This window comes from Morus notabilis, unplaced genomic scaffold (genome assembly GCF_000414095.1).
Source record: "Morus notabilis unplaced genomic scaffold, ASM41409v2 Scaffold606, whole genome shotgun sequence".
In the NCBI taxonomy this organism is placed as follows: domain Eukaryota; kingdom Viridiplantae; phylum Streptophyta; class Magnoliopsida; order Rosales; family Moraceae; genus Morus; species Morus notabilis.
In genome coordinates this window covers 39,759-152,632 of record NW_010364071.1, presented here as the reverse complement: position 1 = coordinate 152,632, position 112,874 = coordinate 39,759, and the positions used below count along the sequence as shown (strand labels likewise).

Sequence of the window (112,874 nt, the reverse complement as noted above, 5' to 3'; positions counted from 1 at the left end):
GACAACATGCACACTCACCACCGCGAGTAGTACGTCGACGTTCAAGTCGTAGCTCTCGTAGAGCGTCGCCTAGCTATATGGAGCGTGCCGTGGATCGCCTCGTCAATTCGATAGAAACAAGCAGTCGGTCGCGCGGTGTAAGTGCATCTGCGAACATGTCGGCTCAAGTTGAAAACATTCAGGATCAATGCATGGATTTATTGGCAACGTTGGACATCTCTCAGGAACAGTATCTCTTCATGTTCAACTTAATGACTATGGAGCCTAGGTGGCAGCGTCCATTCCTGCATATGCCAGAACACCATCAGCTTGTGTGGATTCAGCAGACTATGGAGCAGTGTACCAGACAACAAGTTGCTCCTCAGCCGCCACAACAAATGCCTTCGACCTCGTACTTTCAGCCGAACACGCAAGCGAACCCTGCCCACGGCAACACATTCGGCCAGCCCACTTCCCCATTTCAACCATTCATGCCACCGTTCTCGAGACCCAACTACACAGTGCCACGTGGAGGCGATGGTTCTTCGCAACTGTGATGCTGTTATTCGATTCGTTTTATTTGTTACGAACATATAGAGACTTCATTGAACATGTTATTTTTATGGTTCTAATTCTTTTATTGTTTTTCATTTTTAGTACTAATTGAGTAATTCTTATTAGATTGCGGCACATTTGGTTGAGGATTTATTACTTAATGCGAGCTTATTTATGCAATTATTTATGCAAGAGTGTTTTATATGCACTTTTGAACTTTACACATATGATTTGCATTTTTATAACTTTATGCTTCATTATTCTGAAAATTTGACAGGGATGGATATAGGCGGGAATTCTAATCCGTTGGGTTCTAATGAATCAGACTATGACAGTGATGATAATTTTTTCATGCAAGTTGTCGCTGCGGCGACTACGCTATGTGTTGGATTTATATACAGAGAACCTTCTCGCCGAAGGCACACTTCTGGTTGGGGAGGCGCACTTAGGGTGCAGTATTATTTGGAACGTAGTCCAACAGTGATGTATGACAAAGTCCGTATGAGTAGTGATGCGCTCTTGCGACTAAGTTTTATCCTTGAGGAAAGGGGCTTACTGCAACCAACTGTCCACCTAAATGTTGATGAGCAATTATTTATATTCCTAACTATATTATGTCAGAACCAAACTAACAGGGAGGCACAGGACACTTGGCAACGATCTCGATCGACAGTGTCTGAGTACTTCACCAAAGTTCTTGTGGCGGTATGCAAACTGAAGCAGGACTTCATTTTACATCCAGATTTCCAAAGCGTTGACCCGCACATCATTGCAAGTGAAACAAATACTCGTCGTGGTTCGATGTATGTTCGGTAATGTATATTAATTAGTGGTTTATAATAATTATTACGACTTCAATATAACCAACATAACACTTGTAAACTATGAAGGATTGTGTTGGAGCACTTGATGGTACTCACATCCCATGTGTTCCCCCTCGTGAAACTGCTGAACTTTACAGAAATAGGAAGGGGTTTTTTTCACTTAATGTGCTTGCCGTGTGCACTTTTGATATGAAATTTACGTACATGTTATCTGGATGGGAGGGTTCCGCACACGATGCGCGAGTATTAGCTGCTGCTTTAGAATCCGCACGCAAAAGATTTCTGACACCGCCACCAGGTCAGCCTACAATGATTTCTTATATGTACACTGACATTTTCAAATACTTCATCCGTACGCTTATTTATTAATTAATGTACGAACAAGTGTAGGAAAATTTTATACGCTAACAACGGATGCTTCATGGCACCATATCGGGGGACAACGTACCACTTGCAAGAGTATAGGGCTCGCCGTGAAAGAGGATTCCACAGTGAACGTGAGCTTTTCAACTACACCCACTCTTCGCTGCGTAATGTCATTGAAAGAACATTTGGTGTGTGGAAGGTTAGATTTCGTATTTTGAGAACCATTAATCGGTACCCCATGACCAAACAAGTTATGATTCCAGTAGCGTGTGCTAGAATACATAATTTTATCCACATGTACCGTAATGGGGACAGACTATTGGACCAATACTCACAAGATGGCGTTCCGGTTGCAGACATTGATCCACCGAATGTTGATGAGGACATTAACGACAATACTAACCATGAGGGTCAACCATTGGAGTCTAATGCAGAAGTTGACATGAATGCTTTAAAGGATGCAAGGGCGCATACAATGTGGGCAGTGTACCGGCACCATCGTGCACGCTGATGCCATCGTTCATTGTTGTCTTTTTAAACTTAAATATGTATTTTTACTGTCTTTTTGAACTTAATTAAAATGAAAACTGAGCTTGTACTTGTTATTTTTATTATTTTTTTATTTTTGTAATTACAAGTAATTTATTACAATAAAACATAATAAAGGCGGAAAAATAAAAAAATTGTAAAAGAATTGAATAAAAATGTAGGAGAAAAAAAAGGACATTCACTATTCACAACTCAAGTTTTATCACAAACAAACACAAACTCAAAAAATTCTTAACTCAAACCATAACTCAAGTTATACACAACCAAACGTAAACTCAAATTACAACTTAAACTCAAGTTATAACTCAAATTCAACTCAAACTCAACTAAAAAACTTAACTCAAAAACACTTGCAAAAGAACAAGCCCTAAAAAATTTGAGTACTGAAGTACTATTTCGTCCCCACAATTCTATGAAAAAAAAAAACCAAAGTCGGTCGAAGATCAACCAAAACACACTGATAGGCGATCCCATATCCCATATCTGGTTTTTAATCGAATAAAAAACCACAAAATACACTTCAGGAAGACAAAATCGATCAAAATATTGTTCCAATATATATGACCAAAAAATACTTTAGAAACAATAAATTATCAGACAATAATAGTATACCAAGTTTGACGTATCAAATATTTAAGTCATGCATTGATTTAATAGCCTGACAACATTTGTTAATTGGCGTGCCATCTTTTTTGACTAATAGTAATTTTTATCCTCGCTTTGGTAATGAAATTTCCACACAGGAGTACCAGTGTTGATGCTTAAATACTAGTCATTTTGCTTCTTTTTTATTTTTTCATTTGAGGAAATGTATTGTGCTTTTACCAATATTCGTTACTAAAATTACTAGATAAAGTTTAAGTTCATCGAGTATATAGTTAGTTGTTTAGGTGACGGATTTAACTAATGTGCTCTGATAATTTTTAACCTCATGACCAAAAGCTTAACGTGGGGCAAATGTAATTTTAGTTTACCCCACATCTCGGTCCGCAATTAGTTTTATGTTGAAAAGAGTGCCAAAAGAAAGAGGGTATTATCATGGTTTTTTTTTTTTACTTTCTATCGCCATTATTATTGCCAGTGTTGTTGAAGCTACGCTAGCCTAGCTACCAAGGAATCTCTCTCTATGGTTAATTACTTGTAGTTTCAAATAGGACAAAAGTGTTGTCTGAGTTTAAAATTTAAATTTTATTATAATAAAAAATTCTCAAAAATAATTATATTTAATTTTTTTATTATAATAAAAAATTTTCATATAAAATTATATTTCAACTCAAATTAGCGAACTAAATAAACTCTAATTTAGGCAAATAGAACTTATTGGTGGACTGTGAAGCTTGAGTTGTGAGGGCGCAGTTTTGATCGTGTGAAAAAATAAAAAATAAAAAATAAAATAAAAACAAAACAAAACTACAAAAGTACGAATAAGGTGGGGTGGAGCTTGAGTTATGAGGGTGCAGATTTGAATTTGATGGTGCGAAAAAAAAACTAAGGCCCATTCATTTTATTAATTTGAGTTTAGAATTTGAGTTTTGTTACAGTAAAAAACTCTCACAAATAATCACATTTAACTTTTTTGCTACAGTAAAAAGCTCTCACATAAAATCACATCTCAACTCAAATTAAAAACTCAAATCAGCGAACTAAACGGGCCCTAAAGAAACAAAACAAAATTTGAAGCGTAACAATATAAAAGGCCGTTTAGTTCACTGATTTGAGTGTTTAATTCGAATTGAGATGTGATTTTATGTGAGAATTTTTTACTGTAGTAAAAAAATGAGCCCGTTTGGTTGGAGGATTCGTTCTCTGATTCGAATCATGGTTCATGGTTTGCTACAGTATTTTCTCTCATAAAAAACACACATAAACTAAAAATGGTTCTAATCTCATAGTTCTAATCTATGAATTAAACGGACTCAATATAACTATTTTTAAAAATTTTTTATTATAATAAAACTCAAATCAGTAAAATAAATAGAACATAAGTATATCATAATTTATTCGTAATTTATGGATGTTACTAGTACTGTGGGAGATTGTGTGGATATTTTTTTGGTCCTAAATAACCCCGATGGCTTAATTGACCGGTTAGCGATTGGACCGTGATGGTTGTTCGGATGTTAATCAATCAACATAATTTTCTGCACAATGACAATGTTTCAAACGCAATTATCATTTCAAGGTATCAATATAATTGAACTTAAATAAAAAAAATAAAAATAAATAAATAAATAAAAGTTCACTTTCATTAGTGAATATTATGTTGGGAAAAAACATACCCACTATACCCATAAGTAAGAAAATAAATTAAAACAAAAATAACAAAAAAATAGAGAAGATAAAAATTTAAGTGGTTCGAAAAAATTTTCTATATCTACAGAAGAGAGAAAAATTTACTAACAGTTTTAAGAAGTACATACTCAATAAACTTTCTCATTTTCTCTTTACTCAAAACCCTTACACCGTTTGTTTACCTCTCTCCTCCCTTTTCTCTGAGCACACTTTTTTTAAGTACACATAAAGTGTTACACAAAATACTTATTTATAGACTCTTAATAAACCATAAAATAACCCTGACCTAAAAACTAAAAACAGTAACTTACCCAAAAAAACATAAAATATTAACTTTTCAAAACCAATTTGAGTCACTTACTTAACAATCTCCATCTTGACTCAAATTCTCTCAACTCACTTAATTGGGTATCTAATCTCAAAACCCGTCATCACACCGACAATGCAAACTTCAACAAGAATAAACACGTATCAAGTTCAAACTCTCATCCAACTTGACACGAGAAATTGTCTTCTTCTTCTTCAAAGTATCTTCACTACAACAAGTCTTCACCATCTTCTCTTTATCATCTTCAATTGTTATCATCTTGTTGCACTCTTTTACTCTTGCAACTTCTTTCATAACAGAAGAAAATTCTTTGTGGCTAGGCTCCACCTTCATAGCTCTACCTACAACGGTAGTCCTAATTAGTTTATATAAGTTTTTCACTTTTTCACCCTTCATGACTACTAAATCACCTCTTTTAATTTGGATAAAACCACCCTTCTCATAGTACTCACAACCCAAAGTGTCCAAAGCTCTCAAAGAAATCAAACTTCTCCTTAGTTGAGGAACATGCCCAACATTTGTTAATATCCTCACAACTCCATCAAACATCTTCACCTTCACAGTACCTATTCCAACAACTTTAGCACTAGAATCATTAACCATCAATAAAGTACCAACATCACAAGATTTATAAGAATCAAACCACTTCTTATATGGACACATATAAAATGAGCATCCAGAATCGAAGATCCAAGAGTCATAAATATTTTCATCAACAATAACAGAATACATATCATCTTCATTGTCATACCTATCACTAACAACATTTACAGATTTTCTCTTTTCTTCAATGTGCTTTGTCAGTTCTTCACAGTTTCTCCTAATATGCCACTTCTTATGATAGTAGTAGCACTCAATATCCTTCATTAGTCGAGATTGGGAATGATCATCTCTTTTATCATAACATCTTCCCCGTGACTTACTCCTACCCCTATTTGAATCTGACTTAGCCACTAAAACTTGTTCAGTATGAAACGTACTACTTGGCTTCTTCATATTTGCAGTCTCTAACAGAGTAGTCGACACCTCATCCACAGTCAACGCTGTCTTTTCAACTAAAACTATAGTCACCAAAGTCTCATATAATTTGGGCGGGGAGACCAATAAAATTACCGCTTTATCTTCTTCATCAATTTTGACCTCTACACTTAATAATTGAGTTATGTACTTATTAAAATTATTTATATGGTCCCTAACATCACTTTCTTCATCCATCTTCTACTCATACAATTGTTTATTCATATATAGTCTATTTGTTAGGAATTTCAACATATAAACTTTTTCTAATTTTTCCATAACTCAGATGGAGATGTCTAATTCATAACACTACATTTTAGTTCAGCAGCTAAACTTAAACGAATACTGCTTACCGCTTTCGATTCCAATTCTTTCCAATCTTAATCTTTCATATTTTCTGGCTTTTTTCCTTCCAACGCTTTCAATAGTCCTTATCGAATCACAACATCTTTTCTTGTACTCTCCCAGATGCTGAAATTACTCTTTCCATCAAACCGTTCTGCTCAAACTTTATCCCGGACATCATCTTTACTTTTTTTTTTCTTTTAATCTTCACCACAGCTCTGATACCAATTGTTGGGGAAGAACACATCCCTACTACACTCACGCAGCAGAAAAATAAACTGAAACAAAAATAACAGAAAAATAGAGATGATAAAGATTTAGGTGGTTCGGAAAAATTTTATACGTTCACGTAAGAGGGAGAAAAATTCACTAATAGTTTTAAGAATTACACTCAATAAACTTTTTCACTTTCTCTCTACACCCAAAACCCCATACACACTTTGTCTATATCTCTTCTCACTTTCTCTCGCTCTTAAAAGGAAGCATTTTTTCTTTGCATTTTTCTCTAAACACACATAAAACCTTACACAAAATACTTATTTATAGACTCCTAATAAATCATAAAATAACCCGTGCTCAAAAATTGAAAATAATAACTTACCCAAAAAACACAAAATATTAATTTTCTCAAAATTAATTTGAGTCACTTACATGGTATATAAATACAAATCTTACTCAAAAAAAAAAAAAAAACAAATATTAAGTGGTCCATTCTCTGTAAGCTATTTTGATTTAAGTTTTCTTGGTGTGACTACTTTTCTTAAGAACGCAATGAACGGAGTTAAAATTGATTGGTTCTAAAGGTTTTTATTTTTTTAATTATTGATGAGAGAAGGTATAGTTGATGTCAGGAATTGTTAGAACATCTCAATTAAATTGGCATTCTATAACAGTTTCATTCGATATGCCCAAACTGTTCACTCTATATTATTAATATGATTGGGTTTTAAGTATGAATAAAGATAGTCGATGATTTTTTCCACCGATCCCTCCATATATATTTAAGAAAGATTAAAATTGATATTTTTTTTTAAGTATTTGAAATTTTTTATCAATTACTATGAGTAAAAAATCCTTACACTAATCTTCTTACTCGCATCGTTTCTTAGCTTTTCCTCCCACCCAACAAGCTCTTAAAATTCGAGCTGAGTACCCTAAAAACTTGCCTAATTTATGCTTATTGCCGTATCTGTTAGTTATCGGCTGTACTAATTGATTCAGTACTTTCTATCCATTTCATGTTCCAAAAGTAGCTGTACTACTCATTCCTTTTTTTTTTTTTTTTTTTTTTTTTTTTTTTGTGGAGCAAAAGAACTTTTCCTTACAGATAACGGTCGTGTTATAAGGTATGAAACATAGGGCAAAGACAAGAGATGAATGAGATTCTTCATGTTGGAAGAAAAATACCAAGATCATTAGTAAGAAAAGAAGCGATATGCAAAAATGCCACAGTCGGCGGATCAATGATATGTACCTACATAAGCTCTTATGACCACCTGAAGCAGAAGCAGTCCGAAGCCAAAAATAAAAAAATAAAAAAAAAAGTTATGTTCTGTTGTATCTCATGTCATCTTTTTTTTTTCCCCTATATAAAAATGAAATTATTGATATCATTTTATCCTCATCTTCTTATTTTTGGGGCCCGCTAATTGAAAGGAAATAAATCTATTCAGGCATCGTTCTTTTTATCGATTTAAATTTTTAATTTTAAGTTTTTACAGTAAAATTTTTTTAAAAAATATCATATTTAATTTTTTCTGTTACAGTAAAAAATTATTAAAAAATATTATATTTTAACTTAAATTAAAAATTTAAATTTACAAAATAAACGATAACTTAATTTACTTAAAAGATGAACTCAATTTATACTTATATTATCATAACACACTCAACGCTGTGTAATATATTAATCGAATAAAGGTCTTAAATAGTGCAATGAAACACAGAACCTGAGCACGTCTTAAAAGGAGAAAAAAGAATCATTACCGCTACAGTAACTCATTGGTGGCATCTCATTACTCATATTATCTTTCTCTGGGTATCTCATTTTTATTTTCTCAATCCTGTTGTCCCATCAGTTTCATGAGGATGGTGAGACTTTTCAATATGTACTGTCTATGCCCCGTCACCAGTATACATGATGTCTACTCAAGCAGCTTTTCATGCCTGTCCAAATTTGGCAAATTGACATCTACTTTACTCTTAAGTGTCAAAGGCCCAATAATTTTCTGTCTTACGTCGAATAGCAAATAGTGTGATTGTGTCACCATAGATACGTTTTGATTCATAAATTAAAATTATGTTATTCGAATTATTTTTTATTTATGTATATTTTTTATAAAAAAAAATATTATAATAAATTATTAACTATAATTTAAATTATAATTTAAATTTTTTAACTAAACATCTTCTTATTTTTAACGTATTATGAATATTCACATTCTAACTTAATCTTTAATTTATACGAGGAAATATAAGACTTTTATGGTAGGATTTAAAAAAAAATAAATTATTAATAGATCTTTATTATTAATAGTTAGATTTATATTAAAAATTTTATATATTTTTTTATTTTGATATGATTTTAATAAAATTTTAACTATAAAAAGACACTATTCGTATGGAGCTTATCATAAAAGCACTTGAGAAATATAAGCCCGTTTGGTTGAAGGATTCGTTCTCTGATTTAAATCATAGTTCATGGTTTGTTATAATATTTTCTCTCACAAAAAATACACATAAATTAAAAATAAATCTAATCTCATAGTTTTAATCTATGAACCAAACAGACTCACTATTTAAACTTTTTGAGATAAAGTAGGCAGTACATGTTTATAAATGTTTGATTTGATAAAAATCACATCAAAATAAATAAACAAAAAAAGTATATGACATAATTTGATATAGATCTAACAATACAAAATACCAATTGTACGATAGCTTTCATCCCCTATAGAAACTATTAGTCAGGTCATGAATTTGAAGTGACACAGGTCAGATTGAGTAATAGAGAATTCGACATGTTGGCAAGTAGATATAACGGAAGAAATTGTTTGATGGAGACAACATGTAGAGCAGAAAGACCATGGAGATACATGTTTAAAAAATTTTAAGATTATTCATTTTCTTAATTTAAGTTTAGAATTTAAATTTTATTATAATAAAAAAAATTTAAAAATAATCATATTTAATTTTTTTATTATAATAAAAAATTATTATATAAAATCATATCTAAATTTAAATTAAAAACTTAAATTAACAAATTAAATAGATTTTAAGATATGAGGACAATGAAATCTGGGTTAGATTGTTGGGGCGCATTATTGAAAATTGCTTGATTGGATTAGTTGTCTACATTGTGAAACTGGAGTGAGAAAAATTCATAGTCGCCGTATTATTGTTCAGGATCTCAATTGTATATTACAAGTTGGACCACCAAAATTTCAAAGCTTCTTAGTTGTCTACATCCCTCCAAAACTGAATTACACCTGCCCAGATTTCCCCAACAATATGCATTTAATCTTTGATGGCGTGACTGCATTTATAGCTTTCCAAAGAAAGATACTGCTATATCTGTTACTGGTCTGAGTGTCACTAAGCTTCCTATTTCGTGCAATTTATGAACTTGAATCTTTTATGCATCACTTTTTCTTTTTTTCATTTTTTTTATTTCTCTAGTAGGCGCTGAAAAATGAACCACCGTAAAGGCTTTGTTTGCGGCCATTAAACATATATTAAAAATTGTATGTTATGCATATTTTTTAATTTGATGTGATTTTAACCAAAAAGACTTTTTACTTAGAATGTCCAAATTTCATTCATTGAATTATGAAATATATATATATATATATGAACAAATTTTTAATGGTACATTCTAAGTAAAAAAATTATTTGACATAATAAGAATCCAATCCCATTAATTTTTTTATAGATTTATCAAGTATAAAAATTTAATTATTTGACGTGATAAAAATATAATCCTATTATTTTTTTAACCAACTATTTAATTTATGACAACTATCAAATTAATAATTTACAGTTAAAACAAAGATAACCACTAATAAATAAATATTGAAGAAACCGTTACCGGATCATTGCAAAAAAAGATGTTATCTTTTAGCTCAAATATTTCAACAAATCAAATCGTTTCTTTCCATCATTTAGTTGTTAAAATTTAGACCGCATGGTACATGATTTTTGGAATGTACCATAGTTTTTGCAATAAAGATGACAACCATCTGCGACTTCCAAGTTCCACCGATAGAGATCACCAAACCAAGAAAAAGAAAAACCACATAAAGTTTCAGATCAAAAGAAAATTTTCTCAACAGAAAGGAAACAGTATAATGCCTTCTTATTATCACTTCACAAGGGTAAGGAATGAAGAGGCCTTATGGCCCCAAACAAACTATTTACATTTGTGATAAAGATTCATCAGTTTTTCAACCAGGAATGCGCGGCCTGACTTCAGTTACCGGTCATTCAGATTTCAGACTGGAATTATAAAATATTTTCCTGAATCCTGTGTATGGTCTACCTGTAATCGATTTGAAGATTTGAGTAGACAAGCTTCACAACTTCTGATTCAACCATACTTGAAGAATCTGAGAATCCTGCAATCGAAAACCAGTCAGAACGAACACCCCGGCCTAATCAAACTATTCATTTTTGGAGCAAGTCTTGTGTTGTCTTTAGTGTATGGGTTCTGCTACAGTATAAACCAGTGGTTTTCGTTCTGTTATAGTGTTTTTCTCTAATAAAAAATTTAAATTTTAAAAGTCATAATCAAGAACCCTAGTTTGAACCCATATACTAAACGGGCCCTTAATAGTTCATTTTTTATTCAAGCGATTTAGCTGAAAAGCTATGTCCCAATCCTGTCTTATGTCCATGTACATTTAAATAGCTCAAAGATGAAAAGCTGACATAATATGCCTAGTTTAATCAAGGGAGATGGCTAAAATGAAAATCCATGGATTGTCATTGTAACTGAAAAACAGGCATGCAGGAATATAAAGTCGAAGCACGATAGCAGAATTCAACGGTTACCATTCTTGGCAGCACGAGTTTTTATGGAAATTTTGATTTTTTAGCGTATGACAGTAATAGTTTTGTGAGATTTTGGATTCTAGTATAGAAGGTAACAGCTCAAATTTTTTAGTTTAGAAAATTTGAGGAAAGCTTTAACCAACTACCAGTAACATTGATTTCTTGAAAATTGGGTGGAAAAATGATAATATTAATAATGATAATGATAAAGATATTAGTTATTGAAATATGTTAGCATTTGTTTCATTTACAATATCTCTAGTCCACGAATATCAAAACAACTCTAGCATGATCACATCGCTAGGAAATAAAATTTAGACATGTTGAGGGGCCAAAGTTCCCCCCTATAATTATGCACATTTTGATTGATGTAATAAAAATAAAGGGAATGAAAAAAAAATAAAAAAGATTTACCTGATGAGATAGTAAATGATTAAGAAAGAAACCACAAAACACACAACGAGTTTACACGTTCCTCGGCTAGATTTTTTCGCAAATACCTGCAAAGCAACAATTTCACCACAATCCACCAACTTTCAGCAGCTGTGGAGAAGAAATTGAGATGAGACTAAAGACTAGATGGATCTAGTTTATTACCATCTTGAATCTATCCATGGTACCAGACATTACACCTCTTGATGCATCCATGTCATTCCCCTAGTTTTACAGCATAATCCAATCAAAACACAAACACAACAGCTTTCATATTTGAGAAAGATAAATAAATACTAAAAATAATAATAGTAATAATAAATTGAGTGAGACTCTCATACCATTCGGTCAAGGAAACGATTATGACTATCCACCTCATCGTGTATGTCATTTGTCAACTGTCAACAATGATTTAAGCAAATTATCAGCACGCAGTTACTTTCAAAAGGGAACGTTATAACTAAAGAATCCTTTCTTTAACAAGTAAGATATGAACTCAAGATCAATGCCAACAGAACTCAATCCTTTATGTACAATACATCAAATTGTGACCGCAACTCCAACTTCATTTTCAATAGCATATAACAATCTCTAGAAATTTTTCATATAAATGTATCCAAGAGAATGTTAGAGTTTATGCAGGAGCAGACACTATTGTTCATGTCCTCCCATACCAGTGAGTTGAACGGCTGCACATGTTCTTAAGACACCTCTTAACACATAGCAGCACTACTGGCTCCGCGTAGATTGGCCATTTGTACGTATTTTCCGAGGAAAAATGTCTGCTCCAGAAATTCAACTACCAGCATATTGGGATTTATACAAAGTTGAGGGAAAAAAAAAAAGAGTAACTCTCTGATAAACAGGAAACATAATAGCTCCAGCATTTGACCATGAAGGGCAACCCTAAAACAGAAAGCAAAGCCTCGACGCCCCAGACACCATAAAGAATGCAAGTTTTCAAGCAAGCTGCTTTTAACAATTTCATTTCTACCAATATTTGAATGTACTTATTTATAATGCTAGTGTGACACTCAAATGAACTAATGAAAAAGGAAATAATGGTCAGAGATATTTAACACTGTTCATATTCAGAAGAAGATAATGATTTTGCACTGAATCAAATAAGTACAACCACAAACATATGCTGGTACTTATAAAGAATGACTGACAATACATAATCAAGTGCTAAAGGATCTTCTAAGAAGAAACTCACTTGTTTTAGGAAAACAACTCTATCTTGCAAGCTTTCAACGGCTTTGTTGTTGTCATGCTCATTAATGTCATGAGAATACGATGAAGAAGCCCTAAGACTACCTTCCTCGAGGTCATTAAACAGCAATGTCTTGGAGGAACGGTGATCCCTGTAAAAAGGAAACAGGTTATCCACTCATTAGAAGGGCTTGTTTCATGAAATTATAACCACTAAACTTCCAAAGAGAAATCTTCTTAGCTTAAAATGATCAGAACACAAACTCAAGCAAACAAAGTTTCAGATGCCATACAAGAATCAGGATTTCCGAACTCCACTCCTGTTACAGGTATAATGGAAATCCGCTCTTTTCCTTTTCGGAAATGTTCATTTCAACAATTGACAACATAGCTCAATGCAAAACACCAACGTCATTCTGACCTTAGTTCTCCTACGGTGCTCCAAAATTACTAAATGGAACACCTCATCTACTCTTTCTCATAAATTCTGGGAATACTAATTTCAACTAATTTCAAAACAAACATATATAGCAAACTCAACTAATGAGAAAAATTAAAAACAAAGAATTTTAAGAACTTCACATCCTAATGTGTAACTTATATTCATCTAAAAAGACCGAATTTTCCTTATTTTATTGCTCCTCACGAATTCCGATTTGGAAATATCTCCCACAAACAATACAAATACGTAAAATTGGCTATTAAAAAAAATACATAATGCATGTGCCAAAATAGCATTTCCCTCATTAAATCGCCCAATTCTGGATTTCTACTCTAATTGCATAATTAAAACCTGAGTTCTTAACTAATCATAATCATGGGCTTTTCCGAATATTATTAATCTCCGAATCTCGTGTGGAAAACTAACCAAAAAAAAAAAAAGGAAAACAAAAATTGACACTGCTATTTCACCAAAAACGAAAATACGCATGATTCATCTTAAAATGAATCAGTGATGATGAACTCTGATGGCGCGAAATTGAAATAATTAAACAGAGAAACATAAAAATTTGTGAAATTCAGATCGTATGTTGATTGAATACAGTCGCACAAGTTTTACAGTGATGTAAGTATAGGTACCTTCTGTAATTCATTGCTCGTGAGATCAGACAGATTCAGCGTTGGTTTTCAACCTCAGAGAACTCCAATTTCGAAAATTGTCCGACAAAATGGTGCTGAGCAGAGAAATGATGAAAATTTTTGAATAGCTGTGGCACGTTTGGTTGCTGAGAAAGTGTGGGAAAGACATTTAATGATTTCTGGAAATTAAAAAACAAAAATCATAAAAATAAATAAATAAATGGGCTCGGGCCAATGTCAAGCCCTGAATGTAAAAGTCCAAGACCCACCCCTTTTTTTTTTTTTTTTTTTTTTTTTTTTTTTTTTTTTAAATATAGGATATGACTCTTTTTTTTAAGAGGAATTAAAGTTTAGCTTATTTTTTACAAATATCAACTATATGGCTTATTTTTCAGATTGCATTTTTTGACACCCCTAAAATACTCCTTTAAGATTTTGTTGTGTTTTTATGGGTACCTAACTAACTTTTATATTTTTCTTGTAATTAACTTGCTAAACAAAATAATCCACGTCTAGTTTTTTAATTGCTTTTAACACGTTAATCCATTACATCACATATAGTTTATAATTGTCGCTTCCTTGTTATTTTTAGTTTATATAGCAGGATGATTATGATAAATGGAAAACTCATATTTCTTGGTGTGTCCTACTTTTACATGTTAATGATATTGTTATTATAACGATATGTAATAATTTTGCTTCACATCAACTATTGTGATATGGTTTGAATATTTTTATACTTATATTGTCGTTGTTTTAATGAAATTGCGATTTTTACAAATATTGATTATCATATCAACTGCATAATTATGTTGCTAGTATTTTAATGACATGTAAACGTTAAATGCTATTAAGTTAATAATTATATTGTTAGTACTTTAATGTATTTAAATGATGAGTAGGGATGGCAATATTCCTTACGGGTACAGCCCCGCCCCGAACGGGATGGGGATTGGAACAAAATCTAGTTCCCGATTCATAGTGGGGTGGAGATGAGGAAAGTATTTTCCGTCCTACCTCTGCCCTCATATTAATGTGTAACCATGCAATACAAATTGAAGCTATTAGAAATAAACAAGAAAATATAATTTATGTTTATATTTTGATGTTTTTAAACTTTTTTTTTCTTATATGTTATTATTTTTGGATTCAGTTTGTAATATCTTAAGAATTTGATTTTTATCCTGAAACCTTTGATTTTGGTCTAAATTTAGAATGAATTTCTATTTTATTTTTATTTTAAGTTCTAATAATTTTGAAATGCATAATCTTATATGATGAGGAATAGGACGAGTATAGGGAAAGCTCCTCTAATAAAGAATCTCTGACTCCGACCTCATCCTTCTTTTTTCAGACATAGGGACAGGGATGATGATAGTTTAGAGTACTGAGAGAGGATGGGAAATCATCCTCCGCCTCCACCCCACCCCTTTGTCATCCCTGATGATGAGTACAAAATAATGATAATAATGTCATTAGTTGTGATTTGAAATGTTTAAAGAAGGTTAATAATTCCATAAATTGTGGGATACAATATCTAGACCATCTCGTATATATCATTATTATTAACGTTAAATACTAGTCTTCTATAAAATAAAATTTTAAACATTAACATCATTATTAAGGTTAACAATGTCATTAATGTCATGATACTCTATATTAAGTGATATATAGAATATTCATTAACTCGAGCCATATTTTAACTCAACAATTCTATTTGTGTCATAGGTCTCATTAACTCCTCCCTCCACCCCCTCCCTTTTTTTTTTTCTGAAGGTCAAACCCCATAGCTTTTAGCCCAACTGGGATGGTAGTGTTCTCATGAAATAACACTCAAAATAATAAAAATATATATATTACTTATACCACTCAATTAAAACATAAACAATTCTATATAATTAATAAAAAATAAATAAAAGATTGCGATAGCACTCAATAATTTAAAATAGCATAAATAACATGCTTGAACAAATTATGACAACACATGTACTTTTCTTGGGACTTTTTGTGATGGGAGTTTTCCTTTTTCTTTTTTTTCTTTTTCTTAATTGAGAAATGTGATGAGAATATTTTAGTATTCAATTTTGAATGCACGGGGTATAAGTTAAAAGTTGATAGAACATTCTCACATATAAGAATTGTTACAAATCTGATTGTCTGTCATCAACAACATATTTTTCGTTTCCTTCTTATTTCTATGCTAGTAGCTTAAAAAGTATATAAAAAATCATAATAATTGAGTTCCGCGGCACAATTAATTTCACTTCATTCAGTCCATAACTCTTTCTTTATGACGAGTGAAAACGCCGCGTAGTTCAAAGCAAAGAATCTAAAATAAACATTAAGAAAAAAAAATACTAAATACACTTTTGAGTGGTGCATGTATAAAATATGGGTAGTTCTCCGCAGGAAACAACGGCCAGATCTTGCTTGCTTAAACGTGGTGGTATAAAATCTTGTTCAGTTCGTTGATTTGTGTTTTTAATTTAAGTTTATATGTGATTTTATGTGAAAACTTTTTACTGTAACAGAAAAAATTAAATGTGACTTTTTATAAGAGTTTTTAACTGTAATAAAATTAAAATTAAAAATTTAATCAGTAAAATAAACGAAATCTAAATGGATTCCGTCAACTGTACCGGGGAGGGTGTGGCCATGTGATGGTGTGTTACAAAAGGCAATTGGATCAGGGAAGTCCCTACATATTGATCCAACAAAAATCAGTTGTTTCATTTTACAGTACAAAAGTTTGGTTGCTTCTGTTGGTGTTTAATTATGGATGCTCACTTATGACTGCAAAACCAATAATGGAAAGAGAAGTAGGGCGTCTTTGGTGTTCACATAGCTTCTTTAAGTCCAATGATGGCCAACTACATCCATGAAAAAAATTGAAGACCTCTTTAATGTCACACACTGAATAAAAAATGCCCTTTAGTGTGTGCCCATCAGTTTAATGCCCACATGGTCCATATTGATGGTGCCAATGCTGACATTATTGTGCACATCCCTCCATTAATATAATAATAATAATAATATTTTTAATTTTAACCCTTGTCTTCTGTAGTTATGGGTACTAATTACAAATGAAACACAGCATAAGTATTGAAAGGACAATGATGACACAAAGAAAGTTAAAACCCACAATTTCACCCTTCCATTCTTTAAGCAAGAAAATCTACAAAAGGGTTTAGAGGCATTTATGTAATAAATAATGCATGAATAATTTCAGACAGAAGTAAACCTTGCAAGCAAAAGTATCAGTTGGTATGTGTCGCCGCCGTATGTTGAATTAAACATAGATCAAGCTCTGTTCATTTTATCAATTCAAATTTAGAATTTAAGTTTTATTATAGTAAAAAACTCTAAGAAACAGTCACATCTAACTTTTTTATTATAATAAAAAACTCTCACATAAAGTCACATCTCAACTCGAATTTAAAATTCGAATCAGCGAACTAAACGGACCCGTATAACTAATCCAGATAGTGGGGAGTGGGGATATTAGGTCTTAAGCACTAAGAAAGAGAGAGAGAGAGAGCGCCACAAACACAAACACGCGATGTTCTAGCAATCAGACGGGCTCAAGCTCACGGTGGTCTGGCAAAATGTTGACTCAACAAATATGGCAACCTTCAATTATTGCCCATTATGCCGTGAAGCTTGCTGGTGTCAGGGGTTGAGGGGCAATACATTTACATCAGAAGCGTTGTAAATACATCAAATATAAAAAAAAATTTGCAAAGTAGCCCTGGGAAATAATAGACTCTAAATTCACAATTACCATAACCTGCTCAACCAATAAAAAGGGGAAAATAGTAAGGTTGACATATGGAGGGTTTAAATTATCTTTTTTCTTTAGCTACATCTTATACAAAAATCTAATATAGCTGTGTATGAGAACATGGAGGTACATAATTATTCTCCCCTCCTTAAATACCATTAACAGGGAAATCAATGGAAAACCCAGGAACAGAATTGAAAAAAAAAAAAAAAAAACCCCATCATATTTCAAATATGCATCACATGTGATTAGGCAATTATTCTCCCCTCCTTACACATACCATAAACAGGAAATCAATGGAAAAACCCTGGACAATACAATGAATTAAAAAGTCTGTTAAAGGAAATTTCATTTCCAAAGCATCTCATTGATTTTATGATTGATTTGGCAGCTACAATTACCAAATAAGAATATAAAACACTACAAATCGGAAACAATATAAGTTTTAGAGCATACTAGCCAATTCACAAAACAGTCATAACTGAGGAGTGCTTGTGATTTGCTGAGATAAATCATAAACATTGACACTATCATTTATATCTGACTTTGCATACAACTAACTATAAACTACAGATTATACATGAGCTGATAAACGTATATACAATTCTACAGAAGATAAAAATTATTTTTCATAAATAATTGGAACTGAGCACTCCTGAAGTCAAAGCTTCCCATACCTTGCAATTGAATTACATTAATCAACTGAAGTCTTCAGTGCGACAAAGCTCAGATATTCACATCCTGTTGAACTATCATCATCTATTTCTTCATGTAAGTATTGGGAAATAAGAAAAAGGAAAAAAAAATGCTTAACCACCATGTTTTCAGGAACTCCAACAAGAATGTTGTCAATCAACATAAGCAGCTCTGCATTGCAATTGCCACTCCATGCAGTCTTCGAAATCGAAGCTGCTCGCACAATCTAACAACGCGTTTTGCTGATGCTCGTAACGACATATATAATTCAAACCAACAAGAAGTTGGCATATGGCTGCCTCAGTCTTTTGGCGATCTGCAAAGTATAAAGTCTGAAGGAGAAGAACATTAGTGCGCGTAATGATTTGCTGCTGCTCGAAATTGCGCTCACTTTGCCATCTGATCATGTTATGCGCCAACGGGGCTAGCCACTTCAAAATGCCATCAAGGGTCTCTTTCCAATCGTGGGCAAGAGGCGCATCGTATATCGCCAAGTTTTTCACATAGGACTTGAGATTAGTCCTAAGTGACAATCTTAAGCTAGTTGGCAACATCTGATAAAGATCATCTCTAGCTTCCTCACCAACCAAATGAGGATAACGAAGCAACTTTTCGATCACAATTATAACATTTGCATAGTGCAAAGCTAGAGCAGAACCTCCAACAGTTGAAGGAGGAGCATAACAAACTAACCTACTCTTGGGACCGAACCTTGCACCATTTACAGCACCAGAATTGACGCCAATTTGTGATCTACTAAAGCAGCTAGAATGGTTCCTTTGCTCTCTCCTTGATCCACTATTTGTAATACTACAACAAGCAGAAACTTGGCTACCCCTTTCCTCATAATCGACACCATCATCTTCCAACTCCGAAACCGAACTGCTCAAACTAAGACACTCCATGAAAAGCCTCCCGGTGCTATTCCCACATGGGAAAACGAAATCCTCAGGTCGGAACATCCCCAATTCACCCTTCCTTGAATCACCAACTTGAGAAGGAGGCCTAACACTAGACCCCCTTTTCAGCACCACAGCCTTCTCAACTTTCCCCAAATGAAACTCACTCTTCTTGCTCAAAACCCTCTTCAACGGCAAAGACTCATCCTCCTTTCTCAACCTGAATTCCCCGAAAACCGCACAAATCCGTGCGTAAACCGTGCAAACTGTCCTCGCCAACAATTCGATGACCTTATCATAAGTCTGGTTCCAAAGCGAGATGTTCTTGAGATGCCTCACATCCTGCTTCTGCCAAATCAGTTTCTGCTCAAAAGCCCTCTTACTTTCCTCATGCTGGTTATGCTGAAACTTGTTGGTGGCCTGTTCCAACTCATTCAAAACCTCCATTTCGCTATACAAATTCGAAGTGGCATTCACAAACCTCTCCATTTTCCTCACCATTCCCTCCATATCCTTAACCAAAAACCCCAATTCTCTCACCTCAATAACCCCACCAACAATGTCACCATAAACATGCTCAAAACCTTGCAAGGCCGGCTCGGAACACTTCTTCCCCAGCCTTGACACAACAGAAGCGACCCTATTCAAGTCGTCAAGCTTCTCCGTGAGAACGAGCTCGAGGAGATACGACAGGTCGTTAGACACAAGGGTTTGGACTCCTTCGGAGTTGGAGATGTCGTTTTTGAGCTTGGAGATCTCGGAGTCCGTCAAAGACTTGTGGAGATAAACGGTTTTGGACATGACATTGGCGACTTCAAAAGAAAGAATACCAATTGTATTATTCTTGTTGTTGTTAAGGTTTTCTGAGTTTCTGGGGTTTTTCTTTTTGGACTGTTGGAGAAGAAAAGCGTGCTTGAGATTTGTGCTTACTTGGCTTCCCATCTTCACAATCCAAGGCTCAGCAACCATTGCTTCTTCAACAATGGCGGATGCTTATAACACCAAAAATAGACCAGGAGGGGAAAATAAGAACTGGGTTTTGGCCAACGACGAGAATTTTCCCGGATTTTCGAGAATTTAGACGCATCTGAGAAATACCCATCAGCCATTCGAGCAAAGAAAAATACCCATTAGTCCAAAATTAATTTTTGAAAAAAAAAAAAAGCAAGAAAAGAAATCATCATTGACATTGATGATAAGTGTGGTTACCTGGGCATGGGATTTGCGCCGACAAAAAGCACAAAGCAGAGAGAGAAGCTTCTTTTTCGCGTGCCAAAGGGTGAAGGAGAATGCGCAATGATCGATTGAAGATAAAAAAGAGCAAAACTTTTTCTTTTTTTCTCTTTTGTGGATGTGAGAAGCTCTTCGTTTTTATTTGTTTTTAGCCCAGTTGCTTGTTTGTTGTACTTTAGTAGAAGAAGAAGAAGAAGTTTGTAGTAGTGATGGCTTCAACTTCAAAATGGGGATCGGTATTTGAAAGTGGTCTGTGCGTCTGACTAGAGTGAGAGAAGATTTTTCAGAATTTTGAATGTATTAGGTTTTTTTTTTTTTTATTTTTTTTTTTATTTTTTATTTTTAGAGGAAGGGGGTTTTACAATTTTAAATACAATTTTGTTGTAAATGTATCTAATCATTTCATGGAACTAAATTTAAAATTTAAATTTGACTATAATAAAAAAATTTAAAAAATAATTACATTTAATTTTTTTATTATAATAAAAAATTTTTACATAAAATTACATTTTAATTTAAATTAATGGTAAAATTTGTTTTATAATTTTTCTTTCTCTTTTTTTCTTGGCGAGGTGTGTATTAATGTATTAAGGACTCATTTAATTTATTAATTTGAGATTTGTTTTATAATTTTTCTACTCATCTCTAATTTTACCAAACTGTCCTCCATTCATAGAGTATTATTATTTTGAGAGAAAAAAAATTAGCATAATTAGTGTAATAACCGCAAAGAAAAGAAAGTCAAACATTTTTTTTTTATGAAAAGGAAGGAAAGTGAAATTTAAATAATATAAAATAGGTTAATTACATTGCTTTTTTTGAATTTATCGGTGTTTGACGATTAGTATTCAAACATTTAACGGTGCAATTTACCTTCTAAATTAAAAAAGAATTTTAGTATGAACATATTGATTTGATTCTTATAATTTAAAACGAACGAAACTTATATATAAGTGTAATTTAAAAAAATTCTCTTATTGTATCCAACTAAAACTTCTTATAATATGAGTCGTTCGCCACACATGAGAGTGTTTTATCGTAGAATCTCGGGCCTCATTTATTTTACTGATTTGAGTTTAGAATTCGAATTTTATTACAGTAAAAATCTCTTAAAAATAGTCACATCTAATTTTTTTTATTATAGTAAAAAACTCTCATATAAAATCACATTTTAACTTAAATCAACAAACTAAATATGTTATAAAGATGAAATAAAATATTCAATTCAAATATACTTGGATTGGTATTGAAATAGTGGAGTGAGTAGTATGGTACTGGTGAACTGGTTAGAGGGCATTCATTGTAGATGGTTCAGGTCTACCTCTTTTTGTATTTTCTTTTTTATTGAAAGATACTTTCATTAGAAAAGGCCAAAACCGCTAGAGAACACCAGCAGGAGGCACCAAAAACCAGAACAAACCAGAAACAAACAGTAGCAACAGTGGAAAAACCAAAGAAAACAACCAAACCAACAAAAGAAACAGCAACAAAGGCAAAAAGACAACACCCAACAGAACAACCAAAAGCTCGAACCAGCACAAAGGACTAGAAAGTTTGGACTGCAAGCAAAGACTGAGGAAGAAACTGCCGAAGAATCAATCCTTCCACGAGACTTGGTAGAACTCGTATCATGACCGGAACAAAACGGGCAGCATACAGAATCCACATGAAACCTCTGGCCCAACACAACACGCACAGGCAAAATATCCCAGATCAACTGCCACCAAATTCAGTTTCCGGACCTTGTATCAGACCACATCCAACTATCAGGACCCGGCACACAGGGCAGCGCAATACGGCAGATTTTATCAACATCAGATCACCAGGAAGAATAAAAGTCCGCCACCGTGAAAGGACCCATCAGATTTCAATACGCGACATGATTGATCTCCAAACCACCTATAGAGATAGCCACCCCTTTTAAATCTCCCGGAATCAGCTTCCCTCTGAAGTAAACGAGACAAAACGACGCTGCACAACACAAATAAATAAGGGGAAAGCGGATCACCCTGGCGGATACCTCTCGAATTCTAGAGAAAGAAGTGGTTTTTGACTTGAAACCAGAAACGACATGCTTTGTGTAATAGCACCCTGACCTATCCTCAACTCAAACAGTACAATTTTGCCACTGTTTGTTTGGACAACTCACACTGTTCGACAAGATTCAAACATTTGTTCAGAATTCAAATATGTGTTTAAGAATATTGAAGCACAATTTAAACATTAAAAATGTTTAAACTCTTGATTTTTAGAATTTACAACCCTTTAAATTCTAATAATTTGAATTGTTGTAAACAGTTCAATAATTTAAAATTTTATTTTTTCTCTATTTAATTTCAATCTTTAAAAATGTTATAACTTTTTTATTTTAATTTCGATTAAGATGTTTTTTTTAATGTGTTCATATTGATAGTTTTCAATATTTTATTTAAACACAGTTCGGATTTTACTTTTAATTTAAATTACAATTTATTTATATATCTAAATACCGATTTGAATCATAATTAAATCATTACAATTCAGATTCTACAATTCTAACTAAAAAGTTTAAATATCCACATTTTAGTTGTTGAACCCAAAAAAAAAACCCTTTATAAATCCAATTGTGCATATTTCACATGCATATTTAAAGTAAAAAGTTAATATATAATTATGTGCATTAGTCACAAGGTGTGCAATTTACAATTGGGAACTTAGTCCAAAAAACTCTAAAAACTTAAAGATTTTTTCTATCTTTCCCAAAGAAAAATGATACTAGTGTCAAATTGTAGGTAAGCTGTAAAATCTGGGGGATTCCAAAGTCAATATTTGCATATCTTGCAGAAATTCAAGTCCAACTTCTATTGGAGAAAAGTTCAAAATGGTTTTCTGCTGACCCTGGATATTCTCTGTCCTAGTAAAAGCTTCTATGCAAAGTTCAATATTAACGGGTCCTTTTTTCTTGTAATTTAATTAAAATTAAAAAATCATTTTTCCAAAATTGTCATTTTGCTTGCATAATGGACAAAAAGATTAATCTGATTTTAGGTGTTACCCGCTCCTCTCTATAATCTATATTAGTCTGATATTGCCTCTTGCCTTAAAATATATACATATACATATACATATACATACATATAAATATATATTGGGTGTGTTGGAACTTTTCCATCTATGATTTCCTTTATTTTATTTTATTTTATTTTATCATTTATCTCTATCCTTTTTTGTTTTTACTTTTTGTCCCTTTATCATCATAGGAAAAAAGATAAGAAGCTGATAGCCCGTTTATTTTACCGATTCGAGTTTTATTATAGTAAAAAGTTCTTAGAAACAGTAACATTTAATTTTTTTACTACAGTAAAAAACTTTCACATAAAGTCACATATCAACTCAAATCAACGAATTAAACGGATCATGAGTAGGGCTTCAAATATTGGAATACTTTAATAAGATGATGTGAAAGAAAAGAAGGAATGCAACAGAACTCCCTTATCTAATTCAAATGTCTAGCTTGCAGTGTGTGACTTTGGATTACATTTGTCATTAGAATGAGAAAAATATATTAATGAATGTGATCTAACCAAACTAATTAGGGGGTTATTTTGTCAAAAAAGTTTAATATAGTGGGAGTTGGTAGATTGTTTTTATTTGGGACGTTACTCTTACTTGAGGGCTATGACCACAGCCCACATGGGACATTCATCCTACAAAAGAGCAAACAAATAATGACAAAGGGAAAGATGGCCAACCAATACCTCTCGAGCTTTGCACTAATAATTATTGGGTTTGGTTCATCATTGAAACAAACTTTGTTGGGTTTTTATTTTCCTTTTTCTTTTTCCTCAAAAATAGCTCATCACTGTATCTGATAGTGATTTTTACATTGCCCATATATGAATTGAAGAACTAGGCATGCCTCGTGCTTAATTGGTATAAATAGAGTCTCGAACATGTGAACGTTTTGGTTGACTAATTTGGAGTTTTTTCTCCCCATCTTTTATTTGTTTTTGCATTCTTGCATCTTGACAAGTACTAGTCATCGTGTTTAGTTGTATTTTATTGTCTTTCTCACACACCCATGTAAATCATAGGACACTTCAACCATCTCTTGTAACTAAAAGCATACCTTAAACTATATATGAAATAATAAAATGGTATCACACACGCATGTGATGTACAATTCTCAACTGTTAGATTTAAATTGAATGACAATTATTATGTATTTATTAATCTTATAAAAGTTTGATCATGTGATCTGATTGTTTTAAATTGTGTTATTTTAATATGATTTTTTTTTAATATACGGGAGAATTCTCATTACAATAATCAATACTTATTTGTAAACCCTTTTAATATTTATTTACTTAATTGGTAATTGCAAAGTCTTTACTTGTGCTACATCACAATGATTGAGTTCCCACATAATCTTTCAAAAATCTAAGACCCATCTTGCATAAAAGGGTTCTCGAATAATTCCTTCTTTAATGATGTCAAAGTCATCTCCATTTGCGACTCGCAATAAACATGGCAAGGATTCATGTGGAAGCAGTAGAATCAAAGGCTATGAAAACCCCACGTTCCTACCACTTTGATATAGATCGAGTCGAGTATAGGGCTGAAGAATGTAGTGCCCGTCCGCAAGGCAATTTTGTCAACAAGGGCGTGCTTGTGCAATTTACACTTACATATATATATATATATATAGGATATGTGTGTGTATGTATGTATATATATATATATGAGCTTCTATGCCTTCCCAACAGCACATATATATATATATATATATATATGAGCTTCTATGCCTTCCCAACAGCACATATTGTTAGCAGTTTTCAAACTTGGGATATAATGGATTTGTACTTTTGTCCATAAAGAAAGTGCGTAAAATGTCCAAAAGAGCTTTTAGGACCACGATTTCCTAATTTTCCCTATCATTTGTGCACCTTTACTTTGCCCATCATTTTGGACGTTTTCTTTGACCCATTATCTACATGCCCTTTTGTTGTCCCAAATCTTATTAAACGATGCATTACAATGAGAAAACTCTATACTAATGGAATCTTCTTTGAATTGACTTGTCTTTTATCCTTTCTTACAAAAGCTAATCCATCTCTTGGCCAAAAGCAAAAACAGACACACTGAAAAGAGAAATTGATCTTTCTTTATTGTCAAAAATTCCACAGTTCAATCCATACCAAAATTCAACCCAAACCACATGTAAGTAGAAATAAATTCAATATGAAAACTAAAATGGCGACCATATGAAATCTAGTGTCTGTATGAGACTTGGAGTGTTTGTGCCTATGACAATCATGTAGGGTCCACTCCCCTATCCCAAGTCTAACCTAAACAAAAACATAAATTAAAGTATTTTCTTATAAGTGCAGGACTATATTATAAAGTAGAAAAAGAAAGCACAAATGTGACTAGTTGATGATGATCACAATTTTCATCCGTTTGCATGTAAGTTTGTGTTTGGATTCACTTAATTGTGCAGAATAATATAAGAAAGGTATTGCACTTTGACACCACTTTACTATATATATATATATATATATATATGTGTGTGTGTGTGTGTGTCAAGATTGATAGGTCGTTGAGTGTCACTTTCATGGAGGAGGTCTTGTCTGTTTTGGGTGGATTTTAGGAGTTTTATCCTTTTTGACCATTTGACACAACCAAATTGGCTAATGTTGTGATCAAATCGGTTCAACAAATTGTAACCTCTCAACCAAGGCCTTACACGGAAGATTGTTTTTGTTGATTTGGTAATGTCTAGCGCAAATGTGACTTCTCGGACAATTTTGGAATAGTTGAAGGTTGAAATTGATGGACAAATTCAAGAAGAAAATTAGGGAGTTGTCCCCACTTAACTTGCTTTTTTAGTCTAGTTTCTCTCTTAAAATTGCCTATTTAAATTGATATATATCGTGAGAAAAGTAGAGCCAAATCTTAACAATATTTTAAAAACTGCATGAATCTTCATATGTACCTCTATCGAGTGGACATTCCTCTAGATTTTCCAAATTCGACGGTGAGCAAAAGAACATGAACAATAGTAATATAGTTCATATAATGACCTTCTGAGCATGAGTTTAGTTGTGGGCTGAGCGGGTGAATTAGAAGAGCACTTGTAGAGAGTTAGAATTGAAATTTAACACTTCTAGAGCTAGAAATAAAATTTATGATTTTGTAATATATATATATATATATATATATATATATACACTTAGATGATTTTCACATCAAAATAATAGAAATGAATAGCTAGACTTCAAAAATGGTATACAAAGGGAGAAAATAGTAAATAGCAGATTTAGTTTCAAATAACAAATTTTAAAATTATTTAAAGTGAATAACAGTTTACCGTGTAAATATTTTATTTACAACTAGTAAAAAAAAATTTCTACATAATTTTTCTTTTTAAAACTGGTAAAAAGATTTTTTTTCCACGTAAATAAAGAATTTTTACTATTTAAATTATTTTTTATTAGTCATAAATAAAATATTTATGCGGTAAATTATTATTATTTACTTTAAATAATTTTAAAATATGATATTTAGTTTAGTTTAGTAAATTTTACTACAATTTTCTACCGGCGTAATTTACGTTAGACTGAGAACACTAATCTCAGGCCTACTTAAGTCCCGTTCACTTCGCGGATTCGAGTTTTCAATTCGAGCTGAGATGTGACATTTTCTGAGAGCTTTTCACTGTAGCAGAAAAAGTTAGATGTAATATTTTTTGAGAGCTTTTTACTGTAGAAACTTAAAACTGAAAACTCGAATCGGTGAAATGAACGAGGCCTTAACAACCCTGATACCTAACTATGGGCTTAGTTGAATCCCAACCCATTTCAACGTACGATTTTGGACATGCAATGGAGGCCCATTAATTAATATGATGTAAGGGCCCTCAAGCGAGTTAATCTTTTTTGGTTTTGAAGAATTCTGTGATTGGATATGAAAAAAATAAAAATAAAGACTAGTGATGTACAATTTTCAATCATCATATCTCATAATATTCACGTATAGTTAGAAAAAATATTATGATATTTCAATGGAACTTGAGTATCTTATTAGATAAAAATGAAATAAGCTGCACTTTTGCTATGCGGGGCAATACTAAAAGTGACAATCAATTTTCATCTAATAATTTAGTTCGTTAATTCAAAATTTTTAATTTGAATTGATACGTGACTTTATATAAGCGTTTTTTATTGTAACAAAAAAATTACATGTGATTGTTTCTAAAAAAATTTTACTATAGTAAAACTCGAATTGGCAAATTTTAAAGGGAGAAAGAGGAAAATAGGCCAAGATTTGAGATGAATTAAAATTAATAAACCAATAGTTTACTTAAGTTAATAAATAGGCCAAATTACTATTTTCGTCCATAACTTGTCTGGTTATGAACAATAACTTGACAAGTTATTGTCCATAATTGTCCATAATTTGTCTAGTTATGAACCATAACTTGACAAGTTTGTCCATAACTTATCTGGTTATGAACCATAACTTGACAAGTTATAGCTTATTAATTTTTATAACTAAAAATTAGCCTATATACTTTCTTAAGCTTTTCATATTGGCCTATTTTCTACTATTTTCTAATTTTAAATTCAAATTGGCAAAATGAACGGGCCCTAAAACTGATTCCTTTCTTTCTTTATATTTATGAAGTCCTTTTCAGTGCTAAAACTGTCATCACAAGGAAAACTGGCTTCTTCCGATTATTTGCATTTGCATTGTATATAGGTTTACCTGGCTGAATTTCTATTTCATTTTCTGTATTGGTAACTGCAAGTTTTTCTATACACCAGCAAATAGATTGTGACCATTGATGTTACTTCACTAATTATAAGTTAAACCTATTTACAATTTATTTTCAGAAGCTTTCTTTTTGGCTGGACCAACGTGAGCTCCAAATAAATCATTTAATAATTTACAATCATTTCTTTTTGGCTGAATTTCTATTTTTTTTTTAACCTTAGAGCTATAACAGAAATTATCTATTATGTATATTTTTTAATTTAATGTGATTATGTAAGAATTATACTTTTATCATAAGATATTTGTTGTTTTAATTATTAGATTAACTTTTCAACATTATGAACCTTAAAAAATCAGACCATTAAAAAATAATAAAAAATGCAGTGAATAGCGAGAATTTGGTTAAAATAACCAAGTGAAAAAGTAAAATTAGGAAAATGACTTTTTAATTTTAATTTTATTTATTTTCAGAGAAAGTGAAAGTTCACCGCCGGAAGTAAAAGTTCACCGCCGGAATCAATGGCGCCTCCACTCCTGCAAAATCTCTAGTCGCTATATATATCAATATATACATAGATAGGGAGAGAGAAGAGGGATCAAAGCGCAAACCATTTAGAGGCAAAGCCTCGGCCCAAGAGTCCATCCAACATCTCCGATCGCACCTTTTTCCCAAACTCACCAACTGTAAAACTCAAACGACTCAAAATCCAACCGAAGAAGACGAAGAAGAAGAAGGAAGAAGAAAATTTGGTTAAAATAAATAAAAAATGTAAACCTCATTCGTAAGAGGAAAAAAAGAAAAAATCATTTTATAAATAAAAATTTTTAAAAAGTTATTTTACTAATAAAATTTTCTTATTGAGTTATTTTTATAAAAGCCTCGTGAATAGCATATTTTTAACCCCTAATTAAAGTAAATAGCATATATTTTTAATGTTGATAAGTTATAGGATATCTTTATTATTAATATTCTAAAATAAATTTAAATTTCCAATTTTACCCTCTAGGCTTTCTTTCTCTCTTTCTCTAACAAATTTCCTCAGGCTCTCTCTACCGTCTCTCTCTATAGCCTCACTCTACTTTCTCTGTCACGGCAGATTCAGCCACGACAGTGAAGAGGGCGGCTTCCGACCGCCGATGCAGCTTAGATTCTCTCTCTTCTCCCCACGTCCCTCTCTCTCCTGACCGGAACAATAATGACTGAAGATCTGGAACGACGACGATGGAAGATCGGGAACATCACCGTCTTAAGCAGACGTCACGTCGGGAGTCTCAGATGATCGGGAAGTTGAGGGTCGCGAAATCTTCTCCGTCGAGGATCTCGACCTAGATGGGCGACTCGTCTTCTTCAGCCGTCAAGAGCAAGGATCTAGATCGGCGACTCGTCTTCTCCGGTGTCGTCAAGAGCAAATCTCGCCAATGTGCTCTCTCTCTCCCGCCGATCTGCTCTCTCTCGCACTGATCTGCTCTTTACGGGTTCAAGATTCATGGGTTTGTTGCTTTGTTTCTTGGATTGTTTTTGAAATTAGCAATATTTGATGATCAGGAGATCGATTTATTCAGAACAATTCCTTCTTCAATATATGAGAGATTAATAATATTTGATGTCTGATGTCTGATTCACATAACCCTGAAGCATGTGGTCAAATGTTGATGAGGTTGCATGGAGATTTGATCTTTGTCCTTTCTATGTATCCTTCTATACTTGTAGAACAAACGATAACTAATGTGAAGATCCTGTGGTCTTCAAATCACTAGAATAGAAAGTAGAAACATATGTTTTTTATTTTTTTTATAAGCAAACTTTCTTTTTCGGATTTGTGCCTTTCTGCTGATCCCTTTGTGTTTATGGTTTCTTTATAACTGTTTTGTTTTTTATTCATGCTGTTAGTGATATCATATTTAGGTAACTATGGGATATAGGATATACACATAACTATCATATTTTACTTGGTATTTACGAGTAGTATCATATTTTATTTTTGTAATTACAATTTTAAGTTGGGTAAATACTTTAGTACTTATAATATTGAATATGATAAATACTGTATATATCTACTAAAGATACTATAGTAGTTATAAGTTTGAATTTGATTAATACTGTATTTACCTGTAAACACTTTAGTAATTATAATTTTAAATTTGGTAAATATAATATTTATTTGTAAATATTTTAGTAACTATAATTTTGAATATAATAAATATTGTATTTATCTGTAAATACTTTAGTAGTTATAATTTAAAATCTATGATATTTACCAATAAATACGGTATTTATCAGTATATAATGTGTTTAACGGTAGTCGGAGTCGGTGATTAGATCTTCAGATAAATATGATATTTACTAATAAATACAGTATTTATCAGTAAATACAATGTTAAACAGTGCGCCGAAGTCAGTAGCTAAAATTTTGTATACGGTATTTATCAATAAATAATGTGTTTAACGGTAGCCGGAGTTGGTGACCAGATCTTCAGATAAATATAATATTTACCAATAAATACAATATTTATCATTAAATACAATATTAAACAGTGCGCCAAAGTCAGTGGCTGAATTTTCGTATAAATATGATATTTACTAATAAATACGGTATTTACCGATAAATACAGTGTTAAACGGTTGCCGGAGTCGATGGCTGAATTTTCAGATAAATATGACTTTACTAATAAGTACGATATTTACCGATAAATACAGTGGTTAACAGTCGCTGTAGTCGGTGACCGATCTTCGGATAAATATGATATTTACTAGTAAATAAAGTATTTATTAATAAATATAGTGTTAAACGGTCGCCGGTGTCAATAGCCAAATTTTTTAATAAATATGATATTTACTAATAAATACAACATTTACTAATAAATACATTATCAAACGGTCTTGTGAGTCGGTGTCTTAATTTTTAGATAAATATGATATTTATTAATAAGTATGATATTTATTGGTAAATACGATATTTACCTGTAAATACAGCGTTAAACGGTCGTCGAAGTTGGTAGTTAGCTTTTCAAGTAAATATGGTATTTACTAGTAAATACAGTATTAAATGGTAAATGAAGTATTTACTAGTCAATATATTGTTAAACGGTCGCCGGAAAATAGTCACCGGTCGCGAAAAAACGGTCACATGTTGTCAAAAAATGATCTCTGGTCACCGGAGCTAGCCATGGTAGACTTGACTATAATCTATCTATTTTTAAAAATATGCTATGATATACTATTTTTTAAAAATAAATGTTTAGAGAGAGGGGTGCGGTAGAAAAGGAGGTTTGGGTGTATTTTTAAATTTTTAATAATGTTTAAAACTTAAAATATCAAATTATGCTATAATTTATTATTTTTTAAAAATTATGTTATAATTTATTAATCACTTTACAAATTATGTTATTTCTCTCTTTTATTCCTCAAAAAAGTAGTCTAACTCTTCAAATAGCAGTACCCATCGAGAGGATAAAAATGGAGTTTCTACTGTATGAGTTGCCTACACAGTTGGGAACCTAACTTTGAAAGTCAGGTCTATCATAATGGTTTTGAATACAATAGCCCAAGAAACTTGTGATTTAGCTTAAGTTTTAGATTTGTCACAGTCAAAGTTGTCAAACTATTACATATGATCTTGGAGTAGGGATCTTGAGACAGCTATATCCTGGTATTGCTTATTTGGTTTTCGGTGAGAGAGATCCAACATTTAGTGGTTGGGAGAGTAAACCATATCTAGCCACAAAAGTCATATACCATTATCAGATATGAGAGTGGAGAGCACTTCAAACTATATATATATATATATATATATATATATGGACGAGTTTTATATCATATATGGAGAATATTTACTTCTAGATCTCTTGTATGTGTTGGTTTGTACTGGGCTCACCCTGTTGGTACCTCGGTTGTGGCTTTGTATTTATTGATTTCACTTAATAAATATTATTTCATTGTATACGATAATGAAATAAAATAAAAGAAAGAAAAAAGAACACAATGGATCAAAAAGATGCAACATGATGCGCCACAAAAAAAAAAAAAAAAAAAAAAAAAAAAAAAAAAAAAAAAAACAGGAATATTTGGAAAATTTTATTGGAGGAAATGACCAAAGTGAAATGATGAAAGAACTATTACAATTTTTCTTTTGTTTTTATTTTGTATATTATGTAGTTATTGATTGCTCATCGCTTTCTCAATATCATTCACATCAACATCGACTACACTTTTGCTAAAAACTATCATGATAACCTAACATATTAACTAACACAATGAATAGCATTGAAGAGATATGATTGCTATTTCTCTTTAAGAAAAAATAAAAAATAAAAAATCAACCACTACAATGAAGAACATTGAAGAGATATATAATGTTTTCTATCTATTTCTCTAAAAATGAAGACAAAATGGAAAATGTTGTGAAGATACGACGGCTTAGTTGGTCACCTAATCTGCAAGTCCTGAAAGTTTGCTCAAAACAATCAGTGAACCCAAATACCAACGGTTGATTATCAATATTTATTTATTTATTTTTGGTAATGAATATTGAACGGTTGGTAATTGTTAATCTAACGCAAATCTGACTCGAAAGTGCAAGTTTCTGAAACCTTTTTACGTCATAGAATAGAATATTTGACCATTTTACTTGCCGTTCAATCTGTCTCCAAGGAATCCCTTCCATTTTTTTTTTTTTGAACTTTTTTATAAAACTAAGAACAATATTGGAACTTTTCATTTATTAATTAATTAATTTATTCTTATTATTTTTTAAATTTAGGGGTTGGGAAATTCGGACTCTTCACATCAACCTTTTTTAAAATTTTTTAGTGAGTAAAGCATTTTCTTGCTTTTAAGTTGCCAATTTTTATCATGTCACAACAATTTTGCACATTCATTGTATAATAAAATTTTGACCAGATTCAAAGTAACATGCATTGTAAATAATCCTTTTTTTTTTTTTTTTTTTCCAAATAAAAAAATACATTTGAGATTTTCCAAAAGCTAATGCATAGACGAAGTACCATTCTTGGTTATTGGTTTAATAAAAACCAAATGAATGTCCATCAAATGTCTCTCTCTTATGCAAGCAAGCACCCAAATTTTTTAGATTTGTTTTCATTTCTCAATAATAGTAGCTTTCTACTTGGAATAATATAATATTACAAAAATATTCAGCATCTTCTTTCTATATGTCTTCTTTTACATTTTCCTAACCATATAATATATCCTAAACGTATGATGGTATGACCATTCAAATCTAATCCTATCAACTATGGACTTCTTGAAAATAATATATATTTGTCGGTGTGTACACTGCTTGACCGCATGCAAAGTTGTATACATTATACATTATACATATATAATTAAGATAATTGAGCTCACTATTATTTAATAATGTGACACAATTGAATATCGTTAAAAAGTAATAATCAACTTATTGTTATTCTTATCAATGATGTTTTGCAATGCTATTGTCATCGATGATATAATTGTATATTTTTTTAATGATATTCAAAAAAATCTCAGCAAATAAGGCATAACATTAATGTTATTGTTATCATTAATATTGTTTTTAGAGTCCTTCAACTTTCCGGGATACGCTTTTCTCTTTCGATTGTTTGAGTATGTTTTCCATGAAAAAAATAAGACAAAATTCTAATTATTTGGAAATAAACTACAAGTAAAATTTTCGTAATTGAATTATCGTATTTATGAGTAAAATCTCTGCGAATAATAATCTTCAAGAAGAATAAAAATCAAATGACTATTTTCATTTATATTAAAAATCGAACACAAAATAAAATAAAAATAAAATAAAATAAGAGAAACGGTCATGTGTGTACAATTCGCAAAATTCGTGCATGTTAGATAATAAATTAGGTCAAACATACACCGTTAGATCTACTGACTAATTCCCCGCGGTATTTGATCGAGCAACGAGCGAACAAATCTATGCCGGCACGAAGGGGCGGACGATCTTCGGCGGCTCGTAGGAGAAGGGAGCTGCCGGGTGCGCCCTGCCACTTCTTGAAGACGACGACCGGCGGCTTGTCGGAGTCGGCGTCGCGAGATTTATTGTCGGCCGTCCGATCGAGCGGCTTGGAGTTCGGCGGCGGCGGAGGCGATGAGGGAGAGGCGAGCGGAGAAAGGAGAGGGATGGCGACGTTCCAGTCAGAGACGGGGCTGATCTGAAGCGAAGCCGGCGCGCGGCGCTGGAGCCGGCTGGGTTGGCGGCGGGCGCCGGCGACGGAGATTGGTCTGGATACATCTGCCATGGATTTTGATTGGATTTAGAGAGAGAGAGAGAGAGAGAGACGTTTGTGTGCGTGTTTGGGTGTTGGTTTTGGGAGAGAAATAGGGGAAGAGTGAGGATATTTTATATGAGGGGGGGAGAGGCATGTGGTGCGCACGGTTCAGTCAGAAAAGGGAATGGCGTTGAGCTGTCCCTGTTCCTACACGGCTTCGGCTTGGCTGCCTCTTGCTATCAGTTTGCTGGGATTCTTTAGGGTAGAATCTCATAAAGTGCTTCATCGGTGAAGTATTGTTTTTTTAATTGTTTAATTATTTTTTTAACTGTTAAGTTTGTGTACGTATTAAAAATTTATAGTACACCATACATAATTATTTTTTTTTACAGAGCTGACCGTTAATCTAACGGTAAAAATAATAATACTACGTCAGTAGAGCCTTTTTTGAGGTTCCACCATAAAAAATTTCTTATTTTAGTCTTAATTTTTTTTTTCATTGATTGAGTGTTAAAAATAGGTTGAGTTTAGGGCTAAAACTAAAAATATAGATTGATTAATCAAGGTTAAGTTTAAAATATTCTATAAGTTTAAAATATTTTAAAGTTGAAAAGAAGTATGATTAATGGTAAAATTTAGGAGCCAATTATAGGATTAAACCTTTTTCCCCCTTAATTGGTGGCTTGGCGCAAATGGTATTGCCATTCTTTAGTAAATGACCATTTAGTCATCTATATTTTGGATTAATTACAAAAACTTTCCTTGAGTTATACCCTTTTAACCATTTACCTTTTGATCTTTAAAACATAACATCAATTCTCTCTGAATAATGAAATATTAACAAAAAAAGTCTTATCTGTTAGGTTTTTAACTGAAATTGACATTTAATTTGTTATTTTGATAATTCTATGATTTAGAATTCAATTTGAATTTAAACTAATTTAAAATATTTAAAAAAACTTAATAAATTTTTTTTATTCTATAAAAAAAATCATAAAATTTGTAACTTACCTTCAATCAATAATGGATGTATTATAATTAAAAGCTCAAATTTAAATTAGTTTTAAATTCAAACTAAAATTTAAACCATAAAAAGCTATCAAAATAATCCAAAATAACAAATTAAATGTCAAATTCTATTTAAAAAAACTTAACGAAGATGATTTTTCGTTAACATTTTATTATTCAGGGGAAACAGATGTTACGTTTTAAAGATTGAAATGCAAAGTATTACGAGGGTTATAGCTTAGGAGAGTTTTTGTAATTAATATTATTATTTTGACAATTTTTTTTACTAAAAGATTGAATTTTGACAGTTAAGTATTTAAGTCCTTAAACTTTTAATTTTGTAATAAAAATACTTATTATTAGCTAATTCTTTTTAAATTAACTCTTGAAAAAAAAAAAAAGCAACCTAGAAAACCTTAAAGAGGGAGGGAGTGATAAAAAAGAAAAGGAAGGTTGAAACAACCGCGGCCTACAAGTTATCGTTCTCTTTGCCATGAGCTCGTGACCACCATCATCAAAATTATGGTTTCGTTCGTTTCACCGATTTGAGTTTTTAGTTCTAAGTTTCTATAGTTAAAAACTCTTAAAAAATGTCGCATCTAACTTTTTCTGCTACAGTTAAAAACTCTCAGAAAATGTTACATCTCAGTTCGAATTGAATATTTAAATCTGCGAAGCGAATGATGCCTATGTCAATCGACACAAGTTGGCACGTCGGCTTTGCAAGCTCCTCAATATCTTTGATCTCTTTGAGTGGGACAGAACCTTTTGGTGCCGCTTGCGATTTTCGACCTCTCCATGCTCCTTAAAGACGTTCATCAGTGTCTTGGCTTTTAAGTGACAACCCAAGTCATAGGGAAACTAAGAACAGAGACTAAAGAAATTATGCTATATTATTTTCATCTATTAGCCTTAGCACTTAAATAATGCACAGCACAGATAATTTGTTATGTTTAACACCTGCACCAATTTGTCCATGTTTGCCATTACATTAAAAGATCATAGACTTAATTATCGAATTGAAAAAAAAAAATTTGAAAGACTAAATGATCAGTTGCTAAGAAGTTTAGGGTTTATGTATATATATGCTTAGAAAAAAGATAGTTGAAGATAAATAAGAAGAACAAGGGGATTACTATGTAATTTTTTTTAGAGTTCTAGGGGTATTTTGGCATTTTAAAAAGATAGATTTTAAGAAAAATACGGATTTCATTACCTTTAAATGAGGTGTCAAGGAGGGAAAAAAAATCGAATCAAGGGAGGTATTATTGTAATTAAATCAAATTAAAGGGTGTTAGTGTCTCTTAACCAAAATAAAAGGGTGTTAATGTAATTGTTTATTAGATGGGGAAAATGTAATTGAATGAGAAAAATCTACATCTCAATTATTGAAGACTTCAAGATTTACTATTAAGGACTATTATGCTGTTAATCTCAATCACAATTCTCAAGTTTTCAATCCTCCATGGCCTCCTGAGGCTAGCTCAAATGGTTGGGTGTATAAGTGTGTGTATATCCATCAAAATTTAAACTTTAATAATTTTATTTTTTGAATAAAGTGATAACCATAAACCCCATACCGTATTAAAAAAAAAAAAAAAAAAAAAAACAGGGTTTTATATATTTTAGTGGCTGCGTTAACAAAATATATGGCAAAGCAGTTTGCAGGAAAGCTTCTATCCTTGTGAAAACTAACTTGAATAGCATGTCGTCTAAAATAACTAATATGGAACCTAACTTTTATCCTCCCTCCCGGCCCTACTTTCAAAGATTCAACCTTGACTATCAATAACTTTGTGAATTCTTATTCATCACATTTTGCGCATGTGGCAATGGCATAAAGCCTTATTCTTTAGACGGTGTATTTCCCGCCCCCAAAGTAAAACTTCTTGATTATATAACTTTAGATTAATCTTACAAATAGTCTCTGAAGTTTATTCTCTGTCGGAGTCCGGTTCAAAAAGTTGACGTGTCGGGGGTTAACATGCGTAAGCACGCGGTTCGTCAGAAGCGGATATGATGTGACCGAGCTTCAAAGTGGATGATGATGGCGTGACCTCCGACGAAAAAATGGAGTCAGTTAAGCCCAAATTAGGTCGAAGGACGCGTGTTCTAGGACCCTCTTTGTTGTCGAAATGACGAAGATGCCCTGCAAAATATGTTAGAGAATCCGCAAAAATAAATAAAAAAACTCCGGAGATGAAGAATGGTGGGAGGTGCGACCAAGTAGTTGATGGAGATGGAGAAAAGGAGGATGAAGGTGCCTTGGTAGAGCAGTGCTCTGGAGACAAGCGTGGGTTGCTCCAGGAGCGAAGGTGGTGACTCAAGTGGTGGATAAGGCTTGGAGGATAGTGAGAGTGACATTAGTGAGGTGGATAAGGCTCTAATGAAAAGAACTCCATGAACAAAGTGTGTTGCTCTGGGAATGAGAATGGCGCTCGTTGCACTTGCTCTGACGATGAGCGGAAGTGACCCCAAAAATGAAGACTTGGACGTTGCCTGAAAATGTATGAAGAAACTTCAAAAAGTTTTAGGATGGTGGTGGAAATGGATCGAAAAGTGTTTTGAAAAAGGTTTTTAAGGCTGTCAACACTTGGATGCTTTAAAGGACTTTGAAGAGCTTGAAGAACCTCAAGTCTCTCTAGCAAGAGACTAAAGAAGTCTAAAGAAAAGGTAATATGAGGATAAAAGTAGTGGCTAGTGCAGATGGTGGATTCGCCCCTAGAAATGAAGGAGATGTGGGGTATTTATAGGTGAAATTGGTAGGATTTTAGCGGCAGCTCCAGAGGTTCATACGGTGTGCTCTGATTGATGCCTGCACAAGCAATCCTGATGGTGCAAAGCCTTCTGACACCTTTCCGGAGTTGAAGAGGAGATTAGCTGAAATAGAATGAAGACTTATGGGAACTTGCTCTAGGGGTGAATTAGCGGCGCTTTGAAGGAAGCATGCATAAGCGATCCAAATGGAGCAAAGTCATCAGAAGCCTTTTTGAGATTGAAAAAGAGCTGGTCCGGAAATAGAAAGCGAGGTTCGTGGTTGCTGCTCCAAAGCCCAATCGGCGGCGCTCTGAAGGAGAACTGCACACACAATTTCCTTTAGAGCAAGGTGATCAGGTGACTTTCCGGATTGACAAAGAAAAGACCCAAAAATGGCAAGACTTGGAGGCAAAGTTCCGGATTTGGAGCTGAAGTGAAAAGTTCCAAGGTCGAAATTCTCAAGAGTGTTTGACTCAACTTTGTGCTCCGTTGACTTCCTCTTTCGGAGGTCTGATCACATGTCAGACCTTATCAGAGATGGTTTATATGATATTGGCTAAGCAGTCGTCATGTTGGCTCTGACATGAAAGTTGCTCCAACGGTGAGCATGCTCCAGACGAAGGCCGCTCCGGGTGAAGCTACTTCAAAAGGTGAGCACGCTACAGATGAAGATTGCTCCGATGATGAGTTGGGCAAAAAGAAGTCCAAAAGAAGGATGCCTGATACGGAAGCATACTTGGATATGAAGAGGATGCTTTAGGAGACATGCCTGCTACAGAGGGAGCCTCCATTAGGCATGTCTAGAGCGGGTAGAGCCTCTATTGGAGTCAAAATATTGATAATCAACCTTGACGAAGAAAAAGATGTTCTAAGGTTTGGACTTAGAAATTTTGGGTTTCTAAAAGGACGGAAGGAAGGCTTTTTTTAAGAATTCTCCATCACTCATTAGTATTTAATCTGATTAATTTTAAAAACCCCCCAAGTGGGATTCAAATTGGATTGAATTAAACGACAAACGGGCCTATTTGATCACATATGGCCCACCAAACCACAACCCACAGAAGTTCCCCGAGTGTGACTTGAGTCCACGAAGCGAGCCCAATAACGTCGCGTGACGCCATGATTTGGCTTGGACCCTTAAATGGACTTGGTACAAAATCGGGTATCAACACTCTCAATTCCATTTTTATTCTTGACTTTATACAATTGGTTCCTAAGACTTTATCTTATTTCAATTTCGGTCATTCTGTCAATTAGTTGTTAAATATTTAATAGAATATGTGTAAATTAAGGACTAAAATTAGAAAAAACTAAAATTTAGAGACTATCTATGTAATTCACTTTTTTATGTTTTATTTTAATCCCTAAATTATATATGTTTTTAATTTTAACCCATAATTTATAGATATTCTGTCAAATATTTAACACCTAACTAATAAAAAGATTAAAATTAAAACAAAATAAAATTTTAAAAATCAACTGTGAAACGTTTAAAAATGAAGGACCAAACTAGAATTGTGGGTAAACCTATGTGACTTTGTGGGATTAATCTTACGACCTTTATTTGGGTTAGTTTGGACTGAAAAAGGGATTTTTAATAGGACCTGCCCATTTTAAATTTTTAATGATATGATATGTGATTGTGAAATCTTAACAAAACCGTTAAAATTACAGTATTTACTGATAATTAAAAAGGAGGTGGTCTTTTGGGACAATTCCATTCCATTCAACTTTTTCAAGCCGAGCCAAAAGATAAAAAGCTGAAACCCAGCCAAGAATGAACAACCTTCACCCAACTGAAAAGTAACATAGAGCCGAAAGAGCATCATATTCCTAGTGGTCAAAGGCTGAGTTTTGTGGGACCGAAACCCACTTGAAACCGTGGGGGACTTCTTCTTCCCGAAGAGTTTTTCTAAAATGACCCCTTCCCTTTCAAGTTTTAGCTTTCACCGCCGGTTTTTGACCCTCATACGGAAAATGCTTCTAATAGACGTCACGAACGTCGACGTTTTAACCAGCAACCACACGTGGCAACATCTCAGCCCTCCTTGTTTCAACCGGAATCTAACGGCAGAAACTTTTCTTGCGTGGTCAATTGTGAGCCTTAGAGAACCAAGTTTGTGGACACGTGTCTCGATTGTATTGTCCTTATCCGCATTGTCGTTAAGTAGAATTTTATGGACCATCCCCAACCAATCAACGATGCGGTCAAACTACAAACGAGTCAAGGATATAACCGTCTTTTTCCAGAATATTCCAATGGTCTGTTACTTTTTTTTTTCTTTTTCTTTTTTCTTTTTTCAGATCTCTCTTTTAATTTGTTAAATGACAAGAATTTAGAACTTAGGGAAAACAAAATACTGAAGAGTAATTAGTTGGTAAAATATTATTTTTTAACAGTTTTATTCACACTCTTAATAAAAGTATCAAAAGATCAACGTGTCAATGATAAAAATATCAAAATTACTACTTATAATAAGTTTGTAAAAAAAATGGTGCCATTTTTAGCAGTAAAAAACAATGAGACAAATTATATTCTTTAAAATGTCAAATCGGAAATTAATCCTAAAGTGAATTAGCCAAATAAACAAATCACTGTTTCTAGTCAAAAGTGTAGATATGATCAGGACGAGTTAAGCTTTGAATTTATATCATTGGTGACGACAAAATTTACAAAATTGGGCTCTTCTTCAAAACCCAGAACAAGACATGAAAAGCCGCAGTTGCATACCTAAATGAACCCAGCTGTACATAAATATGTACCATAAAATCCATCCTCATCAACCCAAAAAAAAAAAACCGAGTAGAAAAGAGATAAATTAGCAGAATGGTTTGGAAATTAAACAATAAATATTTATCTGAAAAGCATTTTGAGCTCCTCAATCCTGGCATACCGAACCTCCTCGTCAGTAAGAGCCCCAGCAATCAATCTCTGCTTCCTGGCTTGAACTTGTTGCATGCGTTCCTCCAGAGTGTCCTGTGTTAATTCAGAGTTGGTTAATTTAAACTAATTGTTTGACAATGCAAGTTAAAAGCAACGACAAACAATGGTAAAATAAGTGAAGTATTGATGAAAACAGAAAGTTACTTGTAAGATATACCAAGACTAGTTTGTAAATGCCTATGTAATATTTAGATGAACACTAAATGCTAATTCCAATTAAGGGACAACATTAGGCATATCATCATTTTTTTTTTTTTGGTGGAACAACAGAGAAAAGAAAAAAATATCATATGGCTAATGTAAGGCAAGAACTAAGTCGTTTTTTACTTTATGGTAAGGCAAGTAAGTCGGTTTTGTGCTGCTTTATTAAGTTGGCTAAGGTTCTACTTCTAGTTTATGACGAGGCATATTACCATAAAACAGATGTAATGCTATAATTAATATACTCATTATAAATTTAATATTTGAGTGTAAAAAAATACTCTAATGCAATATTATTAATTGTTATTTGAAATGTTTATTTTTTCATGTAATCATTGTAATTTTTGCATTTTATAATTATTTTAAACATAAAAATTTACTTTTATAACTTTCAAAGCTTAATAATTATGAAAAAAAATAAATTTAGCATTTTAAATAGTATTATGCATTGGAACAAAAATAAATACAATATAGCATATCACACTTTTTAATTGTAAATATACAATTGGCATTCTGGTCCAACATTTTCTTTTAAGTTTGTGCGACATGGAACTCAGGTGGCCTCTAGTCCAATTATTCATGCTTGTTTCTTTTCTTTGTTCTTCTTTTTTTTTTTTTTTTTTTTTTCAATTGGACAATTTAAATTTTTTTGTTGGGACTTTGGATACCATAGTCACAGACCGTTGATTAGGGTGTGCCATATAGTATATCCTAGTCCTAGACCATCTTTCATTCGTTTCTACCTTAAATTGAGCCAAAAAAAAAAAAAAAAATATTTAGAGTTGGATCTACACCATATTGATGTTGGGTCCACGACTCAGTCAACATGTCAGGGATCCTAAGGAACCCAACTCAGATTATCAGAGGTTCCGGGTCAAATTTGACCCGCTCCACCAACTCATCGTGGACAAACTTGAATTGAATCAATTATGGTCAACATGTCTAACCTTGACAATGAATCTACGAACAGAAACCGTTCTTTTTTGGCCAATGCGGTGGATACGCATGATTGCCTGCTCTTCAACTGCTGGATTCCACCATGGATCCTATGTACAGAACATAACACGTTTGACAAATAAAATGGTCCATCTTTTAATACATTGAACTCCAAAAAAAAAAAAAAAAAAAAAAAAAAGAGGGGAGGAAATAATTGCAAAACTGGAAAGCAAAATGTACCATCAAAAAGACGTTTGATGCGGCAGTTAAATTCAATCCCACACCACCAGCTCTCAGAGACATTAACAATACCTGAAATACAATACCAGCCCACATTATTAGCAACAAAGTATCAAGGCTATGACAGTAGAGAACAAGTGAAAAAAATAGTAGTTTGAAGTGCTATACCGTTTTCTCTTTGGTCTCATTGAACTCATACAAGACCCTTTCTCTTTGCTTCTGTGTCAGCCCTCCATCATAGCGCAAGTACCCAATTCCCTCCCTCTTCAAAGGGATCTCTAGAAGGTCCAAAAACGTGGTCCACTGACTGAAAACAATGCTCTTTTCACCGGAGCCAGAATGGCGAATTCGTTCCAAGCAGTTCAAGAGGCTTGAAATCTTTGATGATTCCTTCCAGTTCCTCTCAACATCAACTAGGAATCGGCTCTCGGATGGGCATGTTATGAGATCAGTTTTTCGAATCATTTGACGACATAATGGGCATAACCCAGCTGCTGGGGATCGCCAGCTTGAGAGAAGACACTCCCTGCACAGTCTGTGCGCGCAGGGTGTTAGTACTGGGTCATCTGCGGACTCCATACATATGGGACACTCCGAGCTTTCGCCACGTCGAATGCCCTCGACTACCTCTTCAACGTATGCTTTAGTGGGGGCATTTGGTGCTGAATAAGCCGAGTCAGGGTCTGTTCCAAAAAATCTTTTAGCAAGCTTGTTCAAGTCTGCGTACTTCTGTGAATCTGCTCGACTGCAAGTCAAAAAACCACGGAAATCAGAAGCACGAAAATGGAATGGACCATGTAACTTAACAATATTACTATTCAGTTCACCTCATAACAAGAAAAGGGTGGTTGCAACACTGCCTCAGCCGTAAAAGCAGCTCAAGGATACAAGCATAGTTATGTAGAACTTTGCCTTGAGCCACAAACTGGTCAAACTGGACCTGTTCATACAAAAGTGTTTAGTTGTGTAATTTGTTGAGAAACTCATAAAGAAAATAATGCATAAATAGAACTAAATCTGAAGCAAAACTATACCTTAGATCTTTTAAACAGGGCATCGTAAAAATCTTGCTCGGTCTCCGTCATTTCACACTCGATAATTTGAATATCGGTGGGAGGAAGAACAAGTATGGGCCTGAGTTTCCATTTACCAAATGTTAAAATGCTTATATTGAATCAAATAGGGTAAAAGGCAATGTACAGGAACTGAGAAGATATAAAGATAATCACCTTCCTTCTTTGTCCTTTGATTCCTTTGTTCTTCTCAACATAAGCGGCCTCAAAATAGCCTTTATTAGCCGCAACCCCCTAGGGTCACCGTTCTCATAAGGCTTTTGAATCAACTTGTTCCACCTGCAAATGGGTAGGGTTGTATTATGAATGGCTGAATAAAAGAATTAATGAGGTAACAAACTCACACTTGAGAGACCTAATCTACTACGATAAAGAAAAAAAAATGAAGAAAATGAGAGAAGGAAAACGTAAACCTATGATTAATTACTATATAAGGTATATATGCATATATAGAGAGTTCTTATTTAACATGTTTTGTCATACCATGCCCAATTGCACCATGGCTCAACATGCAAGAAGCATAGAAGACTGTAGAGGTCCTCTAAATTATTCTGCAGCAATTGAACTAATTCATCAATTACGAGAAAATATTGGAAAAAGTGGTTCTCAACTTCAACCAACTATACACACACACACACACACACAGAGACACACACAGAGACACACACACAAACAGAATTTGGCATGTCAAAAAGGATAATGTGAACGTGAGGCAATAGGCAGACCTGAATAGGTGTTCCTGTCAAACACCATCTGCAATGAGAGGATAAAGTAAAACAAGCCCCAGCAACTTGAGTTTTCCAGCATTTAATTGTATGAGCTTCATCTAGCACTACCCTATACCAGTCCACCTTGTAGAAAATGCTGTCCTCTCCCTCCTGTATAACGATTAAAAAAGTTTCTCTATAGAAAACAAATAATTAAAATTAAAAGGGAAAGATTGGTCTAAAACAATATATAACGAACACATCCTTACACTTTTATAAGCGTTAGACAAGACACCATATGTTGTCAAGACGACATCATGTTCTGCAATCTCCTTGGGATTATGTGCTCTTCCTCCACCGTAGTGAACAAAAATGGAAATGCTTCCTGTCTCTGAATGAGTTTCAAGCTCATCCTGGTAATTTTTCAAGGGTCCAATAAGTGATATAGCAAGTTTAAAGAAACTTAATATCCTCAGTTTCATATTATTCAGAGCATTAACAAACAAGGTAAAGTTACCTTCCACTGGCTTAACAAAGCCATAGGACAAATAATGAGAGTACCACCCTTTGGTTTGAATGTGGCGTCCATCTGAGAATCTTTCCTAATAATTTCAGTACTATCAGCAGCCTTTTTAACAAGTCCTTGGTCATCAGGACTACCCCGGCGTGAACTTTTAAGTATTAAAGCAATTGTCATTACAGTTTTCCCAAGCCCCATTGCGTCTCCTAGGATCTAAAGACACAAAAACGGAGTTTGAATGCTAATTAGTAACCGCAACAAGTGGCACAAAGCGAGACCCTGTATTTTGCTACAAAATATTGATGCATGTACCACCAAAATATAGTAAAGTGATTGAGTACTCACTCCCCCTCTTGCCATCTGGGTTGCAGTTGGAAACCTAGTTGTTGCTTCACCTGAGAAGAGGTCCACATAGATTGAGGAAGCTCTCCTGCCAAAACAAATTTATCATTTAACTACTGTATTGGTTTGACAAAAAGAGCTACAATTTAAGTAGCAAATGAAACTCGTTTATTAGTGTTCATTTTTCCTCTATAACATTAACAAAGAACTACATACTCATCACTTATACGATAGGCTGCCCAGCAAGGATGGAGAGTCTTTGTTGCTTTCTCAACATCAATTCCCTTCTCTAGTTCTGACATCCAATGAAGAGCTTGTTTCTGGTATGTCCTTAGATTACACGTCAGAGTGCTTGGCGGTTCCATCACCTAAAGTATTAGGATAAATTAAAAACATGATGAGTGTAAAAAATATAACACCATAAGTTAATTGCACACCGAATTAAACATCACAAACCTCCAAATTATAAGCATCTACTGCACCAACAAGCTTATTCAAAGAAGATTGTGAAACAGCTTGCTCATCTTTGCCTTGCTCTGGATACTGCTGGCAACCTTTCCTTCGCTTCACAATGGGCAGCATCGACCCAGCTTCATCTGGTTCAGCCTGTTTTTTATAAAAAGAAAACGATACTATGCTTTGTAAGCACTGCCTATTAATATCCAGTGATTTGCATATCTCCAGCAACTAACCCAAAAAAAAGTACATACTTCGAGATTTAAGAGACGCTTGCGAGAATCAAGCTCTTCCGGGGTATACTCAGCCTGTTCATAAACAAACCAAATGCGTGTTTAAGGATTCACTTACTGTTGCTTTTGTAAAATGTTAAATAATAGCATAATAAGTTAAAAGAGTACCTTCTGATAAGGTTTGATCTTCAGCCATTTGAAAAGAGTGAGGAGAGGATAAATCGTGGAGTCAATGTGCACAGCTTCTAGCTTCCTCCCCCATGAAGAATTGTCATCATCCGTAAATATTGAACGATGAATGTAAAAACTATACATACACAAGTAATCTATCAATTAGAGAGAGAAAAGGCAATGTCAAATGAGAAAACTAAAGCATGATAAGAATGTGCTATTTTACCTCACATACAACATGATATCTTGCATCATAGAAAGGGATGATGGTGCAGCAATACAACGCCCATAAAATTTCACCTTACCAGAACTCACAAGCGGAACAACACATTTTCCCCACTCCATGGGAAGACGACCAATCTAATATTTAAACAAAATAGACCACATATCACTTTCAAGCCTTTGAATGAACAAGTAACTCAAGAATAATCACCTACACTCCTCGACGCATACGACAAAACAATGGAACATTTTACAAACAAGGAACAAGTTTATACCTCTCCATGGCGTTTGGTTGAAAAACGAACAATCCAATGTGCATTAGACCTCCAATCGTTGGAAGATAAAGAGAAATGGACAATCTCATTGTCCGCCAATTTTCTGCCTTTAGTGATCGAAAGCGCAGTAACCATTGTTCTGCCCACCAAAAACCAGTCGGGCTCTTCGGGGAAGTCCCCGTCCTCCACTGGAATAAGACAAGGCTTTTGATCCTCAGTCCGTCGCTTCTTCGCATCAGATGTACTCTGTGAAGTCTGTACTCGTCTAGAAGGGATTCTATTGAACTTCTTCATGAAACTCTCACGTGTAATTTCTTTGACTGGTTCTTCCTTCACCACAGAAGGCTTCTGCCCAACTCCCAAACTAGGTTCTTGTTTTACTGTGACGACTGGCTTCGAACAGTTGATGGGATCAACATCGATCGGTTCATCCTTTACTGGGACAATGGCCTTTGCCCAGCTAATCGGAACAGCTTCAATTGGCGCCTCTTGTTTCACTTGGGCATTGAGACCTTCACATGAAACATTGTGCTTCAAGCCCACTATTGGTTTACTTGTGCTTTTCTCCTGACACCATTGTTCAAATTCCTCCATAATATCTGTTAAACGCTTCACCACGTTTTGTTTTTTCAGAGAACCAAGACCTTCATCTACAGACTCAACCTGCTCATTCAATCTTTTTCCTTCAAATCCAACATCAGGCTCCTCCTTGACTCGAATCGCAGCGTTCAACCCACACCGAGATTCTTCGACTTCAGATTGTTTAATCTCCCGCTTTTCTTTCGCCTGAGATCTAAGATATTCCTCCGTTGTCATGACCTTCGTGTTCGTAGCTTTCAAAAATTTATCAAACGACATTCTCCAAGTTGAAGTTACCTTATTCGACACCTCTCGTCCCGTTGATTCCTCCTGTTTCTCTTCCGCATTGAGACCTTCAATTTGAGGAACATCAGACTCCTCTTTGATTCGAATCATCGCATTCGACTCGCACCGAGACTCTTCCATCTCAGATTGTTTAATCTTCTGCTCTTCTTTAGCCCAAGAGCTGAGATATTCCTCCGTTGTCATGACTTTCGAGTTCGTAGCTTTCAGAAACTCCTCGTACGACATTCTCGAAGCCACATTTACCTTGTCTGCCACCATTTCTCCCATCGGTTCGTCCTTTTTCTCTTCGGCGTTGAGGCCATCAATGTGAGGAACATCAGCCTCCTCCTTAACTCGAATCGCCGAATTCGGCTCGCACCGAGACTCATCAACTTCAGATGGTTCAATCTTGGGCTCTCCTATCGCCTGGGATCTGAGATACTCCTCCGTCGTCATGACTTTCGTGTTCGTGACCCTAAGAAAGTCGTCAAACGACATTCTGGAAGCCACATTCACCTTTTCCTTCTCCGATTCCTCAGAATCCTCTTCTCGCCTGATTTGCGCCGAAATCCTAGCCCCGGTGCTCGTCATCGTCCGCTTAACCGTCACCGGCAACGGATTATCAACAACTAACTTTGCTGCGGCGTCTGGATAGTCCCCGGAGACCGAGACCGCTAGGAGAATATCTGATTCCGGCATTTCTGAAACCTTCTTGATCGTCACTTCTTCCTCTACTGTCCGATGATCGGCCTCCATTGTTGGAGCTCCGAAAAGGTTGAGAAATTTTGGGTTGAGGAATGAAAATGGGGGGTTTCAGAGAAGAAAGGAGAAAAAGAGAGGGAAATGAAAGGGGGAATAAGAGAGTTGGGATTTTATATGGGATTGAATTTTGGCGCCAAAAGAGTTTTTTTACCATTCTCCAAGTTCGCGGTTTTTTTCTACTTTTCTAAGCAATTTTTACTGTTTCCGGAGGCAAATTTGTGGATTGGTGGGGGTAATTTTGAATTAACCCAAGGGCATCTGCGGTGAGCAACACCACGTCAGCTGGCGCTAACGTGTCACTTGATTTGAATTTTTGTGGGACCCATAAACTCTTTGAAAACGATTTTATCTCTGCAATAATAATGCTCACAAGTCACAATTCTCTTAAAAAAATAATAATAATAAAGAACCTTTACCGTGTTAACCCTCTGAAAAATTATTGACACGAAACTGAGAAAAATTCATCTCCTTCCTCATTGCACTGAAAAATTCCTATTAAATCTGCACAGTGGTGGAACTTTGGGCTGGGGGGCGGCCCGAAGCCCAAATTTTTTCGGACTCGGGCGGGCAGACCCATATGCCGGCCCGTCCAAGGTGAAAATTCAAGCTCGGGCTCGGGCAGCCCGAATTTTGAGACCACGCCGGAACCCGCCACCGTGTAGGTGTCGTCGACCGCCGTCCGTCGGAGTTGTTTCTGAATTTTTCTGTTCATGCCCGACTGCCCGAATTGCCCGACCCGGAAACCCAAATTTTGCCCGAAGCCTGCCCAAAAAAATTAGTTGCTACAAATTGGGGCATTCCGAGAATCAAACTCGGGATCTCTTGCACCCAAAGCGAGAATCATACCACTAGACCCAATGCTCATATTTGTTATTTAAATTTTTAACTTATTAATTAAGGTAAACACACAATTCTTTAATAGAAAGAGTAAATTCTTATTTTAACAGTTTAATATTTCAATTTTCACATTCTTGACCTTTTTTTATAATCAATCACATGATAAAAAGATTCCTCAAAAAATAATATACACAAGGAAAGAAACACATTGCCATCACATTTTTATTATTTTCCATTTTTAAAAAGTGTTGTTTCTATATAATGCCGGTTTTGTTCTTATAGATACTCGTATTTTTCTACTCTGTAATACTCTTCTTTCTATTTTTATCTATTTTTCTGTTCACAATCTCTCATCATCCTCTTAATTATCCTCTTTTTTCTTCCACTTTCTTCACTCTCTTTGTGACTATATCAAAGTAACTTTCTACTTGCATACCAAAGTAAATTAATAATTTATCAAAAGTCACTCAATGATTGGTTTAATAACTTCATCGCTATTTGATGATCTCTATTTTAAAAGATCAGTCACTCAATGTTGAAGCCTTGGTTTGCATTAAGGATTGGGATCGGGCCGATTAACGTCTACAAGATACAATTTCACCGGCAAGCCAATAATGGATCAATAAATTTAATCGATTAACATTTAATGTTGAAGATGATCCTTCAGCTTCAAATTAAATTGTAAATTTGTAATTTGTAAATATGTATTTACCTTTGACATTGTATTTGTAATTGTATAACTTTGTAAGTTTGTAAAATTTGTAATTCGTCACAATATAATTGCACTCTTTTTTCATTGCCAAGTTTTTATCTCAATTGGGTTTTTCTTGGTAAGATTTTTAATGAGGTAATCATGACTTATAAATTTAAAAATTAATAAAGAAATAATTTTTTTATATAGTTCGTGTGTTCATTTCAAATTTCAAATTGTAATATATATATATATATATGTTAACACAAAATAACTTAATATTAAAAAAAAAGTTTAAATAATTCGGGCAATTAGGGCGGGCTCGGGCCGCCTAATACAAGCCCGCGGCCCATTCAAGGTGAAATTCGGGCTCGGGCGGGCGGCCTGAATTTCTCGGGCGGCTCGGGCAAAAACTCAGGCTTTTCGGGCTGTCGCGGGCGACCCGTCCAAAGTTCCAGCACTATCTGCATATCTTTTTTTATGTTCTCATTGTTGGAGAAATTTGAGTGTAGAAGATAAAAAGAATACATAAATAAGATATGGTTTGAAGCGTATAGGAATACTTTTTTTTAAAGTTTTATTTACCATCACTTCTCAAAGTTTGCTAATGAGTTTTAATGACAAATTACTCCCAAGATACAACAAACCCTTAAACACAATATTTAGCAATAATATTGAGTTTCAAAACATCAAAAAAGTCTGTAAATTTTTTGGAGCATTAATAAAGACAGAGGTGTCATTTCATGAATGAATGCATCCTCCTTAAATATTACAATCATTCACATAAAGATACTTTTTCAATGTAAATGTATCTTTTCATGGATTAATACACCTATTATAATAGTTATATCTATTGCTAATTGGTGTTCAAATATGAATGAAAACATATCACCAATGGATGTAATGGTTCGAAACGTTTTAGATCACATAAACTCATGAAAACATTATTTTATGCATAATTTCCGCTGCAGCGGATGTTTTTCTGCTGCAGCCGCAAATAAACCCGAGACATGTAAACATTTCGGCTGCAGCCAAAATTTTTAGCTATAGCCGGTTTGGCCGAATCAAAGTAGTTTCTCCAATGCAACGTTTTGAAGTCCCTTTAACACGAGTTTTCAATGCAAACAACTTGTGATCTTGATCAAGACATATTACAATCTCTCTAACAATCCCCCACTACATTGTAATATTTATCCATAATTAACAACGATAAACACACACATACATGAAGGTATCTTTCGATTTTAACCTCCAATTAGTGACTATACTTCAAAGTATTCACAAGACAACAATGTGTTTTGCATTAAACTTTGTCTTTTGAGCAAATACCGGAAATATATCACATATGTGTTATCCCAGAGTTAAAATCTATTCCAATCGTTTAGCACTATTCCGGCCTTGTGTTCTATCTTGAATTCATGAACATTTACAAGACTAAACCACGGTCTTGTTAGGAATAACACCATTTCTTATGTTCACTTAGGTGAAGTTTTGAATTATATCTCTAGCTACTATGAGACTCGAATTCCATTAAGAGTATAAACTCGACCTCAACCACGTAGCTATTTTACACTGACATCTTGAAAAAGGTCTAATTAAATTTCGGTGATAACCTAATTACATAACAATGACTTGTTCTTACCCATTTAACTATGGAATAGCGGTACAACTACTACATAGTTGGGTTACCATCATCGGTGACTCTTTCAAAGAAAGGTTTCAGTCTCATTCCACTGGATGTTTCTTTGACTAAGTCTCTTGAAAGACCTTTCATCAAAGGATCCGCTAGGTTCTTATTTGTCCTAACATAAACAATATTGATAACACCATTAGTTATTAATTGTTTCACATATTTATGTCTTAAGCTAATATGTCTAGATTTTCCATTATAAACTTTGTTATAAGCTCTAGACAAAGTAGCCTCACTATCGCAGTACAAGAAATAGATGGCATCTGTTGTGGCCACAACTCAATATCAAACAATAGATTTCTAAGCCATTATGATTCTTTGCCCGCAGCGGTAAGTGCTATAAACTCACTCTCCATCGTAGAATGAGTTATGTACATTTGTTTTTTAGAAGCCCAAGAGACAGCTCCTCTCGCAGTTTTGAAAATCTAACCGGATGTGGATTTGTTATCAGTTGTACTTGTTATCCAACTTGCATCCGAGTACCCTTTAAGTACCGCCGGATAGTCATTATATGACAAACCCAAATTAATAGTTCTTTTAAGATAACCAAGTACTCTACCAATTGCATTCCAATGTTCAATACCCGAGTTACTCGTGAACCTAGACATTTTACATACCGCAAATGCTATGTCGGGTCTTGTAAAATGCATGACATACATTAAGCTACCAATTGTACTAGCATATTCAAGCTGCGTCACCGCTCGGCATGCATTCTCTAGTAATTTAGTACTAGAAACATATGGGGTATTCGCTTCTTTAAACTTCAAATGATTGAATTTAAGAAGTACATTCTCAATATAATGAGATTGACACAACGAGTAACCCCCACTATACTTCCTTACTCTTACACCTAAGATAGTATCTACCTCACCAAGATTTTTCATCTTAAATTGTGAAGTTAGATATTTCTTGGTATCATTTACCCCTTGCATGTTTGTTCCAAAGATAAGCAAGTCATCAACATATAAACATATAATCACACCAAAATTATTTGTAAATTTAGAGTATATGCATTTATCTGCATTATTATGCTTAAAACCATGAGATAAAATGACATTATCAAATTTCTCATGCCATTATTTTGGTGCTTGCTTTAAACAATAAAGTGACTTGACTAACTTGCAAACCTTCTTTTCATTTCCAAGTAATACGAACCCTTCGGGTTGTTCCATATAGATTTCCTCATCAAGATCACCATATAAAAAAGCCGTCTTAACATCCATTTGATGAACATGCAAATTGTATATTGATGCAATTACAAATAACACTCTTATGGATGTCAATCTAGCTATCGGAACATATGTATCAAAATAGTCTATACCACGTTTTTGTTTAAAGCCCTTGGCTACCAATCTAGCCTTGAATGTTTGAATAGACCCATCGGTATTGTACTTTCTTCTAATCACTCATTTGTTGCTTATTGGTTTTGATCCCAGAGGAAGATCTACCAAGATCCAAGTTTGATTTGACATAATCGAATCAATTTCATCATTCATGGCCTCTCTCCAAAAGGAGGCATCCCTTGAAGACATAGCTTAACTAAATGTCTTTGGATATTCTTCCACATTAAGCAACAATGATATTTATTAAGTACACCATTTCTATCTCCTTCAACTAAAAAGGTTAAAACTTGAGATGAAATAAAATCCGGTACTAAGTCATTTTCTTTTCTTTCACGTTGACTTCTTCTCAGTTCGAAAGATGTCATAGACTCTTTTCTTTTATTAGTGGAGGTACCAGGAATGTCAACACATGGTTGATAACATTAGATTCTAATTCAGTGGAAGAATCAAGGCTAAACTTATTCTCAATAAATTCAACATCTCTTGATTCCACAATGACATTAGAATCTAGATTCAATAATCTATAAGCCTTAGAATTTTCAGCATATCCTACGAAAACACTTTTAATTCCTCTAGCACCTAACTTTGATGATTTAGGGTCAATCACTCTATAAAAGGCTAGACGATCCCACACCCTTAAATACAGCAAGTTTGGTTTTTTCATTTCCATACTTCATATGGAGATACATGTGTTTTCATAGATGTAATTCTATTGTGAACATGACATGTAGTAAGTAAAGCTTCCCCCCATAAATTATTAGGCAATTTAACATTAAAAAGCATAGAGTTAATCATATCGGTAAAAATTCTATTTTTTCTTTCAGCCAATCCATTTTGTTGAAGAGTAAAAGGGGCTGACCTTTGGTGAATAATACCATGCTCTTCACAGAAGGCATCAAATTCATTTGAGAAATATTCACCACCTCTATCACTTCGAACCATTTTGATCTTCTTGTCTTTTGGTTCTCAACTTCAGCCTTATAAATTTTAAATTTATCAAAGGCTTCATCTTTTGTTCTTAGTAAATACACACAAGTGCATCTAGAACAATCATCAATGAAAGTGATAAAGTATCTCTTTCCTCCTCTCGTTAAAATACTATTATACTCACAAATATCGGTATGAATTATATCTAATATTTGAGTATTTCGTTAGGCTCTAGGAAGGGGTTTCTTAGTCATCTTTGCTTGTATGCAAATTTCACACTTATCATTTTTAACATCTTTACAATTAATCAAACCATGTTTAGACATATATTTCAAAGATTTAAAATTTAAGTGTGCTAAATGTGCATGCCAAACATCAAAAGAATCAACAATATAAAGAGAATTCACATCATCTTTATTATTAATACTAAGTTTGTACATATCATCACAAGAATATTCTTTTCCCACAAAGATCACATTCTTAGATACAATACAATTATTGCCCTCAAGTACAATCTTATGTCCATTTTTACACATTAGACTAGCGGATACAAGATTTTTCCTAATGTTAGGAACATGAAGAACATTATTTAAAGTAAGCTTCTTTCCGGAAGTAAACCTGATCTCCACCATTCCTCTCCCGGCAACCATCGCTGCATCATTATTCCCTATGAGAACCGTTTGTCCTTCCTTTTTCACTTTGTATGATGAGAACAAATTCTTGTCATTACAAACGTGGATTGTGGCACCGGAATGAAGCCACCATTCGGAGGAATTTGTTGCAGCCATGTTAGTTTCGGTAATCATGCCAATTTACATTTCTGAAACCATATCATAAATGTCTTCGGATTTCTCTTCAACAATATTGGCCTTGTTGGTGTTAACTTCTTCTTTTTTTCTTCTTGTATCTGTAGTCATTTTGGCGATGGTCTTTCTTTCCACAAAAGAAACAATTTCCAGAAAATTTCTTTTGGCCATTACCAGGCCTTTTGAACTTCTTGTCATTATTGACTTTGAAGTTCTTGAAAAACTTACTAGCTTCGGCAACATTAACCTTAGAGGAATCTATAATCTTGCCCTTGGGATCACGAGACTTAGTCTCTTCTTTGATCCTCAAGTGTTTTTGTAATTCCTCTAAAGTTATGTCATCTCTCCTATGAAGGAGTTTCTTTCTATAATCATTCCAACTTTGAGGCAATTTAGTAATAATTGCCCCCACTTGGAATGATTAAGAAATTTCAACTTTCAATTCACGAAGCTTAGTAACAATGACTTGCAATTCATGCATTTGATCTAGAACGGACTTGGTATCAACCATGACACATTCAAGAAATTTCAAGATGAAGAATTTGTCCGTACCTTCCTTCTTAGTTTTGTACTTGTATTCGAGAGCGTTTTAAATCTCCACCGGAGACTCCATCGAGTTATAAAGATCATAGAGCCTATCGGAGAAAATGTTGAGAGTATGACCCCGACACATGACTTCATCATCTTCACACTTCTTCCTTGCTGCCTTCAAGTCTTTAGAATCATCCTCCTTCGTTTCCGGAAGAGGCTCCAACTTCGGATCAAGCACATAGGAAATCTTGAGCACGGTGAGAAGAAAGAACAACTTTCCTTTCCAGCGGGTGAAATTGGTACCGTCAAATCTATCAAGTTGGGCATTCGGATTGAGGAAAGACGTCATGTTCTTTTCAACCTCCATTACAGCAAGTTAAAACCTTAAAGATTGTTGGAGAAATTTTAGTGTGGAGGGTGAAAAGAATACAGAAACAAGATAGGGTTTGAGGCGTATAGGAATACTTTCTTTTAAGGTTTTATTTGCCCTCACATCTCAAAGTTTGCTAATGAGTTTTAATGGCAAATTACCCCCAAGATACAACAAACCCTTGAATACAATATCTAGCAATAATATTGAGTTTCAGAACATGAAAAAAGTATGTAAATTTTCTAGAGAATTAATAAAGACAGAGGTATCATTTCATGAATGAATGCATCCTCCTTAAACATTACAACCATTCACATAAAGATACCTTTTCAATGTAAAGGTATCTTTTCATGGATTAATACACCTATTACAATAGTTATATCTATTGCTAATTGGTGTTCAGATATGTATGAAAACATATCACCAATGGATGTAATGGTTTGAAACGTTTTAGATCACATAAACTCATGAAAACAGTATTTTCTGCATAATTTCCATTGTAGCAGATGTTTTTTCGCTGCAGCCGCAAATAAACCCGAGACATGCAAACATTTCGGCTGCAGCAGGTTTGGCCGAATCAAAGTAGTTTCTCCAATGCAGCGTTTTGAAGTCCCTTTAACACGAGTTTTCATGTTTTAATACTCAAACAACTTGTAATCTTGATTAAGACATATTACAATCTCTCTAAACACTCATGTGATTATTATACAAAACCATTAATTAAAAATTTTTCTATTCCTCACACACTTATCTTAATTTTTATACCCAAGTATTTTGCAGTTTATTTCGTCATTCCACTTCCTTCTTTCTCACTTTTTCTTTGTTTTTTTTTTTTCCTGAAATTTTTGTTTCGATTTCCTTTGTTACCATCTCTTCAGATCTGAAAATTTTACTCTTCTTATAAAATCCATCAGAACAGAGACTTGAGAAGAAGAAAGAAATTTTATCAAGTTTGTCAAAAATATGATGTTCTTTTATTTTAAACCCAAAGCTGTGATGGGGTAAATTTTGTTGATCAAGCCGTTGTTCTTGAAACAATAATGGTAAAATTTTCAGAAAACACAACCTAAAGAATTTTATTTAAGATTTGTTTAGTTCGCTGATTCGAATTTTTAATTCGAGTTGAAATGTGACTTTATGTGAATGCTTTTTATTGTGGCAAACAAAGTTAGATGTGACTGTTTCTGAAAATTTTTACTGTAGTAAAACTTGAATTCTAAACTCAAATCGGAAAATGAACAGGGTCTTAAACTCTGTCGAAAAACAAAACAAAAAATCTAAAGTACCCTTTAACAACAAATAAATTAGACACTTGACAAAGAAGTAGAAAAAAAAAAAAACTAAATTGAGAATTTTATATTTGAAAAAAAGAAAGAAGAAGCTGAAGTGTTAGACGAAACCAAAAAATGAGCTTGTAAAAGGAACGGATTGATTAGGGGTGGCAATTCGTGTCACGCGTCGTGTTTTGATAATTTATTTTTAAATTTACAGTCAACCGGAACACGACTAGTGACACGAAATTGTTTAAAAACCGCAACACAAACACGACACGACCACTTTACGGGTTGACACGATACGACACGAAAATGACATGTGACACGAAATTGACCCGTGAACCCGAAATTGACATGAAAATTGCATACTTTTATTTAGTTTTTTACATATTAGAAATAACTAAAAATTCATAACACACTAAAATACAATAACATATATTGAAATTAAGTAAATAATAGTGTAAGATTTTGAGTATAACTATGATGATATCATAAGTTCATAATAAAATAAAAAATATGTAATGAAAAATATATGTATTTTTTAGTTTTTTATGAGTTTCGTGTCGTTTTCGGATTAAGTAGGTCTAATCTGAAATTGACTAGTGTTTTTTATATTAATTTCAGGTTGACTCAATTCTGACCCGAATATCTTTTTTCTCAACCCTAGTCTGTGAAATTTGTGTCATTTTTTAATCATATTATCATGCGAAAAATATATGTATTTTTTAGTTTTTTATGAGTTTCGTGTCGTGTTCGGATTAAGTAGGTCTAATTTGAAATTGACTAGTATTTTTTGTATTAATTTCAGATTGACTCAATTCTGACCCGAATATCTTTTTTCTCAACCCTAGTCTGTGAAATTTGTGTCATTTTTTAATCATATTATCATGTCGTGACTCATATTACTATCTCTATAATTAATTTTGAAATTTTGGTTTCACTAGGACCCACTGTAACACTTCAATGTCAACACCTAAGTAGGCAGCCACATCAGTACCACGTCAAGTGGTGAGGCGCACCACAGAAGCAAAGCACCCAAGCTTTACTCGGTAATTTGGGGAAGTAAAGTTGTGGGTTTTTGACAAGTGTCAAATGGCACGCTTGCAACAGATACCAGTTTCCAAAGAAAGCCTCGGAGACTTTTTTTGCTCCGTTTACTTTAGAAAAATTAAATAAATTAATCTGTCAAAGCTTCAAAAAAAAATCTGCTTTTAGGGGAAAAAATATTTCTCGACTTCGCTAATAGAAAAAAATATATTTTTTAAGAAAAATAAACTTACTGCCGGCCAAAAGCAGGAGCTTCAAGTTTCTTTTTCCTCTGTACAAAAAGGTTCTTTACAACAAAAATAGATATATATTTTTGTAAAGATTACACTACATTGTAGATTTATTAGAATGTAGTTAAATATTTATATAAGAATTTTTTAAAAATATTTTAAAAGTCAGAAGTTATATGGTAATTGTTATATTGATATATTCATGTTTATTGTTTATACTATAAAATGACATAACAATTAAATTTTATTAACAATTATTTTTGATGATATTAATTTTGGTTATTTGTAAAGTATTTAAATTTTTCCGTATTTTGACCAGTAATATTTATCATACATCTAACTTTCTTGCCATCTTAAATCTTAAATTTTTAGTGTGGCCATTCAACATGTCCAAGTCCATGTAATTAATGAAAAAAATTAGGTGACGTGTTACAACTTCTCAAATATATACCACGAAATTCATTTTGTTACATGAAAAATGGCATCACCAATCAAATGTGAAACTTATGCCTCATTCGCTTCGTAGATTTGAGCTTTTAATTTGAGTTGAGATGTGACATTTTCAGATTTAAATTTTTAATTCGAGTTAAGATGTGACATTTTTTAAGAGTTTTTATCTGAAGTAAAAATAATTAGATGTGACATTTTCTAAACACTTTTAACTTTTTTAAGAGCTTTTATTTATAATAGAAAAAATTAGATGTTACATTTTTTAAAATATTTTAACACCTAAAACTGAAAACTCAAATCGGTGAAATGAGCATAAATAACTTAATACTTAAATGTGAAACTTAAATAACTTGACCGTGTTTGGAATTGATCCCATTTTTATTTTACGTTTTTTGAAAAAGAAAAAATAAAAACATTTTTAAAACGGCATTTGACGCAATAAAAACAAAAAATAGCTATAAAAATGATTTTTTGGTTTAAAATAAAAAATAATTTTTAATCATTTTTCATTTTTATTTTCTCCTCACTCGAGCAAAAAAGAGAAAAAAACATTAATAAATTTTTTTTATACTAAAAATAATCTGTTAATAAAACTATAAAATGTATTTTTAAAAATAATTTATATCTGAAATTAAAAAATAAAAATCTCGTTTACTTCACGATTTTTATTTTTAATTTAAACTAAAATGTAATATTTTTTAAGAACTTTTAATTATAAAAATATAAAAATTAAAAACTCAAATAAAAAATGAACAAAATAAAAAATGAACAAAATAAAAATAATTTTAAAACGAATTTCAAACACTCAAATGAAATGAACACAATCATTTTAATAGAATTTCAAACACTCAAATGAAATGAACAAAATCATTTTAATAGGCAAATTCCAAACGTTTTCATTTTCATATAAAAATTAAAATCGCACGAGTGCCATTTTCATTAGTGTGGTGGAAGCGGTGCCTAATAAAAAGCTTGTAATGAAAATGAGGAGGGTCGGCCAAAGCGAGCCAACCCTATTGGGTTTACACAAATTATGTCGGCCATATGTCTTGATAGCCATACAGCACTCACCATTTCGAGGGCGAGCGTGGCACATTTAGCCAACCGACCCTTTTAAATTTTACCACTTCCACTACCACCTTTATTTATACTCCTCCTTTCCCTTGCCCATGCCTTTCCTTTCCGATGTGGGACTTTTCAAATTTCTCAATTCAATGGCTAATTTATTAGCTTTTATGCTATTTTTCCTCGTCACTGCCTTCTTCATGAGCATGTTTAGAGCCACGTTGAGAATAGAACCTTTTAGAATATGACCATATTCATGCATAATAGTAATACAAAGGAAGAAAATTATGGGTGTGATAAAGAGTTTTTAATTATGAATTAATGTAACACATAGCCTGTGCTTGAAGGAAATAAGAGTCCTTGTACTTTCTGCCGCTTCCTATGTGAATCCCGTTGCGAATCCAGTCCTCTCTGTGTATCCACGCGTCCCGACCAAAGTCGAGAATTCCAAGAATCTGTCGACAACAGGATAGATGATAATATGAGGAATGTTTTATGATTTTGTTATTAAGTAGCAGGGCAATAACCATACTATCAATGATGTTGATAATAATCACGCGGAAGAATGGATAACAACAATGTACATAAGATGATAGAAGGCTAGAGACTTACCGCTCCACCTTTCCACGATACAAAAGTCGGATTAGTTCTAGACTGCAAAACCTGTTGACCATTGATCAAGGCAGATAATATGTAGTCAGATCAGTTTCCTATTATTCAATGGGTATTAGCTGCATTAGGTGCTTAACAAATTTTATTTCCATCTCTTCATTGAGCAGAAAGAAAAACAAGAAATGATATAATTGAGACAAAGAAGCTAACCTCAACAGTATCAATGGCCTCATTTGAAGGAATTGCATGCAAGACCCTGCAACAAGGAAAAAAAAAAACGTAATAATAATAACAGGACTAAAACAAATGAATGAAACGAGGACAAAATAGGGGAAAAATTAGAAGAGCTTTTAAATAAGTATTTTAGGAAGAGTTGTTTTTAACATGGGCATACAAGGGCCTCAAAAAGATAGTGCTTTAGTTAAAAGTAAGAGTAAAACAAACCTCTCCTCCACAGCAGGAACAAAACCAGCGGTCAGAGCCACGCCACCAATCTACAGGAACAAATTGTAAGCAATTCCATTTAAGAGGTGTTAATAAATATTGAAACTTGCAGTCCAACTTTGTGCCAGAACTTACCAATTGTATGCTACAAAACAATTTCCTTTGGAGTTCAATGCGACCTGTTGAAAGAATGCTACTTGTGATAGCTTCCGCAAGGCCAACTTTCTCTTCTTTCTTTGGTTTGGCCGCAAAAACTGGATAGTTGTCCCACATTGGAAATCCAACATTAAAGCTGTTAGGAAATAGACCATCCGGCATTTCAGTTCTTCTGGGAAAATCCATTTGCCATGTATCTTCCAGCATGTCCTCATAGTCATGAAACCTGGAGAAGTAAACTGATTAAAACCCATGCAACATTTACCCAAGATACTTTTTATCGTGCAAACGGTAACTTGAAAAAAAACTTTTACTAACCACGAGCGGGGTGGTGGAGGATAAACATCTGGAACCAAAAGCATTGGGTAGAACAAACCAATTGGAGGAACCTATTTAAAATGCAGTAACAATAAATCTTCAGACTGAAAAATATATTTTGGAAGATAGAGGCAAGAACACTTCATAAAAATGGGACCCACGTTGAGAGCAGTCAGTCTTGTCTTATGAGATCCTGCTGGCATCTTATCTTCGTAAGAATGAACAACAGCAACAGCATCAAGTTCCCCCTCCTGCCATAGGCAGCTCAACGAATTAGTTGGCTAGAACTGAGAAGCAAACCTCTTGACCAACATGTAGCAAGTCTTTAAGCATGCATATAACATCAGTAAGGAAGATAAGATGCATGTAAATAATAGGACGAGCTCGTCTATTATTTACAACTACCCCACCTGTGGGAAATAACCGCATTATCTTTAACATTATCTTCTAGAAGCAAGAATTCTCCTAAGGATTATGACCGGCTAGGGCTAGGGATCATGTGATTATCTATTTTCTAGATTCTAGGTGATCGGCTAACAACAGAATTAGGGATAAGTTCTTTTCTCCAATGAGTTTATCTAACTCGTGTATATATAGCCCTTTAGTGGCTTCTGAAAATTATTGGAATTAATAAAATATTTTTTCCTCATTCTTTTCCACATGGTATCAAAGCCATAGGGCTTTTTTCTAGAAATAAATCCTTCTTTTCCTCCGCCTTCATAGCCGAATTTCTCTGATTTTTTTTCCTCGGCCTTCATAGCCGAATTTCTCTAAATTGCCTTCATCGCAGTTCCCTCTTTTCCCATTACAGTTTTTTCTTCCGCAATTTTTTTTTTCCTGAATTTGCCTTTTCTTTGCGGATTACCCTCTTTTCTGTTTCCTGTTTTGCGGATTACCCTCTTTCTTGTGATCCCACATCCGAATAAATTCAGAGATGTTAGAAACAACCTCTTCAACTCCCTTGGTTCAAGCAACCCAATAGCATGAGGAAGAAGAGATTCAGCGTTCTTCAAGCGAATTCCAGAATATACAGACAGCCTATAGACTCAATGGCAGAAACTACCTGAAATGGTCCCAATTGGTTCGGACTTTTCTAAAGGGAAAAGGAAAATTAAGTCACTTAATTGGGACTGTACTGAAGGAAGGAGATGCTAGATTCGAAGTCTAGGATGAAGAGGATTCCATGATCATGTCTTGGTTGTGGAATTCCATGACACCCAAAATCAGCGACACATTCATGTTTTTGCCAACCGCAAAGGCGATTTGAGATGCTGCACATGGAACCTACTCTAAAGTTCGTGATGCAGCTTTGATTTACGAATTAAGATCAAAACAGCGGTAGCCAAATAGGGAAGTAAAACTGTAACAGAATACGCTAATTTTCTGCAAAACCAGTGGCAAGAACTAGATTATTATAGGGTAATTGACTTGAAGTGCAGTGACTGTGCGGGGCAGTGAAAAGATTCATAGAAAGAGATCGAGTTTATGACTTTCTTGCAGGTTTAAACTCATAATTTGATCTTATACGAATCCAGATCCTAGGGAAGTTGGAAATCCCATCCTTGGAAGAGGCAATAGCTTTAATCCGGACTGAGGAAAGTCGAAGAGGAGTGATGCTTGAACCTGAAGCAGTTGATGGATTTGCACTCGCAACCTCTAGTAACAAACAGCAAGGTCTCATCTTGGAACAACCACAAAAAGTTGAACCTGGAAAAACAGAGGATAAAAAGGGAGCAAATCGAGAAGATCTCTGGTCTACCTACTGTAAAAAGCCACGACATACAAGAGAGCGCTGCTGGAAATTACATGGAAAACCTTCAACAACTAGCCGTGAATGGGGAAATAAAGGAGGACAGCAGCAACGACAACAAGGCGAAGCATATAAGACCTCCCAAGTAAGTCAAGATCAAGCTCAAACTCAAGACCATAGCGGGTTGAATGATGAAGAGATAGAAAAATTGAGGTACTTGTTGGGAACCCTTGAGAAACCATCCTCCAACACTTGCTCTTTGGCACTCTCGGGTAAGCACTCATTCTCTTGTGGACTAAATGCTTCAGATAAATTGTTTGTGAATTCATGGATTTTAGACTCGGGAGCTACGGATCATATGACACATGTCTCAAACCAATTCAAAACTTACACCCCGTGTCCAAGTAATAGAAAAATTACGATTGCCGATGAAACCACACCACAGTAGCCGGGGCAGGGGATGTCCATATCGCACCTAGTCTTATCCTAAAAAATGTTTTACATGTCCCAAAACTGTCCACCAACCTTGTGTCTATTCAAAAGCTTATAAAAGACTTACATTGCCATGTTATGTTTTACCCTTCTTATTGTGAGTTTCAGGATCAGGATTCGGGGAAGAAGATTGGACGTGCTAAGGAAAAGGATGGACTCTATTACCTTGAGACGTCGAATTTTTCACATATGATCAGGAAGAGCCTAACATCCTCATTTTTTTCTTCCTCCAAAAGGGATCTCATTTGGTTGCACCACTACCGCCTTGGCCAGCCTTCTTTTGCAGTTTTAAAAATTATGTTTCCTTCTTTATTTAGGGGATTTGATATTAGGGGATTTCATTGTGACATTTGTGAGTATGCAAATCACACTCGTGTTTCCTTTCCTATTAGTAATAAAAGATGTTCTTCTCCTTTCTATCTAATCCACAGTGATATCTGGAGCCCTTCCACTACTCCAAATATCTCCGGTTCACGTTGGTTTGTGTCCTTTATCGATGATTGTACTAGAGTTACCTGGATCTTTTTGCTCAAAAAATAAATCCAATGTGAGTAACATCTTTCCCAATTTCCACTCGATGATTCAAAATCAGTTTGGTACTAAAATAAAGAGATTTAGGTCTGACAACGCAAAAGACTACTTTAATCAGTTATTGTCTCCTTTTTTCCAAAAAGAAGGAATCATCAATGAGTCATCTTGCGTAAAAACTCCACAACAAAACGGGGTTGCAGAAAGAAAAAATGGTCACCTCCTAAACACTACCCGGGCACTTTTGTTTCATCAAAACGTACCAAAACACTATGGGGAGGAAGCCGTTCTTACCGCTGCCTATATCATAAACCGAATTCCTTCAAGGGTTTTAGGGTCAAAAAGTCCAATGGAAGCTCTTTTTAAATTCTATCCTGACATCAATACAACCAACAACCTTACAGCTATAATTTTTTGCTGCACTTCATTTGTTCATGTCCATAACAATAATCGGGGAAAATTGGATCCTAGAGCTCTCAAAAGTGTCTTTGTAGGATACTCTTCCACACAAAAAGGGTACAAATGCTATCAACCACCCCCCAAAAAGCTCTTGTCTCAGCCGATGTCACATTTGCATAAGAGAAACCATATTTTGCTCAACCTTATCTTCAGGGGGAGCCTTCTATTATAGAAGATAAGGATTCTTTCCTTCTTGATCTACCATCCTCTTCGTCATCCCATCCTCCCACTCCTAAACTTGTGGAATCCGCAGCACCCTCAAAACTTGCCACAGCCTCCCCAGTACCATTTGTGTCTCCTATACAGGATAAGACTCTTGATCATATACGCTTTGGAAAAGGAAAGACGTACTCAAGGAAACGGGGCCCAGCCTTTGAATCTACACAAGTCCAAATCTCCAACCCGACTCTTGAGAATGAGGTAACAGTTTCTTAACCTACTTTGCCTTTACTGGTAGAACACCCACCTTCATCTCCTGACCTTCAAACACTTAACCAAGAATTGCCTATAGCTACAAGCAAAGGAACCCGCGAATGTACCAAGAGGCCATTATACCCACTATATCATTTTGTATCCTTTGAGAGGTTTTCACCATCACATAAAAGCTTTCTTACGAGTCTAAATGAAATTGCTATTCCAAACACTTTGTCTGAGGCATTATCTAAGTAAGAATGGCAATAAGCTATGGGAGTGGAAATGGATGCTCTGGAAAAAAAGGGAACATGGGAGATAGTGGACCTTCCGAGAGGAAAGAAAGCAGTGGGGTGCAAATGGGTATTTTCTTTAAAATTCAAGGCAGATGAGTCATTAGAGCGCTACAAAGCAAGACTAGTTGCCAAAGGATACACTCAGACATATGGGGTGGATTATCAAGAGACTTTCGCGCCAGTCGCAAAAATGAACACAGTGAGGATCTTATTGTCATTGGCAGCCAATTATAACTGGGACCACAACAGTATGATGTGAAGAATACATTCCTTCACGGGGACTTGGAAGAGGAAATTTATATGACCATTCCCCCTGGGTTCAGAGGAGTTGAGATAAAGTATGAAAGTTAAAGAAAGCATTGTATGGTTTAAAACAGTCACCCATTGCTTAGTTTGGAAGATTCACCAAAGTGATGCTAGCCACTGGATATAAGCAAAGTCAGGGAGACCACACCCTCTTCATCAAACACTCAGATTCAGGGGGAGTCACAGTCTTGATAGTCTATGTGGACGACATTATTGTAACAAGAAATTATGTGAGGGAGAAACAAGCTTTGAAGTAGCGCCTGATCAAAGAGTTCGAGATTAAGGAATTGGGAAGGTTGAAATACTTTCTTGGGATTGAGGTGGCACATTCAAGACATGGCATCTTCATTTCACAACAGAATTATGTCATGGATCTTCTTAGAGAAACAGGAATGCTCGCTAGTAAACCAGTCGCAACTCCTATAGAGGCGAACCATAAACTTGGAGAAGCCACAGGTGATCAAAGAGTGGACAGAGAAACGTACCAAAGACTAGTTGTGAACTCATTTATCTTGCACATACCCGGTCGGACATAGCATATTCCATAAGCATCATCAGTCCATTCATGTATAATCCCAAGAAGGTCCATCTACAAGCAGCCTACCGAGTGCCTCATTACCTAAAGGCTAACCCAGGAAAGGGAATAATGTTCAAGAGGAACTCTGAACTTGTCCTTGAGGCTTACACGGATGTAGATTATGCAGGATCTCCCATGGATCGAAGGTCTATCTCCAGATATTGTACAGTCCTTGGAGGCAACTTGGTGACATGGAGAAGTAAGAAAAAATGTTGTAGCTCGATCAAGTGCAGAAATTGAGTTTAGGGCAATGGCACAGGTGATCTGCGAATTGTTATGGCTGAAGATCATATTGGAGGACTTGAAGATTAAATGGAGTGGGCCGACGAGACTCCACTGCGATAATAAATCAGCAATCAGCATTGCACATAATCCAGTGCAACATGACCGAACAAAACACGTCGAGGTGGACCAACACTTCATCAAGGAGAAGCTAGATAGTGGATTGATCTGCACACCATATGTTCCCACAGGAGATCAACTAGCAGATATCTTCACCAAAGGGCTTAATAGTACTACCTTCTAAGAAATTACAACCAAGCTGGGAATGGGAGACACCTATTCACCAGCTTGAGGGGGAGTGTGGGAAATAACCGTATTATCTTTAACATTATCTTCTAGAAGCAAGCATTATCTCCCAAGGATTATGACCGGCTAGGGCTAGGGATCATGTGATTATCTATTTCCTAGATTCTAGGTGATCAGCTAACAACAGAATTAGGGATAAGTTCTTTTCTCCAATGAGTTTATCTAACTCGTGTATAAAATATTATTAGCAGACGATCATCATCACCTAGATCCATAATCACGGGAATGGAGGTTAAGAGTACCATGGTTATGGTTCAAATGTGACATAGAAAGAACTCACTTTAATTTCACAATACGACTCTTTTAGCCTGTTAAGCATCAGGAGGTCTATAGGTTTGGACAAAACATCAGTACGTATCTGTGGCCATGTCTGATGGTGCCTTTGAGTCCAAAGAAGGCATCTCGATATATCCTGTAACAGTATACTCTTGAGTTGTGACTTGACCACATTAAAAAAAAAAAAGATGGAACTACAAAATCATGAACGCGTAATTGAGAGTAAATAAGAATAACTCCTAAAGTGGTTATTATTATTATTATTATTATCATTATATGAAACAAACCTCTCCACCAAAAGGCAAAGTCTTCTCAGTAGTAGGCATAGCCACTCCATCCTGAACAGCAAAAGAGAGTGATTAACCCTCATTTCCTATTTTCTGTTTTTCACCTTTCTACATATAAAGCTATGAAAGGGCACTTCTATTGTTATTGAAAAGAAAGATTTTTCTAAAAGGGTGGTAATGATGACAAAGAAGGGAACTACAAGTGTGCTTTTACGTTCTAGCCAAAAATAGGATCAACAAAAAGATGGTTCTAGAATTCATAACAATTAAAAGTAATCAAGTTATAATTGGTGATGGAACGTGGAAGCAGTTAATGAAAAAGAGGTATTGGGGAACATTGACAGAGCAGCGGCACATAGGTGTTAACAGTTGCTTGTAGAGATCCAAGGGACATTGTTGAAGGTAAGAGTGGTTTGGGAGACAAAATCAGTGGGCCTGTAATAAACCTTGTGATGGCCAATAGTGGAATCAGAATGATGTTGATAATGGCCGTAGGTTGCAGTTTCTATGGTTATGGTAGTGTAAGGAACACGTGAAAATAGCTATCTACTTTTGTCTTTATTTTTGCTTAACAAGAAGTAAACTTAGTCCTTTACTAAAAAGATTATTCAGGTTGAGTGCCAAAACATGAACTTTTGATTTAGTTTTATTCTCTCTTTTTCAAAAGGAAAGGAAAAAGTCCTGGTATAGTATGAACCAAATCCAACACTCAGCACAAAACTTTGAATATTATCATAATCTATACTAGTACAAGAAGCAATAAAGAAATAAATATTACCTCGACACAAATAACTGATGCTACTTGAGCACCTATGTTTACAACACATGCGGTGGATAACCCATTCCCAAAAACTGCAGCTAGACCTTCCTGCATCACTCAATTCAGAGTAAGATGATAAACGCTAGTGCTTATCATAAAGGATGCTGTTCATCAATCAAATGATGGGCTGAAGCCCAGTAAATCTGATCCCTGCAACAAGAACTTAACCAAAATCAAGATCTAAGACTATCAACAAAAAGTTCCTCACCTGGTGCACTACTGCTGAGCTAAAGTGCAAGTCTCGCAAGACTATAGACAGCATCTCTTTTATCTCTGCTTTAAACAAATGACAAACAGAAATCACAACTTCTTCAATCAGGGTGACAAAATAAGCACATGTTAAACCATAAAATAGGCAAAGACAGAAAAAATAACAAGAGAAGGTATATGTCCCAAAAGCATTAAAACCAACACTACTACATACACACGTGTATGTATGTATTTTTATTTCATTATAATTTTTTAACCTCGGGTGGGAATTAGTAATATGTCAGGATGTGAGATGAATAAGATGCAAAGCATAGAAATAGTAGTGATAAGGGTTTATCTTCGTAGTCACATTAAGATGGTTAGCTTAATCATGTTACTTGTAAGTACCTCGATTATCAAATGTCTCCGGAACAACCAGAATTGCAGCATACTTGATTCTCTTTGATAGAGGGATATGCAATTTCTCTATCAAAATCCAGTCCCAGATAGCATGCAAGTCCTCGAGTACCTGTAATTAACATTAAAAGTAAACAAACAGATGCATAAGGTGAGAATAACTAGTCATAGGCTATTTCATGCAGTATGAAGGAATGCAATACAAATTAGTCAGGCAACATATATACACATTTTGATAAGTGAATGTTTGGGCATTCATATATGTATATATGTCATCAATTTGAAGTGATATAGTACTTCTGCATCCATCAAACTTCCCAAGACTGGAATTGAGAATAAGCAATATGCTTGGTGTTGATAACGAAGTAAACCTCTATTTTATCTCTTGGAAAACTGAATAAAATCAATCTGTACCTGTTGCATCGGATAATGTTGTGAAATATTGAGGTGACCCCTGCGTATAGGACGGCGCAAGCAATAGGGCTCCGCAGGGGATATTCTTACGGCTTCCTCACCGTAAATTGATTGTTTGAGTTTAGGTTCATTGGAGCTAGGCTCTTGAGAATCAGCACCTTGATGTTGGCCCCCAGATTCATTATCCACACCTTTACACACCAAAGTATCTTCAGAACAAAAACACCACTTTAACAAATTGCAAACTTAAACTAAATAATAATAGTCTGTAACAAAGATCCATTGAATCCACAGTGAACAAGGTTCATGGTTACTTCAAAATCCATGCTAAAGCACCCATCTACATTAATCAGCCAAATTTTTTGAAAGAACGAATTAAACAAACTCATGAAAGTGCACTATGTCGATTTTTTCTTTAGACACTCCATGGACATACTAACAAAAACATAAATTTCTAATAGTACGCCCAGATGAGAAGAGATTAAAGCAATGATGTAAAACCGAGCAAATTAGAGAGACTCCTCTACAACCTGTCGCTGAAGAGGAAGCAGCATTCTTCTCGTATACATCCGTCCACACAAATGCAGACTCCTTCCTGCTATTCTGTGGATTAAATCCATCAACACGCACCATCTGCAAAACAGCTTTGCAATTATACCTTCTTTTTTTTTTTTTTCCTTTCTTCCTCTCATAAACAATTGCAAACATCAAAAACAATAACCAAAGACTTCATTTCACATTCATTTAGGAAAAGATTCCATCACAAGAATTTGGAAACCTATCTGAATAACCGAAATAAAATGACCAATCCTAATTCATACCTTGCGCGGCAAGGCATTGTTGGCTACCTTTTCATCCAAGAACGGTATCTTCAACAAGGACGCGGCCTTCAAAACAGCAAAAAATAAATAAATAAATCAAATCAAATCAAATCAGATATCACTCTATAAAGAACAAGGTAAATATTAATCAACCAAGAATGTGCCTTGACTCAATAACTCACAACATCATAAGCCCTTTCTCTCTCCATATGCTGCACTGTAGTGATCTGAGAATTGAGCACCTAAAATCCCAAAATAAATAAATAAATAAAATAAAATAAAAATTACCCAAGTTAAACATAAACTCAATTAACATCATTATCAAAAAAATCATGAAAAAATAATTTTTTTTTAAAAAAAAAACCTGATCTTGGACGTTTCTCTTGGGGACTTGGGTGGTATAACGAGCAATGCAATGAGGGATATTGAAAGGGGCGTCCTGCGAAGCAAGGCCAATTCTGACATTCGCCGAACCTGGGCGTAACAGAGAAGAAAATAACCAAATTAAAGTGTTACAAAACACCAAAAGAAAAGTAAAGTTTCCTTCTTCTTTTTTTTGTTGTTGATGAATTAGAGAAAGAGAAGAATTGAATTAAGAACCTGGATTGATTACGACTAAATTGGAGCCTTGTTCCAAGATGAGCTGCGAAGGAACGACGGATTTTAGGTAATCCTGGATCAAACACAGCGAAATCGTCAACTTATGGATTAAGGACGAGCGGAAAAGAGAGAGATTGATGGAGGAGTTTGTGGGTTTCTTACCATTTTTAAGAAGGAGATTGGAATTGGGAAAAAATGGGGAATTGAAAGCTCTTTTGCTTGGTTTCTGGTCTTCTCTTTGCTTGGGTTTTGGTCAGTGAGGGTTAGTATCTGAATCTGATATTGTCGTTTGCGTTTTTTGAGTGCAGTCATGAGCTATGGAAGATATGTTGATTATTTGCCGAGTGAAGTACTAATCAACTGATGTAAGTTTCAGGAACATGGCTGGGCTTTGGAGAGACTTTCCCGGGATTTCATTTTTCTAATTTTTTTATTATTTTAATGAAAGGATTATTGTTTTTTTTTTTTCCTTTTATTATTAGAGATTTTTAATTGAATTATTTTCGTAAATGTCTTTTGAAATATATATTTTATTTTAAAATATTTCTTAATTTTTTAAAACAGTTTAAAATTTTTTTTATTTATAAAAAAATATATTAAAGCACCCTCGTGTCTATTTTTGTGTATAATTTAACAGATTTTGTTGACGTTTAATTTTTAATTCTATTTAGATTAAAATGACAAAAACTTGACGTTTAATTTTTAATTCTATTTAGATTAAAATGACAAAAACAAATACGGATATTATATCACTTTTGATTTAAGAGTCGTTTAATTTGTTGATTAAATTTTTAATTTGAATTGAGACGTAATTTTATGTAAAAAAATTTTATTATAATAAAAAAATTAAATGTGACTGTTTTTTAAATTTTTTATTGTAATAAAATTTAAATCGGTGAAATAAACGATTTTTAAATACACCAAACTGGTCTAAGTACACTAAATCTCAGCCATTAATTTAAATTCATTAAAAAAAACTAGAAATTAATCTTCTCTAATGGTGATCACCAAAGACGACCCCTCTCCTTATCCCAGCCGCCGGCAAGCCTTCCCCCACCGATCCACCAAACCTCATCCATCTTTCTCTCTCTCTCTCTCTCTCTCTATCTTATCTTCCATCTTCTCAGAGCTTCTCTCTTTCATCTTCCATCTTATCAAAAGCACAAATATTTTTTTCCTTTGTATTCTTTTTTCTTTTGGTGTAAAAATGGCAAATGAAATGAAAGATTACATGGGTCCATGAGAAATTGGGGTAAAGGTGCACTAGCTCGTTTGATATCTCACTAAAATATTAATGTCTCGTTCATTTTAACGATTTGAATTTAAAATTTGAGTTTTGTTATAGTAAAAAAGTTTTTAAAAACAGTCATATTTAATTTTTTTATTATAATAAAAAACTCTCACATAAAGTCACATCTTAACTCGAATCAATGAACAAAATGAGCCCCAAATAATTTCACAAAGTTAGACCCCATCATCGAAGAGGGCTCTCATGAAGGTTTTGAAGTTTCTCAAAAGAGGCATCTGTTTTTCTTCCTCTGCTTTTCTTTGCTGTTCGAACAACAAGAAATGTGTATTTGTTTTTTTATCTTCAATTCTTCTTAAAGATTGATGAGCATTGATGTTGTTTTTTCAACTTATATTGTTGGGCTATGTTCGTTTGACTGTATGAGAATATTATTGTATAATAATATAATAATATTATATTTATTGTGATTATTATATTGTATAAATAAATATGGATGGTAAATTAATATAATTTATATCGTATCATTAAATATAACTTATTTTTAGTATATTATATTATATTATTTTATAATAAATCAATAATTTATGTTAAAATTGGGCAAAACTAAATGTCGGAGTTGGCCAATATAAGGTAATGCTAGAGTCTATAATTGTAAAAATTTAAGGGCACAATATAAGTTTTTTATTTTTTTAAAAATTACATTTTGACCCTAAATTTTTATAAAATTATATTTTAACCCAAAAACTTTTGTAAAATTATATTTTGACCCTAAAATTTTTATTAAATTTCATTTTGACCCCAAAACTTTTGAAAAATTATATTTTGGCCCTAAAATTTTTCAAAATTTACATTTTGATCTCAAAAACTTTTGTAAAATTATATTTTGACCCTAAAATTTTTATTAAATTTTATTTTGACCCCAAAACTTTTGAAAAATTATATTTTGGCCCTAAAATTTTTCAAAATTTACATTTTGATCCCAACATTATTAAAAATTTACATTTGACCCGTCATATAATACGTCATGATACCAAACATCATATAATATATGATAATACAACACAATACAATATCCCTAATACAATACAATACAAGCTACCCCTTGAGGATCTCACAAGATGTTGGGGATCTCATGGGAGTGATGGGTTCGATGGATGGGGGAATGGGCGATTAGCTATGATGGGTGCAACGAGATCTAATGAGAGAAAGGCTTGGTGTGATGGGATCTCACGGATGCGATACATTCGCTGAGGGGAAGGGTTGTTGCCGGCCGGCGGTGTGGAGGCTGGGACAGTGCAGGGAGATAGGATATTTCATAGGTTTTTTTTTTTATTTTTTTTTAACAATTTTCTAGTAATTAATTCAGTTTTTAGGTATTAATTCATTTTTTTCATTTTAATTAGGTTTTAATATTTTAATATTAGTTTCACGTTAGCAAAATCCGTCAGATTATATACGGAAGTGGATGAAAGGAGCGTTTTGATTTCTTTTCTATAGATCGGGTGATGTTTTGAACTATTTTAACAAATTAAGGGGCATTTTGAAATAAGATACATAATTCAAGAAGTATTTATGAAAATAATCCTTTTCAATTATATTGAGGTGAATAACCACCGTTGTGGTCGCTGTATAGAGGTGAAAAACAATTTAGGGTCCTATTTCTTATCATTTACGAATAGATTCTCATTGTTCATTGTGCTCAAATATAGTTTGGGTTGATGTGATTTTAAATTCTCCGAATGCTAATTAACAAAAATGTAGTTTATTTCTATTTCACTTGTAATTCTAGTAGATTATCAATTAACTACTGGGTGAGAGTGTGAAAACGCCACTCATCCCTTTTTAATTGAGCAACAATTATTGAGATGAATAACTTAACTGCTTAATTGCAAAAATCGTTACAACTGCAAATAATCAAAACACATTGTATATATTCAATAACATATTTTCTTAAAATACCTATCAATATTTTTTCTAAACAAAACTAATTAATATTGCCCCAAAGGAAATACCTAAGTAATACTTTTACTTATAACTATTATAATTTTTTATGGGGGTCAGAAAATATTTTTAGGGCTTTAGTTATCTAAAATTTTGACCAAATTAATAATATGATAAATATTGTAAGTCTCATATATTTCATTTACTATTTTTTATTCAAAATTCACACAAGATAAAATATGTTATGTGGCATTTTAATTAACAGAACATGTTATTGTGCGTCATTTGTGCAATATGGACACCTTCAATAAGAATCTTACATTGCATGTAGTTGATGTAAATAACAAAACAATTACTCTTCATCCAAGTTTCCTTTTTGAGTAATTGCATGTGGTCATATCTATTTGGATTAATTTAAAAAATTCCCCCTGCACTATGCCATTGTAACACTTTGTCTCTTAAATTTCAAAACGTAACATCCGCTCCCCCCAAACTTTATTCCGATAATAATTTACCCATTCCGTTACACTGAGTGACAGAATTCGCCACGTGTCCATTTTTAGTGAGATTTAAAAGTAAAATTACGCTTATACCCATCTTTGTTCAGAATTACTAGTAACGGAAAGGGCATTATTGCATCAATTTATCCAAAATTAGATCTCATTATTCCTCTAAAAAATCATATTCTAAGGGAACTATTGAAGACAAACCCTAACAACATGAGAAGAACTACTGAAGACAAATTGACCCATGCCACCAAAGAGGTTGGAAATTGCAGAGAAATAAGGAGCCAGAGCACCCTATGTCAGCGTGTGAGTCCACGCGTAGGTGCCATCAACTATAACCTTGGCATGCACTCCCCCGAAAGGGACGCATCACCATAGGGATAAAAAAGCCTCCAAGATGTAGCTCTTCCAGAGCTCCTACACATCTCATGCTAGTAAAACCACTATCGACATTGAGTATCCACCAACAAATGCCATCCTTTCCTAACTCTGTCTCAACGAGGGAAATGAACCCTAAAAGTAATAGAGTCACAAAAGACAACACACTGAGAAGGACAGTCAAAAAGTTGGTGGCCCCCTCCTCCACTTCGCCAAAACCCAACTCATCCAACCACGAGCTGTGCTTGCCTCTAGATTCTCATCGTGAAATGCTTTTGGAGCAAATCTTAATTTTTTTTTTAAATAACCTGATAAATTGATGCATTTTAATCCTTTTTTTAATTACCTAGGGTTTTTACAGGATATTTTACGATATTACCCTACTCATATGGGTTAAATAATGGACACGTTACAAAATTCGTCACTCAGTGTAACAGAATGGGTAAAATTGTTAACGGAACAAAGGTCAGGAGAAGCGGATGTTACGTTTTGAAACTCGGGAGGCAAAGTGTTACATGGGTCATAGTTCAGAGGAAATTTTTGAAATTAATCCTATCTATTTTGTTTAGAGAATTTGCACATACGAAGTTACTACTTGACTTTGCAATTTTCTTGGCTTTTAACAACTTTTATGTTCACAAGCAACTGACAAAATTATCTATCTGCATTATGGCTGTTTCAGGTTGCCATTCAACCTTGGTCTGATTGTAGTCACCCTGCAAAGAGACGAAGTTAGCAAACTCTTGCCTGATCATGGCAAAACACTCTTTATATGCACACTTAACACCTAAATATTTTCACTCTCCGTTCATTTCACTAGTTTGAATCACAACTCAAGTCTTTACTACAACGTTTTCTCTCATAAAAAGTTAAATTCAACTTTTTCGACTACAGTGACTTCTCTTACATAAATTCACTTTTTAACTCAAGTTCTAAACTCGAACGAGCGAAAGAAACGATTATCTACTCGATAGCAAATAGCAATCCCAACAAGATTGAACAAGGTTTTCCTTGCAAGGACATACATGAACCAAAATGCATCCGCTATTATCAATAAAGAGAAGGCATTGAAGCTTAAAGCTTTATATGAATTTCTATTCAAGAAAAAATTCCTCTTTTTCTTCTCTCTAAATAATCCGGTTGTAGAAAACGTATATCTGATCCCAGAACAGGGAGTAAGAAAATAACAAATCCTAAAAAAGAAAACATTACAAAAGTAGAAAATGAGTGATCAACATCCAGCAGTAATTTTGCTGCTGCAGGAGCAGCCACTTCCGAACCTAAAAATCGCAACACCCCTGAAAACAATCCAATGATCTATTGCCTCTTTGCTGCACCTAGTTTGTCTTGGATTTTGGAGCCTTCTTCTTGATTTGCCTTTTTGGAATGGAGTTCTTCATCCCAATGAAGAAAAGTAGTGCACCAAAAAGTGCCACATTCTGCCCAAAAAGAAAATATGATATTGCAAATTCGATTAGCTACATTTCCCAAAGAAAAAGGCAGAGAACTTATCAAGCATAAAGTTATTCAAACCTGCAAGAAATCATTCAAAAGCACACCAAATGCGTCCTTCTCGGGACTGTAGCTGTAGAAATCATACAGAATAGGAGTAACCAGTGCCAAGTAGAAAAGCTGAAGGGAGAAACAATGATCAGTTTTCATGACTAGAGCTAAAACACAAGATTCACTTCCGAAACCTTTGAATTCTAAAGCAACCAACCGAAAAATTCATAAGAAAAGGGAATTCTAACCAGGATATAAGCTCCGAATGAGCTTCCAAATACAAAGAGGATGCCTCCAAGCGCTTTTGAGGTAATAACAGTTGCCACTAGTTGTCTAGGCTGTATGTTATATATCCAAAGTAGAAGCAAGTTCAGACAAGGAGCAAAATGAGAGCCTAGCAAGATAAAGCCAATAGAGAGCAAAAGGATCTTACATCAATATTTGGTAACGCAACCCCTAGATTGGATGAGAGGTTTTTGTTGAAGACATTAAATTTAGGAACCAACTCCTTTGCAGCCGGCCCCCCATTGTCACCAAATTCATTGAACCTAAGCACGTAGATGGAGTGTTAAAAAAATGCTATCATCTACACCAGCTGCATTTATATATTGGAATAGAAGCTTAATATCTAATGACTACATCGGTTTTTTATTTATGTATTTCCTCGAATCTTTTAATAACTAATGACTACATCAGTTTTTTATTTATGTATTTCCTCGAATCTTTTCATCCTTGTAAGCGTCTAATAATATCATATTCTGACTGATGCTCACCAAGAAAAAACTTATCCACATCTCCAGCCAATCCAGTAGTGATTAAAAAAAAAAAAAGCAACAAAGAAACCTACTAAGTGATGTATAATAGTTGGTTTCCCTTCACATTTTTCCATTCATGCGGTGTTGAAAACAATAGAAATACTTCACATCTTGTGTGAAAGGATATATGAAGAATGACGATAAAAGTAATTAAAGAGAAAAGGGTGCAAATGTAAAGGTTCCAACATGCAATCTTGGCTGAATTAACATTTAACACCATCAGAAGGATCGGAATTCTTTATAACACGATGCTTGCAATCAAAATAGAAACAATTTGACACTAAATAAACCACAGAAGAGAGCTTTATCCCAAACCGAGTACCTACTAATTATACTATTATTACATAAATGGTCATGGACCATATTAGTACCGCCTAAACCAAATTAATAATTAAATACAGAATCTACCCTCTTAAGTTCACCTGAAAAAAGTTGTTTTCATATCATATTACATTAATTAAGACGTTAAAAACATCAATAAATCTTCATAATTCAACAACCTTTTTACCCAACAAACTGAAATTCAAAAACGACCCAAAAACTGTATGTACTTGTAATAAAAACGCATCCAGAACAATTTCACAAGTAAGAAATTTCTTCCGAAGTGCCACAACAACAATTTCAAATAACAGAAGAAAAGGGGGAACTTCCAATAAAATTACCATTTTGAAACGATAAGAGAATTCCAAAATCAGCCATACTTTGACAATGAAACTAGATCTAATTCACGCGAAAAAAAATCCTATAACAGATCGAATCTAAATTCCATTACGCAAATACAAATCAAAATTCGAACTCTACTTTCATTCCGATGAGCTAAATGTACCAATCACATAACATTCTGATCATTTAATGAAATCCAACAAAAGAACGAAACCAAAACTGAGCCATTGCATAAATGAAACGATGGAAAAGAAACGTAAATCGACATCGAAACCCTAAATGGACAGATCGGAGAAAAAGCAAAGAGATAGAAAGCTTACGCTTGCCAAGCGGAGAGGATGAAGAGCGAAGCGAAGAGGACCCGTCCAAGGAAGGAGAAGAAACCCATTTTCTTCTTCTTCTGCTGCAGCTTCTTCTCGTTCAAATTCTTCCAAAGAAAGCGAGAGAGAAAAATGGAGTTTTCCTGGAAAATTTAGCTCAAAGCTATCGTTACTCTCCTATTAAACTCTGAACATAGAGAGAGAGAGAGAGAGAGGGAGGTCGTTGGGCGTTTTATGGGTCAATTTATGGAAATCTCTGAGGCAAAAGCGAGAGATGGGAATATTTCTGAGCTATGAGATGGAAAATTATTTTCTTTTCTTTTTCTTTTTCTAGAATGCCAAACAAATATTTAAAAGGGATTTTCTCGACGAATTAAAAAAAAAAAAAAAAAAAGAGAGAAAGAAGAAAGAGAAGCGTGCCACCCACTCAGTGAGTCGCTGGTAAATGGTTTGTTGCGTGCAATACGGTGGATTTTGAACGCGTCGCTTGTCGTTCCATTTGATTTTTTTTTTCTTTCTTTTTACCTTTTTTTCAGCATCTCCATTTGAATCCAACTTTTCAATAAGGTGTGAGTTATTATCTTTTTTATTAGTTAATATAATAATTTTTTAAACCCCTATTAATAAAAGAATTACAAACCATATAAATTGAGACTTTTTCCGAAAGGCCTTTTTATTAGTACACCAATTTTTGATTATTGAATGTAATCAAACTCACAGTAAATTAAAAAATTATACATAATAAATAATTTTTAATACATATTAATCGTTAAAAATAAAGAATTATTAATTTATTTTTTTCAGTCCTATCAAGAAGAGGTGGAAGTAGCGTTTAATTCATAAATTTATTTTTTCTAGTCTTACCATTAAGTGGTAAAGCTAGCCTTTAATCTAGGGGAGTAAATGCTATACTTTTTTTTTTTTGAAAAATAAATAACATGAAAAAGTATTAAAAAAATTATAATATTGTAATTTTCAAAAACTACTAAATACATATAGGTCTCGTTCATTTCACTAATTTGAGTTTATAATTTAAGTTTTATTACAATAAAAAGCTCTCAGAAATAATTACATCTAACTTTTTTATTACAGTAAAAAGCTTACATAAAATTAAATTCTAACTCAAATTAATAACTCGAATCAACGAACTAAACGGGCTCATAAAAAATTTTACAATAGAAAAAAAGCCAAGTTATTAACACAAATGGTTCTCAACATCTTTTATAAGTGACAATTTAATCCCTAATTTTTTTTTTTGAATAAAATGACCCCTAACCTCTTTAAATAAGTGTAATTTAGTCCTTTCTGTTAATATATGTTAAATTCTTCAAGAAAATTGCACGTGCCGCTCAATGACTTTCTAATACGGACATATTGGTAAAAAGTCCTATTAATTGAATTTTCTTTCTTTTTTCTTCGTTTTTTTTTTCTCAGCAACCAAACAAATCAACAATTCTTACATTAAGCCCAACTGAGTTCTTCTCGCCATCCAATCACAGGAATTGCAAGGCTTCTCCTGCGATCATTTCCGCATGTTTGAGTTCAAGGTCCGGCGTTGCGCGCGCAGGAGGTCTCATGACTGGATAGAGTGCCCCTTCGCCCACCCCGGGGAGAAGGCCTGCCGAAGAGATCCATAGAAGCGCCACTCCGACACTGCCTGCGCTGAGTTCTGAAAAGGAGATTCCTGTGAGTTTGCCACCGCCACCGCCTTCTTAGTCTTCGCCTTCCTGCACTTTCTCGAGCCGGCGCCGGCGACGGCGGAGGACTGGGCGGCCGAGGTGGAGATTGGGATTTCGCGACAGCACTGATTGGAGGAGGAAATTTGAATAAGAATAGAATAAGAATAAGATGAATTTAAAATTTGAAATTAGGAGAGAGAGAAGAAAGAAGATCGGTGATGATGACCTCAGTGTCGAGATTGGAGGAGGAAATGGAAGAGTTGGTGGGAGAGGAAGGTGGAGGAAGGATCGTTTACTAGATCTAGCATTTCTCAGTTTCTGTAGAAGCTGAGGTTTTGGGGGAAGTTTTAGAGAGAGAGAGACAGAAGCGTTTTGTTGTTGTGGTTGATGAAGTATGAATGATGCTGGTATTATTTGTGTTTGTTCTTTGCTTTGAAGGTTGTAATGTAGAAGATTGAGAAAGACAGCTTTTGGTTTCGGAGAAATTACTTGATGGCTGATGTTGCTTTTATTGTTGTTGTTGCTGTCTTCCATCGTCGGCGACGGGAGCCTGACGGCGGTTGGGGAGATTTAGGGTTTAAGAAGAAGAAGAAGAAGAAAAGTTTCTCTTACGGAGGCATTTAAGTCATTTTATTGAAATAAGGGTCACATGATGGGTTACGTGACACGTTCTGTGAAGAATTTAATAGGTGTTAACAAAAAGGATCAAATTACACCTATTTAAAAAGGTTGGTGATTGTTTTGTAAAAAAAAAAAAAAATTTAAGAATTAAAATGTCACTTATTAAAGAGGTTGAAGACCATTTGTGTCAATAACTCAAAAAGCTAATTGATACGGCTTTATCTTAAAACGCCATATTTATATTTATATATCCGATTATTAGTTTTAGGTCATTTTTATTTTAATGTAATTAATTTTGATTAGATTGATAAGGATATCATACTATAGTTTTTTTTTTTTTTTTTTCATTTTATACGTAAAATGGTATAAATCACACAACATATTTTGGGGCTAACTATATTTAGGTATTGTTCATTTTACCGATTCGAGTTTTTAATTTTAAGTTTCTACAGTAAAAAGCTCTCAAAAAATATCACATCTAATTTTTTCTACTACAATGAAAAGATCTCAAAAAATGTCACATTTCAGCTCGAACTGAAAACTCAAATTCGTGAAGTGAACGAGATCTTATACTTTTAAAGTTCTTAATTTATGCGAACTTCTTTTCATTGATATTAATTTTGACCACTTAATGACCTAAATGTCATCAATTAAACTTTTTTGAAAAGAAAGGGAAAAATGGTATAATATGAGAATATATATAGGTTTTTTTTTATAGTGAAAATCAACTTTTGACCGAAAAAGGTAAGTAATTTATATGAATTTGAAATGTATAAATTATACAGTTAATACATAATTTTTTCAGTAGTCTGTCTTACCAGTAGTCTCCGTTTTGACTGTTACATCTTGTCAAAATCACATCAGATTGAAAAAGTATTCATAACAGATATATTCTTATACTGATTTAACGGTTGAAATGTAAGAAATTACTAGTAGTCTATTTTTCAAGGACTACGAGTGAAACTTTCTTAAAGTGTATATTTTTAAATTTAAAATGTAAGGTAAAAAGGAAAAAAAATCATATGTATAAAAAGCTCCTATATATATATTATATTATAATAAATATTGTCATGTATATCATAATAAATATTGTCATGAGTAAAAGGAGTAAAGTTGTATAAAAAAATGTAGAAATGAAATTAAAAAAAAATTGTGGGGGCTGAATGAAAAAATAAAATTTTAAAGGGGGGAAATTAAAAAGTTTAAGTTTTTAAAAGAGTCATATTTTATTTTTTAAAAGATCAATGGGGGCAGTCCTTTAACAGTTTCGCAATTGTCGACTAGTGAAACTCTAAAATTATTATTTAAAAGTTGATATTAGAGCCATTTGAGGTCGAATAGGGACAGCCGTCCCCATTGAGTTTTTTTTCCCCTTTAATGATAAAATTTATGATTGTTCAAGTTTTGATCCACTGGTATGCAATTTTTTACATGTATGCTACATTAAACTTCACTTGTTTTTTTGTATTTGTATGCTTCAAGGAAAAAAACTGCATTCAACTTGTTGGGTAGATTTAAACGATAGTTTAAACCTTTTAATTATAGTGTTTTTTTTTTTGTATAAAAATATAAATTTTTATTTAAATATATAACTCAAACGAGTCATATATATATATATATATATACTCCACTGAACTAGAAGCGTGGTCAGTTAGAGTGCATGGCTGACAACTTTGTTCTTATCAAATATTAAATATATATTTTGTTTTGGTTTATTTTCACAGGTATTATATATTGATACTATGAGTCCAAATTAACTTTTATCAAAATTTAATTCCATTCCAATGACTGATAATTAACGTTAATTTCATTTTTCAAACAAATATTAAAATTGGAAAAGAAATCACTTATTCTACTTCTGAATTTTATTAGATTCTAACTTTAATGTCATTCTATCAAACTAAATTTCACCACAATCTCCATTCTCCGACTTGCATTTGAGGTTTGAGATTAACCATACTTACTGATTCTCTAAACATACGATTTAAACTTCTGAACCCAAAATCTAATGGGCTCTCAAGATCAAATATCTCTTTTAGAAAATTGTAGTAGGTCAACCTTTAAAAAGGTTTGACAGTAAATAGTAAATTTAGATTTCATTAAAAATTACCATGTAAATACTAATACCAATTGTCTATTTGAGATAAAAAAATATGATATGACATGTTATTTCATTTGTATTCCAATGCGTAATACTATTTAAAATGCTAATTTTTTTTTTATAATTATTAAGCTTAAAAACCATAAAAGTAGACTTTTATTTTCTTTGAATAATTATAAAATACAAAAGTTACAATGATTACACTTGTAAAAGTAAACATCTCAACCAACAATAATCAAATGCTAAATTTGACGTGTGCTATGTTTGATGAGAAATTTACCACAAAGCATGACATATGGTAAATTTAGCACAACAATTATCATTGCATTGAAGAATATTTTTTTGCACTCAAATGCTAAATTTGTAATTACTTATTAAAAAAATATTACAATTAGCATATTGTTGATACCCGATTTTTTATCAGGCCCATTCAAGGGCAGGCCTAACTATGACGTCACGCGACATTATTGGGCTCGCTTCATGGACCCAAGCCACGCTCGGGGAACTCCCGTGTGTTGTGGTTTGGTGGGCCATGTGTGATCAAGTAGGCATGTTTGTCGTTTAATTCGATCCAATTTGAATCCCGCTAGGAGGTTTTCAGAATTAATCGAATTAAATACAAATAGGTGATGGAGAATTCTCAAAAAGCATTCCTCCTGTTCTTTTGGAAACCTAAAATTCCTCACTATCCATGGTAGGCATATTTCTCGGAGGATCCTCTTCATGTCCAAGTGTGCCTAACGGAGCCTTTTCCTTGTTAGTCATCCTTCCTTTGGATTTTTTTCTTACCCAATTCACCATCAGTGCAACCTTCGCTTGGAGCACGCTCATCCTTCAGAGTAGCTTCACCTGGAGCAGCCTTTGTCTGGAGCATGCTCACCGTCAGAACAACTTCATTCGGAGCTACTTTTATGTCATAGCCAACTTGACGGCTGCTTAGCCAATATCGTATAAACCATCTCTGACAAGGTCTGACATGCGATCAGACCTCCGAAAGAGGAAGTCAATGGAGCATGAAGTTGAGTCAAATACTCTTGAGAATCTCAGACCTTGGAACTCTTCACGTCAGCTTCAAATCAGGAGCTTTACCTCCAAGTCTTTCCATTTTTGGATATTTTCTTTGTCAATCCAGAAAGTCACATGATCACCTTGCTCCAAAGGGAATTGCGAGTGCAAGTCTCCGTTAGAGCACCACCGATTAGACTTCAGAGCAGCCACCATGAACCTCTATTTTCATTTCCATGCCAACTCTTTTTCAACCCCGGAAAGACTTCCGATGACTTTGCTTCATTTGGATCGCATATGCATGCTTCCTTCAAAGCGCCGCCAATTCACCCCTAGAGCAAGTTCCCAGAAGTCTTCATTCCATTTTTGGTTAATCTCCTCTTCAACTTTGGAAAGGTATCAGAGGGCTTTTCTCCATTAGGATTGCTTGTGCATGCATCCGTTAGAGCATGCCTTACGAACCTCCAGAATTGCCGCCAAAATCCTACCAATTTCACTTATAAATGCCCCTCATCTCCTTCATTTCGGGGGTGAATCCATCATCATCATTAGCCATTATCTTCATCCTCTTTAGATCTCTCTCTCTCCCTTCCTTCAGACTTCTATAATCTCTTGCTATAGAGACTTGAGGTTCTTCAAGCTCTTCAAAGTCCTTCAAAGCCTCCAAGTGTTGACAACCTTGAAAACCTTTCAAAACACTTTTTTGATCCATTTTCACCACCATCTTAAAACTTTTTGAAGTTTCTTCATACATTTTCCAGCAACGTTTAAGTCTTCATCTTCAGGGTCACTTTCATTTGTAACATCCGATCAAATTAATTAAGATTAATTAGTGTAATCCGGTTGTTAAGGTTAATTAATCTGATATTAGTAAAAGATTTTCAGTTAAAATGATCACATAAATGATTTTCTTCCTTTAAAAAAGATTGCTTTGGAATTGACGTTGTTGTCCCCTGAACATATTTAAAGTGTAAGCAGCTAATTTTTCAGAACAGAAATGATGGGCCATTTCATATTTTAGTTAGATTGGACTTTGAATTCTAGATAGTAAACTTGTACAGAGAGTCCAAGCCCATTTTTCCATTCTTGCTTTTTCCTTTTTTTTTTTCTTTTTCTTTTTCTTTTTCTTCCTTTTTCTTTCCTTTTTCTTTCCTTCACGGAGACATTTTCTTTCTCACTCTCATGGAGCTCTCTCTTCTACTTGAACTCTCTCTCTTCTTTTCCAAATTTTTTCTTCAATTTCAAAATTCCATATCTCACTCATTCTTGAGTGATTTTCATTTTTATGAATTCACAATGGAGAGGAGAACGAGATGACATCCAAATTGCATGTAAAAAATCCATCATGCCCGATAGCTCACCAGAGCTCCGCCGCCGCCCACGCTGTGAGCTGCCATTTTTGGCGGTGGAAGTCGACACTACATGATTCAAAATGTTGAGGACGACATCGGGATGCTAAGCCCTCAAGAAATTTTGAGGAAGGAGCTTCTATGTTTGAGGTAGGGGTTTTCTTCTTCTCCTTCAAATTTTGGATTTAAATTTGGTGATTTATTGTCTAGCTTTGTTTAGCTGGTGATTGATCAAAGGAAACTGTTGAGCACCTCTTGAAGTTATGAATTCTCTTTGATTTGGCAAAATTCCTAAATTTTGAGGATTGAGTTTCAAGAATTGAGTTTCATTGATGATAAAAGGCTTTGAACTTGGTTTATGGAGAAGTAATTGAATTACTTATGGATTTTAGTTTACAACCCTTGATTTGGTATACTGGATATGTAAAAAATTACTTTCCATGAGTTATTGGTGAAGGTGATTCAAAAATGCAAGTTTTGGGCAACGTTTCTTGCTGGAGCAGCAAGTTGTTCCAGTTTGCGGAACAGCTCGGTTGCCCGCACCGGGCGATCGGTATGCACTCCACCGGCCAACCGGTGGCAACTAAAACTGCCTAAAAATGTTTGAAAATCAGTTTTAAGCCAGAATTTTCCATACTTCTCCAATTATAACCATGTTTAAGAATGAGAATGTATTTCTCATCCTTTTTAAAAGTGTTTCAAGGAATTCTTTCTTTTGGTGAAGAATTCAATTTTTCTTGATAAGTGATTTTAAAAAGATTTTTGAAAAGTCTATGAATAAATATATGTGGAGTAATCATACATATATGAAAAACCTTCTGAAAAACTTGATATTCGCGAATCATAGTTTACAGAAGTGAAATTTCATAAAAGAAAATATGTCTCGAATTAGAAATAAATTCAAGCATGGTGTATAAACATGTAGAGCTCGTGACACTGTTCTGATAAGTAATTCGCTCTTGAACACGGACTCGATGAGCAATTAGATACTTAGTGTGCTTGATTACCTGAAGAGTAGGATATGGAGATTGTATCCTTGGGGCAGGACCCGGAACCCGGGTGTATATTGGCTTAGCACGGATGTTAGACTTTATGTCCGGTACTATTAGAGAGCATTTCAGTTACTGGTGTTTGACTTCTAGTCTTCTCCTATGAACTTCAAGTTCTAGGATGCTTTAGAATTTAAATGGAATTACAAGTAGTTGGTACTTGTTGATTACTTGAAGGATTCGATTCCTTGTAATGTTGGAAATAAATTGGAGAAAGTTTTAGTATTTAAAAAAAATGGTTTTAAAATATGTGGTTATCTGTTTTATTCAAAAAATGTCTACACCTGCTGAGATTTTCAGTTTTGAGTTTACTCTTAGCAGGTTTCAAGGTTTGGAATTGAGGATTTCAAATACTTAAACTATTGTTTCTAAATTTGTTTTAATTGTAAACCACTCTTACTCTCCTACTGGGCATTCGGCTCACCCTTGTTTTAAATTTTTCTCCCTCCAAAGTTAGTAACTTGACTAGCAACGTGGCAAGCTGACGCCAACGGAATAAAGGCTCGAGATACGAGGTAGCTAATTTTAATTAGAAATTTACAGTTTTTAAATTCTAAAGTTGTACTATATATTTGTATATGATCTGTATGGGTCGACATTGTCCCTGAGATGTGTAAAGTTTAAATTTGTGGATTGTTTTGATATTATTTGTAAAAGAAAGTCTCCGGAGTAAAATATATTGATATTTATGTAATTATTTTTGTGATATTCGTTAAACAGTCCAGTTTAATTAAGTTAATTTTCTTTAATTAAATTTCAATAATCACGGTCCCATATTTGGGGTCGTGACACGTTCACCGTCGGAGCACGTGCTCTGAGCACCGTTCTCACTTCTAGAGCAACATGCGCTGCTCTTGAAGTTCTTCTCACCAGAGCCTTATGCACCTTACCAACTTCACTCTTACTCTCCTCCAAGCCTTATCCACCACTCAAGTTACCATCTTCGCTCCTGGAGTAGCCCGCGCTTGTCTGCAGAGCACTATTCTATCAAGACAACTTCGTGTTGGTTTCTGAAATGATTTCAGATGTGGGAGCGTAAGAGTAACGGATCGTGTATTATAAAATTTTCATAAAACTTTTGAGATACTCTATAGATTATATTAATTTATGGACAAATAAATTAATCACATTACTTTATTTACCAAGAACCAGATTAGGAATTATACCTAGCAACCGATCAGGATGATAACTTGTGTTCTTTAACCTTGAACGTTCCTCGCTCCAATGCTAGTTTAGAAAACCCCAATCTACCTCGTCTATTTCTTGAATCTACGAAGACGTGTCTGTGAGCACACATAAAACAAAACGAGATTAGCAAGAACACTTAAGATTTTCACGAACACCAACACATGCACGCCATGAAATTTTTGGAGAAAATTTTTCCTTCCTACTTTATAATAAATTTGGCCACTAACACTTAGTTGAGCAAAAATTGTATCTCACAATTTTCTACAATCTCTTACTTTATAGAGTAACAATCAAACTCCTAGAAAGAGTTTTATCTTTATCTCCAAGAGAAAACTTGTTAATTACCTCCCACTACAAATTTAATTTTGAAACAAAATCCTCTCTCTTATCCAATAGGACCGGCCACCACTAAGGAATATCCTCCTTGTGGTAGGCACAATTTTGCAGATAAAGACTAGATAAAGGTTTTATCCTGCAGTCTAATTTTTAACTTAAATTCAAATTCCAATTTAAGTCAAACTTAAATCAATTTGAATTTCAAATTAAAGAACTTATCAAATAAGTTAATTGGATAACTATGAGGAGCAAGCAATTTGAATTCTAAAGGGATTCACACCGTGCTGTGCGTTCACACTATGTGAACACCTTCACATGTGTGTTTTAAAATTCAAACTTAAACTTAAATAATCACATTATTTAATTTATAATTAATTCTCAATTAATTATCCTTGAGTGTTTTATTTTAGAATTCCATAATTTCATAATTCCCATTTTGCCCTTTAGTGTCTTGTAGAATTACAAGGACGACCCAGAAACTCATGGACCTATAATTTCGAGCTCCAATAAAATTAATAATTAATTAAATACTTTAATTAATTAATTAATTCTATTAATTTCAATAGATACTCCACTATAAACTTGAAATTGCACTCTCATAATTATAGACATAAATTACTTCTAAACTGTGAAATGTCCATTTGATATGGTCATTACATATAGATCAATCATCTATAAATAATTCATAAATATAGTTAGGTGAAATCCGTTAACCTCTCTAATTACGTCTTTATCCTTGAGTACCATTGATTCTCTAATAAATAGTGATTCATAAAATAAATTCATGAATCGGAGCTCCTACTGGTCCAAGTACCGAATCAACGCTAAAGAGAATTATTTATCTACTTCTTTCTCAAGAAGGAATGGATTCCATCTCGTATAACAACATTTCTGGCTACCCACTTCATTATGTCTCCAAAATATATTGAATATGATTTAAGATCTCAAAATCCGTATCGAGTAAATTAAAAGACACAAATCCATAAATAGGAGTCTGTTAAGAACTCATGATTAAGATCGTTCTATATATGACTAGCGATAGACTCAATTAGAATTTCTATACTTAAAATTATAGAAATTCATATTGTGTATGTGTCCCTGTTTCACATATATTCATTATGCGAAATACACTCATTCAATATCTCGCCATATTAATAATGCGGATAACACTTTTCCATTATAATTGGGAATGGCATGCATTAATAATGTTTTAATTAAAGATTCTGAACTTTAATTAAATTCATTACGAACATTGTTTTGATTATTATCCTTAAACATTATCGTCTCGTATATGATACTTATATACTATGTTTGAGGTCACATAAATAATCATGAAATTTTTATTGATATTGATAAAATATTCATAAATATATCCACATAAAATAATCAATAAACTCTTTTATTAAATAAATAATAAATATCCTATTACATCTCATGCTTCTAGGACATCATTCCCAACACTTCGACCTTTTTTTCTCTATCTCCATCAACTACTCGGTTGCACCTTCTAGGACATTATTTTTGCGGATTCTCTAACGTATTATGCATGGCATTTTCGTCATTTTAGCAACAAAGAGGGTCCTAAGACACACGTTATTCGGCCTAAATTGGGCCTAACCGACCCCATTTCTTTGTCAGAGGTCCCGCCATCCTCATTAAAGCTTGGTCACGTCAGATCCACTTCCGACAAACTGTATGCTTACGAGTGTCAACCCTCCGAATCTACTGGATCCTAACACATATCAATTATAGCGTTGCATGGAGATGCTCTAGGTCATTTTCTATTTTACGTATTTTTTTTTAAGTTTTACCCTTCTTATAGGGTTTATATTATTCATTTTTTATTTTATTTTTCCAAATCCATCTCTGTCTCAATTGCTTTCTTTCTCTCTCTACTCTCCCTCTCCGTTAACTATTCAAGACAATGGCTCTTCTAATTGTGAGGTTCTCCTCATTGAGTGTTGGCGCTGCAAGGATCGCCGATCGACGGCGACGCAACGTCGTGAGGATTTGGTTTGGATCGGCTTAGCATCATGAGGTTCTGTTTTGTCTGCTACAAAGTTGATGATGAGTTCCATCATCCGCCAAATCTCTCATATGAGAAGATGAGCTTTGTTGCTCGTAATTTCGCACTGATGAGAAGGTGAAGGCATCATGAAGGCGACATATCGGCAAATGAGCTTGACCCTCGCTATACAAGGCACGATCTTCGCCATGGTCATTTGCCACACGACGAGGTTGGGCTTCATGTTGAACGATCATCGTCAGAACTGTGCGATGTTGCTTTTAGAGGCTGTTGTTAGAGCTACGAAAGAAGATGACAGTGGCCGGTATTCTCATTGTAGAGAGAGAAAGAAAGAGGAATGGAGGAGAGAGATTGTATGAATTTTTTTTTTGAGTAGGAGAGATTGTATGAATAGTTAATCAATCGCAATTGCTGATAATTTGTTGGGAGTATTTTTGTAATTCAACTAAGTGGTAAATCCATATTTACACTTAAATAGTCTATTTACTAACGATCTCTAAACTTAACTTATTAATTTTTAGAGACTTTCTTTGGTGTTTTCTCTTTTTGAGAACACCGATATTCTCAGCTTATCAGCCTTCAGATTTATATTAAATCTGATTAAAAGTCAAATTAGATTAAAAAAGTAATATAAATCCGATGACTGATAAGTAAGAAATACCGGTATTTCCAGAAAAGAGAGAACATAAAAAAATTCTCTAATTTTTATTACTATCTTAACTTGGTTTATTTCCCTATTCCTCCCTATCTTTTATTGGTGTCAATTGGAATAATTGGCAATAAAAGATAGTGGACATGCATTTACTTTTTCTTATTTGCAACAACCCAGAAACAAACCTTAATTGACAAGATTATAATATCATGTCATGGGCAATTACCAACCTAAATAAAGTCGCTAAACAATATAGCATTGAAAAAGTCACACTTATGCTTCTGATTTTTAATGAAAAGTATAATCTCATGGGCTCGGTGTACTCTGCAAAGACTGACCTTAGTGGAAGGAAGAAAAAATGACAGGAATTTGCTTTGTAAGATGCAAAGCAATTGATCTGCATTATATATGTGCAGTGTATATATATATATATATATGGCAATAAAAAATATAAAAAAAGAGATATCAAAAAAGAGAGAACAATATTTGTCTTTGTGACATTGAGGGCCAACCTCTATTGTAAGAGAGTTTGTATAAAATGGTTGTTAACGTATTATTCACAAACAAGAGGATTTATACAAGCTGTAATATTAACAGAGTATCCTAAATTTAAGGAAACAAATATTGAAAAATAAGTAGCTATCCTAATTTAAAAGATTACAACAATATGTGTAATAAAATCAAATCACACTAAATCGGGAGATATCCTATTAGGCCCCCTCAAGATGGTGATCCAACAGTGACACCAATCTTGATAAGTAAAGCATGCAAGCTTGGAGAGGACAATGACTTCGTAAGAGCATTTGCAAGTTGATCAGCAGAGGAAACGTGAGAGACTCGAAGTTGAGAGTGTTGAACAAGATCACGAACACAATGATAGTCAATGGAGATGTGTTTCATCCGTGAGTGAAAAACTGGATTGACACACAAATACGTAGCACCAATGTTATCACTATAAATGACTGGAGGCAGTGGCATAGAAACATGAAGCTCATCCAGAAGAGACTTAACCCATTGAACTTCAGCTGCAACAGAAGCAATAGCACGATATTCAGCTTCTGTTGAGGAGCGAGCCACAGACCTTTGCTTTTTTGAGCTCCATGAGATGGGATTAGGTCCAAGGAACAAAACATAGGCCCCCGTGGATGTACGATCAGTAGACTCCCCAGCCCAGTCAGCATCCGAGAAGCTATGCAGAGATAATGAAGAACTAGACTGAAGACGAATACAATAATCACGAGTACCATTGAGATAGCATAATAAACGCTTAACGGCGCCCTAATGTTGCTCAGACGGGACATGCATGAACTGAGATAATTTGTTGACAGCGAAAGCAATATCTGGCCGGGTCATGAGAAGATACTGTAGATTGCCAACAACTTGACGATACATGGTCAAGTCAGCTGGGGATGAACCATCATGTAAAGAGAGAGAAGTACCGACAGCAAGAAGAGTTGTGGTAGGTTTGGAAGTAAGCATGTTATGACGAGCAAGAAGATCAACAATGTACTTCCGTTGGGAGAGAAAAAGAGAATCTTGCCGAGGAAGCACTTCTATGCCAAGAAAATAAGATAAGGTTCCCAAATCCTTAATAGAAAATCGCTTGGCGAGTTGATCAATAAGACGAGCAACAAAAGTATTATCACTGCCAGTCAAAATCAAATCATCCACATATACCAGAAAGTAAGCAGTGAACCCATCTCGGTGATAAACAAAGAGCGATGTATCAGACTGAGCATTGACAAAACCAATGTCAAGCAGAAAATGTCTAAGTTCTTGACACCATGCCCGCGGAGCTTGTTTAAGACCATAAATAGCTTTCTGGAGTTTGCAAACATAGAAGGGAAAATTGCTGTCAATGAAGCCGGGCGGTTGGGCCATATAGACTTCCTCATTAAGATGGCCATGGAGAAAGGCATTGTTCACATCAAGTTGACGAAGAGACCAACCTCGAGACAGTGCCAAACTCAGAACAAGACGAACATTGGTAGGTTTAACGACTGGACTGAACGTGTCATAATAATCAATACGAGGACGTTGATGGAAACCCTTGGCAACAAGACGAGCTTTGAATTTATCCACCGAACCATCGGACTTGCGCTTGATATGAAACACCCATTTATAACCCACAAGATTTTCAGAATTACTAGAAGGGACAAGATCCCATGTACAATTATGAAGTAGAGCATCAAACTCATCAGACATTGCAGTGCGCCAATGAGAATCCTTGAAAGCTTGGGTAACACTAGTCGGCTCAATCTCAATTGGTGATGGGGTGGAGAGAAGACAATATTTGGGGTTTGGTTTATGTATGTTGTTTTTAGAGTGGGTAACCATAGGGTGATTATTTGGTGCAGAGTTGGATGGGGTATGAAGCAGAAGTGTAGGACTCGGGTTGGTGACTTGCTTGGCAAAAGAGGTAGCAGGGACAGTGGGTGGCGGTGAAGGATCATCACTAGGGGCAGCAAGTGGACCTGAGGACACGTGCACATCATTTGGCAAGAAAGACGAAGTCACAGCATCACCACACATAACAGAGGGTACATGAAAAACCGAAGGAGAAGTAGGAAGTGGCTGGGAGGAGCTTGCTATAGAATCAGATGACACATGAGTAGAAAAGGGAAAGACATCCTCAACAAACTCAACATGACGCGAGACAAAGAGTTTTGTAGAGGAGGAGTCATAACAAAAATAAGCACTCTGAGTTAGAGAATAGCCGAGGAAGACACAAGGACGAGACTTAGGTTCAAGTTTGTGGGAAATGTATGGACGAAGCCAAGGATAACATAAGCAACCAAAGACACGAAGCTTTTGAAGGTTAGGAGGACGACCGAACAATTTTTCGAAGGAAGACAACATAGAGAGATTAAATTTAGGCATGCCATTAATGAGATATATGGCAGTTGCAAAAGCAAAGGGCCAAAATGTGAGAGGTACAGATGCATGATGAAGTAATGTCAGATGAGTTTCAACAATGTGGCGGTGACGACGTTCGGAGAAACCATTGTGTTCAGGAGTATGTGGTGGTGTGGTTAAATGGGTTATCCATGAGTACCAAGAAAAGATTTAAGTGCAATAAATTCTCCGCCATTGTCTGTATAAAGAGTGATAATTTTTGTGTGAAAATAATTCTCCACAAGAGATTTAAACTTCGTGAAAATATCAAAAACATCAGACTTTCGCCTAAGAGGATACAACCAAATGTATTTTGTGAAGTGGTCGACAAAAACAACATAATACTTGAAACCATCAAGAGAAAGTACGGGAGAAGTCCAAACATCAGAGTAAATTATTTCAGGGGGTGAAGAAGACGAAAGTGTAGATTCAGAAAATGGGAGCTTATGACTTTTATTAATTTCGTAAGAATTACAAGAAAAATTTGATAGACCAGTAGAAGACAAAGGAAAAGCATTAAAAGACACTAAATGATGAACTATTTTATTTGACGGATGACCAAGACGAGAGTGCCACAGGGACATGGGAACAACAAGAGAGGAAAAAGCATATGGTGAAACAGATGAACCTACCATGACCGGCCAAATGTAAACACCATCCTTATGTGGTCCTTGGAAGATTATGGCCCCCGTGTGACGATCCTTCACCTGAAAACAGGATGAATTAAAAACAACATAAACATCATTATTTTGACAAAGTTGAGAAATAGAGAGAAGGTTCGGGAAAGAGAGGTGGGTGAAGATGGTAATTTAAGAGAGCCAATATGAGTGATAGGCAAGCAGTTACCATTACCAATGACTATATCATCAAACCCGTCATATGGTGAATGAAGTGCCAAATTTGCCAAATCTGTAGTAACATGATGAGAAGCACTGGAGTCCAAAATCCATTCGGAGGTTGAAGGGGACGCTATAGGATGAGTAGCAGTGTGAGCAATTGGAGGAGTGTAAGCGGGGCGCGAAGAGTGACGTGGTTGTTGTGGATTAGAAGTCCACGGCGAATATTTGAAAGACGGGCACCTTTTGGCGGAGTGCCCTTGTTGTTCACAGAGTTGGCAGCGACCAAGATAAGGCCTGGGACCCTGATTGTTAGTGTTGGGTGGTGGTCGAGGAGACCACGTGGTTGGTGGTGGACGAGGATGATTGTCGCGGAATGGGCTCGAAGATCGCTGCTGCGGCTGACCATGCGATGGCTGAAATGAGGGTCGAGACTGTGATGGAGGTCGTGTAGCAGCAAAGGCAGTTGTAGGAGTGGTAGGATGGTAGTTTTGTTTTGCCGTAAGCTGTGCCTCGTAATTGAGAAGTTTCTCATGAAGTTCTTCAAAAGAGATTGGGGTTTCTCGCGCTTGAATGGCGTCTGAGAGTTGCTTGTAATTCTCATCAAGACCATTGAGAATCTTCATGACGAGATCCTCAGAGTCAACAGAGACGTTCATAAGGGCAAGTGCATCTACATTAGTTTTGATGCCTTGTATATACTCAGTGATAGACTGAGTTCCTTTGATGGGATTAGTGTGCCGACCTTTGATATTAAGGATACGACCGCGAGTGGGTTTAGCATATGTGTTCTCAAGTGTTGTCCAAGCATCATAAGATGTTTTGGACCTAGCAATAAACGAGATGAGTGTCGGAGTAAGCGAGCCGATGATGGCATGGAGGATTAATTGATCTTGACGAACCCAGTGGATATATTCCGGGTAAGGCACCGTGACGTCACGTTGTTGAATAGAAGATGGCGGACAAGGTTTGTTGCCATCAACAAATCCGAGAAGATCATAGCCGATGAAGAGTGTCTAAAATTGAAGACGCCATGCAGTGTAATTTGTGGACGTGAGTTTAAGTGGAGCTTGAGCGGAAACGTTGATGGAGATGAGAGTGGTGGTGTTGTCGAGCGGATTAACAATTGCGGCTCGATATATGGCATAGGAAGGGGCTGGCGTGGTGGATTGTGATGTGTTTTCTGTAGGTGCAGTGGCCATGGCTACAGCTAAGGAGAAGAACAGCTAGTGTTGCAGCTGCTGTGATGAGAGGTTATGGGCATGAGCCTTGCTTGCTCTGATACCATAAGAGAGTTTGTATAAAATGGTTGTTAACGTATTATTCACAAACAAGAGGATTTATACAAGCTGTAATATTAATAGAGTATCCTAAACTTAAGGAAACAAATATTCAAAAATAAGTAGCTATCCTAATTTAGAAGATTACAACAATAAGTGTAATAAAATCAAATCACACTAAATCGGGAGATATCCTATTATATTGAACGTGGGATCTAGTTGGAACATGCAATTGGGTGCTTGTTTATACTGCTTTTGCAAGAAAATTGACTTTAATTTATGAATTCTAAGTTGGCAAATTCATTGTAGGTGCTCAATTGCTCACGACCTCGCCATATTTTTTTCCATCCCATTCTTTTTTTAGAAAATAAATAAAAATTTCAGATCTTACAAGCTAGTTACCCACCAACTTCTTGACATTTGCATATTTCATATTTCATTTTTTTTTTTTTAAATAAAGGAATTTGGAATTCGCATCACTCATCAGTTATCATTTATTGTTGATTGCTGAGATTATATTTTGTATTACAGCTCTTGCTGTACGTGTCTTAACTCAAAACTACTTGATCAATTATTATTTATTGTTGGTTGTTGAGATCATATTTTGTACTACAGCTATCAAAATATCAAAAATTATAATTTGACTATACAATTTAAACGGGCCCAAAATGATTGCCCTGCTAAAATCATCCAGACAGCTCAGATCAATTGGAGCATTGTGCGGCACACCATTGACGATCAAAGGAGATTTAAGCTTCTAAAAGGATGAAGGCCAAATCCTCAAAATTCAGGAATAAGTATCAAAATATATTTAGGGTCTGTTTAGTTCGATGATTTGAGTTTTTAATTCGAGTTGTGATGTGACTTTATAAGAATATTTTTTATTGTAATAAAAAAATTAAATGTGACTGTTTCTAAAAACTTTTTACTATAATAAAATTCGAATCGGTAAAATAAACGGGACATTAATTTGAAAGGAGAAGCTACCTATAGCAACTAAGGAAACATAGGAAAATAAACTGAAGCTCAAATGGGAAACCACTTACTTCAATCCTGAGTCGAATCCGGTTAGAATTTGAAAACAATGAAGCTTTATATCATCTCTTATTAGGATATCCAGACAGAGTCCATATATTGTCTCATTTCTCAGATTTTTTGCACAATTACTCATCTTTCTCTCATTCTTATTTTTAACTGTAATTGTATTTTTACTAAATTATAGTGAAACCCGACGCAGCTTTCATAGTACTAAATTATAGTGAAACCCGACGTAGCTTTCATAGTAACGAACTATTATAAATCTTCGCATTTCTCTCGTTCTGAATTAAATATATGACCAATTAAATCTCAATTTTTATTGATCGTAAGGTTTATCTACTAATGTATTAATATAGTCATGGATAACTATTGGAATTTACCATTTTGCACGATTTCTTATCATATATATATAGCTTTTGAGTGGTAAAATTGGTTAGGCGATTGACATGTTCATTATCGTATCAATCAAAAAAAATGTACACTGAAAGCAAAACGCATTTTATAAGAGATAAAAATTCATTTCTTATAAAGCTCAATCCATCGAAATGTGTAATATATTTAATCGCAATCTACTCTATTCGTAGTTTATTTTTTTATTTTTTGGGGTTTTGGTAATGACTATGACTTATTCGTGGCCTTAGTATATATTCATATTTTTGGTTGAGTGACCCTAATTTATTGCTTAGATACTCTCAAAAACAAAAATACTACTTAAGTCTCGTTCATTTCACCGATTTGAATTTTCAGTTTTAAGTTTATACAGTAAAAAACTCTCAGAAAATGTCACATTCAACTTTTTTTGCTACAGTAAAAAGCTCTAAAAAAATGTCACATCTCAATTCGAATTGAAAACTCGAATCCACAAAGTGAACGAGGCCTTAGATCATACATACTAAAAAATCAACTCCACATGACCTTAAAACTCATTTTGGCTCTTATTGCAATTAAGGATTTTCTCTTTTCTTTTCTTTGGTGACAATTAACTTAAAAAATTTTGAATTTAGTTTAAACACAGTGTTCATCTAAATTATTTTTAATCATATTTGATTTTTTCTATTAACTGAGTCAATCCGGTAATTACTTTGAACTTAGTAACAGACAAAATGGGAAAAAACAATAAGAGAAGACAAACACAGGGGCACCAACGCAAATAACGCATAAAACGTCCCTAGCCCATAACTTTGTACGAAACCGAAAAAAAAATAAAAAAATAAAACACTTTGTACAAAGCTCTTCGACGTTACGCATGAACACTCGCTATGTAGTAACGCCACGACAACAATAGATTACTGTAATTCTTCGGATTCCGACAATATGATTGGCTTGTAGTACGTGTTATGTGCCATAAAGAGCGATTGGACCACACCGCCTTGGGTTCGCGCGTGAGAGACCACCTATCGCCGCTTTGACTTTAATGACTTTCAAATTACGACGTCGTTCCGTTGTCTGCTCCACTGTCGTCCTGCCTTTGGCAATACCGTAAATAGATTCAGTCGGCCCCAAAAGAGACCAGACTCTCTATTTCTCTCTCCTCTTTCTCTTTCTCTCTCTACAAATTCGTCATCGTTTCAACTTCACGGGACAGCCATGGCGTTCGTTTCCTTCGTTGGAAGGGTTCTCTTCGTCTCCGTCTTCGTTCTCTCCGCCTGGCAAGAGTAAGACCAGATCTGCTCTCTTCATACTCTGCTTAGTCACTCTCGTGGTGTTTGGTTCGCGAGAAAATTTTAAAAAAGTGGTCAAATGGAGTTTTCTAACTTTCTTGTGCTGGTTTGAAGATTCGGATCTGATAGTCTTGAAAGATTTGTTGTCATTTCTTTGTTTCCTTTTCAAGTCAGTAACTCTCATTCTTTTTTGTGCTCTTCATTTCTTTTTAAATTTTTTTGGGAGAATTTTTGGTTTTCGGTAAGTGTTACAATCAAGCATATTAGTAATTTTGTTCAAGATCTATCAATTTTGGATTTTTTGACTTATTTTTTAGTTTATCTATTTTATTTATTTTTTTGCGTGTTGAGCATTTGTCAGTGCTTAATTTTCGTATTTAAGTAAAGTAGATCTAGAAAGTGTTCGCTAGCGCTGCTCCTAATTCATAGGTTTTTGTTTTATTTAAAAAAAATTTAGTATTGTTGCATTTTTTTTTTTTTTGGTGTGGAAATTGTCCCTCCAAAAATTTTGCTGATTCTAAATGACGTAAAAGAAAAGTTTTGATTTTTCATGCAAAGTGTTAAGAATAATGTTTTTTAACCTAAGTGGAGTCAAATAACTTTACTATTTTTTGGGAAATTATGTGATCCTAATTTAATGCTTTAAATATTTAAAATTCTTGACATTTTATACCCTATGTTGGTTGAGCGTGATTAAATTTGTTTAGGCAAAGAATGAAACTTTAAGATTAAAGCTTGAAATAGCCAGTTAGAAGTCTTAAGTGTAAACCAAAAATCCGTATATTGGTAGGATACTTATTTTAACAGCTAATTAATAGCGTTGTTAAATATTACGACTTTGCCTTTTGCTATAAGCAATGTTTCGTAGTTGGATTTAGTGAAATTTAGTTCCGTATTAGTAAAAAAAGTAATAACTAGAAAAAAGGGGTTCTTTTTAGTATCGAAATTAGCTTTGCATAGCGCTTTAATGACGTTTATTTCTTAGGTTTTTTCATTGATTAACTGACTGCGGTATTTAGAGTTATATGGTTAATTTGGTGCTTGTACATGTAGCTCATTTTTCAAACATGTTACAATGTGGAATTGATATAAATTATAATTCAGCAAAATGTTTAGATGCTTGATCTTTAATTAATTTATTGATTATTTTGGTGCAGGTTCAATGAATTTGGTACTGATGGTGGACCAGCAGCAAAGTTTCTGGAACCAAAATTCAAAGTTTTCTCACATCATATTTCGACTCAAACTGGGTTCAAAGTGCCAGAAGTTGAAGTAAGAAGTGCATTTGATTCATGTTACCTTACTTTTTCTATAGTAGACATTTAATTTGCAGTGGGAAGCTTGTATATGGAAATGATGTTAAGGTTGTTATTTGCAGATTAAGAATTTAGTGGCGGCCGATAAAGAATTTAGGGGCGCCCGCCATAGCATTGAAGGGCCTCGGGAGCCTTCTTTTCATCTTTGGAAGCTCATTTGGAGCCTATCTTCTGGTTAGTAAGCTTAACTTAGCCAGTTTACCCGCTGTTTTCCTTTATATATATGTGTGTGTGTGTGTGTGTATTTTACTTGTTGATCAACATATACTGAATTATGTTTCATTATCTTGTTTGCAGCTTCTGCATCAGGCGATTGTTTCGCCCATATTGTATGACTTCTACAACTACGACGTTGAAAAGAAAGAATTCGCTCAACTTTTCTCCAAGTTTACGCAGGTGAGCAATCAAGAAAACCTTCGTTCCATTGTATCTTCTTGGTGCGGTGATTTAACTTTGGTTGTTCATTTTGCTGAATATAATGAAAGCAAATTGAATAAATATGCTGAGATTTGTACCTTTTGATTAGTAGTTGCTTGTCTCAGCTGAAAATGGCAGAATCTTTCTAAAAATGATCTTACTTTTTCTCTACACTTTCGCAGAACTTGGCATTGTTTGGGGCTTTGCTCTTTTACATTGGCATGAAGAACTCCATCCCAAGGCGACAGCTGAGGAAAAAAGCTCCGAAAGCAAAAACTACATGAGAAGGAAATGCTTGACGATTCAGAGGGTTCAGTTTCGACCCGCACCTGAATCTTCTTCAGGAACTACTTTTATATGCTTGTATTGTTGGGAGGAAATTGTTCTTTTTTGAGAAATAGGAAATTTGATCAGGGGAAAGAGGGCTTGTTTTACTTGTTTTGAGGTGTGTTTTTGTTTTGTTTATTTTTATTTATTTCTTCTTTTTCTTCAGCCACTTGTAGACATTGAATTGAGGTTTAGCAAGTTCCAAATCCATCTAAATCTATTTTTCTTGTGCTTTCACTCTAGTAGTGAATTTAGGATTAACCACTAACGTTGCTTGGCATAAGCTGTTCATATATGTTTGAACACAGTTTTAGTTTTGTGAGATAAAATGCCAGAGTTTGAATTATGATTCAAATCAGCACAAGAAGTCATTTTTTTGAGTTTGCCCTTCGATAGTGGAGATAGACTCAGATTGGGACAATTGATAGTGACCCATAAACTAGCACACCCCTTTTAATAGAAAGGTTGTTCGAGTCACAATTCAGTATGTTTTTCTCTCACATACACAACTCAAGTTAATAACTTAAGTTGTGAAAAGAACAATCCCATAATCTCTCAACTTTTATTGTTATAGACGCGTTTTTCTTTTACATACACAATTTAAGTTAATAACTTGAGTTGTGAAAAGAACAATTCCATAATCTCTCAAATGTCAATGGAGAACGAAGTATGCATGTTTTTTTTGGCCGGTGATTATTATTACTACTACTACTACTTGCATTGCAAATAAAAAATGGGTGAATTCATTAGTTCAATTCCTTTCTTTCTCAATAACGAGTTTTATTGCAGATTTTTGGATCCCTCCCAAAAGTCTAACCAAATCTGTACAAACAACATATAGAAGGAATGGTGGTCCAGCAGATTTTGCCTGCAAAACTGGGGACAAAAAGGCTTCGGTTTTTTGGTAGTTTCACTTTTGAATTTCACTCGCATTATGATAAGTTATTCTTTGAACTTTGAAATGTGGAACATTATTTCTAAGTTGATAAACTATTGCATAATGCCCCTAAATGGTGAATGATGATAAAATTTTAATGGAAATGTCCTGCTTTGATTGTCATCCAAAATTTTGATATTTTATTGAAATCGATACCAAGTAACGTATACAAGGATAATTCAACAGTAGTGAAGAGTGATTGATTTGAGGGTATTCTATAACACTTTGTTAACTTTATCAAAATTAAAATTTTTAAGGTGTAATTTGCGAATTGTGAAAAATTCAAAGAACAAACACACTTAATACCCCCCAAAGGAATGGGATAATGGGTGGGGAGTCATGCATTTTTCAGTAGCAGATTTCAGTTGGAGGATTTCACATGGGACAATTAAAACATTAGAATTTTTGGTTGCAACTAACTGTCCTGAACTTTTCGAACCGTAATAATAAGATCAGAAACCAAACTGGGTTGTAGCTCCTCATCTGTGTCACTGCTATATCCCTCTCTTAGCATATTTCAGTCCCATATCTAACTTAGCTGTTTCTTTAGGGCCCGTTTAGTTCGCTAATTTAAGTTGTTAATTCGAATTGAGATATGACTTTATGTGAGAACTTTTTATTATAGTAAAAAACTTATATGTGATTGTTTCTGAGAGCTTTTTACTGTAACAAAACTCAAATTCTAAACTTGATCGGTAAAATGAACAAGACCTTAATTGATCATGACTCTCAATGCCTTCCTCACATGCCCCACATCCAACTTCTGTCCATAAGCTAAAAGCAAGCAATTATTATTCGAGTTATTTGCATAAATGGTGCTGAAATGTTTGATTTAATTGAAGGTAAATAACTTATCTTCTAGCTATTATTATTATTATTATTATTATTATTTGGTAAGTTGGGGGTGGGGATTTAAACTCTACACGTATAACAGTAATTTTAGGCCAGGCCAAACGGGCCGGTCTAGAACCTGTCATTGTTGGCCAAATCTTGGCACTTACTCCCGGGCCGAGTTGAGCACATACTCTAGGTGCAAAACTATTTTTAGGGCGGGACGGACTATCTTGAAAATGCTTTTATTATATATATGTATTTAAATTTTTTTTAAAAGTCCGGCTCGGCCTAGTTTGAATATCTCTTTGGGCCGTCAGACGGCCTTAACTTTCACCTGGTAAAGTCATATGTGATATTACCGTCTCATTATGCTTGTAATCACGGTCTTTTCATCATTTTTCTTGATTTATGACTCCTGATGAATAAATTATTAATTTACTGAAGGAAAATAATTGGTCTCTTCAAATAAATCAGCAATATATTGATAAAGCTGGTAAACCATAGATTTACCCTATAACAAATGGATATAAGAAGATTACTTGGAAAAATGATTTAATCTCCCATCTAGTTGCCCGTTTTAGTAAAATTTATTCTCTACTCCTAAAGACGATCCTTGCACCCTTTATATTTGAACTTCTAAATTCAATCAATGTCACCCTTCCTGCGAATAAATACTTAAAAATTAAGTTTTAAAAGACCATTTTGTCCTCACATTATCAAAACAACATGTTTGAACTTAGACCAAATCCTCAATAGGGTACAAGTCAACATTAGAACTAAATAAACCCCCAAAGCTAGCCGCATGCAAATGCCAAAGTCAATGAAGATCTGATCTGGTGCTTCGGCGTTGCCTCATGGGATGCACTTGCTCTTCAAGCGTCATTTGAATGTTAGATGAAGTGTCGTACATGCATCCTCTATATATATATATATATATATATATATATATATAAATAAGGCGAACTCCCTCATATAGATCTGGCATGAGCTGCTGGATGCAATTTCTAAGAATGAGGGTAATTTTACTAAATACTGAGACTACAAGGATGAATTATGTAATTTTTTCACATATATATACTAGTCTTTTGCGCCCTTTACATGCGTGATTTATTTAAAACAATAATTTTACTCATTATTTTTTTTAGAAAAGAAAGAAAAGAAAAAAGACATCAATAAAAAAATAAAGACAAAAAGGAGAAAAGATCTAAAGTAAAAGACAGTTACTTAAATTTTTTTTACTTTCATTTTAAAAACAATTTATTCAAATTTTTATATTTTTTTCGATGAATGTTATGCTGATACGTGTCCACTAACATTGTTGTGTTTTAAATTAATTTTATTTAGTTTTACTTAATTTATTTTTTTGTGTAATAAGGTGTGATTTTTTTATTTTAGTGTGATTTTAATTGATCTTAGTTTTTTTGAATTATTTATAGCAATTTCATCACAAAAGTATAAAAAATTTAGGACAAAATGATATTAAAAGGGATAAAATTAAACCACAAATAACTCTAAAATAAATAAATAAATAAATACAATAAACAAAATAATAATAATACAAAATTAAATTTTTGTACAAAACACCCTGCCCTCTCTCACATTTGGAACTCAAGTCCCTCCCTCTTTCTTTCTCTCTCCCTCTTTTCCCAGACTCTCTATTTTCCCTTTGCACGTGGGGCCCTCTACTTCCCATTTCTCTCTCTCTTTTTCTCCACTAGAGCTCTCTCTCTCTTTTCCCCGGTGAGGGACCACCACCTTTCCCTCTATTTCTCTCTCTTCTGTTTTTTCAGCAGAGAAAGCAATAAAAAAAAAGGCCGCGTGGCCAATTGTATTCTCAAAAACGGGTTCTCCCTTGTAGAGGTAAACTAGTGGAATTCTCGCGCGTTACTGCAGAATTTCATGTTGTATCATATAAAAGAGTTTTTATTATTCTAAACATAGTTATAAAGATATGTATATATACAAAATGTCTATTATTATTATAAACATAGTTTTAAATATATATACATATAGTATCATAATTGAAAATATATTTATATGTACCTATATACACTGTAATAGAGTAACGCCTATCAGATTCAATGCGCTGTCTTTTTTAACAGATAAAACTGTTTAGAAATCATAATAAATCAATACAATATATAAGTAGCTTGACAAAGTTTTTATATAAATAATGTATAATAGAAGATGTAAAAAAAATTTCATTACCTTTTCTTTTGGCGTTTTGTAGAAAGTTCTTTTGATTTTGATTCAGAGCTGAAATTAAAAAAATTATTTAGATGTATATTTAGAAACGTTTAGAATAATTTTTATAGTAAATATGTTTTACCTTGTGCCTGATCTTTTGGGAATTGGAGTTTGTGGATTGATTGTCATTGGTGATGATATAAGTGACGGACTTGTTTGTTCATGGCTGAGATGAAGACAAAAAAATTATTTTACATATTTATTTATGATTATTAAAAATTTTATTTATATATTAAATATATAGTGATAAGTTTAACTTACCTTTGTGTATCAAAAATTGATGTTGTTGGCATACTTTTTGGTGGTAAAGGAGATTGAATGTCTTCAAATATTTTGGATGCAACAACTGTTATTTGGTGGTCCCTTTGTTGAAAGTAGACTTGGAAGATTTTTGTTTGTCCACGGAGCAGATCGATGACTGGTGGAATTACATATGGATCATTATATCCTTCGTCAATGGTTAGTGCAGAACATGGCCTTTTAATCAGTGCTTGTGCTGTTTTGCCAAATATAGTAATATTCATATCTCCAGTATTATCCTCAATTTTGATATTTAATTTGTACCTGTAATATATATATATGTGTATATATATATTCAAAGTTAATAAATGTGATAAATAATTTATTGTAATTGATGAGAATAAATATAAATATAAAATGTTTTATAAATATGGTGATTTACCATGGAGATGGCATTGTCTTGATATGACCATGACTATCGCACCACCAACCAATTCTTGATTGCTTTAATTTTCGGTAGCAGGTGGGGCAAGAATTGTAGTTCCAGCTTTGATTTGTCTAGATTCCTCTTATTGTAGCTCGTACTGTGAATCATGTGGACTGTATATGTAAGAGAATATTAATTAGTTAAAATTTTAAAAAAAAAGAAAAAAAAGAGGATAATATTTAATAATACTAACCAGATTGATTTCATGATGTAATGTTTGTAATTCAATTATTGTTTTCCTGTTTTCCATTCTTTGTTCTTCAATAGATTGGATTGGTGTTTTCGGTGTTGGTAGGAATTCTATTTCTTGGCTCTGCTAAGAGAATCTGCGTATATATATAATAAATTGATGATATGAAAAATAATAAAATATTTAAGTTTGTGCTATAAATAATATATATAGATATATTTTATAGTAAAAATTTTACCTTGTTTTCAATGTAGCAGTTTCAGGAATATCTGGATTGATGTAGAAAATTATTGTAAAAGTGCTAGAAACATATGGATTGCCTAAGATATTAACATCAATATTATTAATATAATGATATATATTTTATATTAATATGTTTAATAATTATAATAAAGTGATGTGAAACATATCTAGATATTGTTTGACCAACATTGTGGTGAAAACTGCTACAAGGGGAGCTTGAAGTGATTTGATAATATTTTCTTCAAATTGGTATGCCTTTTGTCCCCATAAGGTAACCTGAAGCTGTTCATTTTTGTTGCAAAAGTAAAAAAAATGTTCCAACATTTACAAATAGATATTTAAAATGATGATGATACATTTTCTTTTTATTTTTTTAAGGATTTTTTTATTGAAAGTAAAATAAAATTTGTGAAAAATTTATGTACCTTATATTTTGTATCATAATTGTTTGTCGTGTGTTGTTGGTCTGCTGTTGATATTTATATATTTCAGTGCTTGGATACTTGTTATAACTCCAATAACATCTAATGTGAAATAAAAAATAAAATAGATTTAAAAATGAAAGATGGTATTGTATTCAAAATAATGTTGTATATTACTTGTTAAAAGTTCAGTAGTATGAACTCTTTGTTGTAGCTGATCAAAATCAGTGAAGTAAAATTTATGGAATGGAATTGGTGATACTTCCTCTACAATAGGAACGAAAGATGTTGCACGTGCAAATTAAATCATTGCATTGTGTGGAACAACTTCATATGTTGGTTTATTTGCAGCAACATAAAAGTTGTTAATGATGTATATGTTGCCTTGCTGGATTTTTTGAGATATGATGTCTGAATCACGTGATCTAATTGATGCTTGTATTGCTTTGTGTTGTAAAAAAAGAAATATATTGTTATTCAAATATAATAAATATGTATTTAAGATAATTGTAATAAGAAATTTATAGAAGTTATTACCTCTTCGTCAACCAAAATACAATCAAGGCTTATCAGTCGTCCTGTAACGAAATCATTGATTGTCCACATGTGACATATTCTTGCTTTGATTGTATCGTAGATAGCGTTCAAATTGGTGTTGCCATCATATCTTATTGCTGAAATCAATAAATATTTTTTATAGTATAAGATTGAATAAATATATTTTATATATTATTATAACAATGATATTAATTTTTCAGGTAATATAAAGAATATTATAAAATAAGTAAATTTAAAGTTTTTATATTTTTATATGTTATGTAAAATTTCTTTGTAAACAATGTTTTTATGTGATTTCGATATTTATTATTTGAATAATTAATTAGTATGTGTAGTCCTTTTGGATTTATTACTCTAGATAAAGCAACATATAGTTGACCATGAGTAAAAATTTGATTTTCTAAATATATTCTAATTTTATTTAAAGATTGTCCCTGACTTTTATTTATTGTCATTGCGTAGCAAATTTTTATAGGGAATTGTCGTCTTTTTTAATGTAAATGGCCATTTAGATTCATGTATAGTAAGTTCAATTCTTGGGATATAGACTTTTTCATTAAAATTATTAGAACTTATGATTTGTGCTTCAATTATTTTGTTTGTCAATTGTGTAATAATTAATCTTGTTCTATTACATAGTCCAATGGATTGATTTAGATTTCTTAATAGCATGATTGGAGTTCCAAGTTTAAGCTTTAATTCATGTGTTGGTAAACCATTAAAGTTTAAAGTGTGTAAAAATTCTTGTGGATATAATAGATTTAATTCATCTATATTATCTGATGTAGATATTATTATATCATAACTATAATATGATTTTAGTTTGTTAGGTACTATAGATAGTATATATTCATTAATGTCATCAGCTGTTTTATTTTTAGGTGTTAATATTGCTCGTTGTTTTAAATATTCAATATTGTTAAAATTTTGTATGAAATCATCATATACAAATGTTGAGATTTTTTTAATTGGATCTATTTCAGAATGTACAATGTATTTTTCAGGTATTTCTATCCATGTGATATCTTCATTTTCTGAATCATTTATTCCTGTTACTGTGCCATTTCCAATATTTAATATCCACTTACAGAATTGTTTGATTTCTTTTTTTTTTCCTTCTTCTGTTTGGTTGCTACATTGTAATCTAATATTTTTGTTAGTGTTAAGATACGGAATTGTGGCCATAAATATGAATTATTTATACATGCGTCTATTATATGTTCTTTTGTTCTAGTAGGGATAACATGTAATATTTGTCTAAAATCACCTCCTAAAATAACTATCATACCACCAAATGGTTGGTCAAAATTATTTTGTAAATCTTGTTGTGTTTTATCTAATGCTTCAAAGCAGTATCTATTAGTCATAGGAGCTTCATCCCATAGTATTAATGATGTTTTCTCAATTAAATGTGCTAAATGGGTACATTTTTTAATATGACATGTAGAGAATTTATCTATTGATAATGGTATTCGAAATCTAGAATGTGCAGTTCTTCTTTTAGGTAATAACAATGATGCAATTCCTGATGATGCAACAACAAGAACAATTTCGTTCTCTGATCTAATTTTTGTAATTAGTGTATTCCACAAATATGTTTTTCCAGTACCGCCATGACCACTAATGAAAAAAAGATTTTTTTTTTTATCTTTATGTGATTTTAAGATTTGTTGATAAATAAATTTTTGTTCATTATTTAGATTATATTCTAATAATGAGTTCTCTTTTTTTAATTTGTTTATATCATAATTGAGCTATTCTCTTAATAATTTATTATTTAGATCATTTATTATTGAGCCAGTTAGAAGTGGTAAATTAAAATGGGCTAGTGTTGATGAATTTAAGTTTAACAATTTTTCTAGTTCATATAATATAAAATTATATAATTCATTTTCAGGAATTTCAAAATACGGGTTATTAAATAAAGTTTTAATTTTATGCAATATATCATCTGTCATTAGTTTCCAATGTTTTTGAAGTAAATTTATTGGATTATTTACATTGCAAAATAGTAAAATTATAACAAATAATTGGCGTAGTTGGGATGAACTTGACCAGAATGAGGCTTCTAATATTGATTCATCCCATTCTTTATCATCTCCTAGTAAACCTAATGCAAAACATGTTGCCTAATATGTTGGATATATTATGTTGTCAATTGTTCGAAGATGGTCATAACTTATAATTCCTTTTCGATGATTTAATAATAATTTTAGATAATATAGTTCTCCTGCACTTGGATGGATATAATATGTTCTTCTGATTGTATGCCCTGTTTGTCTATCAGACCAATATTTATATTTACTGTTCCAAACATATTTACTTGGAAATTCATTGTAAGTTAGTTCTCTAGCATTAATGTCAATTTTATTTGTTTCCATCCACTCAGTAAAAGTTATTTTGTAAATATTTGGATTTCATAATATATCATTAGGATTTTGAGTTGAGCGAAAAGTTATATTTTGTTTTTTTTTGTTTTGTTTTTTTTTTTGTAAATGTATTGCAAGACGTTGAATAGCCGGATATAAACGCCATAATGCTTCATATGGTGTTATGTATCTACAATTAATAATATAGTTTTCTATTTCATCTACTTCTTGATAAATTATTTGTCCAGAGTTTTTTGAGCATATATTGTCTTCTATAACTACTCTTATTCTATCTGGTCCTTTTGTTAAATATTTAAATTTTATAAGCATTAATTGAGAACAAACTTCTACATTTATATGAACATTATATTTGAGACATAGATATGTATTATATGGAATAACAAATCTATTATCTAATTTAATACCTTCTTTTTCAACATAAAAGCCTGTATTTCTGCGTCTATAAATGATAAATCCATTTTCTTCGATACTTGTTGTATTTTTTAATTATTTTGGAAAATTTTTTAAGCAGTCTGTATTTTTCATACATGGAGCACTTGTTTTGGCAATTCCACATGGTCCATGCATCATAAATTCAACAACATTATGTTCTAATTTGTTTTTTTTCAAGATCAGGTATTTCTGCAGATATAATTTTATCAATCTCGAATGGTTCTATGTTTTTCCAGTACCGCCATGACCACTAATGAAAAAAAGATTTTTTTTTTTATCTTTATGTGATTTTAAGATTTGTTGATAAATAAATTGTTGTTCATTATTTAGATTATATTCTAATAATGAGTTCTCTTTTTTTAATTTGTTTATATCATAATTGAGCTCTTCTCTTAATAATTTATTATTTAGATCATTTATTATTGAGCCAGTTAGAAGTGGTAAATTAAAATGGACTAGTGTTGATGAATTTAAGTTTAACAATTTTTCTAGTTCATATAATATAAAATTATATAATTCATTTTCAGGAATTTCAAAATACGGGTTATTAAATAAAGTTTTAATTTTATGCAATATATCATCTGTCATTAGTTTCCAATGTTTTTGAAGTAAATTTATTGGATTATTTACATTGCAAAATAGTAAAATTATAACAAATAATTGGCGTAGTTGGGATGAACTTGACCAGAATGAGGCTTCTAATATTGATTCATCCCATTCTTTATCATCTCCTAGTAAACCTAATGCAAAACATGTTGCCTGATATGTTGGATATATTATGTTGTCAATTGTTCGAAGATGGTCATAACTTATAATTCCTTTTCGATGATTTAATAATAATTTTAGATAATATAGTTCTCCTGAACTTGGATGGATATAATATGTTCTTCCGATTGTATGCCCTGTTTGTCTATGAGATCAATATTTATATTTACTGTTCCAAACATATTTACTTGGAAATTCATTGTAAGTTAGTTCTCTAGCATTAATTCAATTTTATTTGTTTCCATCCACTCAGTAAAAGTTATTTTGTAAATATTTGGATTTCATAATATATCATTAGGATTTTGAGTTGAGCGAAAAGTTATATTTTTTTTTTTTTTTTTTTTTTTTGTAAATGTATTGCAAGACGTTGAATAGCCGGATATAAACGCCATAATGCTTCATATGGTGTTATGTATCTACAATTAATAATATAGTTTTCTATTTCATCTACTTCTTGATAAATTATTTGTCCAGAGTTTTTTGAGCATATATTGTCTTCTATAACTACTCTTATTCTATCTGGTCCTTTTGTTAAATATTTAAATAAATATTTTATAAGTATTAATTGAGAACAAACTTCTACATTTATATGAGCATTATATTTGAGACATAGATATGTATTGTGAGGAACAAAAAATCTATTATCTAATTTAATACCTTCTTTTTCAACATAAAAGCCTGTATTTCTGCGTCTATAAATGATAAATCCATTTTCTTTGATACTTGTTGTATTTTTTAATTATTTTGGAAAATTTTTAAGCAGTCTGTATTTTTCATACATGGAGCACTTGTTTTGGCAATTCCACATGGTCCATGCATCATAAATTCAACAACATTATATTCTAATTTGTTTTTTTTCAGGATCAGGTATTTCTGCAGATATAATTTTATCAATCTCGGATGGTTCTAGTATTTTTTTTATTAGCACGTAACCAAAAAAGGAAATGACAATGTGGCAAACCGCGTTTCTGAAATTTGACTACATATAAATCTACAAAATGAAAAAAAAAATTAGTTATTATCTAAAAGAATCTAGACAATATTATATTTACTTATATTAAAAAATACACCTAAAAAAATAAACTAACCTGCTACACTGTTGTTCCAAATATTTTTTCATTTTTTATAGTGGACAAAAAATGATCCAATTTCATTTTAAAAATTCTTGTAATAATATCTGGTCTATCTGCTGCTTTTAGACCAGGTATTTTTGCTAAGGTTCTAGTAATCTCAGGCCATTTTGGATTGCATGTAAATGTTATAAATATATCAGAATTTCCATAATGTGTACAAATTGCCATTGCATCTTGATAGTTTTGAATCATATATCTAGGACTAATTGTATGACTGGAAGGAAGAATAATTCTTTTTCCTATTGCTTGTGCATTTGTGTCACCTTTAGTAATAGCATCTTTTATACCTTGATAAATTTCAGATCTTAAATTTTTTTGATTTTGTCTAATATAGTCTAATCGATCTTCTTCTACAGAGGCATATGAATACACTATGTATTGTTGAAATAGTCTACCACTTCTAAAAAGAGTATTTCCTTCATTCTCATGTTCTAATAGTTGATAGCAATAAAATTCTCTCATAGAAATTCTTTTTCTTTTACCTTTGTTATTTGAGGTATTTATATTACATTGTAAATCTGTTCTAAAACCATCTTCTCCATAAGGAAATAATAAAGGGTATTGAAGAGCTATATAAGATGGATGTAATTTTGTAATTCTTTGTAATTTATCTGTTTTATCCTCGATTATAATATCTCTTTCTTGTTCACAATCACCAATATCTCCAACTATTAAACATCCTATATCACTTGAATTTGGTAATTCATATTGATGACTATCTGTATATATTCGATTTATAAGTCTTAATTTCATCGATGGTATTTCATTTTCTTTTTATCTGTCTCGTATCATTCGAAAGATTTTGACTATATTATTTGTATTATCCAACATTATAATCAAATTTTTTGTTATTAATTTAATAAATTCTTTTGTTTGATCATGAAAATGTTGCTATACGATTTTCAATTTCATTTTCGGTGTCATATATATAAAGTTGTGCAAATTTAGGTAGATTGTTATTAACTGGAAGAAGAGATCCTATAAGATGATGAATTTGTCCACTTATTTTAAAAATATAAGGACCATTTGAATTGTTTTGATTTGTTTCTATATTACTTCCAAATTATGTAAATGCAAACATAGAATTAAATATTCGAATATTTTTTCTAAAATGTGTACTTATTGGTCCTCCATAATAATCAAGTAGATTATCTAATATTGGAGGTGTTTTTTTGGTTTGGGGCAATTTAATTTTTCCTCCTTTACAGCAAAGATTAAATCTAGGAGTGCCTGCTGTTTTTATTCGTTCATTAAGCCAAAATAATGCACCACAGTCTTGACAAATGTAAGAATAATTTCCAAAATCTACATAAATATTAGAAGTAACTATAAAAAGAGAAAGAACCTGTAAGCATAATAAATAAATTTTTTACATTTTTTAATTAATAAGAATTTAAAATTTAATGTAATTAGAATAATTACATTTTTTATTTTGATTTTCGGATGTTGATGGAGTACTTAGGTCGAGTGTGTCTACATCAGTTTGGTGGGAAAGTGATAAATGAAGTTCTTACATCTTCAGTTGTTGAGATTTGATCTGTACGTGGAATGATACGTCGTATACAGTATTTTGATTGTATATATTTTTTTGAATTTTTTGTATTATCCATCTGTTATTTATAATGTAACATTATATATATAATTTTTGCAGCCAATAAGTTCTTATATATAAATAAAACCTAAGTATGTAACATAAATATTTCTACAAGCATATTAATTGAATAAATGAATAACTTTATAACATTGTTTGGCATTACATCTTAATGAACAAAATAATTTCTTTATACAAACGTACAATAATATACAATTGCCTCATATTTATAAACGTAAGAATAAATTATTTACAAATATGAACAATAAACTAAATAAATGAAATATATAAAATAGTAAAAATAATATGCGAATACAAAAGTAAATTCATACATATAATTAATTTCTTCCTCATAGATGCTGCAACAATATGATAGTATTTTGTAATGTAATATAATTACATAGACTTAATAAAGTAGGAAAATTTATTAGACATAAGTCATAAAATATAAAAAAAAAACAATAAAATATATAATTGGAAAAAGTATAAATATATTTTACAACAAAATATTACATAAAAAATTATTTTAAAAAATTATAAAAAATAACTATAGTGCAGGTATAACTTTTTTCAGCATTATGTGACAAATATAATGAAGTTTAATATATAATGCTAATATGTAGCTATCCATGCAAGTGTTTTTAGATGGGAAAAAAACACTTGCTGTAACTGCACAAAATCATAAAATATATTAAAACATTATATATGTCACATAAATCAAGAACGACAAAAGGAAGAAAATATAAAAGATTTAACTGCAACAAAGGCTTTGATTGTCTAAAAACTACCAGGTGATACTATAGAGAAAGAAAAAACATTATATAAAATAGTACAAAAAAAAAACAAAAAGATTAATTTTGAGAAAAATAATAGTAAAGCTTGAAAAAATATGTACAAACGA

General features: G+C 33.5%; 8 protein-coding genes and 1 non-coding gene across 13 annotated transcripts; 1 reads left to right on the top strand and 8 right to left on the bottom strand.

Moving 5' to 3' along the window:
* Nucleotides 1-10,609: 10,609 nt before the first annotated feature.
* On the bottom strand, nt 10,610-14,153 carry LOC21391522 (bet1-like SNARE 1-1). The gene is made up of 6 exons (XM_024170551.1): nt 14,029-14,153; nt 12,953-13,100; nt 12,078-12,134; nt 11,902-11,961; nt 11,719-11,804; nt 10,610-10,868 (listed from the first exon to the last, which is right to left on the bottom strand). Exons 1-6 carry the CDS (start codon nt 14,040-14,042, stop codon nt 10,841-10,843), a joined length of 393 nt encoding a protein of 130 aa, XP_024026319.1. The 5' UTR covers nt 14,043-14,153; the 3' UTR covers nt 10,610-10,840.
* A 4,166-nt stretch (nt 14,154-18,319) lies between these two features.
* LOC21391521 lies at nt 18,320-20,882 on the bottom strand. The gene is made up of 2 exons (XM_010105759.2): nt 20,614-20,882; nt 18,320-20,491 (listed from the first exon to the last, which is right to left on the bottom strand). The coding sequence occupies exon 2, from the start codon at nt 20,371-20,373 to the stop codon at nt 18,658-18,660; it is 1,716 nt and encodes a 571-aa protein (XP_010104061.1). The 5' UTR covers nt 20,374-20,491; nt 20,614-20,882; the 3' UTR covers nt 18,320-18,657.
* Nucleotides 20,883-34,253: 13,371 nt separating this feature from the next.
* On the bottom strand, nt 34,254-34,717 carry LOC21391519 (uncharacterized protein At4g14450, chloroplastic). Its single transcript, XM_010105757.2, is given in 2 exon segments — nt 34,254-34,391; nt 34,393-34,717. Coding segments are annotated over 2 exon segments (324 nt in total). The 5' UTR covers nt 34,651-34,717; the 3' UTR covers nt 34,254-34,325.
* A 6,522-nt stretch (nt 34,718-41,239) lies between these two features.
* On the bottom strand, nt 41,240-48,325 carry LOC21391518 (DNA repair protein RAD5B). Its single transcript, XM_010105756.1, has 18 exons — nt 46,706-48,325; nt 46,435-46,568; nt 46,206-46,344; nt 46,059-46,112; nt 45,805-45,954; nt 45,565-45,716; nt 45,352-45,436; nt 45,004-45,219; nt 44,756-44,899; nt 44,505-44,657; nt 44,263-44,330; nt 43,936-44,058; nt 43,741-43,840; nt 43,534-43,646; nt 42,875-43,451; nt 42,707-42,778; nt 42,478-42,576; nt 41,240-41,362 (listed from the first exon to the last, which is right to left on the bottom strand). The coding sequence occupies exons 1-18, from the start codon at nt 48,323-48,325 to the stop codon at nt 41,240-41,242; spliced, it is 4,122 nt and encodes a 1,373-aa protein (XP_010104058.1).
* An 11,188-nt stretch (nt 48,326-59,513) lies between these two features.
* Nucleotides 59,514-59,643, bottom strand: LOC112093011. The gene has a single exon (XR_002902872.1). It is a non-coding gene; the product is annotated as a U11 spliceosomal RNA (small nuclear RNA).
* A 170-nt stretch (nt 59,644-59,813) lies between these two features.
* LOC21391516 (actin-related protein 9) lies at nt 59,814-70,777 on the bottom strand. 5 transcript variants are annotated; one of them, XM_024170541.1, is made up of 19 exons: nt 70,516-70,777; nt 70,354-70,426; nt 70,118-70,227; nt 69,936-69,995; nt 69,754-69,819; nt 69,463-69,565; nt 68,933-69,141; nt 68,510-68,630; nt 68,121-68,185; nt 67,871-67,960; nt 67,093-67,143; nt 66,810-66,941; nt 61,284-61,373; nt 61,123-61,193; nt 60,784-61,030; nt 60,649-60,698; nt 60,415-60,460; nt 60,205-60,255; nt 59,814-60,047 (listed from the first exon to the last, which is right to left on the bottom strand). In XM_024170541.1, the coding sequence occupies exons 1-19, from the start codon at nt 70,663-70,665 to the stop codon at nt 59,904-59,906; spliced, it is 1,929 nt and encodes a 642-aa protein (XP_024026309.1). In that variant the 5' UTR covers nt 70,666-70,777; the 3' UTR covers nt 59,814-59,903. The 5 variants fall into 5 exon arrangements, with proteins under 5 accessions (XP_024026309.1, XP_024026310.1, XP_024026311.1 ...); XM_024170542.1 differs by having other exon boundaries at nt 68,933-69,123; XM_024170543.1 differs by having other exon boundaries at nt 70,354-70,396.
* A 4,745-nt stretch (nt 70,778-75,522) lies between these two features.
* Nucleotides 75,523-78,113, bottom strand: LOC112093008. The gene is made up of 5 exons (XM_024170550.1): nt 77,729-78,113; nt 76,364-76,478; nt 76,179-76,268; nt 75,961-76,059; nt 75,523-75,866 (listed from the first exon to the last, which is right to left on the bottom strand). Exons 1-5 carry the CDS (start codon nt 77,794-77,796, stop codon nt 75,765-75,767), a joined length of 474 nt encoding a protein of 157 aa, XP_024026318.1. The 5' UTR covers nt 77,797-78,113; the 3' UTR covers nt 75,523-75,764.
* A 964-nt stretch (nt 78,114-79,077) lies between these two features.
* LOC21391514 (protein lin-37 homolog) lies at nt 79,078-79,956 on the bottom strand. The gene is made up of 2 exons (XM_024170552.1): nt 79,634-79,956; nt 79,078-79,532 (listed from the first exon to the last, which is right to left on the bottom strand). Exons 1-2 carry the CDS (start codon nt 79,939-79,941, stop codon nt 79,271-79,273), a joined length of 570 nt encoding a protein of 189 aa, XP_024026320.1. The 5' UTR covers nt 79,942-79,956; the 3' UTR covers nt 79,078-79,270.
* Nucleotides 79,957-97,277: 17,321 nt separating this feature from the next.
* LOC21391512 lies at nt 97,278-99,741 on the top strand. Its single transcript, XM_010105751.2, has 5 exons — nt 97,278-97,438; nt 98,602-98,716; nt 98,836-98,934; nt 99,058-99,156; nt 99,360-99,741. The coding sequence occupies exons 1-5, from the start codon at nt 97,371-97,373 to the stop codon at nt 99,459-99,461; spliced, it is 483 nt and encodes a 160-aa protein (XP_010104053.1). The 5' UTR covers nt 97,278-97,370; the 3' UTR covers nt 99,462-99,741.
* The last annotated feature ends 13,133 nt before the right edge of the window (nt 99,742-112,874 follow it).

Coding starts and splice junctions, on each gene's coding strand:
- LOC21391522 (XM_024170551.1), bottom strand. Junction 11,805..11,901: donor CCATGGATAGATTCAAGATG/GTAATAAACTAG, acceptor GTTGCTTTGCAG/GTATTTGCGAAAAAATCTAG. Junction 10,869..11,718: donor ATCATTTACTATCTCATCAG/GTAAATCTTTTT, acceptor TTTCGATTGCAG/GATTCTCAGATTCTTCAAGT.
- LOC21391521 (XM_010105759.2), bottom strand. CDS start 20,373: ATGGTTGCTGAGCCTTGGATTGTGAAGATGGGAAGCCAAGTAAGCACA.
- LOC21391518 (XM_010105756.1), bottom strand. CDS start 48,325: ATGGAGGCCGATCATCGGACAGTAGAGGAAGAAGTGACGATCAAGAAG. Junction 45,220..45,351: donor CCCAGATGGCAAGAGGGGGA/GTGAGTACTCAA, acceptor TTGTGTCTTTAG/ATCCTAGGAGACGCAATGGG. Junction 44,059..44,262: donor CCATGGTGCAATTGGGCATG/GTATGACAAAAC, acceptor ACCCATTTGCAG/GTGGAACAAGTTGATTCAAA.
- LOC21391516 (XM_024170541.1), bottom strand. CDS start 70,665: ATGACTGCACTCAAAAAACGCAAACGACAATATCAGATTCAGATACTA. Junction 69,142..69,462: donor TGCTTCCTCTTCAGCGACAG/GTTGTAGAGGAG, acceptor TTTGTTCTGAAG/ATACTTTGGTGTGTAAAGGT. Junction 60,699..60,783: donor TGTTTTGTAGCATACAATTG/GTAAGTTCTGGC, acceptor TTGTTCCTGTAG/ATTGGTGGCGTGGCTCTGAC.
- LOC112093008 (XM_024170550.1), bottom strand. CDS start 77,796: ATGGGTTTCTTCTCCTTCCTTGGACGGGTCCTCTTCGCTTCGCTCTTC. Junction 76,269..76,363: donor TTGCGTTACCAAATATTGAT/GTAAGATCCTTT, acceptor TATAACATACAG/CCTAGACAACTAGTGGCAAC. Junction 76,060..76,178: donor CATTCGGAGCTTATATCCTG/GTTAGAATTCCC, acceptor TTCTCCCTTCAG/CTTTTCTACTTGGCACTGGT.
- LOC21391514 (XM_024170552.1), bottom strand. CDS start 79,941: ATGGAAGACAGCAACAACAACAATAAAAGCAACATCAGCCATCAAGTA. Junction 79,533..79,633: donor CCTCCAATCTCGACACTGAG/GTCATCATCACC, acceptor TCCTCCAATCAG/TGCTGTCGCGAAATCCCAAT.
- LOC21391512 (XM_010105751.2), top strand. CDS start 97,371: ATGGCGTTCGTTTCCTTCGTTGGAAGGGTTCTCTTCGTCTCCGTCTTC. Junction 97,439..98,601: donor GTTCTCTCCGCCTGGCAAGA/GTAAGACCAGAT, acceptor ATTTTGGTGCAG/GTTCAATGAATTTGGTACTG. Junction 98,717..98,835: donor TCAAAGTGCCAGAAGTTGAA/GTAAGAAGTGCA, acceptor TTAAGAATTTAG/TGGCGGCCGATAAAGAATTT.